The sequence below is a fragment of the Pieris rapae genome, chromosome 16, assembly GCF_905147795.1.
Source record: "Pieris rapae chromosome 16, ilPieRapa1.1, whole genome shotgun sequence".
Classification (NCBI taxonomy): domain Eukaryota; kingdom Metazoa; phylum Arthropoda; class Insecta; order Lepidoptera; family Pieridae; genus Pieris; species Pieris rapae.
The window spans coordinates 2,880,180-3,017,131 of record NC_059524.1 but is presented as its reverse complement, the minus strand read 5'-3'; the positions used below and the strand labels follow the sequence as shown (position 1 = coordinate 3,017,131).

Genomic DNA, 136,952 nt, shown 5'->3' with positions numbered 1-136,952 from the left:
AGTTACACGTAAAAAACCTAACGCGTGAAAACTTTATCAAAACATCACAAAGATAATATCAGTGCTGTACGACGCATGGTAGAGGAAGATAAGAGAGTGACGTAACAGCAAGCTAGGCATTGGTATGAGCCAAGTTCAAAAAAATATTACACTAACATTTAGTCGCCAGTAAGGTTTGTACCAGATGCATTCCCATAATTTAACCGTCGACCGGAAACACCTTCGCATGGACTGGTGTCACCAAATGGTAGATAAGTTCAACGGCGGTGACTCAAATATTGTATTTGACATCGTCACAGGTGATGAAAGCTGGATATATTGCTACGAACCCGAAACCAAAAGACAATCAGCACAGTGGTTGTTTCCTTTCGAGTTTCGGCCAACTAAGCTAAAGAAAGGAAGAAGTCGAGGAAAAAAAAAGGTGATTGCCTCATTCTTGGTCGGTAAGGTCATTTAGCGACACTGTCGCTGCGACAGTTGGGCTAGAAGATGGAAGGACAGTTACTGCAGACCGCTGGTATCTTGGAAAATATACACCACGACAATGCTTCAGCGCACTCCGGATAACGTACTGTTGAATATTTGACTATGGCAGGTGTTGAGATAATGAGTCAGCCGCCATATAGTCCTGACCTGGCGCTTTGCGACTTTAATTTATTCCCAAGAACTAAAGATAAAATTCGAGGGATTCTCTTTATGAGCCCTGAAGATGCGGAGAACTGCCTTTCTCAGTGGTTCTATCGATTGCGGCGATGTGTAGAGCGGAACGCAAATTGCTTCCAAAAACAATAACAGTATTGACAACTGCCTACATTAAGCTGTTTTTAATTTTCTAAACATTTTCAGTGTTACCTAGGTATGAAAATAATGTAATAAACCATAAATAAATAATTTAATCAACAATAAATTGCCCACTCTAAAGCAAAGAACTCAACATGATAACCTCATTATTTAAATAAAAAGTTTTAAAATGTACTTTATAGTCTGTGGTTTCGTACAATTTAACAAATGTACATTAATTAGTTAATAACGGACACGAATGATGATGACAGTCGTACGAGAAAGCACATTATGACTAAGTGTTCATAATATTGTGGTGACTTAACAATTACTAAGCGATGATTTAAAAGTCCCGTAACCACAGTATAAAACCGACATATATTTTACAGATTATTATTAAATAGGTATTAACATTGACGCTATACAGTGGCCTTTTAGATCTGGTCTTTAGATTTCTGTATCTGTTTCATGAAAGTACAGGAACATCTCAAAGCAAAGAAGTAATTGACTGAGACTCTGGTGTTTCCGATTTTCCTTTATAGCGCTGAATCCTGAACAATACGAACATTTGATAGGAGAAAAATAGATGTTCACGATGTCGTGTTTTAGGCGGATGCTTAGAATTAACTGGACCGTACAGGAAACTAACGTTTGACTACTCAAATTCGTCTTTGGAGACTTTGTTACCAATGCATCCACCTGTAACAATTATTTATATATTAAAGTAACTCATCGTGACTGGCTGAGTGGAGAGCACCTTCAAGCCAATTCCCTACTCGCTGCATCGATCAAGAAAAGGCCCTTACAGGTTTTACCATCATCCTGGCATAATCTTGCCAAAGATAGGGCAGAGTAGAGGTAGATGTACAGCGCCAATAACACGAACTTCAGAAATGGAGAGTGCAAGTGACGTTCATAAGTGTACATGTTTACCTATATGAATAAAGATATTTTTGATTTGATTTGAATACAAAATCGTATTCCATCTTCAGTTACAGGACTCATATGATAGTATCATTACCTGTATTAATCTTATGTATGTTTTAATGGTATTGATGTGTAAAATATGTGATGTCATATTTTCTTAATTTTTCTAGGCTTGCACATTGTTTAAGAACGCAAATTAATAATTAATTGATCTTGATGATATAATATTTAATTGCCACTAAATATTACAAAATATCCTTCCTATATAGAATTTCCGTTAGTAGTTATTATTGCAGCAAAATCGTTAATTGTATATTAATTTAAAAATGGAATCTCCGTTAAGGAATCTATAAATTCCAAATGTCATTTACAAAACATACATTTTTTTTCAATCGAAGCGCATATTCTGATGAATTAGAAAAGAATTCATTTATAATTACAATATGTGACCAAGTACAGGCTAATGTCCAGTCTGCTTCTACAGTGATACAAATCGTACCGCCACGCGTACTAACCTAATCACTTAATTATAATGCGACACCTCCGTCTAGGGTTGTACACATATATTTTCATCAACAAATTATTTCATAATTTGTCACAAGTTAACTCAAGAATAACATAACCTAACAACTTATAAATATAATGTATCTATGTTAAAAAGTGGAAATATTTATTTATTTATTCACACTTCGTTGCTAGAAAGAAATACAAATAACACAATACATAAAAATTATAAGGGATGCAACGGGCGGCCTTATAGCTAACAAGCGATCTCTTCCAGGCAACCCTATTAAGAAAAGAAAACAATAAATATTTGTATGTAAGTAAATCCGTAACGAATTGGCTCAAAGTACTGGATGATACATTATCACTGATTAATATAGGCTATTTTAATTGCAAGAAAAAAGTATCATTCCGACTGAAACTACAATAATGTACCCAAGGTGTAAAAAATGCTTAAAAAATATCTTTTATCGCATGGGGAACAAAGACTATTAATACTAGAACAAAATGTTTCACAATTTTAAAGAACATATTATAAAAAAAAATTTGAAGAAATGTCCACCCATGCTATGCCGGGACGTGCCGTTACTAATAAATAATTTCAGTCACATTCAAGTTGAAAGAAATTTATAAATACATTGAATTAAATATACATTATATAGAAATTTACTAAAAAGATTCTTAAGCCTTTCAATAGATTTTATAAAGAAAGGAAAGGGGCGTTCGGTTTTGAATTTTACTCGAGTTTCTCTTCGGTAGAATATATGTATGGGTAATGAATCTTTTAAAATATAACTCTTTATTAAAAAGAAGGGTTCTTACATAGCAATATCATGATTATATATGTCAACGGATAATAATTTGTCGTTGGTAGCCCTAAAATTCGTGAGCGCCCAAAATTTTTATTACGTCAATTGTGGCCCATTGGAGGCACGATTTTTGGGTTAATTTGTTTATAATTGCGGTATCGGTCGGTCAGCCCCATAACATCGTGTGTACTTCGCCTTATCGCGAGCATCGAAACATTAAAAGCTTCATGAAATATTATTTTTGATTAAGTCATTAATTTTTGTTTGATCCATTTTTCACTTTCGTGTAAAGAATCGTTATGTGCAAATGGCTGTTTAGTTTCATTAATGGTAGCGTTTTAACGTATTATGTTTTTTTAATTCGAGGCATCAAAGGACCATAATGTTATTAAGACTATTATGGCTTTCGAAAAATTGTTTCGCCAAGAATGCTTAGACGAGATGTATATTAGTCAAAATCACATCGTTAGCGCATTACAGGGTATGACGTCATCGCATTGATTTGTAAGTTGTCCACACGTTATGATAAATAACAATAAAAAGTATTATCTCTTAATTTATCCCAAATTACCTCCCTTCTATATTTAATAGTTTAACGGTACAATACAAGTGACATCAAAAGATCTAAATAGCCTACAGATTAATCTTTTAATTACTTTTTGTAATTAATTATTTCTAAACAGTAAAGAAAAGCCAAATTAAGTATGCGTGAACAAGTGTCGTAACTCAGTTAACAGGAAATTAAAAACGGTAGCTGAAGAACTTTTATTTAATAAGAAATACGTTATAATTTATGATAATTGTTTTTTATTATATTGTTACTGTACGAGCTCTATACATTTTACTCACTCAGGCTTTCTTAGTTTCAAACTGTCAAAAGATCAAATCTTTGTTGTTAATTATTTTTTTAAATAACTATTTATTACTTAAGGTAACATGGTGTAATGTTTGCATCTCCTTACAAACATTGTGTTAAACAAAAACTTGGCGATTAAAAAGCGTTTTTGCGAGTTTATTGCAACTTCTTCTGTTCCGTTCTATGCCCTTTGATTGAGATTGAGAACTTACAGTAAATGTAAAGTTAGAAGCATTTAATATGTATTTCGTTTTGACGTTTATAAGTGTAACAAAATACCTAAATGAATAAAATTTAGATTTGATTTTTAACGTTTTTTTTTACATTCGATAATTCGAATGTGAAACCTGGAATGAGACTAAACTGCTGTATCGTTCCTAGGTTATACTTTGAATTCCTAAAATTATCTCAAAATATCAATAATATAATCAAAAATCCATAGTCCACACTGCAACACAGTTTTAAAATTTCACGCTCAATTACTTAAAGACTGATTTTCTTTGCAATTCGATTTCTAGTTTTTATTTATTTTATTTTAATACTAAATTGATAATACATAAATATACGTGATTGATATACAATTTTACAGCTACTTTCATTGTAGTAGAATACTCTTATATAATATACAGTGTTAAACAAAATATATGAAACAGAAAACATAAGTCAATTCAATATATTGATGAAAAAAAAAGAAAACCGATGAAAAAAAAAGAAAAATTAAATTAAACAAATTACAACTTATTTAAAATTTATTATATGTAGTTAGGTAAACCCGATACATAGGCGTAATATGCAGATAATTCATATAATGCACACATTGTAAATAATTATAAAAGATGCAGCATTTGGCTTTATCGCTAACAAGCGATCTCTTCCAGGCAATCATAATTAGCAACGACCTAAAAAGAAGGGTAAAGTGCATAACGAAATCAACAAAAACAAAATCACATGTAACAATTGTAAAATTATAGAATTACCAAACTTAATCCAAAGAAATACTAAGAATTATAAAATAGCCTAAAAATACCACTTTTTTAATATATAATAATTCACTAGCTTAAGTAACCGTTATCTTAAACAAAACAACACTAGGTACAGATGCTAAGTCACAAAATTAACTTCCTAAAATCAAAAACAAACAACTAAAAAATCGCTCTCCCCAACTCCGTAAGCTATAATATATAAACACGGCCTAATCATAGTTAGAAACAATCAAAACGAGCCGGGCACTACCCAATAATTTTATCTAACTGCCAACCATATAATCAAAACCGTATCAACCAAAATCAATTTTTCATCGCTCGATTTAAAAATTATAATACAGTAGAGGCGGCCAATTATTGAAGACCCGTGGCAGGTTAAATTTTAAATCATTCTCATATTGTTAAGTGGGTCTATAGAGATTAAAACGGTAAACAAACTTAAACAAATAAGATTCTTATAAGGAATATCCATAGCGCAAAATCACCTGCATCATAAGCATGCCTTACTTTTACACCGTCACACAACACAGCCAAATTAGTTAAATGTATTGCATATTTTTAACTGTTTTTTTCTTAATTTATTGTTTGAACCTTTCTGCGAATTGTATGTATTCCATCTTTGGCTATCTCTTTAATTGTTTATTTACATAAAATTTTTGTTATCTGTAGGATTACGAAATAAAAAAATAAAAAAGTAATAAATAATTCACAACGTAAATAAATAATATATTTTGTGTAATAACGAATTATTCTGATGTGAAGAATAAAATTGTACTGTAAGAAGGCATCGGCAGACCTTTCTGCAACTGTTACACTACACTTTGGATTCCCCAGAAATCAAATCTAGAACCTGCCTGTTACTCATATATTAGCGCTAGTACTATTGACTTACGATTGATTGGAAGCAGATTGCTGCTCACAACTTATTAAAATAACCTAAAAAAATATTTAAAAATACATCATGATAGCCACGCTAAAACATTCTTAAACACTAGAAACTCTTTATTTAGCTTTACGCACTTCAGACCTAAAGAGATGTTTAGCATGTGTATTACAACCTAAAGTGAAGAAGTTCTTTGTAAACTGGCTAGACAATAATTACTTAACTAGTGGCGCAGCCGAGACCAATAAAATTGATTTAGATTCACGGAGAACGCTCGACGGTGAATTATGTTTGTATTTTAAAAATACGTTTCTGACGACTTCTGTTTTGACACTCCTAAAATTCGAGAAAAATGTCGTGAACAACAGACCTTGTTGTACCTACCTGGACCAAGTCCATAGAGAGCGTACCAATTCTTAAAAGGCCGGCAACGCACTCCCGAACACTCTGGCATGAGAGTGTCTATGGGCGGCTGTATCACTTAACTTCAGGTGAGCCTCCTATCCATTTTCCCCCGTTACATAAAAAAAGGGACAAACCCAAAACCGGTGCATGGAGAATATAATGAAAGTGTATGACGCGGGAGAGGTATGTCAGGACCGAAGCAAGAGATTCATGGTTTCCGCCTACCTACCTGTTCGGGAAAAAAGGATGATGATATAAATAAAAAGTTTATAAAATGTTGTCAATGTGTCAAAAGCCGTACTTAAAGTACATTCATTATAAGTTAACTACTACTAAACTTTGCATTAAACTGACTTAAACTCGTTCTTAAAATCACTGAAATAGCCGTGCCTTCGGTGTATAATTATTCATCTATCGTTATAGATAATTTAATACACTATTAAAGCGGTATAAAATATGAGTCAATTAATTCAGATATGCAGATTTTATAATTCGCAACCGTCAAAATGCTTAATATAATGAATAGAAAAAAATATGTCGCGACATGTTAGTATTAGATAGTAGTAGGCTAAACAACGCTAGTCATATTCAAAGGCTGATTTTATTTCGACTAAGTATTTACGTGTTGTGCCCACATAATGTGCGTGCTCCTATTTCACCGTATCTCCTGTTGCTGACAAATCTTTGTTTTTAACTTATTTTACTATTATTAATTATTAATTCCGTAAGATGTCATGTGGAATATAGTTTCAGATCCTTACAAACATTGTGAAGAAAAGCTTGGGGAATAAAAAGAGTGGCGGAGAGTTTATATCCAATTCTTCTCTTCCGTTCTACGCCCTTGATTGAGAATTGGCAGTAAATGTATAAGAAGCATTTAATATATATCTTTTCTGACGTTCAAAAATGTACATTGTGTTAACTATTATTAGTATTCATACATGATTTTGAATTATTATTTTTTGCATATTAATAAAAGTAGATAATAAATCTTGCCTATAACTACCAACTGCACACAGACTCACAGTTTGTGTGATCTTGGTCTGATTTTGTTCTGGTGTTATTCTTCGTATTTTATTTGGATTCGACTGAACATTACATTACAGATATCATTGTTTTTCATTTAAAAATATACCAGACCACTATATTGGTATGGTAATATTATTAAATTACTGATTGAGGACCGTATACAAACGAAAGGCATTACAGCCTGGATCTAGCCTGCTTTCATTGTTATCTGAAAATTAAAAAGGAGAAGAGAAAATACTTGAAAGAGCCGTCAAGTAATTTCTCTTATCTATCCTTCTGTTATTTATTTCAAATATTCAAACGTTATATTTCATCGCTATACTAATAAATAGTACTATAAAATAAAATTGCAAACCTTCTGAATGGCACAGTGCCGAAATCACAGTAATTTCAATGCGAAAAATCGCTACCAATTTCTGATTTGTCCATGTGTGCGAGCGACAACGGTGCAAAGAGCTCGCGTGTCTTCGCCGAGTGTTGGCGTAATTTGCACGTCTACCTTCCATCGCACAATTTGCTTGTCAAGCGAGCCCGCTCGAAATCATTATTAAGACCTTCCATGCTTTAACAGCCGCTCCACGCCGCCGACAATTATAAATTAATTTACACATACTTGTTGACGACTGTACTAGAAAACTGTACTGAACACTCGATTGTTGTAAGAAACTTCAAATCTATTTTAAGAATTAGACCCAAAGTTAGTATTGCCTTCAAGACAAGAGAACGCCACCTTCAACGATCTTGATCTGCTATTTATTTGCAGCTCGCAAGTCTTTTCAGTACTGGGCCAGACTGGTATTTCTAGATGCTTTCAAACTTACAGACTCCAATCCGCTCGCTTAGTCTCTACGGGGGCGATAGCCTATTGACATTAGTTTGCCCCATAATCTTGAATTTTTAAGCCTCGCTTTGAAAAAACATCGCGGTATATGCGAAGTTTTTAGAAAGATTAAAAATATATAATAACAGATCGCTAAATAGCCTGTATCATGAGCACACCCCACATAGGCACCAACTTAGTTCCAACCCTCAGTTTCACACCATCATAAAACACAGGCGAATTTGATTAATAATTCATATTTATTTGTTTCATTCTATGTTTCATAATGTTTGAACTTTTTTGTATATAATATAAATTATATCTTTGGCTATAATTGCTTCTTGTTATATAAAATTTAAGTTATGTCTCCTATAGCTACTAAATAAATAACAATACTAACCAAATAATTTAAAAAATCGAATGTTTACATTAGCCTAGGGACCATTATGTTAGCTTACGTAAACAGATGGAGCGACACAAAGTTCATTTAAGAATATAATATTCAATAATGTATAAAAATCATAACACGTAGGCATTATTGAACCACGTCTCAATACATTCAATCATCTCCGCCTAACGACTCGAAACAAAAAACACGAAAGTCGACAGACTCAGGAAGTGGAAAAAAACGAGCAAACTCGGGCAAATTAAGTTATAACCTAAAACACGTATGAAGCCATCATCCCAAATGTGTAATCATATTAACGACTACAAAAGGCTCGGTAAAAAATAGAAAAATTAGAGGATCGGGAAATGTGGGCCAAACAAAAACGAAACGTATCGCCTAATTATAGCTGTTGGAAAAAACAATTTTATCTGACGTATGGTTGTGCACACGGGGCGATATTTTTGGACATGAAATATTTATTTTGCTTGGGAGATTACTTTAATATAATAGGTTGGGTTGAAAACGGTTGTAGGTAAATGTTTTATAAATAGATTGTTCTGACAGTTAAAAATAAGAATAACAATAAAATATCCTTTCAATAATGAAAATTAACTGGATTTCAGTTAATTCAATAAAATTTTATTTAATGACTTAGTCTGTACACTTCCTATCGTCTTTATTTTAGATTCTAAAGGTATAATTTTTTTACGACCTACTTTATTACGATTCTCAGACCTACCAAATGTTCAAACATAATCTTAAAAATCAAACACACACAATCAGGTTACAACTTACAAGCACGGAATTTTATATAAAGGTTTAACTGGCATCCTTAATAGCAGCCAGTGTGTGCTGTCTCAAATCCTTTATTATTTCGTGTATATTTTTATTTTGCTCCAACACGATTATTATTTATGAATTATTATTATTTGAGAATTTATTATTAGCTTGGCGAGCAAGCGCATCCTTTTCAATTTGCCACAAGGTGCGGAATTCGTCTGCGCAGGTATCAGATTTGTTTTTTACTCTTCAACGTTTGTTTTCTATTTTAGTTAATTTTCATTTAGTTCACAAGCGAACTAAATTGATTTGGGGTATAATTAAATTAGATTGGACCGTGTTCACACGAACGGAGTTTCATGACTGTTTAGTATTTAATTCGTATTTTTAAATATGTTTTAATATTGTGACTATTCTAAATGCAATTGTTGCAAATTACAGCTTTAACAGGCAATTTAATATACTGATAAGGTAACAAAACAAGATAGAGACAAGTAAATAGAGGCGAAACATGAGTTTCAGGAAAAATATTAAAACGAGTCTATTTAATACTTACTCTTTATCGTCGAGTATATAAATGTCAAGTACACAGATAAGGTAAAACCATGTATGAGAATTCGTAAACAATTTAATATATTAATTGATATATATATGACTATAGATTATAGAATAATCTTCTACGTTAGTTCTTTACTTAACTTGATAAAATCAAAGAATTTATCAAACGGTTGTGTATGATCAAAATTATATTCGGTAAAATTTGGGATATCCAATCAACATGATTCAGAAATCGTTTTTTCATTATAGATCAGCGTGGCTGAGAGGTGACTGAGATTGTTTTTTTATATAAAATATACCTATTCATTATACATATTAATAATGCAAATTGAGAAAAAATTATAGCTTGCTAATATTGCCACGGTTCGAAGTTACGATTTTCGAAACGCTTAACCAAATATAATGTTTGGAGGTTACGTTCATTAAAACGGTTTTAAACCGATATTGTGCAATTTATAAAAACCCAACGAAGGACGTTCAAAGTCGAAGCGATTAGACATCTGTCACAAATATTTTACAATAAACCGATTATTTACCGGCAAAAAGTTAACAATCGATAAGCATTTGCTAAATTGCCAAATTCTAACATATTGGTAAAGCAATTTATGTTGAACAAAGGAAACGGTAAAAATATGAGGTGTATTAGAATATGAAATATCACATATTGTATTGTAACGGTCTAATATAAAACCTTTTCCACTAGTATGATAAAAACGTAATTAAAATTCCAAACAGGCAGTCTAGAATAGAAGTTTGAATAAAAAAAAGGAATTCGATTTTCCCTAGTTGCAGTTTTAGTGGCTGTGGTGAAAGATTGCCGATTACACTCAAAGTGGGTTTTTTTATAGAACAGGGGGCAACCGGGCAGGATGTTTAAGTGATACCGCCGCTCATGGACACTCTCAATGCCATAGGGCTCGCAGGCTAACATAGCTATTAAGGAAAATGATAACTTTAACTAAAACTACATTTGTTTAAAGTCCGAAATAAATAACAATTATTTACATAACTTGACATTTTAATGCTTTATATAAAATCAAATAAATCTTGGAGAGCAAGAGACTGCCATCTTCTAGGTAACAAAAAACTACTTTACTGTACCTACTTCTACTACGATACTATCCTTCTGTCTACTGAAATATTTCCTAACCAATTCATCTAAATGAACTAAAAATCCACTTATACACAGTAAGGAACTTTTATTTCATCCTCCGAGCTCATAAATAAAATAAAACAAAATATTTCTGGAACAAAAAATAGATAGATCGATAAAAAGTTTTCATTAAAGCTTGTTTAAAATAAGGAAATTGCTATTAAGATTACAAGTAAATAAAAAAGGAAATTTAATAAATTCACAGTTCATAATAGTGGTATAATTTAAGCATGTCTTATCATTTAATAAGGGTGCAGCAACCGTGGTTGTACCATGGACTCGAGCCGTCAGAGTTTCTCAAAGTTTAGATCCCTTTTATCATTTAAAAGTTTTGAGGATTATAATGGTAAAATAAATGTGTTGATTACAAAGAACATGCATATCTTAAAACGTTGGTATTTTTATATATATTATGTATATATTAACAGGGGCAAATGGGAAGGATGTGGATGTGGATACTTACATTTCCGATAGCCCGCAATTGTGTTGCATGCTAAGAATAGTTAGGTTTTTTCTCTATAACACCTACCCTTATTCTATGTGGAAAATTTTATCTTACTTCGTAGGAGACAAAGTCTTGGACATCTGAGCCCATGACGCATCTGGTTCTAAGTTCCTCGTATGAACGACTTTATTAAGATAAAAAGTGAATTTGATTGTTTAATACTATTACTTACTAACTATTAATATTGATATTGTCATAAATTTTTTATTTTTATTTCTTTATATAGCTTTATTAAATGAAATGCATATAACTTATCATTTTAAGGCAGTTTCTGGCGCACATTTCCAATATGTAAAAGCAACTTCACATTTAAGTATTTCCGTAATAATTCGTCTTAGGTTTCCTTGCAGAACCAGACTAATTGACTTAATAAAGACGAACACATTCAATTCAATAAACTATTATTACATAGTATATGTACTAACCTGCTAAATGCTGCTCAACAAATAACATAATTAAAAAGATGCAAGTTGAATTGTAAAAATGACAGAACTTTAATTATTTGTTCTTTTTAAACGGAATAAATGACAATTTAACACGTCTTATAAAAGTTTGAGAATCTCGGCTCTCCAGGTATTTAATTCCTGCGATATCCAACGCTACGTGCGAGGTGTTTATTTGAGAAATTATCCGTCAGATGTAGCACACATTGTTATTGCTCTTTATAAATTGCGCAACACCTATACCCCGCAGTCGTGCAGAAACCCTCGAATTAATATCGATTCGAAAACATTAATCATCTTTAAGTATAAGCGGATTCAATAAAGGGAATTCTCGTTCGGTATTCGGATTTAATATCAGGGATGCAAATTGTTTTCTGCGTCTGTTTTATACATTGTCCTTTATAGCCAAGTTGATGTTATCAGCCGTATTATGTACGGCTGTTAGGCTTGGATACTAACTGGAAGAGGAGCAGAAGATACCGGCGGCGAAACTCAAAAAATTTTTGTAAAATCTTTGGACCGACAAGGAGGGGATTTTAATAGGAGTTTAATAGGAGGGCGTACCATGGATAGTCTGGAAAAGCGCGCGTTCTGCGCGTGAATCGAAAAGGAAACCTGCATATCTAAGACCCAAAAATGGACCAAGTGACCAAGCACAGAGGAGTGTTTGAGAAAAGTTATAAATAAACAAGCATAGAAGTCCGAGACGATAGGTTTTCATTTAAATCTTTACAGTACTAGATGACCCGGTGAACATCGTATCACCTATTATAAAAGCTTGAGGAGACTGACACGAATTTTGTGTTTTGTTTTTTTTTACTACTACACCTCTTTCCGTTTAAACCTTCCCTGAACTTCTCCAAATATTTCAAGATCGAAATAAGCCGAATAGGTCCACACGTCTTAGCAAGACAAAGAAACAGCAATTCAATTATGGACAAAGCCTTTTACGCATAACCAACCCACTAGGCACAACTGTAGGAAATAAACAGATGCACATCTTAAATCAAAGTCAATATATATATAAAAACTTAATGTTTAATTAAGCAAGAAAGTTCTTATTTTAGGTAAGATATTGTTACTTTTTATTTTTCAGGGATCCAGTATCAGTTTAGTTTAATTTTTTGTTCCTGTTTCGTTTCTTCTTAATATGTATTTTTGCACTTCTTGCCTACCCTATGTAATTAAATACAATATTTTTACTTTCCCTTCACTCACAGTGGTTGCCTCGAAGAGATCGCTCGAAAGCGATAAGGCCGCCAGTTGCTTCTTTTCTTTTAACTATGTTCAATTTTTATGTTGTAATGTAACGAAGTGTTAATAAATAAATATTCGAATTAATCATTCAACAAGAATCTTCTCCAGTCTAGCTTGACACAATTCTCAGCCAAAATAGAAATAAACGCTTATACGTACAAACATTTACGAAAATAATGATCTAAATTAGCAAAAGTTCACATTTAACAGTGTTGCGCTCGCGTCGGTCCTTTAGACCGTATCGTGCAGATCGCTCGCACGCGGTAACGCCCCGACATTAATATCTGTATTTTAGTAATGTGGGACTCATGTTTTGTGTTTAATTACTAATAATTTATCTTAAATCGTAAAATTTTTCGTCACTAATACAACAACGCCTTAGAAACTAATCAGCATTCGGTATTACTTTGATAATAATCCTCAATTAAAATCAAAATATGTATCGGTAAATCACACGTCAGCTAGTGAATTTTTTCCTCTTTATTGGGCGGTGATTTCACTTTACTGAAATGAAGATGAGCATGCTGTATTGTCTGCCTATAAAAAAAATAGTAAAATCCGAGAATTTTCTTAGTATGATATAACTATATTAATAACTAAACTAATAATATTAATAACATTAAATTACGATATTGATAGGTTTTTGTATTCTTTATTTTTAACTAAATGTGGTGGAAAACCGGTGGTGAACTTCATATCACCTATGTGTCTAAGCTTAATATTAATAATATAATATTTTAAAAAAGACCAAAGACTAAAAATGAAAAGATAGGTTATAAAAATAAGACAACTAAATCAAAGTTTTCTATTTCTAAAAAGACAAAAGACAATCTCCAGCAAGGAACAGTTTTATTACGAAAATCAATTGTCATTTATAGTATATTTCTTTAATTATTATTTAAGTATGTGGTATACCTTTTAAAGCTTCTCATCCACAAATACTTTAAGATCATAATTCTCATATAGACCAAGCCATTTGCAAAGTTTTAGCGAGACAAACGAACAGCGATACATTTTTTCATATATAGTTAGATTGAACCGATGATAATGAATCATGGTAGGCACATAAACACAGCCAGACTTCACCAAGTGTGAAACTAAGCGATCCTTATAGCATTACCGCTTGTTTTATTATTGAAAATTATTTTATTTATTTATTTATTTACACTTCGTTGCTAAAGAAATACAAATAACACAGTATATATAAATTACAAGGGATGCAACGGGCGGCCTTATCGCTAACAAGCGATCTCTTCCAGGCAACCCTAGTAAGAATAGAAATAAATAAAGAAAAATGATGGGTGCAAGAAGTGCAGAAGTAATATAAAAAACAAAATAAATTTATATTAAAATATAGATCCTTAATCTATTAGCAACTATATATATTATAATAACTAACTAAAACTAATCTTACAAATTTAAGAAAATAGAGAATTTACAAAACGAACAGGAGATTCAAGAATTACACAGGTCACGATTGATCAGGATAGGATAAGGTTAGGAAATATTTACTGATACGGGAAAAGTTTTAAGAAATTCTCGGCCTCCGAGACCCTTATCAGGCACGAGGTGGTTATTAATTTTCATTGTTATTGTTATTACCGGCAATTCTCTCATTATATTAACATTATAAGCTTAGCAAACTATTAAGCCTTCTCTTAACGCCATATTATTTTGATACACAATCTGATTGTGTTCCGTTTTTAACAATAGTACCGTTCAGTAACAATTTTTAACAGTATGTCTTTTTTATAGATCAGGGGGCAAACGGGCAGGAGGCTCACCTGATGTTAAGTGTTATTGCCGCCCAAACCAGAAGGCTCGCCAGTGCGTTGCCGGCCTTTTAAGATTTGGTACGCTCTTTTCTAGCGTTAGCTTTACAGCGTACGTTTATAGACTGTTTTTTTTATATTTGAAAACTCAATTTTATAACATTAGCTGATACAGCTAACTTCGTTCCGCCTTATAGTCTAATAATATCGTTATTACTTTAGTTAAACTTTTGTTTATCATAAAGTGCTTTAACATGCAATATTGGCGCTAGAAATAGAGAAAATTGAGAGTGTACATGGGCGGCGGTATCACTTAAACATCAGGTGAGCCTCCTGCCCGTTTGCCCCCTGTTCTTTTTTTTTTTTTAAACCATGAATGAATGTTTGGTCTGCCACAATAATGGTTATTATATATTTCGTAACGTAAACGCAAAAAGGTCTCGTGCTCGGCACACCGTTAGAAGACGTTACAATTCAGAGTAATTTACTTATTAATTATAATAGTTATTGTTTACTGGCTACCAATTTCAAGTAATTTCTTCATTATTTACACAAAATACATAATAAGATGAAAATCTAAATTACATGTATTAAAATAATAGGATAATAACAACTCAATTTATTAAAAAAATACGTGGTCACTGTTTAAAGCATACATAATGTTGTCTATCTACCTATCATGGAAAATAAACATATTTATAAAGAGATTTTAAATTACTATTTATTTACTTATTTTACTATTTTTATATGTAAAGTCGTTTGTAAGCAAAGAGCACCACAATTCAGTACATGCTCCAAATACTAAGAGTTACTCTCTATATCTAGGCTAGATAATTTCTAGAATAAGATATTCAATTAAAATAGTGTAGCATTAAAAACTTTTTAGGTCTGGTCCTCAGGTTTCTGTATCAATTTTATGATAATTTGTCAATCAAATAGACAAGTAGGTTAGCAGATTTCTTTATCTGACACACGCCCTCGACTTTTTTGTCTAAGGCAAGTTCTTTTCCTCACAATGTTTACCTTCACCATTCAAACGAATGTTAAATGCATTATATACAAAAACTGCATTAGCTGCTTAATCCCAGGCTGAACAAGGCGGGGATCGAACCTGCGTCCTGAGAGATGAGAGTCACACTCTAAGATATCCAATTATTATAATTTAAGATAAGATATTTTTGACTAATCAGTGATTAATGTCTAACCTAATTTACTCAAACAACACAATACTGTATAAAGATGAAAACACTCTGTTAACGTTTTGACTTAAAATGTTTTTTTTTTAATTAAATCTGTGAAATAAAATTTTAAATTATTTCATAGCACGAACCCTAATAATAACTGTATGTCTATATTCTAAATTATCATTGTATAGTCTGAGAAGAATTCCAAAAACAATTACATGAGAGATAAATATCGAGAGCAAGCCGGCCAGTACAAAGCCGCTCGTAAAGTTTGAGAAAATAAAAGCTGTCCAACCATAATAAGCACGGTCCATTCCAGCTAGGGTTGCCAACCTTATTAATATTACTGTTAACATCATCACGACTGTGTATATATAAATATACCAGTTCCTTCCACATGACCGTATTAACGAAAAGCTGTTCGAATCGTCGACGACCATTGCATTGCATTGCACTTGACTTTGACATTACGAAACTTCTCTTTTCATCACAAATATAACTGGGATTTTAACAATTTTCAAATATTTACTTTACCGTATTATATTTTGTTGGATATTCCAACGAAATATCTTGTGTATCCAGTATCAATAGCTTCGCTAAGGGCCTGTTTCACAATGTCCGGATAAGTTCCAAATAAGCTATTTATTACTTATTTGTAGGATAAACAGTATTCTTGCGTTTCACGACTGTCGGATAGCGCTATTCGTCATGAAACGCGAAGTATCTTATTTGGAACTTTTATTTTTTGAATAATTTATGCGTTGCATAGCTATTTGGTACTTTATCCATACATTGTAAAACAGGCCCTAAATAAAATATCATACCACTAACGCCAGAAACATTTGTATAAAATCTTAGTTCTGCGTGTAACCGCCAGAGGCGCTGTAATATTTTTATCTGAATTTGCCAGCCCTAATATCAGCTCGGCTCAGGTGTGAAACTGACGTGAAATGAAGACTTCATTACGTGCGAGGATTTTATTTGAACGAAAACAAAGGATAATTACAATTACACAAATGGGATATTTTATTGTACAAGCAATAACCAATGATTTCTGTCAGAAACACGTTTTAATGGTGTCTGGTTCTTCCTGCTTATTTTTGCCTTTTATGGGTTTACTCGATCGCAAGATTTCATTTTTCCTCGCATGAGATAAACCCAACGGTTTATTGATTTTATTGCTAGATATAAGTCATTTCAGGCGGGAAAAAATAAACTGAATAAGAGTTTTTCGTCCAACTTCGAATCTTTTTTGCTAATTAAATTGCTTTTTCATGAGCTAATTAAAAATTTAAGTTTGTGCTGGTATATAGTACCGGTTACCCGAGATCTGGTGTTTTCCTCGCTCAACCAATAAGTATTACAATACAGCAAGCAAATGCTACCAGCGTCAAAGGGTGCGAAAGTGACAAAAAAAATGTTTTATTGTTCTATTTATTAATTTTGTATCATTATTACTATGTAGGATAAGGAAATTTTCACTGTATATTTGTATGAAGTATTTTATTTATATATTATTATTAAAATAGTTTATTTTTACAGTTTCATGAAAAAAATCTTCGTTTAATTATTCTAACCCCTAAATACCTATTTGGAATCAACCTTTATAAGCGGTTTAATTAATTAAAACTAAATCTATAAGCGTCATTAAATAATGTAGGTCACCCAAGGAAGAAAAGACACAGATAAAATTAACGGTTACAAATAACATGTTAAAAAAATAACACGGTTAAAAATAACAGTTTTATTTCATATACTGAAATAAAGAAAGAAAAAAATAACAATAGTTTAATTATATTAATATACAATTACAAACTAAAAATATATCTAATAACTAACCTTAAAATTTAATTATTAAAAAATATTATTAAAAGGAGTCCCTTTAGGCAAGGTTCCGAAGATACTAGCAGCGTTCCCCCTTTGAATAGCTAGACTAATTCTTGGTCCGAGGTAGCTGCCAGCTCTTCGTTCTCCTGTGATGTCGACTAACCTTTTTGATAATTCCCTAAAAAGCTTTAATGCGCTAGGACCCCACGGACCAAGGGTCTCGACACCGAATGGGACAAAATCATATTCAGAGCCTAGACCCCTGTATTTGCAGACTTTAGCTTTTTCAGCCGCATCACAAGCCGCACCAGCTCTCTTGATAGTTCCATGAAGATTGGAAGGGGCCAGTGTGTCTGAACAGGTGGCATCCCATACCAAAACCCGACCCATCTTCCATGGAATCAAACTCATACCGTCCTGTCTCTTGCCATCGTCTCTAGCAATTCCAGTCGGCTCAAGTAGATTAGGCACGTTGACGGTGGCAAGGGACCGATGTATGATATCGTTGAGTGCGGCATGTCTCGAAAGAAAATAAAAAAAAACATACATTTTACATCACAATCATAGAGCCTTGACAAAATCAATTGGTTAATGATCTCATTTTACATATATTAGTTATTTTTTGTTGTATAATACTACAACCGCATTATTTTATGTTTGTCTCACACACTGTTTTATATTTTTTTATTACTCTTTAATGTTAAATATTCTACGGTTTCGATATCTATACTAATATTATAAAGAGGAAAGGTTTGATTTTTTGTTTGTTTGTATGAATTGAATAGGCTCATAAACTACTGGACCGATTTAAAAAATTCTTTCACCATTCGAAAGCTACATTATCCACGAGTAATATAGGCTATATTTAATTTTGAACAAAAATAGGGTTCCGTAAGATATTAGGGTTTTTCGGACACAAGGTGTAAAAAATCAACCAAAAAAGTTACTTATTTTGAGTACCCTGCCTAAACTATTAAAGATAGAACCATAAAATGTTCTAAGTAACTGTAGATCTTATAAATCTACAGTTACTTAGAACATTTTATGGTTTATTTAAACCTACAAAAAAGTCCGCGACACACTATACCTATCTATGTCGAGTGAGGCACAATAACCATAAATGATATACATGGCAAAACGACGTTTGCCAGTTCAGCTAGTATGTAAATATGTGAGAAACATGTATACTAACAATGCAATAATAGACCTGTATAGTAGTTTTATTCTAGGAGCACATTGTTTTCACATATAACTATTTAACTAATGGTATACATTAGTTAAATAGTTATATGTGAAAATCTTAAATATCCTATTTTAAGAGAGTATGTGTGGCGTGGCGTTTCTTGCCCATTCTTCTCCACACGAAACTACCTTTTGGAATGGGCAACTAAAACAATCTTTATATTTTATTTAACGTTCAAAATTGGCAATTTAGGTAGTCTAATTGGAATAAATTATTTAATTTAAATTAGGTACATAAAAACTTTGCTAAAAGATATTTAGATAAAAAGAAAATGCACCAGCCCATATTAAGATTCCCTGTGTCGAATGGAGCTATGTGTATTATAACACACTCTTACATTTTATAACAAACCTATTGTTGTACAACAAGAGATTTTCTGTTTCAACATAAGACATGTACAGAAATTAAGAATATTAATAAAAATAAGTATTTAATTAAAAACCCTTCTAAGGCCTTCAATGGGTAGTTAAAATTATAATGAACATGAAGTTTTATTAGACGTTTTAATAGAGGTCTTATTAAATTCAATTAAAATACTGGTCTTAATGCATTTATGATTCCGGTTTTTAAAATAAGGATACCGGAGCTAATCGGTAATAAAGCGAGTCTAGTTATGCTACTGATAGTATTTTAAGATTTTAACATGTCTTTTTACGTGGAACGGTATTGTTAGCGCAATTATTTTTGTTTGCAAAGCGTTTACGTTACGTTTTTTTATATATAAGGGGGCCAAACGACCCTGCTAGACGCCCAAAAAGCCGCCCATATAGACACCGATTTTTTATGGGCGCTATACACTCGAATTTTGAAGAGTTGAAGGTTGTTTCTCTCAGAGAAGGCCCACACCGGGAGTCGATTCCACATTTCGCTAGTTCACATTATAAATTCTGGCAAGTTCATTGCCGGCTTTTTAAATAATGGTACGCTCTTTTCTTATAGGATAGGGTCCGTCATAGTCGAAGGAAATACCTAGATAACACTTACAATGAGAAACGAAATGAAAAAGAACGAGAAATATAATGAAATTCGGCTTAATGTAGAAAATTGCCAATACTAAAGAAGTAACCTCCGTTCCTCTCTACATATCATCGGATTCGATGGAACCACTGAAAAAAACCCAGACCCGTTCCATGGCATTTTCGTAGGCTTTCACCGCATCTTCAGGGCTCGTAAAGCGAATACACCGAATTTTATCTTTTGTTCTTAGGAATTAATGAAAGTCGCAGTTCGCTAGGCCAGGACTGTATGGTGGATGAGTCATTATCTCGACACCTGCCGTAGTCAAATATTCAACAGACCCTTTGATATATCAGTCTGCAGTAACTGTCATTCTATCCTATATCCTATAGCACAACTGTCGCGAAATGTCCTTTCCGACCAAAGAATGAGTCAATCATCTCTTTTCCTTGACTTCTTCCTTTCTTTACCTTAGCTCGAAAGGAAGCAACCACTGAACTGATTGTCCTTTGGTTTCGGGTTCGTAGCAATATATCCAGCTTTCATCACCTGTGACAGCATTTGATCACCAGCAGTAGAACTTATTAACATGTAGCGACACCAGCCCATGCTAAGGTGTTTCTGATCGTCAGTTAAAGTATGGGGTATCCATCTGGTACAAAGCTTCCTGATGTCTTAATGTTCGCGTAATGCATGCGTCGCACAGCACTGATGTTATCTTCAGTAGTCGCTGTCATAGGACGTCCCTCACGCGGATCATTGACAATACATTGACAATTGACAGTAAATAGTGGCACGAGAAGGAGCTTCATTAAGAAATGCTTATCGCAGCCTATCATGGCTTTGTTGTTTAGTAAACCCACAACGATAGTCATAATAAATCATTTAACCAACATTTTCTTGCGTAAGGTTTATTTTCACGTGTTACAAGAGTTTTAGATTTGCCGCCATTTCACAAAACAAATGTGAAATGAATGCAATATACTAAATTAGGTTACCAAAGAGTTCTAAAATTGAAATTTAAAAAAAAGTTTTTATTGGCAATGTTTCTAACTGGCCAGTTCTAAATATTTTCACTGTTACCCACGTACTTCAGTAGGCTGCTGGTTCCTCATATTCGCAGTCATGTTGCCTGTTAAATCGGTTAGTTATGGAACATAGCCTGAAAATACTCGAACTGATCTTTCAACATTACCTGAAATTTGGTCAATTTTCTAATATTAAGCCTTAACAAATAGAATCTTTAAAAAAATCTTCATTTTTAATTTATGAATAGTAAATACAAACATAGATAACTTTCTTTAATTCATAGATTATAGACCCTATCTTTACATAATTTAAAATTTAAATCATGAACAATGAGCTACCTCTACCGAACGGTAACGTAAGTGTAATTTCTTTGTCAATCAATCATTATAATACAACACATTGTCTTAGCTACTACGCCCAGCGAGGGGCGTACATTTTCAACCAATCAGAGAACTGCGCCGGCGCATGTGTCAATAGTATTAGATTACAATCTATTTGAAAATAATTGCTCGCTTTTTGTAAAGGTGAAAAGGGTTTTGACGTATTTATTTTTGAGTTATTTTTTATAATTACGCTGTTTAAGGTAGCTTATTATAAATTGTTAAACATAAAATGACATGATGATTCAACACATCTAGTAATTACTAAACTTTCGTCAATAGGTAGGTATAATATATCAAAATCATTTAAACAGCTTAACTGTGTCTAACGCCTTAATCCGTTTCAAATAAAGAATGTTAAATTTGTGTATAATAATAGTGTAAAAAATAACTATAATAGTAATAGTAAAATTTATATAAAATAATGTATTTTATATAAATTTTACTGCACTGCACTGGTCGAGGCTAATGGGCAAGAGGCTCATTTGATACTAAGTGATACCTCCGCCCATGGACACTCACATTGCCATGCTTAAAAAAATTGTTTCGCTCTTTTCTAGTTAAGTTCTAGTTAAGTCGAATTGTTTCGGAAATTCTTCAGTGATTCCACATATAATCTATCAATTAAAATGAAACGTGGTATACAGGTACGCAATGTTGTTTTATAAGCAGAAATATTCCAATTAAATTATACTGACTTTAATGCAAAGGAAAACTAAGGACAGCAACCTAAACGCCCATAGATAGAGTTAGTCATTAAAAATGTATTAAAAACAATAGCGCTGCAGCCCTTAGATTTCGACCCGAAGATGTGTTTTTTCTATTTCATCCCTATAGATATTTGTTATCATCACCACCTATTTAGGTGATCACCCTGTGCCTGCCACACGCCGTCGACTTTTGGAGTCGCACGCTTCCTCACAATTTTATCCTTCATATATAATCTTTAAAAATGTTGCGTTTCCTTTAGAAAACACATCTTCCTATCCGCCGTCCAGGTCTACGCAAATAAATATACCGCTATTCTCCAAGGTGATTGAACTATTAATTCTTTACAATTATTTACACTCATTGGTTTAGCCGATCTATTGCCACAATAGACAAAGAGTGAGCAATTCGTTCGCGGACTTTCTCATGAGGGTATAATGGAGGACCGAAGTAAATTAAGTCACAACAATAACGAGTCTCGTTTATCATGCGCCGGTATAAGTGTTAAACTATAAGATAGAGCGATCCACTGATTATAGTTAATAGACACTGGCGGATGAGATGTCTTACTTGATAGGGTAAATGGTCCTGTTACTGGTTAGTAGATTGGTGAACTTGTACTAGACTGACTTTGTGTTAATATTTGATAAAACTATCTATATACATTTAATAACGTGTTAACGTGTGAACGTTCTTGTTAGAACGTTCTTAATGGACCTATAATATATTGCGGCTCTGAACTAACTATGCGAACACATAAAGATGTCGATACTGTCGGAGACAGCTTTCTGTAGGCGCAATGACTTTGTTGAGGATCTATGCAACAGACTGATCCTAGTCTTTGGTATCGCAAACAAACTTGTATTATATACAAAGCAACGGTGTTATTAACGTAAAAATGAACCTTAGGCTTTTGTTTTTGATTCGTCTTACTTGAAATCACACAGCGTTAAGTGACATTTATAAATCATCAATATTTACGTAATATATAATATATATTTTTGCTACAGGCAATAATCAGTGTATATTTTAAACTATAAAATAAGAACCTAGTTTTGAAAATAAATTTAATATGAGTGCTAAGATTAGGTTGGTTTACCCTACATTCCCATCTCAGCGGGGTGCGACTGCGCAGCGGGACGGCTCGTTATTAGCACCTCGCGGTTCAAAGCGAGCCGGTTCCCCCCTTTCCCTCTCCCAACGCACGCAATCTGTCTGTCTGTCAAACTGTAGTAAGTGAAATTATTTAATTTTGATATCTTTTGTTACGTGTTATGCTGGATTATGAATACAATTTAATTAGATACATGATACCGAGTTTTTTATATGAACACATAGGTATGCTATATACACTAGGTTTCCATAATGGTATAGGTCCTTGCATAATAAGAATACTTTTATTTATATGCTATAAATGTTTGTTTAGTAGGTACATAGATACACTTTTGCATAAACGTTCTCACCGCAAAATCTATTTTTTTTAAATTTTGTGTAAACAAATTGAGACCTTCAATACTTTGTTACGTATTATCTATTTTTTACAAAGCTTACCGCTAAGTCTAGATTGAGTAGTTTTTTAAGTAAGTTTTTTAATGAAGTTACGAATATGAAATTAGACAAGGGAAATTATAGCGCAAATTTAAAAAGCGTTATCAACTAAAATTAGAACTAGGTAACGTTTAAATAAAACAAATCTTCACATTTTCTTTAGTATTTTGGCGTTTGAGTCCGTAACAGTATAAAATATAAATTCGTAGGGGTTTTTAATCTAGCATAAGTCGACGATTTATGAGGCAAAACAGCAAATAATATTCTACCTCCGTCTTCTTCATATCAGCAATAAACGAGTATTCACACGGAATGTTCACGTACATTGTAAACGAAATTGTTTTGCTGACGACATGTCTTACACCCACAGGTTCATTGATTGAGCCATCACTGAAGCCATTTTGAGCTGCCTTGCGCTTCACAAACTTTTGCTTCCTTTTGCTCCTTAACATTTAGGTAATAAAGGCGATTTTGTAATGGCAATACAAGTCTAAATTTGTTAAGGTAAAGTATGCTGTCGTAATTCATAAAGAGACGGAAACTATTATTGTTGCGGTTCGAACACAATGTATTGTGATAAAAGCTTTCAGTTTTTATGTTCTGAAAGTCCACAAATACAATACGATGTTTATAAAATCGTTTATATTGCTATTTTCATGCGATTAACTTTTTGTGTTTACGGAGTTAAAATGTCTAGTGAAGCTAATATTGGTGGCTCTTCTGATGTTAATGGACAAACTGCTAGAGGACTCGCAAGTGCGTTGCCGGCCTTTCAAAAATCAATATCTCTTTTCTTATGCTGTGAATAAACATGGCTTTAGAAACAGAAGGAACAGAGTGAAGCTCCGATCTAACAAAAGGCATAATCAATTTGTTTCACGAACCATTAATACAAATAATGGAAGCCAGGACCTACGGCTGATTGCGTTAACTCATATACTGTTGTTATTCACAAATAAATAAATGGCACTACAACTTTTAAGGCCTGTCTTAGTCTGTCTGGGCCTTAGATTTTTGTACCTATCTGTATCATTATAATTTGTCTATCTAATAGACAAGTTGGTGATCATCCTCTTGTGCCTGACACATGCCGTCGACTAGCTGATTTTGGTGGTTTTGGCCGATTTCCTCACGATGTTTTCCTTCAACGATCGAGCCAGGGATCGAACCTACGACCTGTGATGAGAATCCCACGCCACCTGGCCACCAATAATATTCACAAAAGCCGTATTAATATTTCACAGACATTTCGTAAACATTCGATATTTCCCATCAAAAGTTTCTCAAGCCATTTCAAAAGCTAATCAACAAGACGGTTCATACAAAGTGGCTTTTATTAAAATGTCATCACAAAAACGGTCGAATAAAAAACTCGTTAAATCACGTGATATTTAAGTTTAATATCGGTATTAAGGCTATTCCTCAATAAATCGATTGTTGGGTAAAACAACGATGAAGTCGTCAAATTGAAAATCAAGTTACCGCTCAGTAATAACGTGTCTTTTATTACTTTGATATATTGCCTACAGTGTGATTACGATAGTGAATATGTCGTTTCAACAAAACACTGTATTAAAAAAATGAATAATGACTTCTTTGCCGACATCGTCATTATGGCGCGCGGTCAGCGGAGAGATTCCTATCGACACAACTTTCATTTGAAGCTTTATTGCGGCGTGCTAAAGCTCATTTTCACCGCTTAGCGTACAATCCGAACGAAAATGACTTTTAGCCGCACTGCCTTAAGTCACTTTTGTAATGTTTGAATTTCCACGTGATTGTACCATAGCGAATCGGATTGACAGCTAAGATGGTTATTATTATTACATTCTACTATAACTATAAGCAGATGTATTTACATAAATTTTAGATTATGCACTGAAAATCCAATTGATTCGGGTCAGAATAAGAATCGTTCAAAGTTACTGTCATTTAAATGTACTGCGGAAACTAACTTTATTATACATAATAAGTATGTATGGAATTAACATTAACGAGCTATACAGATATCTAGTTAAAATAAGTTCTTTTTGACATTTGAATAGTACTTGACAATAATTTCTATGTAGCATATTTTATAATTAAACAATTTTTGCATGATAAGAATATCTGTTTCACATAAGAAACGTTAGTGTATATGAGTATATGACTACTGTTTAGAGTCTACAAGCTGGAGATGATGTAGGCCAAAAGACGAAACGATGGCGTGTTTATTTGTGTGTTTTCAACGCCATCTCTAGTCCAATCAAAGCCAAACAATCCTTCTTTCCGTTAGAAACAATCAAACGAAACGCGCAGTCGTCTTTTGTTTTTATTATTATTTTTTTAAATATAGAACAGTTCCAAATGTGAACACCATTTTCTGTTTATCTTTTCTTTCTTCAGATTGAGGCAAGAGCAGAGACATGATATTACTGTTCGTAAAACCTCCATGCATAATTACACTCGCTTAAGACATAAATCATAATAATTTAATGCGAGCCCTTTTTTGCTCGAGTTATGCATCTGCGCCTTCCCTCATCCCAAAGGCTTGAAAATTGACAGCTTTATAAATATATGAAAGAATTTCGTAGCAAACGCCCCATTTGTGAGGTTATAAATACTGATTCCGAATAGGGTTGTCTGTAAGAACGCTTATAGCGTTCAAGAAATGTGTTTGATTTTAATCTAGTCTACCTAATGACGAAAAATATACACATTTTCGTATCGGATTCCTGGATCGTAGGCACAAGGGCTGGTGTACTTGGCGATAGTAAAGCTTCATTAAATCAAATAAAGCTTTATATATAGATATATAATCATATATAGATAGGTAGTTTGAACAGCTACAAGAAGGAACAAAAACCTACTATTCGGAATAATTGATATGTCTACTTTAATAATTAGATTAAGTAGTCTGTTAACGTTTAAAAGCATAATTAATGGTCTCATACACCCTGGTATGAAATAAGAAAGCCTTTAAAAATAAGAAAAAATGAAAAAAATAAAAATACATAGTAGGATGCAAACCATTGGAAAAAACATCAAAATTTTTGGTATTTTATTTTTATCTGTTACCAAAAATTTATTTTTTCACGAAATTTCATTTTTATAATATTCTCCTGCTTTTCCAATGGTTTTCATCCTACTATTATTTTTTGGTTTCAAATATATCGACCCTGGACTTATGGTAGTTTGTTAATATTAAATTCATCACTTATATTTCTACTCAACAGATTTACTTTATTATACAATTAAGAAAGATAACCAATATTTATGTATTCATGTTGTTGAATATTATAGGCCTAATTGCCGTCCTGGTGAAAATAAATCGGAGGTTAATAAAATAAAAAGAAGGACGAATTTCTACTGTCTATTATAAACGTATATTAATAACGGCCAGATTTTAGTTTTCATGTTCTCTTACACAATGTTTGACAGGAGCGCGAGATAACTGAAACCGTACCATAGACTACGATAGTCTCGAGTATTATATAATCCGAACATTCGAGTATATTTCCATACAACTTTTAATCTGTCAGTTTCAGGAACGTAATACCCACCTTCACAGGCTAAAACACTAAACATAACTCCGAATTTTATTTTTGTGAACTATCCGATAACCAATAAATAATGTATTAACAATACAAGATATGTAAACTACTCAACACCTATAAACCCCAAATAGATTTGTATAAGAATGATTTACGAGTATTATAGGATAGAATTAAAAATTCCGTGATCACAGACACCGAATAAAATTATTCGTGTTTATAGGGGTCTATTCACGCGTCTATAATTTATGGTACTTAGAAAGTTGTGCCTTTGCGACAGGTGAAAAATAAAACACGATGGATGATTTACGACATTATTTAATTGAGTTGCTGTTGAATTAAAAAAGTTATTGTGTTAAGTGACACACAGTTTAATTTTTTATTTAATTATATTGTAAACAGCCCATTAAAGTATTTCCAAACCATTTTGCCTCCAAGTGCCCTTCAATGATGTACCAATTTTTTAAAAGGCTGGCAACGCACTTGCGAGCCTTCCTGAAATGCCAGTGTCCATGGCGGCAGATTAAACACCAGATGAGCGTCTTGCCAGTTTGACGCCTGTTATAAAACAATCAATTCCAGGATCGATCTGTGCATAGCCACAAAAGTTACGGATACATAGCTTTAAAAATCTCCATTTAATATACAATCAAATATATACTTCAAAAGAACCCAGCGGCTTTATAACAAATGTAAATGAGCGACAAAAATTGTCATATAAAAATGTTCACCGTTTTTAATACATAGTAAATCAGCTAATAAATTGAGGTTAAATAATTTTAATTTTCTAAACGAGCTGTCGACTAACGAAGACAGACGCTTTACCTCATTAGCCCACAAAATCCATAACAAGACGTATCAATATATATTTTAATTAATAACTCTATCGATTATTCGGTTCTGCCAATTTTTTTCCATATAATTGGCGTCGCGGAAATAATTTGTTAATGACAATCCGAATGAGATTTTTTTAAATTAATGACACACTTTTGCCCCCAAGTGTAACTTTGATTAACTTGTTATCTTTAATTCTTATAAAACCAATTAAAATGGAAATTTCGTTATGGTAATTTTTTATTAATCTACGCAACTTATGTTCATAGGTTTAGAACGACATCTTACACAATATTATTGCTATGTTGGAATATTTTATTGTAAAATTTGCTTATTTATTTATTCACACTGCGCTGCCTTATACAAAAACATTCATATAAATAAGCAGGTTACATAAATTATAAGGCAACGGGCGGCCTTATCGCTAAGAAGTGATTTCTTCCAGGCAACCCTAATGTGGACCAATAAAAAAGAGAAACATCTACATAGAGTAAAGTACCAACAAGAAGTGCATAATTATTAACAAAAAAGAAAACAAAATAACATGTTACACTAATTATACCTAGAATGAAGTAAAATCTAATGAAAAAGAAAATAATAATAATATGAATGAACATAATGTAAAAGCTAATCCAAGGGTTAACTAAGTGACAATTAAGATAGTAGCTAATTGCGAGATGATGAGAAAAATAACAGAAAAAAAGATTTTCATAATTTATAAAACGAGGGCCTAGTATAATTTATTTATGCAAAATAGATCAACATACAGATTTGCACCCTATGTTACATATTCAGACTTTGTTCTATAATACAGCGCTTAATACACTAATAACCTTTCCGAGGACACCTCGAATCATTGAATGAACTCTGATTCGTTTCAACAGCTTCGGCCAGGATGCATCTATATTCCCTTGCAAGGAGTAGACCGCGCCGAAAAGTCTTTTGTGTTCGCTTTGATAATAGGCCTATCAGGCACGCTATTTGGCACATCTGTGGACGAGACGCTAGGCAGGGGAGTGTCAAATCTCCCCATTTTAGGAAAGATTCTTACGAGGTCTGGTGGATTGGGCGTCTACCGTGTAACCCAGGTGATAACTCCGGAAATATCCTCATGATATTTATGGGCGAGTTGGAATCCGCGTCTTACTGACATATATCATAAAAATGTGGCAAGGATATTATTATTTTAAACTAATAAACTTCAATGTTCGTATATTTTTAAAATAAAATAAGAGGTATTTGTAAGGATAGAACCGTGTTGGCTTAGTAGCTTCAGCGTGACTCTTATCCCCGGCTGTGCACTAATTGATTTATATTAGCGAATTAAGATTCGCTCGAACGGTGAAAGAAATCATCGCGAGAAAACCGGCTTACTTTAAACCCAAAAAGTCGTCGGCTTGTATTAGGCACAAGAGGCTGATCAACTACTTGACTGATAGAACAACAAATAACAATGAAACAGATACAGAAACTTAAAAAGGTTGTAGTAGCTAATAATTTATTTTATTTTAAGTATTTAAGTATAATCATTTTACGACACCAGTTATCCACTCTGTATTTACAAAGTATTTTATTGCCTAATTTGTATTCTAGCTATTCGTAAAGTTCGCGAGACTCATCAAAATGCAATATCATCTATAAATCTTCGCGTTCACGTAAATTATCAAATGATATTAATTCACACGGTTCTATATCTTCAAATCAATTAACATTCTATGACTTAATTGAAAAATTTAAATAACGTAGCGTGTTTTTTATTTATAACGTGCTTACCGGCGTAAAAGAATATTAGATGTTCCGTTTGGGCTGTTTAGTATTTCAGTTGGGTAATATATGGTACCATTTTTAAAGAATTTTCCTTGAATCGAACGCATTTAAAAACACTGTTACACACTTAAAAGACACACCAATTCAGTTTACAAAGAAAGAGTAGTTTTTTCACTCAAAAAATGACAGGTTAAAATTAATAAAAAAAAACAACAAGAAACCGATTGGGAATACATACAATTTGAGTATACCTATTACAGTCCGAGTCACTTGAATAGCCTCACCCATCAATTTTGGAATTTCTGTATAAATATGAACGAATATTATTTTCATACTAGTATTAATTAGACTTCATGCGCAGTGCATTACGATACAAAACAAAACACGTACGAACCTGCACTGGAACACCGCGCCCCGCGTCGGTGCGACATTTCGTCCGCGTCACATGATTAGCCTCAGTGCTATTCGAACATTACTCGCGTGCGTTTGTTTTGGTTTTTTGGTAGCAATTCTTTATTTAAGCGTCGAATATTACGTATATATTTTTTTCGAAGTCTTATTCAAATGTTTAGCTATCATGGGTCGTGGTCGAAAAATAAAAAAAACCGAAAGAGAAAAAGTGAATTTTTATTTGGATCAAAAACTATCTCACCGTGAAATTGCAATAAAAATTGGTCGCAGTCCTAAGGTAGTTAATAATTATGGGGAAAAATAAAGAAAACTATGGGAAAAACTATAAAGGTCGTACAAAATTGGCTACTTCGTCAAGTGAACGTCGGCTTATTTTACGTGCAGCATCTAATTCTTCCAAGACAGCGCGACAAATTGCGAATGAAGTAAACACCAACGCATCACTGTCTACCGTGCGATGCATTATAAAGTCATCACCAAACCTTAAACGGCAGAAAATCAAGAGGAAACCTCATTTGCGCGATCAATATCAAAAAGCCCGTTGTTATTTGCTAAAATACATATGTCTTGGAAAAATCAAAGGCATAATGTTGTTTTTAGTGATGAAAAAAATTCAATTTAGATGGTCCAGATGGTTATTCATATTATTTTCACGATCTAAGAAAAGAAGAGCGGGTGTTATCACGTCGTCATTTGGGAGGTCGCTCAGTAATGGTATGGGGGGCGGTTTCTTATAAGGGGCCTATTCCAATTTCAATTTTCCGAGGCAAACAAATTCAGCATTGTATACTAATCTATTAGAAGAAAAGAAAAAAAATATTTTTAACATTTTAAAACACCGGAACTGGATTTTCCAACACGATAATGCCTCTATACATGCGTCACAGGAAACAAAAGCTTGGTTTCAAAAAAGTAAAATTGAAGTTTTAGATTAGCCATCGAACTCTCCGGACTTGAATATTATGGAAAATATTTAGGGCTATCTATCTCGCCAGATATTTGCCGGTAGACGCCAGTTTAATAGCAGCGCAGATCTTGAACAAGAAATTCATAAAATTTAAATAATTTGGATCAAAATTACATTCATTCATTATATAGGTCTATTCCCGAACGTATTTTTGAAGTTATTAAAAGCAATGGAAAGTATACAAAGTATTAAAAACATATTATAGCCTTATTTATTTGTGTTTTATTTCACTGATGCTATTCAAGTGACGCCCCATTTTCACTACTTTAGTGTGCAGTTAGTACTATTTATTTATCTTATTTTTACTTTTTATGATTAAGCTATAGTACGACGCTAATTAAGTTTACTTATGAAGTAAAACAGGCGACATTGAATATACAACAGAATTTATATTAATTTTGGGGGTGAGGCTATTCAAGTGACTCGGACTGTATGAGTGCTGTTGAATGTTGCTTAATCATCCTGTGCTACTGCTATTTTTGTTCATATTTTCTGTGAATTCATACGCTTCAGCGGAATCAAAGTTAAGTACAATATTTCCAAGGAAGCTTTCAACTAGAGTCCCCGAGACAAAAGAAAAAGCAGCTGTATTTGCATTGAAGGGGCGATTGAAACTGTAATAACCTGGATTGAAGTTAAAAGAGCTGGCCAAAAATCAAGGTTTCTACGCTGCCATACCCTATGCCCATTTAGGGACATAAGACCTTAAGTCAAGTGGAACTATTATGTTAACAGCATATTGCCTACTTTACGTCTTCGTAATCAATGACATTATTGTTCTTCAAAACATAAATACATATAAAACAAATCTAAGAGAAAACGATAATCATATTCAAAGTCATTACACAATGGAATGCAGGAAAACCTACATAAGGAAGTAATAGAAATCATTTTAGTTTTTTTTTTAGTTCAATTTTTTTACAGTTATTTGCGTTTATCATTGGTAGTAGATTAATTTTTAATATTTCGAGGAACACACGAACAATTCCGCTTTTTGCTGGGTGTACAAACCGGAGATTTAAAGTTTGGTGAAACAAAAATGGAGTTTGTGTCGCCAAAGAATCTTACTTTGTTTGATATCTATTGTCTATTACTGTGTCTCCAATTTAGAAAACCTTTTCCGCTGAAATAATATGATACATAATGCAAAATGGAGTTTGTGTCACATACTTAAGAATCACCCTCTAATGTCTATTGCCTATTACTGTTTCTCCAATTGACATCATAGTATCTTGTTCACTTCACTACATCTACAAATAAAAAGCATATAAGTACATAATGTGTTGTTGAAAGTGATATAATTTTAACGAAGAATATCTTTATGGTTATAACTAAGCCTATATGTACCCAAAAACAACTCAAATCTTCGTGTCACCCACAGCTCCATTACAAATAAAAAAAAAAAAGATTACGCAGCTCCACGTTCCCGCAAAAAATATTAAACGGTTGTAAATTATTAAACTGTACATTGAATCCGATGAAATACTAGTTTTATTTGTAAAAGAATGCCCATAAAGGCTTGTCGGCTCCGCTCGCCCTAATGCGATCTCGATGTGAAATAATTTCTTCACTAATCCCAAAAATATATCGCTCATAAATTATCACTTGTATCGCCGCCTGTCCAAACCGAGATCGTATAGTGCTGTGATAGCTGTTTTATTTATCGATAGAAGTTTCATCAAGTAATTAGCCGCTCCAGGATTCAGATTATTATTAAGATATTATTAAAATTCTTACTGTGAAAACAAATTCGCAATGCACTGATTTTTAAAGACTGATACGAAACGCTAAAATAAGTGTCTAGGTGATAAGGTTTTCTTCTGCTTTCTGGTATTTTTATCTTGTACATATATTATAATTGTATTTTTTTATTTTTTTTTGTAACACTTATGTTTACTTCTATTGTCATACATTTAGATGGAAGAGTTTGAGAAATATGCCGTAGATTTTGTACGATGTACGATGCGGTAAACTTGAAACTATATATAAATAAATATAAGTTATAAATAATGAAGTTTAGGATCGCTATATATAACAGATACGTAGATGCAACAAGCAATCAACTGATTTATAAGGACTGAAAGTACTAAAACCTTAAAATATGTCAAACTAACAATAATACCATAGCCTAAATATATCATGTATTCGACGTCAAATATCGTTATACAAAATACCACATCCCTCAAGTCAGAGCGTGAACTGAATTAAAGACATTTGTGTAGATTAAAATACGTATAATATATTTAATAACTTAGATGATTTTATTAAATATTTTTTTCTTCTCGTTTAATCAATTTGTTCTCTTTTTAACGACTTTATCGCCTCGTATTTTTATAGCACATATAATAATACAGTAATATGAAAATTCTTAGTTACGTGCTCATAACGGTCGTCGGTTTGAATCAAGACTAAATTCATCAATTCAATTGGATTTTAAAAGATAACAATGGCTATTCAGACCTGATCCAAAGCAAAACTTTCAAACTGTTAAAAATAACAAAAGAACATCAAATAAAACTACAAAAGTCGATATTACCTATGTTTATTTATAAACAGTACAAACTACGCCCTATTCTATTCTACAGGCGGATAATTGAGCTATATAATTTGACACCTCGCAGTGAATAGCCAATTATTAATATGGGCTCTTGATTAATTGTGATATCAGCATTTAATTTTCGTGTTAACACTCGCGCCCGCCGCCGCCATTGTCCGCCGCGTGCCTTTGTGTGCCGTGACGTTTCAATTTTGAATAAATTAAATTTCGAACGCTTCATTTTTTCTAAACCTTTTTATAGACTACGGAATGAGGTCTGTGGCTCTGTCGCAGTCAATTTTGTAATTTATGAACACCGTGCAATAAAACTGGTAAGATTCCTATGAAAAAATCTTATTACTGTAACTCATTTAAAGGAAATATAATGAATATTTGTGTTAGCAAGATATTTTAAAGTATTATTTAAATTTGGACAAAGCAATCTGCATCTCATTAGCTGTCTACTGTTATCTGTTTTGACCTCCAGGTTTGACATTAATCGATGTAAATAATGAAAGGAATTAAATACATTTTAATTATCTGTTAAAAGCCAGCAGATAAGACCGATTATATTACCCAATAACATATAATTTTTGCGTAATATAAAAACAAAAGGTGCAATTTAAAAAAGACCACTAAAATCGTTTTCAGTTAGCTTCCGACCAATGAGATTATCCAATTATCGCGTTTATGGCAGCCATTTAGAAGATGGCCGCGCTCGTTCCAAATTTGAAAATCGTTGCCAACATTCGAATCAATGGTTTTATTCTAATTTTATTATCTGATTGTTATATTTTGGTTCTATGGTTAAATGGAATATGTACAAAATTTATGATTAAAATAGAATCTCTTTTAAACGAAGTAGAAATATATTTAAAAAAAACTGAATATGTGTGACTAATGACTATATAAGGTAATTAAAATCAAAGCTTTTCTATAACTGGAAACTCTGGACTAAGCCAATCACATTATCATTTAAAGGCGATAGATTATATTAAAAACTATTTGTCCACTGCCAACACCTCTTGATTAAAACCTACGCCTACACAGTCATTTATTATATTTTTTATTAATAATAACATGGACATAGTAATCAATTGTGTTTAGGTAACGAGGTGTCACCAGCGATGGGCTTTTATAACGAGAAATTACTCGTTACACGACGACACGTTTTAGCAGATATAAAAACAGTTTTAACCAGATGTATCTTATATGATATTGGAGATTGTTAATATCTTAATTATACCAACGGCAAGATACTGTTATGGGCCAATACCTATAGTCTTTTAGATTAGGTAAACTTAGAGTTGAAATATAATTTAGTTTATTTTAATTTTTTCTTTAGATAGCCTTACAGTAGTAATAAAATAAGTTCGTTAATAAATTCAATAAAATTCGTTAGTCTTCTTATAGTACCATAGCTTTCGAAGGTTGGCGATCATCATGGTTTTAATTTTTACCTTCATACACAGATGTCAGAGGCAATATAATAAAAGAACACTATGTCATTTACAGGTTGTAAATTGTCAATTTGTCAAAGTCAATTTGACGGTAGTGCGTTGGATAGATGGTTTTGATTTTTTCTCTGATCGGCGTCTTACGCTCTGACTTATTTTAAATTAAATCCAAATCTCGTACGACCATAGTGATAATTATCTGGCTTAATCACTTCGAATCTGCGATATTCATATAAAAATTCCCATTAATCCACTCTGAAATTTGCTATAAGCTATTTAATTATTAGTCTCACATAGAACATAGCCATTGAACCAAATGACAAAAGATCTCGCGATCACTATCAAATAAATTGTCAGCTAATGTAGTTTTAACAACTTGACGCCTGCACGATCTAATTACCTAGTCAGCTGCCGAGATTGAGTCATTTACATACCACCGCACTAATGATAGCTCTTTCCATCAACTATAGAAATAAAAACATAATAAGGTTTACTAAATGATGTTTGGAAATTGATTACTGTTTGTAATGAGATTTCTTTTTATTTATTAGTTTATTAGCATACACGTGACTTAATACTAGACGTTTAAATAGAAAGTATATGTAATACGTGATGATTATATTTTGAAACTTTTTGTATTGTAGAGTAATATTTAGTCAAAATTCACAACCAACTTATTTAAATTAGTGTAAATTGACAATATTTTCAATTCTCTCACACACTACTACTTAGCATACATTTAGCGAAGAAATATTAAGCGACACCTACAACACACGAATAACTACAATGACGTCATACAGTGTAACGCACTAAAGAAATAACTTCGACCGCTTTCTAAGGTTATATACAGCTTCTGAACCTAAGCCTTCGGGTCAGTTAGTGCTTTGACTGGTCTTGGTCGAGGTGTTCAGGCTAGAGGAGCAGAAACATCCTTTCATGTAGAGAAAAATGACCAAAGTTCAATTTTAAAATAAATATTATTCATAACATTTACTGTTACAGTCGTAAAGATAATAATTTTGAGATTGAAGTACCAGAATAAATATAACATGATGGGTTTGTGTTAACTCGCTGTAATGTCAAGTTTCGCGGTATCACATGTAATTTAAGTCAATGTATAAATTCGAAAAACGTCATTTAAACTGAGAAAACTCGAAACAGAGACGTCAAATCAATTTCATTCACGCGAAGGTGTCATTAAAGTTGAATCAAAGAGGACCGCATTCGTGAGAACAAAATCACTCACTCGTTCATTCGCTCCTTGCTAATAAATGAAGTTGCTAAGAATGAATACAATACCTTAGATATAGTACAAGATTTGGGGTTTGACTAAATTAGATTTGACTTAGAACAATGGTAAAAAGTTGATTAAGATGAAAGGTTATTTAATATTCTGCAAGTTTATAAGATATATAAAATAATAATATCTTATAAATTTTGTATGTGCGTGATATAATATCTCTTTGCTCAGTAGGGTTTGAGTATTGTGAAAAGCCATTAATTTTTTTTTAATACGTGCAAAAATTATATTTTCGTACTGCATATACATATTTTAATAGAATATTTATTTTAAATTACTATAATAGTATTTAATAACTTTACTATATTAAAACTAAACTATACTAAAAAGTTAATAATACATATTTATGAATCAATGATCCTAAAGTAAATCATAAGATTTGGCGATTCTTTTTTTATCTTTAGATACGATTATTATTATTATAAAGAGGAAAGATTTGTGTAGCCAATAACTAGGAGCTTCACTAGGTTCTCGTCGCATTGACCAAAGAATCATATTATGATCAATTAATATACCACATAGTTAATTTAATCTGATCGCGTTCCTAGGTGTTATTTTAATCTCTTCTCATGTTTAACAAAGCGAACGGGTATTAGCAAGTCAAACACGTGACATCAAATTTCTCAGAGATGTTTCGTCAAAGACCTTCTTCCCATATTAATTTGTGGGCTATACGACTGTCAAGCGATGATGGTTGACGATTTGTTTAAAACGACACAGAGATATGCCAATGCATTGTTTGGTTGCTGTAAAAGATATGAATTGTTTTCTAGATGGAGGTCGGATATTAATATTGACTTTATGGACAGAAGAGTATACGTATACAATACGAGGGAATAGAAAAAATCGTGCGCAAGTTCAGAAATGAGGTTGGGACTTTTTATTTATTTAAATAACTGAATCAATTGTATATTAGCGTTAATAGTTAAATAATCCGTCATACAACACATTTCAGACCCTTTCCAATGGTACGCTGATTCGGAATTGTCTGAGAGAATATCCTCTCAATATAGATCATTACAGATCCTAAGCTCCTCAAACAAAGAGTAATGTCCCTAGCTCCTACAATCCACGGAATTGTTATTTGCGTCTTTGGATTTTTAGTTATCATGGCGATTAATTACATAATTTTAAACATTTTTTACACCCATAAATATCGTGTTACAAAGAGGTTTCTTAAAGTCGCATCGCCACAGACTATAAAATCGTAAAGACAAGTTTTCCCGCGCGAACGCAGACGGGGCGGGCGTTCAGCCACAAAAGGATGTATTAACATGTCATTGCAACACGCATAAAACATGTCACAGAGAATAGGGTTGCCATGTAACGTTTTTATATTTCTCCCGATCCAATTTACTATGGGTAAAAATGGGCTTGTCATGTTATTCTATTCATTGTTTATTATTGTTTTCCGGTGTAGTTTCCCTTTAAAAAATACTTAAAGATCTTATTTAAGTACCCGGTTACATATATTCATAAAAAAATATAATTATCATATTTTATAACAAGCAATGAGCTCATTTTATTCTATTTTTGATAATGCCTTTAGCGGTGACCAGATTGGTAGCCCTAAAAAAGGGAGACTGGTTTAAACTTTGCTTCTGCGAGATGCATAAAGCCTCCATACCCATTGTTTAGCTTTACAAGTTGTTAACACTTGCTGTCTATGGTTACTTATGGCGGATTGTTTTATAATTCATTGTCTATGTACGCTCAAAAAGTTAACGATGGCTATGCAACCAACATTAAAAAATGGCTTCTGTATTTTATAACTTCTTTTGATTTTTCTTTCATAATATCAAGACTTACAAATTAGAGAACAATTTGATACATGGTTAAATTGATAATGACTGAATTAAAATAAATAAATCAGTGGCACAACAAAGTTTTTAGGTCTAGGAATCAGATTTCTGTATTTGTTTCATGGTCATTTCTGTATCTAATAGGAGATCAGCTTCCTGTGCCTGACACGCCGTCGAGTTTTTGGACGCCGGTTTCCTCACGGTGTTTTCCTTCACCGTTCGAGCGAATGTCACACACATCACGTGAGCCATAGATAGTCCATTGGTGCACAGCCGGGGATTGCACCTTGGAGGAGAATCGGTCACTGAGGCCAAACAACACTGCTGAAATATATTATTATTCATGAAAAGTACAACATTTATTTTTCTATTGTACATAAGATTTTCTAAAAAAATAAATAAAAAACTTGTGATGCAGGTACTTATGTAATGTATGGCGTAAAAAGATTAAAATCTTTTCAAAAATTTTATCTTTCGCCCTATTCTACATATGTAGAAAAAAAGACGCTAACCGCAGCAAAAACTAAAATTTTGACAGTAACTAACTTCAGGGTGTCGGTAAAAAACATTAATTTTCCCTAACGCACCAAAAGAAGAAGTTTATCTATATGATCTTCAGGGTGTCGGTTTTTGTGACGGTGTGCGCGCACATCTTAAAACTTAACTTTCATCATATTTCCCCAGCGCGCCAAAAGAAGTATAACTTATATCAATATAAATAAAATCTCTCCTTAGGTGACACCTCCGGCTAGGAAACTGTTCCAAATCACCCGAAAAATCCAAACATTAAGGCACGTTTAACACTAACAATGTAAATTACACACCAACGAACCGTTACACAAGAGGATGTAATCAAAACAGACATACAAATGACGTTATCCATCATACATCAGGTAAAAACGCGATAATAACCTATTCCCATTAAGGTAATCAACTGTTACATTTCTATTAAGACATTAATCTGAACTGGGTCTAACTATGTTTTAATTATGGGCTACGGGCAAAACAGCTGGATGTTCTTAATAATTATAGAGTTCGCGCCGACGATCGCACGTTGGTTTGCAATAGTTACTGGCGCTAGTTACTAGTCAACCATAAATATGTTTTGATTTATTAAGTAGTTATAATATAATTTATATTTCTATCAATTAATTATTTTACCAACTGTGTGCCCTTTTTTGGCAAAGGCTTCTTCAGAATGAGAAAGGAATGAGGTTCTGTCAGAACTTACCGTGTCTTCTTTGTTTACGTTTTAAAATGTAATTAATATTTATGATTCCAAAATTAAAAGTATCAACATTTCACATTATATCATTATATATTGGTTATTCTTTCTGTTGTTTGTATTTTTTTTATTTATTAATACATAGATATTAAATAATTTAATCAGTTTTTACATAAGCCTATTTTATAAAATATAAAAAATAAAGTATTTCTACTTACACTATTACAATCATGCAAATGACAATAAGTGAAATGAATTACTTGCATATGTTTATTTTTAATAAAAATAATGATAGGCCTTTTTTTACCGATGCTTATACAGTTAAACATATTTACATTTCTATCTCGTTCTTTTTAGATATTATCTATGCACCCTTTTTTGGCAAACACTTCCTCCAAATCCAGCCATTCCTCTCACCACTGTGTCACTCCACCATGTATTACCTGATGTTTCTCTTGGTCTTTCCACCTTCGAAGTTGTCTTCCTCTTAATTTATTATACCTTGCGCGCCAGTTTAGTACTTTTTTGCTCTTGCAAATTTCCACTTAAACTCATTTATTTGTATTGTAACATCTGCAACATTAGTCATGTGCTTCATAAAGATCTATCATTTATTTTATCTATTGTTTAGAATAGATATAATTATTTATAACAGATACTGAATAAGTCCAATAATAATCCCCTTATATCCTTCTGTAATGTTTAGCTTTATTCCTTCTCCATTAATAATCTTAAATATTTCAATATATCTTGTTTTGCAGACCGACCGGATGTATGTCCAAAATTTTTTTTTACAACACTAAGAATTCAATCTTCTACTCGTTCCAGTATCTAAACCATAACGGTGAACACTCCTGCACGGGCGTATTGACGCCTTCGCTGCCGACGCGGGCGCTACAATTCCTATTTCCAAGTGTAATTGTAATTAGGCTTAGAATTAGTTCTCTAGGAATGATAGTTAATTAACTGAGAGTTCAGTGTACTTAAGTTTCGTTAGATTCATTAAACGCCAAAAATTTGTGAAAGCTATGGTGTAGACGGATGTCACACTCTATCTTGTTAGATACAAAATAAAACCTTTTTAAGTCTGTGCTTCCAATTTCCATATCTGCTTTATGATCATTTGTCAATCTAATAGGCAAGTAAATTATCATCCTATGCCTAACACACGCCGACTTTTCGGGTCTATGGCGAGCCGGTTTTGTTAACAACGTTTTCCTTACTTCATTCAAGCGTATATTAATTGGGATAGAAATAAAGTCCATTGGCACAGCCAGGGATAGAAACCACGACTTTGGAAATGAGAGTCGCTCACTGATCACTGTTATAATATAAAGTTATTATAATCTAGTGTTGCTTGCGACTGGGCCTTACAATTCGGTACGTTTTATTGATCAAATTTTATAGGTTCAATCAATCAATTCGACTTAGGGTCCTTCAAGAAAAGAGCGTACCAAATCTTAAAAGGCCGGCAACTCAGTCGCGAGCCCTCTGGCTTTGAGAGTGTTACCATCAGGTTAACATCAGATGAGCCTCCTGCCCGTTTGCCCCCTGTTCTAATTTTAAAAAAATTGGTATATGATTGGTTTTGGGATGGGATTTCCTTGCAAAGCCTGTACTCTACGGCACGGAAACGCAATAGCGCGAAGGCCCTGAATGTGAGATTCCGACACGAGACTTAGCTCGCAATCATGTTCCTAATCATGTCTTGTCAAACTCTAATACGTCTGAATCTAATCTTTAGGTTGATAATTACACGCCTAAATTAACATTTCATATTTTGTTAGAAAATTAATTGTATATCTAGATGCAACGAAACGAACAAATATACTTAATAAACTTACATTGCATTGGAATTATAATAAAGAGATTTACCTTAAAGCAACTGCGATGGTGTGAAATAGCATACAATTAATGTCGATTTCATACCATTACCACCATTACTGGCGCATTACGGCAACTACAAACAGTTAACCAATACGTATCGGAGTTATTTCCACAATTATTTCTGACAAGTATTCGTGTGGTACAGCCGAGTAATAACGTCATTTCAACTCAAGTCCGCGCTTGCGGCATCTATTCGCGTTTACCACAGGATATAGGAAAGTAGGTGATCTAGAAATATATATGTATTTAATTAAGTTTCATAACCTTTTTCGCTATGGTAGAAGTTCGAAGTTTAAAATCTTACTATCATTTATTAATGCTGCTCATAAACCTAGCTTAGAAATTACAGTTTCGCAATTAATACATATTTTTCGTCCTTACATCCCAAAAAACTAAGAAATTGTGTTCGTGTGATTTTCAAATTTTGTTTAAAAATAACGATATATATATATATCGTTATTTTTAAGCTATATACTACTTACTACTACTTTACTTATTCTGACTCAAGAGTGGCGATACGGGTTACTTGATGGTAGGTACATACACTTTTCGAGGAGTGAAACCTTCACAGAAATGTCTACTTTCCCCCGAAACAGTTAAAACCAATAACAAAAAGTTTGTTTTTCAGTTCTCATTATCACAAACTTAGACGTGGATCTGTGGAAAATATTGTTAGTCCCATGTTACGCAAAAATAATTTCTATATCAGGATGATATTCTGAGTTACGAGACAAGAAAACCTTACCCACTGTTTGTACCACAACTGCGTTCACAATACGGGATACCACTACATTTAACTTAATTTGCCATAATACCCCGGGACAGATACTTAGACTGATCGATGCTAATAGCTTTTATTGATACAAGTTATAGTTCACTACATCGCTAGTTACCATGCTAAATTACGACAATATCTCCATTTCTGCGAGATCGTCAAATTACTACAGTAAGCATGTGTTGTTTGCTTTTCCTATATTACAAGTTAGTCGTAGTAGACCTATTAATTTATTTCCTTTACAGTTCGTTACATTTAAAAAGGACACAATATATAAAAATATGACGGGGTTCTATCGCTTACAAACGATCTCTGCCAGGCAACCTAGGGTTGCGTGGAGGGAAAAAACTAATAAAAATAAATTCTTATGATGAGTAAAAAGCAAAGAGTGCATAACCAAATTCTACTATCCAAACCCTGGCTCATCATGTTGATGGTTATTCTAATTAGTTATTATTACATTGGTAATTTGAGTGAACTAGTTTTATTTGTCATAAATCAATGTTTATTTAAAAATAGACTTAGAGTTCTCTACTTTTTCAATTAGCTTTTAGTGACCTCTCAGCTCTCTATCGCTCACGAACTGATCGAGCGGTCTATGGCCAGCGTAAGTGATAACGCTCGCTGTTTTTTTTGTAAAATAGTATAGTCGAAATTCATATGACATACATATATAATAGACAAGCAAGGACATGACGGATTGGCATGCCTGAAAAGTACAGGCCGCTTCTCGAGACACGCCGACTTGCCACTGTCAACGTGCCGAAAGGCGACTGGTGTCGCAGGAGACCATGGCAAGGGACCGGGTGATATGAGTTAGATTCCAAAGAAGATGGGTCGGGTGCTGGTATGGACCTGTTCAGACACGCTGGCTTCTTTCCCATCTACATGGAACCAACAATAGAGCTGGGGGGGCTTCTGAAGCGGCTGAAAAGCTAAGCATGCAAATACAAGGGTCTAGGCTCCGAATATGATTTTGTCGCATTCGATGTCGACTGTCGAGATCCTTGGTCCGTAGGGTCTAAGCGCTATAAGACTTTTTAAGGACATAAAGGTTAGTCGACATCACAGATAACCGAAGAGCTGGCAGCTACCTCGCACAAAGATTTAGTCTAGCTATTCCAAGGGGGAACGCTGCCAGTATCTTCGGAACCTTACCTAATGGGACTCCTTTTAATATTATATTTTAGGACAGTTATTGATTCTTTGATATTATAATACATATTAATACGCATACATGTTGCCTATCTTATATTAAAAATTGTAAGCTAGATAGAATGAGTGAAAGTTGTAAAGTTTGACTTGTAAAGCTCTGGGGTTGTGACTTAAGATTATAATGTTTTAAACTGAAGTTATTTAACCTCAACACAAAAACACTCCGCCCGCCATCTTTTATAGAGTAGAATCTGTAAGGTTTTGTAATGCTGATTGCTGTGTTTAGTGACATCTAGCATCGAATATTTTGACTAAACCGATTTCACAGATTATTATTCTTTCTAGCGAAATGCCGTTTATTACAAATTTAAAAAGATTTTGTTGTACCGAATACAGATTATATTCAAATATGAAAAACGACATTCCTTTAATGTGATTGTGACATGCCCACAATAATAAAAAGATTTTTAATTAAACCGCAGAAATAAATGCTTAGCATTATTTTATTTTTTTTAGGCACTTTAGTGGTCACTTTGTAGAAATAAAGCTAATATTAATGTACTTGGTCCTTTAACCAAACGCCATGTGAGTAAATTTTCATATTATTTAATAAATATTACAAAATAATATAAAGTACTCTCTTATTAACTTATATTTTAGGAGTTACGTAAATCTCTCAACTTTAGCAAACCATAAACGACAAGAAATGGAAGATAGAATTCACATGTTTACAGCTAAATGTGACAACACGATTAAGAATTTACAATATTTAAAAATACGGGTATGTACCTTTTAAACAATAAATAATAATTTTAAGTACCATACTTATATTTAACTTAATTTATATCCTTCTAGGCTCAAGGATTAATTCAACAACTAAACTGTGACCACATGGAGCTGAAAGATCGGTTTTTAAATAGTGTTAAGACTTTAGAAGAATATTCTTATTTAATAAATGATATTAATATAGCTGTAGAAGAATTAGGTAAGTAAAAGTTAACTTTTTAAATTTTTTTAAATCCTATATTCAGTATATAAAATCATGCTGTGTAAACACAGTGGCTAGGTATAATAAAAAAAATAAAAAATAGCCTATTATCCGAGTATACTATAACTACAGTAAGTCCATGACATTTAAATTTTACACTAATACTCGACCTCAGATGGAGTGCAGGCCTCCTCCAGATTCTTCCACTTATCCCTATTTGTTGCTATAATTTTCCAGATTTTTTTGTGGCTAGGTGTAGAGAACTAATTCCATACCATTAATATATCCAGTGTACCAATGCCATGACATATACATACTTATGTAAAAGTAAACTTTGTGTTGAAATCAGCACGCTTAAAACCTAAAGACGTCCATGCCTCCAGGCAGATAGATTTACTAATCAACTACTCTCCTGAATGATTAAGAAAATAGATCTTTTACCAATTTCCTGAATGTCATTGATTTAATAATACTACATAATGTGAGACTTAATAATAAAATTATTTTAATTGCTGCTTAAATACAAGTTATGTTTTTAGTCAATCCTGCCAATCGGTCTGCTCCTCCAGGTTTTGGGTTGACAAATAGATTACCTCCATCAATCTCACCATTCAATATAACAGATACAATGTCTGAACCTGTGCCATCAACTTCAAAAACTTGTTTGAAGACTCAGGACTGGTCAAAGAAAAAGAAAATACCAAAAGACCAGCCTTTAATTTCATTTTCTAATGAGTCTTTGCAAGAAATAATACCTTCTGTAGAAAAACATTGTAATAGTCAAACTATTACAGAAGGTATAAAAAATATTAGTTTTGAAGGTAAGGAACATATTGTTAATATAAACTGAAATAGGTATACATAACTATATATATAACTATAGGTATATACCTAGGCCAGCTATAAGTTCTGTTACAAATGAAAATGCATTTATTTTATGAACTAATATAATTTTATTAAAAATTAATACTAACTTATATTTAGAACACTAACTTACTTTTTAAAATATGATTATAAATATTTTAAAGTGTTTGTAGTAAGTACTGGTCTTCCATATAATGAGAGTTCAGTTCAGCAGAAAAGTATATATATAAATATATGATAAATGGTATACCTACATATTAGGTCATACAGTTTCTAGTCTCCCCTTCTAAAAGTTTTTTGATGTAGTGTGCTTATCTAGTTATAAGTATAATATATTACATATTTTACCTATTTTAAATAAATTTATTGATTATTATTTTATATAATATATTTTATCTACATACTTAATTCTCTTACATCCTCTGATGATATTTGCAGCATGCATTCTATCAATGTTATGTCAAACGCTTACATCAAAAAAGTTTGAATTGCATGGTGGTTAAATTATTCTTTCTTTTTTTTAAATTTCCTCGTAATTTTCTATTTTATTTTCTTTCATAAGAACCTTTTCCTGTCAATAGAAAACACAACAAAAAAGAATTAGCGAAATCGCAGTCCAGCCGTTCCCGAAGCTTAAAGCGCGTCAAGGGAAAATAGGAATTTATTTTTAATATACTAGCTGATCTGGCAAACGTCGTTTTGCCATGTTCATAATAATGAAAAATAGGGGTTGATTGTAGAGGGGTAAAAATTAGGTGTTGTATGTATTTTCTCATACTGTATCAAAATTAAAATTATCTAAAAATTAAAAAAAAATTTAGGGGTGGACTACTCTTAGCATTTAGGGGGATGAAAAATGACTGTTGTCAGATGTTGTCAGATTCTCAGACATACTCAATATGCACACAAAACTTCATGAGAATCGGTCAAGCTGTTTCGGAGGAGTACATAGATTCATTCCTTAATTTACAGAAAATCAAGTATTATTAAATTATTTGCTCTATTGGACTCTGTCCCTTGTCACTGCAACTTTTACTCCATGTACCAACTATGTAACTATAACATTATATATTTATATTTTTAGATGCTGGAAATGTGACATTGCCGGCACAATCAGTGTTGCAATTGGATTATGAATACCCCGCTGTATTATTACATGTTGATGGAACATCCTTTTGGGTGACTACTGAAAATATAGATGAAGCATTTCAGTAAGTATACAAGCAATCAGAACATCTGGCGTGATAAATCTATGGGTGTGATAGTAAGCGTCGCGATTTCCTAAATCATCAGAGTTACGTCCCGAGAGTATAGCCAGATGTAGGCACTCTCTTCGAAGGTTATATTGCGTTATTTGTTACATAGCAGTTAACATTATTTCGCTTGTATTCTATTGTTGTACGTGAGGGTTTAAGAGTAAAACAAAAGTATGTTATTTAAAGCACCCGATTTTTTTTTATAGAACAGGGGGCAAACGGGCAGAAGGCTCACCTGATGTTAAGTGATACCGCCGGGCGCCGCCCATGGACACTCAATGCCAGAGGTCTCGCTAGTGCATTGCCGGCCTTTTAAGAATTGGTATGCTCTTTTCTTGAAGGACCCTAAGTGGCATTGGTTCGGAAATACTTCAGTTTGCAGCTGGTTCCACGAAGTGGTGGAACTTAAACTCGATGATCCAGGAATCATACAGCGAGAATGGGATAGACATAATACTTACTACTACTTTTAAAATTTATTTATTTTATTTGTTCTAAATTGGTTCATTTTTTTTTTTTATAAAAAATATATACTGTAAACCTTGCGATGAAGTAACCTTGCTATATAATTAAATTTCTATTAATTAAAAAAATTTCAGATTAATGACAGACATGACAGAGTACTACAAAAAGTACAAGGTAAAATTTCCACTCAACCAAATGATGCCTCTGTCGTGTTGTGCTGTGTATGAAGAATCCGATTCATATACCAGGGGACTCTTCATACAACTCAGTGAAGTATGTTATTTTTTATAGGACGATGTGTTGTGAGTGAGAATTAAGTTACGTATACAGGGTGTCCCAAAAAGAATGAATAATCCTTGAACCCCGCACGGAACAGCGTTGTGCTAATAACGTATCTTTAAAAAAAACATATTTTGAGTATCACTTGGATTTTTTTTTTTGATATTTTTTTCTGAGCGCTAGAGAGATGTTCCGTGCGGAGTTCAAGGATTATCTATTCTTTCTGGGACACCCTATATACTGCTGCCTATGGACGTGGCCAGGGTGTCGCGAGTCCGTTGACGGATTATTAAGACTATGTTTTATATAGCAAAATAGCATCCGATTTAACAAAACTTTAGTTGTGTGTGTGGATAATATTAGTTAGACTTAAGAATCATAATCGTGTACCCTTATTTATTTATTGTGTTTCATTATTTCATTGAGATAGTTTCAATGATTTGTAAAACTTTACCACTTTGGAGAAATTTAAAAAAAAATATATATTTTTATTAAATCCATAACTGAACAATTAAAGTCAATTAATCTAAAAATATATATTGAATTGTAAGGTATGTACGTGTGTTTGTACGTATTTACCTTATCTTAAAGATCAGGTCATAAATGGAAGTTCCTCTTTCAGGAGGACATCCGGTCTGCCCAAGTGCATCTAGTAGACTATGGGGAGACAAGATTAGTACCAACCTGTTGGCTTCAGCCGCTGATGCCACAATTCTGTGGCTTGCCACCATTTGCCCGATATTGCCATCTGGCTGGGGTGAGTTTAGTAATATTTTATAGGGCTAACGTTAAAGTCACACTTGTAGGATAAATTGCCAGCTCGCGAGTGAGGTGCCGGCCTTTAAGTTTTGAAACTGGAATTGAGGATAAAATAAATTATAGATAACTAAATGGATGATATGTCGACCTCTGTATGTGTTAGTTAAATATATTAGGATGGTATATTATTTGGCTCGAAGGCAATTTGTAACATATAAACTTTAACTCCCATGAATGTTTAAGTATTAATTATTAATAGTAATTGCTACGGATGCGACGGTCTTATAGGGAAGCGATCTCTTCCAAGGAACCCTAGTCAGAAAAATAACTAAAAAAACCAAAACATCGATTAAATTATGGCATACTTAAGTCTTCGAGTGTAAGAGACTGACAGAAATGATGAGAAATGAAACATACGGCGTACACAAAAAAAATACAATTATCAAATTTAGTCTAAAATATTGAATATACCTAATATCTATGAAAATTTTAGGTGGAGATAGATTGTGACGATTCAGTGGCGGTTCGGAAGGTTGAAAAAATTATGAAAATGCACCTCGGAAGGAATTGCACAATCTACGTTGATGATAAGTTAGTCTTATTAATTTTTAACGTGATTTAAGTTCGGTGGCGTGCGATGGAGGGATGTTCAAATTATTTTATTATTTTTTTTAATTAGTTTTTTTTATCAGTTGAACTGTCATTTTCATACAAAGATCTATCCACAAATACCGAACCGACCTAGCATGAATAGATTGTATCGACAGACGGATATCACAATCTTTTTCCAATATTTGGTTTAAGATGTCTATCTCAGATGGTCAAAAATGGATTGAGATAGGTTATTGGGTTTGAGCGTTAAGGAGCTTTATGCCTTGGAGATGATCTTACGCGAATATTATCAATTTGTATTACCGATTATCTTTTTGGATTCGGTTAGTACCTAAAATATGGAATTGAATAAAATTAACAATACACAAAACGAGTGGTGATTGCAATAAAAATCACCACTCTTTGTGTATTGCAAAGCAAAAATGTATTTTGTGTCAGGCACAGAAGGCTGATGCAAGTAGATGAGTTGTCTATTAGAATACACAAATGACACTGAATGAGATACAGAAATCTGAGGCCGAGATCTAAAAGAATGAAGCCAACTAGATATTTTTTTTCACGTCACTTTGTTTTCAGCAATTCCGAATCCCTGGGCGTTTACGTACTTTTGGAAAATGGAGAAAAAGTCAACGACATTGTCCTTAAGGCAATTTCAGATAAAAGTAAGGCAAACATTATTTCTTAAATATAGGTATTCATCTGAACTCCCTATATAAAGATTACTTATTTTAATACTCGCTCGCTATAAAAGCCTTCAAATATCGAAATTTTTATGAATACGTGAGTTCGCAGTAGTAACATCGTGTATCTTATGAATTTAATATTATTTTTTTCAAATGATCGTTTATTAGCTAAGTTACACTAAGGATAGTGTATATATTTTTGAAAAAAAAATAAAAAAAATCTAAAACACGAGTCCGCTTGTTGCTGACAGCGGCTGCTTTAGAAAAACAAAAAAATAACCTTTTTTCAGCTAATAATAGCCAAGGATCGGATGCTTCGGAAGGATTTCCAGGTCTTACCGAAGAAAACTGTGATATAACACAAATACCGGAATACGAAGATCCAGTGATCGCTGTTACGGTAAGTACAAAATAATTTAAAAATAAAGTAACCGACTTAGCAGGCATAGCTCCATTCGTGTATTATATTATACGCCATAAATACTTATTAAAACATAATATAAACTTTTCCTTTATTTCAAGTTAAAGTCCATTATTAGGTTTTTAATATATTTATTAGTTATTTATTTCTGATCACTCTCGATTTTTATAATAATCTTTAAAATATCCATTGTTTTTACTCTTTTCTAAGTAAATTAACTTATTTCATCCTATATTTTTATAAATAAATCATTACTTAAAGACTTGCGTCATTTCTGTATTTTTTTATTTATTTAAGGGTTATCATAACCGAGACGAGGCGGACATTTGCAAGCACTACAAGGGAGGACCGGAAAAGACATGCTTCAAGGGGAAACGCTGCACAAAGAAACACGTTGTGAAACACCCAGGTCATTGACCCTTGACATTATATATAATATTCTAAAATGCAAATAACTAGTAGCCCTACAACTTTTGTCTAAGATTTCTGTATATTTTTTTAAAAGGCAAATAGATCAGCCATGACTAACACTGATTTTTGAGTCAGTCTCTAATGACAATTGATCATAAATCTGTCAAAATCCTGCTGTCAACGCATAGAGATTGACAGCTCTTGAAAGATTACCTCGAATCATTAAGTGGCATAACTTATGGTACATATATAGTCCCGTCTCTTACAGGCCGGTATCACACGCACAAACATGGTTGTACATGGGCTGTTGCAGCTATATTTAAAGGCCCTCCATTATCATAAATAAAATGGTTTTAGATTTTTTTGTATTATAGTATCGATAATTTTTGCTTTCGTAAAATTTAGTACCTAAACTATAGATTACTGACAAATTTACCAAAAAGTTATTTGCAAAATGACACAAAAATATGTTATTGCCGTTTGCATCAATGCGAACTACCTGCACTTTTGTAAATAATATTGTACAATATTAGAAACATAATTTCATAACACACGTTTATATGTAAAATAATACATGTAAATACTAACCTAATCTAAAATTTCTCGCTAAGTGAATGTAATTCGTTGAGAAATAAAGAATTTTTGAATCGACTTATGGGTCATGTTAGATTACATAACTCATGCATTGTGTTTTTTGTGTGTTTCGTTATCGTGCATTTTTATATAAATGAATATTACGCTAAGATGGATTTTTATACAGATGGGTGGACGTTGGACCGAGTGTTCGTACCGGCCAACCTAAAATCCTTGCCGTTGCCCGCCGCCGGAAGCTTTGTACGCGTGGTCGTATCGCATGTCCCGCATTTTAATCATTTCTACGTACAAATGATAAACGACACTAAAGGTAAGAATTAGTATATTAATTATTGACGATCTACTTGACAATTATGTTTTTAGGAATGTATGCGTATAGAGAATGTTAGAAAATAAAAATCTTTATAAAACTTAACAAAAAAGGATATTAACTAAATATCCTATAAGTGCACTATAGTACGGACGCGGAGCACGAAGAATTTCGTAGAATGACCCCTCATCTTATGTCTTTGTCGCTCGCGCATAAACATATTGCCGTTGCGCTCACACAGATGCAGTGACCGCCGTATTCAGAGATTGTAAACCTTTTAGTCATAACCATAAAGACATGTGGTGGTGCACATGTACTTTGGTCTGTTTTGTTATAAGTAGTATATATGTTATAGTATAATATATAAGTAGTAACGTATCTGGCGAAACGTCTGATAGTTCATCAGAAATAGATGCCTCTGACTAAAATTAAATGTTTTTTTTAAGAGTTTTTCTGTTTTTTTTACCAAATCTTAGTCGCAATCATAACTTTTCCTTTTTATAAATCCATCAAGCCGTTTAGTCTAAATAAAAATCAAAGCTACCGTTTTTAATATTCGTACTTATAAAAAAAAGTTTTTAACCACTTGCAGTAGGCCCAAAGGTTATATATATATATACGAAATTCTTCGTGCTCCGCGTCCGTACTATAGGATTCCCAGTGTCGCGGGCAGCATGTCTTCCTTTTGGCATGTTGACGGTACTTAGAATAATTTTTAAATAATGCTTACGTTTTATAATTAAACTTTTGCACGGAAAGAATATTTTCCTTTTCAGCACAGGACATACAAACAAGATTTTTTTTCAAATGAATAATTAAAAAAAAGAAATTTCTTTTTCTAATACAGATTTTTCTTGCTTCCATTAAATTCCAACTTTTTGTAAGTAATATCACAGTAGTAGTACTAGCATATACAGTCCACAGTGTATATGTTTTGCGGGTAATAATTCGTTCCATAAATTACTTGTAAGTGACATTTTCTATGTATTTTAGATATAACAGAGAAAGAGTTCCATCCGCTGACTTCTTTGTCAGCTCTTGTCCAGGATATGAACTCTGCAGCTACGATATCCACATATAGACCACTTAAGGTAATATTCTTAAATAATTTTATTTAATTGAAAAATTCTAATTTTAGAAATAACCAGTGACCTTACTTGAACAACTTTACAGTTTTTAAGATTTTTTTAAAATGTTGTGACCAAAGTCGGGGCCGCCAAAGACACAAAGGACTTATTTTATCTGTTTATAAACACACGTGAGACCAGAGATTTAGAACCTTTTAATTATACAATATCTATCTATCTACTCTATAAGTAGGAGTTTCTAAAATATATATATATATATATTAGCAACTCCTACTTATATCTGTGTGTGGCATAAGGGTATCCCGGGATGGGCTCTGCTAGCAGAAAAATTTTTGCTGAATTATCTAATATGTATGTCTATATGTACATTAAGTACATACGTACATTAATTATAACCGGAGTGTTCGTCGCGTGGGACCGGCGAGAGACGCCAAACCTACCCACCAGACCTAGGAAAGGGGAAAACAGGCTGGCTGAGGTTGTCGAACACGGATATACCCGGTATTGTGTTTATTGACACATAAAAGTAAATAAAAAAATGTATAAAAAATATTTTTCTATTTGAGGACATAAAAAAGACATTGTAAATACTCGTTTTTTGACAATATCTTGACATTTTCTGTTTAAATGAAAAGTTGATAGGTATAGTTATTTCGATGACATATTGAGCTATATGCCAATGGAATATATTCTTAATTTCAGATGATACCAGCTCCGGGAGAGTTGGTAGCTTCTTTATATCCCATGGATGGAAAATGGTACCGCGCGAAGGTTCTTACTTCAACTAAAGCTGATCGAAAAGTCGAGGTAAGAAATTCAGAATATATATAGCTAAATAAACTTAGGTCTTTAATCAAAATCAATTTGAATTATTATAGAAATTTCTTGCGAAATAAAAACTAATGTTTGAAGTGTTTTTAGCATCATATAAAAGTACCTAACCTAACCCAACCTGTATCATTATGGACAGACCAAAAAATAAAATAAATTACTAAACACCTTTTTAGGTCTGCGCCTCAGATTGTTGTATCTGAGACTGCTCTTTATTGGACAGACAAATCTAAAATGGTTAAAGATAAAAAAAAATGATTCCATTAATATTCAATTATTTGTCTATATACATTTTCTAAATTAATTTATTATTTTTAGATAAAATACGTGGACTACGGCAACGTTATATGGGTGGACGAAGAATTATTGCGCGAACTTCACCCCCGATTTTGCGTTTTGCCAACTCAGGCTACCCTATGTATTTTGGCTGGCATTACTATGAAAAATCAGGCGGCCACCAATCTTATAGCTGGGCGAAACGCCCTCATCGCTCTAATACAGGACAAGAAGTTCGATGCGGAAGTCATGTGAGTATTATTATAGGGTAGTTACAAAAATAAAAATAAATGTGGGTACATTTTTATTAAAAAAAAATCAAATATAGAAACTATATTTAGCCTGGAATATCTACGTTGTATGTGATTTGTGTGTCACCTTTTAATTTAGCGTCACTTACTAAGCTGTATTCAATGCGATTTATATCTGAACATTTTATGTTTAGTAAAACACTATTTGTCTCAATGCTCATAGTGATAATGACTCGAATAACTTTGGGAATGTCTGTAAATGTTTTGCATAGAATTGATTTGAGTATGTCAGATGCAACTATTGTGTGCTTAAAACAACTTTGCCCTGTTCATTAATAATAATAAAGCCCGTTTATTTCCCAACTTTACAAATATTGAATGTACAGTATATTTTTGTTTTATACATTTTTTTCTGGTTAGTCAATATACTAACTTCTTTCTGTACCGGAATACTTTCACTGGTAACGGCTTCAGCTTATTCTAAATATCCATGTCTTTTTTTTCTCAATTCCCTTTTTTTAGAGCGTCCTCTTCTCTCCTCTCTTTTGTATAAAGTTGCCTTTAACGTCTACCTTTTATCTGAGCATCTGTTTTAGGGCATAATGAAACGAATCTATAACTTGTTTTTCGTCTTTTTTATGTATGTCATTAGTATATCAATGAATTTTTGTTGATATGAGCTATTCTTGTTTACAGCGCCACTGATTACGATAGTATAACTGTCTCTTTATACGACGAGAAAGGCAACAACATTGCCGAACTACTAGCCTTACAAAAAGTTGTCGAACGCCAGGAATACACAATTGACTACAAGTTAACGGACGGTCGACGATATGTCATAATTCCTTCTTAGATTTCGATAAAATTTTCGAACGAAATCTTCCAATTGAATGATTAAATAGTTTGTGATCGCTACATATTACTTATATTGGAATCAAAACTATTTTTTTTATTTTTGTAAACTACTAGTATATGTACATGAAACTTGCAGCTCTGTCGTGTTGATAAAGTGAGCGTCGAGCGATCTCTCCCAAATTCTTGCTGTTATATAATTTTTTGTGCCCTTATTTCAATAATAATTGATCGAGACGACATAGCCACGTACCTATGAGTGAATCGTATGTCAAGTCACTAATCACAATCTCGTCTTAAATGTCAAACTTTGACAGATCATAAATTTAGGTTTAACTTTGATGTTTTAGAATACCACAATATTAGAATGGTGTCGTTTAACTCTCATTATAGTATTTTTACTTCAAGTTAATTTATATCTAAAACACTAAAGAAAATTGCACGCTTAAAGTTAATCACATGAACCTTATTTCATTTTTATGTAAGATAAGATTAATATTTCAGTGTACAGAAATTTGTGGCGAAATGTTATAGCTGGATTTGTTTAATCTTAATACTTTGTCAAAGACACTTGTTACTTTTTTATTCGTGATAAGTACTTATTTTGCTGTTGCGGCTGTGATAAAATAATCTGTTCATATGAGTGAATATTATGTTCATTTATAAAATGTATATGAGTAGTTATAGCATAATATTGCTTTTAAGGTGAACATATTTTTAATTCTTGCTATGTTGATGACAAGTTACTTTTTATGATATATGTAGTTTTAGGATGAATGTCAGTATTATAACCCAACCGAAATTGTACGTCTAAGCCTCGACTTTTTGTCCTCACGATTCTTTTGGCACTTTCCAAATATATAAATCAGATAAAACAATACATAACTGGTTTAAACTTAATGTAAATTCACTTTATTTAAAAAGTAATTAATCATTTAATCAATATTTTACGGGTCGGTAATCAAAATGACAGCTGCCAAAGTGACAGTAGAGGTACCATTTATACTAAAAAAAACTTTTTTTCTATGAGACTGTAATCTATAAGATAATCATTTTCTAAAGATGTATATTAAGTTTATAATTTTTAATTAGTGTTAAAGTAATTATCAGTCTGAACTTTTGATAAAATCACTAGACGCAATAGGTACATTTGCATATTATATTACAATTGAATTGACTGACTTTTCGATTAAGGGAGCATTAGTATTACGTCACGCATTTTTTGGGGACTCTTGACCCCCCCCCCCCCCCCATGTAACGCGCCGTAACGTTCTTCTGTACCAAATAGTAAAACGTTTCGTCACCACCCAGGTACTTATGACTCCTTTAAGTTGGCATTTATGTGGTGTTTGGAAAGTCGAAAATAATATATACAAGAATGCATAATGCAATCCTCCCGCATCGTAACGTTTAATTCCCGCCCCCCCCTCAAATTCGTTACGTGATACTTGAACGCTCCCAAAGAAGTCGGACCAGAACAGATGCAGAAATGTCTACACCAACCCTTTGACTTATGTAAAGCCAAAGCAGCTAATCCATTTTTTTTTTAAATATATTTTGCATTTTTTGAGACTTTGTTTTACTAACTTCGTTTAATTCTCTTTAGAGTTAACACGACCGATGTTATAAAATTATAAAAACTGTAATAAAAAATAAGGCAGTTTTATGACATTAGATAAGAAGGTACGATTTCGATACTAAGTCATATATTCACTTTTAGGATAAACAAAAATAAGTTACGCAATGTATCAAATCACCGTATAGTTAAACAGAAATTTAGTAGCTTTTTTGTTTTCCAATAGGTGATATTGACTAGACATAGAACCGCAGAAGAAGTTGCCCCACTATTTTAGTATAAAGTATGTTGTTTTGTACATTTGTTTTTTATTTATTACAATAAAATTTTAACCATTTATACTGTATATAATGGTTCAGTCCTACAAAATATGTTAAAGAAATACTATAGAAAATAATTCTATGCTGATAAAGATGTTTCCATAATAAAAACAAATAAAATAATAAAACTTCATTTATTACAAAAATAATTGCCTTTGTATTTGCAATAAGCATCCATGTATGTTCAAGTGATATGCTTATTGCATAAATTCTGCTTCATGTGTGAGGTGAATTTTGGAAATCTTGTTGCCGACTAAAGCAAAAATAGTATGTGTTCGATAGCCTTCATGCACCACTATTTTACGAACCGGCATATGTGTATCGTTGAAACGCAGAAGGAACTGTTGTAGTGGTTTTTTTAAATAAATTTCACTTGAATCGTACACCTCTAACTGTAAGAAAAACAAGATACAGTTAAACATACAATAAAATGATTAATATTATTATTGTTGAATATAATCTTTAAATGTTATTAAAATTCCTCACATTAAAAAAATAGACCCACAAATATATAAAATAATAATAATAAATAAACATTTAGGTAGGGTCGTTTTTTTAACACTTAATTTCCTTGTAATAATTTTTAAAGTAGTTTGTCTTTTTAAGTTAGGTCAGTGTTCATTGGAAATAATAAATGAAACTTACTAGTCCATCGTTGTAACCAAGCAGTATTATATTTCCATGGCGGGTAGCAGTTGATATATTTGAAAAAATTAATGAATTGTTTGTCTCTGATAACTGCACATTGGATGGACCTCAAAATAAATACTAATTAATTTAAAATAAATAAAATCTAAAGTATAATAAGTAAATAAGAATATGTACTAATAATAATGTAAGTATGGATGAAGTTTACAAAGTATTAAAAAAGGCACAACAGAAAGAGAATGTTTTCAGTTGTATTAGGGTTATTTTAATTAACCTAAGAATGCTTCCAATAACTAATTGATTAATTTAAATGGAATTCGCCCCAAACATTCATATGACTTACATCCATAAATTGCGATGCTTGTATCTAGCCAGTGTAACTGAAAATCAATTTGACCCCAGAAGTATTTTTGTAACACTTGTCCACCTACTTCCAAATATAGGTAAATTTTGCCATTGTTTAAGGCTATTAGTACAGTATCATTTTCCATAAAAAGTCCCTGAACAGAACTCCTGTTTCCATAATATTTCGCTATAAAGTGGCAATGATTATCACAATCTCCAAATATATATTTCCAAATTGTGTAGTCTGTATCCAGAAAGTAGCAGAATGTTTTATTCATACTCCAACTGCAATAAAAGAGTTATGTATGTATAGTTTTTTGTTACAAAGTATGTTAGAAAACTTGATTGTTGCAATTCCAGTTTACTTTGAATAATGCAATGCCTCTAACGTCTAGTGTACATTTTTATATCAGTATCTCCACCATGACTTGACAAGTATCAAATCATGCTTATGGTTGTATGATTTTTTTAGTTTTGGATGAATATCATGTGATGTACATGATAAGCTAAGAGAAGGGTGCTAATTAAAACATTGAATTTTAAAATGTAAAATAAATCTAACCACAACACAATAAAATTGCCATAACAGTTTTTTAAGTAATATTGATAACCATGTAGTGAAATTTATGTTATAATAGATCCTTGCAACTCATAGTAATTTATATAGATCAAATGCTGGGATGTTTTTACATAATATATTTGTATAATGAATTAATGGGTGAATTTTCATTGTTAACCAATCTTTGATGAGATATGGTGTAAAAACATATAAAGCTACTTACAGATGTGGGCTTGGTATGTGAAAAGATACATCTTTATTCTTACAGTTGCAGTTATTGTTTATACTCAATATGTATTTTCCTAATGACTGTCTTACTACATTTACTATTAAGTCCCCTTTACACTGAAAGTCTTCATCTAATCCAAATGGGAAAATCATTGTGTAAAAGAAAACAATATACAATTAAAGGAGTCTTTACGAGAAACAAGAAGTACTTTGAGGTAGTGTAAATGTGTTAAATATTTCTAGATTTGTTTCAAGTAAAAAATCTGTAATTACCAGCAGACGTAAATTTTGGAAAAATATATAAAATGTACTTACATTTCTTTGGTATTTTTTCTAAAGGAATTAAATTATTGACATTATAAACGATAACTTTGTCATAAAATACTACAGTCAAGCAATCTGAAAGTAAAGATGATATTAAAAGCAATAGAATGCGTTAAGAGACATTAATACATACAGAAATACTATAGACTTACCACTATCAACATGTATTTGCCTAGCATTTACTGCATCAAAATAACTTATTCCACATTTAGCCAAAGATAAATCATGCCATAAGATTGAGTTCAAATAAATCTCCTTGTTTCCTCCACTAGAATATGTATGATCCATTACAGTAATTCCTCTATTAAAGATTGTTTCTTGAACTAACATCTGCCAGAGATTATATCGCTGAAATAACAATAGGCACAGTAATGAGAAATAACACTAAACAGTGGTATGTGTACAGTTAATGAAAGGAATTATCAGTTACAGGATTGTATACATTACTCACATCGCAATAATATGTAACTACACTCCTCCATGTCTTATTAACTTGAAAACAACTATTAATATCTTTTATATTCAATGTTTTAAAGATCATTAACATGATATCAACAGGACAGCTCTCCCAACTTAATTCATAATCACAGCTTCTGGTCATTTTTCCAAACAAACTTAAAAGTATCTCATTAAAAGTATATAACTGAAATATATAAAATAATTGGTGTTGGTTGATACTTAGGGCTATAGTTGTCCAATAACTCAATAAGATCACATGTTTCATTTTTTTTTCATTCAATAATTCAAAACAACCTCACGCTGTCTGCTGTCACCACAGACATATTATATTTTATCTCATACTCTACTATCATTAACAGAAAAAACACTGGATGGAAAATGTGATTAGGTAATTTGGAGTGTGAACCACAGCTATGTGGTGAATTTGTGGAAAAGGAATATTGCCGAACCCAAAGGAGGATCCTGCAGTGCTTGGTGATAGACACCGATTGGAAGCCAAAACTAGATTCTTTAAAGTAACAGTGTTACTTTAAAGAATCTAGTTTTTTTCTAATATCATAATCTATTTTTTTAGGTGTTACAGTAACACCTAAATCGAAACAAAAGGTTTGCGAAATAACAGAGGAAAATTTATCTGTAACAACCAGCAGTCTAGTATGTATGCTTACACAAACAGTATATCTGTGGTAAAAAACTAATAATGGATTAATATAACCAGGGATCTATGGAAAATGGATATCTGTATTCTGTGCAAAAACGCAGTTAGATTGTTTGTACTTTGTAGTAAGCAGTTTGAATTTTCCAGGAGTAAATAATAAAACATTTTAAACTTATTATTAATTAAAAGGAATATCAATAAATCAGAAAATTGAATTGCATATATAAAATCACTGACAATGGTAAGTATATCGTAGAAAGTAGCATTTAATATTAATTAAGTTCTTTGCAGGTTATATTAATTTATTGTTTTATTTATTAGATCTTTATAGTAAACTTTATGTTTGCTGTTGGAAAACAAAATTAAATCATAAAAACATATAATTGTGATTTGCGTTATTATACATATATTTTTGTAATTTTCTTTTAAATGTACACATATTTATGACAATATCCAAAGTACTATAACTGAAATACTTGATGTTCTATGTTTGTTTTTGTTTGCAGGCTAGAAATGCTGAAAAGGCTATGTAAGTGCAATTTTTTTATACTTTATAATATTGATTGATTTATTATCGTACAAAATTATAACTATTTTTAGAAACCAAGGAAAGGGATCATAGTAAAACATATATATTGTAAGTGGTTTGTAAATCTTATAATCGAAACTTTTTAGGACTACTTTGGCTCGCTGGAGGGCAGCCCAAGTTCAAGAAGCTGGAGGACAGCGCGAGCGGCGGCCATACCTAGCATCAGAATGTAATGATCTACCACAAGCCGAGAAGTGGAGACTCCAAATTGTCAGGGAAATTGCTAAGAAAGTGGCTCAAATACAAAATGGTAAATTTATAACTACATACAAAAACAATTTATACTAGAATTACAAAAATAGTTATCATAATATACATCTCATTACAATAACCCTCTTCTGGGAAGTAGATGTAGACACAGATTACTTGTACTATTAGTTTATGTAAAATAACAATAAGTTTTAATACATTATGTATGTATATTAACTGACAACATATCCTACTGAATATAAATACTATTCTATTAATATTATAGCTTAAATTCAGACCTTAACTGTTTTATATTTTTAGATTACCATTTTTTTATTGCAGTAAGGGTCTATCGTTCAGGGTCATATTATCTAACCATTCTATTATAACTTTTACTACTTTTATACTTTATAACTTTTGAATATAACTGTTATCTGTAACCAAAAAAAAAACTTATACATATTTTAAATTTAATGTACAATCTATTAGGCCATGGTCATTTTTAAATAGCTGAACCTGTCATCAAAATTTTATGTTTCAATTTTCCAAATTATGCTATATTCTGAGCATACACTAACATGGACCAAATTAGTTTACAAGACCCTAAATCTCACGAAGAAAGTATCAAGTCACAGGACAAATCAGTAATACATTCAGAAAATCCGGTGACATTAGTGGCTGAAAACGAAACATTAGCTTTTCCTAACATGCCATCCCTATCTACCTTAAATACCCAGAAGCCAAGTCCGCTATCATCAAATAAAGGTACTCCACGGGCATCAATTAAAAGTGATGGAAAACGTAAAAACAGAACACTCAGTCCACAAAGTCCTAAAAGCATAAGCCTTAAATCTCCTATGGGAGGCAAGTTAACCGACATTGCAAGTACTCTTAACAGGGAACTTGAAAAAGATCCATCTACAGAAGATTTAATTACTACACGCAGTCCAGTTCCTGTTATAAACAACATAGATAAAATAGCTAACATGACAAAGAAATTAACAAATGAAGCTAATGCATTAAGAGAATCTATAAAAAGTTTAAGCGATGATATTACGAAAACTAAAGAAGTACTTGCATCCGAAGATATTGAAGATGTTAACTTTCCATATCACCTTTTTCTTATTGAGCTTATCATTAACAGAATACATATGAAATGTGATTGCTTTGAGTTGGATTACAACAATCTTGTCATTGCTGCAAATTTTCTTGGAAAGCAACCAATAGTTCTCTACGATATGTCCTATGGAAAAGTTGTTGACTTTGATCACTTAAACGTCGGAAAATCGATCTTATTTGCTATGACATACGATAAAATTTGCGGTATTAAGGAGTTTGTCGTAAGTCTACAAATGTCCAAGCAACCTCCTTGCTCTAACTGTGTTACTAAAATTGCTGAAACGAAAATGGACTACACAAAACAATTCGCCAAACTAAGAGAGGAATTATGCAAGAAGTGGGCAGAGGAACAGCCGACAGACAATATTATATGTACAACTTCTACGCCGCTATCGAAACAAATGTTTTATTTATATTGTGGTGACAGCGACCACAGCGAATCGATCGGGATGGTAGAAATAACGACACGAATGTCTTTCCTTGGAAAAGAAATTACTACGGCTTTTAGCGCGACATCAAAACCGCAAGGAACTGCATATCTTCGAAAAGAAGATAATGGAATGTCTCTCTACGCATGTCAGAATGTTGAGATGGACTGCCAAGGCAAAGTACTGTTAGACGAAGAGGACCTCACAAGACGCGAGGTACCGCGTAGTATGCACACGATGTCCTCTCGAAGACCAGAAAGTCCAGTTTCACAGTTGTCGACTTTCTCTCCTCATACTACTAAAGAATATGGTGCCCAACAGAAGGACATATACAATCAAGGTAACTTAGATCCAGAATTTTTTTTTTACTTTTTGCAATGCGGCACTTAATTAACATTCTGTTTTAGAAGGTCCCAGCAAATATGACGAAATATTTGCAAAGGTGAACTCTAACGAATTAAAAATACGGGTGCCCAAAAGCACTAAAGTCGATAGAATGGGAAAATACGATAGGATTCAAGAATTATGTACATGTGAAGAAACTCCGTATAACACTGGCGACCAAATTCAGTTTCAACTGCCAAATGACAGAGCCTCTAACACTTATACATCAAACTTAATGTACACTCATAAAACACAAGATAAGCGACCAGATAAAGATAGGAGGATAATTAACATAACACCAAGTAATTGCCCAGTTCCAGTGAATATGTCGAAACAAATACACCCCCAAAAAGATGTTTTTATTCTGAAAATAGGAAAGAAATTGGAAACAAAAGATAAGAAAACAGACCTGGAAATTGAGCTCATAACTCCAAAGGCGCCACAGCAACCCATAATTAATAATAATTTATCCCAGCAGTGTAGCTCTAGCGATATTAAAAGTAAACCATCGAAATCAGACGTTAAAAAGGGTAAAAAGAAAAAGACGAAAAGTAAAACCGATTTAAAAGCGAAGAAGAGTAAAAGCAAGACCGCCAAGAAATCCAAGAAGAATAAAAAATAAGAATAAAATAAATAAATGCATTTGTCATTTTCGAATCATTAAACATAATACAGTCTGAGACGATTTTCACTTGTTCGTTTTTCTTTTATTGTGTTTAGTATTCAAATCAAATCAAATCAAAAATCATTTATTCAGTCCAGATGCGACCTAAGGCATGCTTATGAATGTCAAAAACGTTTACAAAATTCGCGAAAGAGCAAAACTACGCCATCCGTTCGCAAGACTACCAGGAGGTCTTGTTCTGAGAAGAACGGGCAAGAAACTCAGCAAGTTTTATCCTCCCTTTACATATTACCTCCATTTATCCTCCCTTTATATATCCATACTAGCGGATCCGACAGACGTTGTCCTGTCTACACGTCTTTAATTTCAAAATTTCAATTTTTAATAAGCCATTTTGATGAAAATTATTATTCAAATGTTATGACAATATCTAACGATCCAGCACATGGTCACACACGATATAACACAATGATAACAAAACTTTTTTTAAATTTCGGGACAGACTAAAATTAAAATTCGAATATTATTTAAAATTTGACAGTGCGATGGTAGCGCCGTCTGTCGGATCCAATGTAAAACATTCCAAAATCAACAACAACTAATAAATTGAAAATTAATTAAAAAAACATTGTCCAGCGGACAAAATTGTGAATCTAAACCATTCCCAGATCCCCTTGAACACACACAAAAAATTTCGTCTAAATCGGTCCAGTCGTTTAGGAGGAGTTCAGTCACATACACACGCACACAAGAAATATATATATTAAGATATTCATAATTGTAACTTCCTAGAATATAACCATTTTCAGCCGGACTTGGAGAATTTCGGATACGTGATTTGAATGACGAAATTAACAAGTTAATGCGCGAAAAGCGTCATTGGGAAGTGCAGATAAGATCACTAGGTGGGCCGGACCATGCGAGAGTCGGGCCGCGGATGTTGGACCAAGATGGCAAGGAAGTGCCAGGAAATCGGGGTTACAAGTATTTTGGCGCCGCCAAGGATTTACCAGGTTTGATGATATTTCTATTAAGCTTATATTTTTACAAGTTGGTTTAGTTTCCTAGATTTGCTGAAATAATTAGCTGGTAATTTTTTTAAGTTATGCTTTAAGTTATTAATTTCTCATTAAGAGCGTTCACTTACATGAGAAACTATACTAATACATTAATATTGCTCTCAAAATCTGTTATAACACACGGAAGAGACAACTCATAATTGGTAGTATAAAACGATAGTCGTACCAGCCGATGACGTTGTTATTAAGTACCTAATATGTAGGAATTTTATTCGATTGTCGATTACAATAGTAAAAAGTACAACAGGCAAAATACAGTACTTTATAAGATCAGTCTCAGATCACAGCAATTATTTTGTTTACAGTTACATAACAAACAATATAAAATAATACAACAACAATTAATAATAAATAGGCGCAATTGAATAAATACCACACAAATCTATACTTTTTTTGTCAGCCGTAAAGCACGCCGAACGTCTCTTAAAGGTGCCACTCTCAAACTTCAGCATACTCTTGCCGTAATTTACGAATTTACTGAGTACTAATATTTTTTTTCTTTTTAAGATAATCTGATTATCGATATGGTTTTATACGACTGTATACAATTAGTAAAACGATTGTATATACACATACTTTTGTTAGATTGTTAATCACATATCATTTTTCAATTTGACCATTTTACAATTAAGCATCATTGCTGTCTGTAGGATGTAGATTTTCTAAATAACATTATGTACAGTTTATCTTCTATATACCAGACGATCTTTAAAACAGTTCATTTTCATTCAGTTTGAATTCGGTGAATTATTTATTTTTTAATATCGATAAACAGAATTTGTTGCAAAACTTGCGATACCTCGGAGTTTTAATAATAATGTTTATTTCTAAATGTTAGGTGTGAGAGAATTATTCGAGCAAGAGCCTCCGCCGCCGCCTCGTAGAACTCGCGCAGATCTGATGCGTGACGTGGACGCAGATTACTACGGTTACAGAGATGATGATGATGGACTCCTGGAACCGTTGGAGAAGGAAGCTGAGAAAAATGGTAAATTATAAAATGAATATATGAAATGTATATGTCACCGTAAGATTGTAAACATCGTTATATTACAATCTATCTAGTAAGATTGTAAACTATCCATAGATTGTGAACCGTATCATTATGATTGCAATTCAACGCATCATTTTTCGCTATATTGTAATCTACCGAAGTGAAACCGTTAAATTACAATCTGTCCCGCGTCAAATTGTCAACTGTCTGCAAGTTCTTCCTGATTGGTCGGTCACAAACATTTTGTGAGTTACGTCTTGTTATAGAAATATACAGTGTATTAAAACTCCTTGTTTTTCTTTCAGCAATAGCGAGAGTAATGGATGAATGGGAAAGAAATAAAGAGCAGAACACAGAAGAAGAATTACCCGAAGAGGAGAATATCTATCCAGAAGACGTAAGTTTGTTCATTTTTAATTCAATTTTAATAGTATATATATATATATATATATATACACACACGATATTGAAATTAATAGTCTAAGATCCGGCTGCAGGATTAATGCGCGAAATCTTTTCCCAAAAATCAATCAAAAATAAAATTTTGATAAGCAGCTTGGTAGATCTAATATATTCTCCGAATTTTAAATATACTACATACAAATTTGGTTTTTAGCAAATAACAGAAGAACGCACTAATTCGAATTTCGTACTATTAAGAGACGGTCTTAGAAGGAATTATTTCATCGGTTTTTGCAACATTTTTATTTGGTGCTTCGCTTCTAGTGAACGTAGCGCGATAATAAAAATAAAAATGTTTATACGTTATATATACATATGAATTAAAAATATTTTTAATATTACTAGTAACTTAAAAGTGATTTTTAATAAATTTAGTACTTAGTATAATTAATTTTAGCTTCAATATAAGACAGGAACATTTTTTTAAAGTAGTGCGTAGTAGTAATAAATATTGTACCAAAGATTTTATTGAAAATACGATGAAATATCCATGTACTTACTTTTCTCAAAATCTGTCGAAGAAACCTCATTATTGAGATCAGGATGGAAATAAAATAATAAGAAAACCAAATAATATACCTAATACAAAATCCATAATAAAATAATCATTTAATACGTAATGTAATTTCCAGCCCGAAGACAAACGGCTTGAGGACGACGAAGAAAAGCTAGTTTCACACGTAGCAGTGCCTTCACAGAAAGATGTAGAAGAAGCATTACTCAGAAGAAAGAAACAAGAGTTATTGGAGAAATATGGATGTCTCGATGTAAAGATTGAAGGAAGTTGACCTTAGTTAAAAATAAATGTATTTTTACGTAAAATTGTTTTCATTTCGTAAAATTAAAAATAACATTAATTACAAAAACAAAATTACGCAAAACTGATATGAATTTGTTTATTTTACATTGTATTGATCGAGCCTTTTTATTTTTAAAAAAAGCTATAGACATTTAAAGATTTATATGTAAGTACGTTTGTACAATTGGCTCAGAAGGTACTGGACCGATTTTTAAAATTCTTTCACCATTTGAAGGCTACATTATCACTGAATGATATAGACTAGTTTTATTTCAAGAATTAAGGATCCCTACTAACACTATAATAATGTTACTTAAGGTGTAAAAAAATGCCTATAAAATATCTTTCCTCGCATGCGCTGCGTAAACTTAATGAGCAAAAAAATCTTCCACTATATTAAGGAACATATCAATATTTACAAAAAATTAATTACCACCTGTGCGAAGCGGAGACGGGCCTCTAGTTAAAAGTATAGGCATAACGATTTACACCTTATATACTAGTAATGCAGCATATCAATTAATATACTATTAATTGATATGCTGGTGTGTGTGTTATGCCAACAACAAACAGAACGGATAAGCGGCACTTGTATTGCAAGGACACATTGTCAGTGAGATATTCAATCACGCTTTACAACGTCACTTATGTTGAAACAACATTTATGGAATACAAAAAATTCTTCAACCTGTAGGTCGAACTTTTTGGAGCTGACATAGATAACATTTATAACTAACGAAACACAAAAAAAAAACCATAATAAAAAAAGGGAATGAGCAATAACAATTTTTTTCTTTAAACTACTATGTACTTAAGTATGTAACGTGTGTTGTGTGTAATTGGCCCTGGCTCAACATTATGCTGAGGAGCATACTGTTCTACAGCAGTAGCCTTCTAGCTTCTAGCCAGAGACCACAGCTAGTTTGTTAGTTCGTGATATTTTCTTAATAGACAAGTAGGTAACCAGACTATACCTACCTTATACACGCAAGTCTGTTTTTTCACATTTTCCTCTGCCGTACGAGCTACTATTGTGTATACCGTGACCCTTTTTTTTATATTCGAGGTAGAAATGAATTTGCGCATCCCCTGCACTGTTGCAGGGGTATGTTGGAATCGACCAACACCAAAATTTCTGCTATTCAAAGACTGGGCGAACAATACCCACTAAAAATACCTCGACAGGTTCCTACAAAGCCGCGGTACAGAGGCTCCAGGGTCGCTGACACTTTCTACTGGGACCGTATACCGTGACCCTGATACGAAATATAGTACGTGAATTTGTATTTCTTTAACAATAATTTTAGGAAAATGCAAAGGCAAAGTTTAGCAATACAACTTACTTAAGGGTATAGCAGAACGCACAACCAAAAAAATCTTTAAAAAGTTAAATAAAACAATAGCACTGTATATCATAATATTTATTTTGAACAACTTTGTTAAATATACATAGTCAAATATAAGCAAAATATACAGAGATCGGGCACGCTTCGTGCATCCTCGAACCATTGACGAACAGACAAATGTATTGTTGTCTTACTCTGACATTTGCTCGAATTAATGCGACGTATATACATTTAGAATTCATAAACACTACCATTGTAGGCCAACATAAGACATTACTCTAGGAACAATTGCACTGGTTTAAATTAAATTATATAACGTTATAGCGTGTAACTAGAGTTGCCATATGGAAAATCTAATTTTCAAGAATAATACTAAATGCGGAAACCACAGGATAAAGAATGAAAATAAAGGAGACCTGGAAAAAATAATGTGACATGCATGGCAACTCTATCGTAACTTTTTCCGTTAAATTTAAATAACATATTTGACCAGACATCGGAATGTATAAAACGTTAAGCTCAATACAATTTTTAGGAGTTACTACCAACCACTATTCGTTCTAAAGGAGTAACTTTGCTACATCTTACATGATAAAATATACCATTCACCATATTGTTTCGTAAACAGTTGCGCGGGCGCACCTAAAGCTTATCTATAAATCTTGAACTATATACACGCAAAATAGAAAAAATACTATATTACTAAATAATTTCTTGAACTTAGTCTTTAAATTCTCGCCACAAAAGAAATAATAGAATCTCTGAAAATCAGTTTACCACCACAAAATTGTAAGTACCAAATCAGACTATCTATATTTTTAGATACGCACAGAACATATCCAATATTAAATTATATACGAAAGCTACATTTGACTAAACTATAGATAATACTATCTGATTTATAATCTATGACAGTATCCTCAACACAGTTTACGTTTTGACAAATAGAAGGTGTACGTCAGTTTTTGACAATTACATTTTTGAAGGACAGAAAATTGTTCGTCTTAGGGGCACATAAAAACTTGCGCCTAAATGTACTTATAGTGAAATGCGAAATAAATAATTTTAATATTATGCTAAACTAGCAACACTCTCAAACTTAAACTATTTCGAGTCGAATGTTTGTACAAACTAAGCAAGTAAACTCATAAAAAACCTGGAATATTTATTGTTTTAGCTGCAGCAAAAATATCGAGTATATTTAGATATTGCTTTCCTTCTCATACAGGACTGTAATGGGCAGGACAGCGAGCATTTATGTCTGGAATAAATTTTGTTGTTTGGTGTCATTCTCGAATTCACTCCATGCGTTATTTAGTTCCATAAATATCATTTTTGCTATATTTTCGTTCTGTGTGCCCATTTGCTGTAAACAAAAATTTCTTATGCAATTATCTTTCAGAAATTTCTTGCTTGAAAACTTGCTTATTTAGTTACGTGCTATAAATGAGAAAAAAAATTCTCAATAATATCTTCAAAGAGATGATCATTATTAATTATGTAGACAAAATTTAATATTTAAAAAACTCCAAATCGGATGAGTTAGTTACCAGCCATCAGCAAAACTAGCAAACAAGACTTTTAAGTTGTTAAATTAATATATTAACACAAAATTTAAATTTTAATCACTGATCTATTGCTTTTATTATATAAATAAAAACAACAGACATATTCCTTAAAAACATTTCTCCGATTCAGTTATTTTCATCAAAAAAATAAAAATATTCTTAATATCATTTCAGTACGACCTATTAAAACACGTGCAAGTGCAATGTATGTTTATCCACAAAATTATCACAAACTAAAAGTCACTTACTCTTCTATATCTTTGGAAACAATACAAGTTTCATGAATTGGTCCAGTTTAAACGTTGATAAGAATTTTAAATCTGACAATTTACCTTATCGGGATGTACAGCGAGACACGCCTTCCTATAGTTTCGTTTGACGTCTGCGGGAGTCACCAGTTGGGACATGTCGCATCGTGTCCACCGACAGTCGTCCCACACAACTGTATGCAGCGAACACAGAAGAGCACGAATGTTCGCCTTCTTGCCCTCCGTCTGGTTTAAACACACAGGAAGTTGTACAAAACATTAATCTATACTCCTGTGTGCTAATAATAATAAAAGCCCTGTATTCGCTGACCCTGTTTCTTATATCTAATTTACATAGCGAAAATAATACCGGAAAAAAATAAAAACAGAAAAACTGTGTCCAGTTTATGTTTCCACCATACCAACTTCTACTATTTAATTTATACAATAAAGAAATAAATAAATAAATAATTTATTATCTCTTGTCTACTAGGAATTTCATAAAGTCTAATAACTGTTGTACGTATAACTCAAAAGGTAATTCAAATAATGTGATGAAACAGTATTATAAGTAAATAATAAATCAGTGGCACTACAACCAAGTCTGACACCAGATTTCTGTGTGATTCAAGTCAATATGACAGGCAAGAAGGTGATCCTTTTGTGAATGACACAATCGACCTTTTGGTTCTAAGACATGTCGGTTTGCTCACGATGTTTTCCTTCACCGTTCGAGCGAATATTAAATGCGCAAGAAAGAAAGTCCATTGGTGCACAGCCAAAATTTTTTTATTAAATTTTATTCATTACCGGAAATTGTTTAGCTTGAAACTGTTTTTCAATTAATTCTAATTTAATATATTCTTAGGTATACTTAGAATGCAAAACGAAAAGAAAAAATTATATAACTGAAACATTCTAAACAACGCATATTTACTCTATGGTGTACAGTGTAAAAAACATCATACCCAATCGATAATCTTCAGTTTTTCCGGGTCCATTTCTTTGACCATCTCCTCTTTTCTCATAGCGTTCATTGTCTTCGGACCCGAGTCACGTTTCGCGAAGTCGTATCCCTGACTTCCAAGAAGATCGCCAAACACATCAGCCGGCTTCTTTACTTTCTCCTCGGCTGTTTTTGGAGCATCGAAATGGCTTCGGCTGTAAATTTAAAGCCATATTTTTCATCCCTTGCTTTATTCCTACCAAATAATGACTCTACCGTACGAATGGCCAAAATATTAGCCAGCCAGTTAATTAAATGCTGTAACAAACGCTGAGACTGAATATCTTTCAGGCCGCTAGTTAAACGATATATACATAACTAGCGACCAGCCCCGGCTTCGCACGGGTGCAATGCTGATACTAAATACACTACAGAAAAACTGTGAACGTTGTATATAAAAATGTGGGTTATCCATAAGAGATAGACATATACCATCAGGGACTTTTCTGTAGACCTTTTCAATGTGTACAATACTTAGCACATTATTTTGATAAAACTCGTAGGGTTCAGCCTGCGTTTGCAATGTAAGCGGAAAAAATGTAATTATAACCGCATCAAAATCCGTTGCGTAGTTTCAAAGATTAAGGGCCTGTTTCACAATGTCCGGATAAGTTCCAAATAAGCTATATGTTACTTATTTGTAAGATAAACAGTATTTTTGCGTTTCACGACTGTCAGATAGCGCTATTTGTCATGAAATGCCAAGTATCTTATTCGGAACTTTTATCTTTCGAATAAGCTATTTGGCACTTTATCCATACATTGTGAAACAGGCCCTTAAGCATATAAAGGGACATAGGGACAGAGAAAGCGACTTTGTTTTATAATATGTAGTGATGAAGACAATTTTCCGCAGCTCAGAAAGTTCGCAACAAGATTGATTTGTGCGTTTGGATTTTATAAATGCGAACAGTTCTCTTTATTGATGAGAGTCAATCAACGCATAACTGGGAAAATTATTTACGTAAATACGTATTACAAACGTAATATACGTATACATACAAATGTATCAGCGGAAAGGATATAAATACCGATGGATTATTTTCCCAAATTCCAGCTCAAATGTCTCATTGATTGAGATCACATACTAAATAATACACCGGTATTTAAATTTCCTAGTTTGTAACATTTTCAAATTTAACGATTTAACAATAGTGTAACCATGTTTTTTTTTCGAGTATCTTCGTTTATTTTCGTGTATTTTCGTTTATTTTCGTTTATCTTCGTGTATTTTCGTTTACCTTCGTTTATTTTCGTGTATTTTCGTTTATCTTCGTGTATTTTCGTTTATTTTCGTGTATTTTCGTTTATCTTCGTTCATTTTCGTTTATCTTCGTTTATTTTCGTGTATTTTCGTTTACTTTCGTTTATCTTCGTTTATTTCCGTGTATTTTCGTTTACCTTCGTTTATTTTCGTTTATTTTCGTTTACCTTCGTTTATCTTCGTGTATTTTCGTTTATCTTCGTGTATTTTCGTTTATCTTCGTTTATTTTCGTTTATCTTCGTTTATCTTCTTGGTTAAGGATTAATGCTGTATTGGTTAAAATCGCTTCGAAAATGAGCCATTATTTGTCATAGGACACGCTGATTACCCAAAACGAGTCAAGTACTGTATTAGATTAAGTTTTTTTTATGTAACTTAAATAAGTGTCAGTATATTATACTGGGTGTCAGCAATAAAGGCTTAATAATAATAAACAATATAGTATTGGCTTAGTATAGTAAGGATATTGTATGTATTTACTGAATAAATGTATACAATTAAATTTCATTGCTGTAAGCAATCAAATAAAAACGCTTACCTATAATCGGGCTGTTGTGGCGTATGCGCCCGATGCGACGGAGTATGCGCAGGAGACGCCCTGGGAGTAGCCAATGGCGATGGGCCGACATTGGCAAATGCGGTTGGATTAGTTGGGGGCGTTGGGCCAACGTTCGCGAATGCGGCGCCAGTACTCGTTGGGGAAGGACCGACGCTGGCAAACGCAGGGGCCGTTGGTGTTGGTTGGGCGACGTTTGGTATTACGTTGGGAGGATTATTCAGTCCCGTCCCCAAAGAACCGATATCAGCGAAAGGATCGTTTCTCGCTTGCGCCTTTTCTAATGGAACGCTTTGAGAACGACCTATAAGCAGACATATCAATAATGTGCTTTATTATTATTGAGAATTTATATTTAAATCAAACAGGTTAATCTTTGATAAAATACAGGTTAAAGAATCATACTTGAATTTTTTTTAAATAATTAAAATTTGCAGAAATATATATTTTCTTATAACTCATTTAAATTGAAAGTTTTTATATGTATATTTAAATTAATTGTATATAATAAATAAATTTTGATAGGATTAATGAATAGATCTATGCAATACAAATAATCAATATCAAGTCTTTGTTTTGGATATGTTATATATTCATAAAACAGGGCAAACGTGTTAAGTGTTACAGCCGGCCATAGACACCTACGTTTTGAACTTGCAAGTGCGTTGTCGGCCTTTCACGATTTCATGTATTATTTAAATTTATAAATTTAAGTTAAAAAAAATTTTCGTCTACAATAATTTGAGACAAACACAAAATCTTAAGAGAAAATTAAACAATAAAGATTGCATCATACCTTCTTCCTTAATCAATTGCGGGGTTAACAGCGGTTCTTGTTTCGGCAAAGGATCGTTTAAACCAAACGGATCGAAATTGAGATCACTAGAGTTGGCGTTTGGTGCTACACTGGTCGGCGGAGGGGGCAAGTCTCCGAATATATTCTCAGAAAATGGCTGAAACCGTAAAAAAAGTTCATCGTAAAAATATGACAGACCCTATAGTCCAATTCATATTCATTTATCTATTTAGGTAACTCAATGTTCATTTATGAACATCGATACAGAAATATATATTGAAAGTTCAGTTTATTTCTCAAATCATTTAATTATATAGCTCCAGTGATACAGTTAATTTTTCCTTCCTTGACTTAAACCATTTGCCATTCGAATATTATAACTATGATATTTGATATTTACCGAATCAATTCCACTTCAAGAGCGAATCAATTCTTAAAAGGCCGGAACAGATTTGCGATATGAGTGCCCACGGGCGGTACCTATGAACATTAGATGAGCTCCTTACCTGTAAAAGAATCCAGTTGCAACTCACCTGTGGATTATCTTCAATCTTTTTACTCAAGAAATCACCAAAACTCTCATCAGCCGGTTTCTCCATCATTCCGAAGAAATCAAACGAGTCTTCGCTTTTCAATTGTTTCGGTTTTGCTTCCTCTTGCTTTGCTATATTGAGGAAATCTGTGTCTGGGGCGGATTCTTTGGGCGCGATGTTTCGTTGCGGGGAAGGGGGTGCGGGACGAGGCGGCTTCTCACCTTCCCTCGGAGGATAGTCCGCTGTGACTGAAAGATATTTGTCACTTATCTGTCTGTATGGAAAGAAATCTAAATGCTACTTATACAATTAATCAAAATAGCATAAAGGTATTCCAGGATTTAATATTGCGAATACCGAAAATTTACTTAATATAAATTTATTGAAAACTTTAAGATTTTTTATATAGAACTGGATAGACGTTAGACCACAATCCCACCTGATGCTAAGCGAGATGCGCTCTATTCGAGAACACGCATGTCCAGACGATTTCTATTTAATTTTTAATGTACACGTTGTTTGGAATATAAGTTTTATATTGCTAAGGACAATACAGAGAATGTCAAATGGATTTATATCTAGGGCATGCCAGTGTCCTCACAAATTCCTTTCTCTACAGGAGCAAGTGTTAATTGCGTACTATAAAAATCACTGCTAAGGCATTCAAACAACCAAAATATGCTTGCATTTTAAAAACGCGTGATTCAATAGATTTGCCTTAGTGCTTAAGATGATGAACGAAATGATCAATAACTACTAAATATAACATAATAATCTTAATTGTATTATTTAAAATATGGTTAAATAAACCCAAATGCATGCACACTACAAGCGTTACATACTTGTGGGCGGTACCGCCGGTGGGTTGCGTCGGAGATTAGCTGAATATTAATAACATACATATTAAAATTTGTAGATAAATTAACACATTTTTGTCCTAGTAAATTATTCTATATAATTTTGATATATCTATTAATAACACACACACAATAAAACGATGAAGCGACTTTATTATTATTATCAGCTTCATTGATATACATACATTAATTGTTAAGTATATATTTCTTAGTATATACGTTGGGTTAGTATAATAATTAGCGTTTTAGTATTTGTGTAGACCCTTTTCATGGTAAAAACCTCCTCCATATTACCTTATCTTAAGAAACACTCATCAAGAAACTGGATGAAGCGACTCTTGTAAAAATCGTACGTAATTTGAAAGGTATTTTATCATCTACATAGTAGTGTCGATTTTTAAATTTCAACCACACGGTTAAACCATTTTTTCAAAAAGAAACCTTACATCTTCCGCAGTTTTTTACAGTTTTAAAGTTTTCAATGTTAGTAACCTAGCCACGTAGCAAAATTATTAGTACAAATTCGTTTCTTTCCGCCAAACGCTTTTTCAAGACTGATTCAGTTATACAAATTCTGAATAAAAACTTTGTAAGCAGTACTATGACTGGTATGTCATCACTGGATGTGAAACACATCGAAGTTATTTCAAACAAGTAATGCACAAAAGAACAGATTACGACACGTACTAAATATAACATAATGAAATTATAAAAAAATTTTTTTAAGAAAATGTTTATTAATGTATTTTCATTACATAATTCAAAAATTTATTTCAAATAGACGTTTGTGTAATTTTTTTTATAGAACAGGGGGCAAACGGGCAGGAGGCTCATCCGATGTTAAGAGATACCGCCGCCCATGGACATTTTCAATGCCAGAGGACTCGCGAGTGCCTTGCCGGCCTTTTAAGAATTGTACGCTCTTTTCTTCAAGGACCCTAAGTAGAATTGGTTATTAAAAAAACTACGACGGTTCGACAATCGAGAAATACTTACCAAAGTTATCAACAGTTTCATCTCTCTCCAACGTAGACGAGAATAATACATCGGGCGTTCGTATCGGGAAGGAATGGTCTTCTTCCCATACATCGCTTCGTGGTTTGCGGCGTTCGCCATTTTGAACCACTAGGCTTATTACTACGGACACATTCGCTGAAAAGTGGTCATTCACGGGTGATGCTTCATCTATGCCGTCTATTTCAGATCTGAAAAAATTATATATGAGTAGTTCTTTCCCGCAAATTGTAATAAGCATAGTTATTACTTTGCTTTGCGTGAAGATACGCTTTATTTTTGATGTGATACCCAGTAAAAGTGATTGTCGGCGTGATTCATTACTTGGCAACGCGTCCTCTTTTTTTGAACTGTCGCAATTTTAAGATTTTTTGAAGATTAACTTATTATTATATATATTATTATAGCGGAGCCGACGGACGTCTTATACACGTCTTCAATACAAAGAAAACATTCTTGATTTCACTAACGCCCAAACCCAATGATCTATCTCAATCCATTTTTGACCATGTGAGAAAGAAGATCTTAATCCAAATATTGACAAAAGTGTACCAATAACCAATCGACGGATTGATATTAGATAGGTGCTCGATCGTCTGTCACGGTCTGATCTCAGATTCTTTTCAATCTGAGATTATGGATTAATTATTAGAATCGGACGTTAAACATTCAGAAACATTTCTACAGCCGTTTTAATTGTAATATTCTTCATATGGCATTTTGGTCTGCATGCAAAAATTCTTATAAATGTAGAACTTACCTATTAAATTTAATAACGTGCTGGTCGTACGCCAAGAAACCGGCATAGAAGGAGACAGACAGCATCGGAACTCGTTGGAGTCGTCCGAGCTGTTGTCGCGCGTGGTATGCTACCACTACCACGTCACCAGACACTGTGGCATCCACAGGCAGTGTTACCTGATACCAGGAATTCTTATAAAACACCAGACCCAAAAAGGAGAGTGTCAAAAACAAGAGATTACCGCGGCAGTAGAAATGGACGTCGAACGAGAAGTGACTTGTTAAATCGCCATTTTTGTTCTCTTGATACTTGTAACAAGTTGCTAACATTAGAATTTGCTCCATACGTTATAATTTAAGGAACTAAATTTTTAAATTCTCTTCTAGCAATAAGCACGGAGGAATAGACACATTAAAGGGAGAACAACGCGCTGTACATAGTCAAATAAGAAATAATAAAAAAAAATTCCCTCTGAATTTTATTTTTTTTCTCTTACATAAAGTGTACATTTGTTTACTATATAAATAAGTATATTTTTTGAAATAGTAAACAACACTGATAGTTGTGTATTTCAGATTAAGAAATATTTATTCTATTGAAGGTAACCAACGCTTTGGTAACATAAAATTTTAAATTTCTGTTTATCGACATTATAAAACAGGACCAACTAAGATCACTAAAATTGATTAATTTCTGTTTGACTAATCATTATTATATGAATTCTATTACAAATAAAATTTGTGTTAGCCTATGTAGACGATATAATCACCTTTCCTTCCGCCATATTGTACAAATGCAAGCTTTCGTAGCCTCGCAGCGGAGGAGATATAAGTCTGTCTTCATTATACACTTCGAGGTAGGGTCGGCAGCCATCCCTGATAATAATAATTATTGGCAATGTTAATCTTTATCTAAAAGTAATTTCTATAAATATGCTATAATAATAATAATAATTTTAATATATTAAAATATTTGAACGACAATTTGGAAGTATACAGTAAAAATGTGTTATAACGACATCGAAGGGACTCATATTTGGTCGCAAAAACTGATAGCAGATTACTATTAAGTCTACTACGACTTCATTCATCAACACATAAAGAATGAACTAAGAAAAAATACATACCTGGCTTTCGTAAATAATGGCACTGGTTGAATGGTTAACGAAACTAAAGATACTGGCCTAAAATGTGGTAACACGGGTTCAGGTCTGAAAAAAAAATGAAATCTTTAAAATATGCAGTCTTGGTAATACAGCTCCTATGTTAGAAACTTGGAGGTCCTAAAGTTGATTCCCGGCAAAACTCTAATTATTTTAAATAAGAGAGATACAAGTCACCTACTTGTATATGTCAGGGAATGATAGATATCTATTTACCGTTGATTAATCATTGAGATTTCATTTATAACTTTTACGAATGATAATTTATTTTTATTATTTGTCTATTAGAGCTAATGTGTTATTTGTAGTGTTAAAAGGAATTCGTTTAAACTAAATATTTTATGATAAATGCAACTTAAAGCAATAAATACAAAAAGGTCAGCAATGTCAGATAAGTCGACCCGTTTGTGTGCGTTTCGGGACGCCCGAGTCAAGTGATGAACTTGAACTAAACTACGTTGAACTATTTAATATTGAAATAGTTAAACTTAAATAAATGTAAGGTTATTATTTAGTTTAACGCACACTAAACACTGACTGAGCAGAATGAGAAAAGCGTATGACCAAAAAACGGCTAGTGCTGCGCGTTAGAGTGAGAAAGGTGCATTGGCGCTGCCGTATGCGTGTGAGAAAGGGAAGCTACACAGACTGGCGCCGTAACGCGTTACGTAACGAAACGGTTTACCCTCCATAAGGAGTTATGACTTCAATAATAAGTCTTAATAGTTGACTCCATTTAATAATTTTAAAACACGCGTATTATTATCTCAATAATCTCTAATCATTTAAATCTCTATTCATTGAAAAGTTTCCAAATATAAATGTATATCTACCTGACTATATTATGAAGATAGTATAAGTATCGTAGCTGACTTGGCGACATATTAATAGGCGTTCGCTTCACAGCAAATATTTGTAGCGCGTCTTCGGGGACCGTTACTAATTTCGCGTATAGAAGGAGACCACATAGAAGCATCGCCGATCTTGTTTTACCATCCTGAAAAAAGTTTCATTAAATGGCAGAACTAGAAACGTAGGTAATATAAATTAAAACCTCATAGACCATTCCAGAAATTGTGTGTGTATGTGAGTGGTTGCACGTATATAGTATGTAAACAGTATGAATATAGATATACAAATACATAGCGTGATCATATACTAGTACATGATCATCAATTGAGGCTTATACCTCAGTAAAAGTTAATTTACAAAGAAGTTTAACTACTGACTTGGGCACTATGTACGCATGCACTTTATTTTTTTATTTGACAGGTAGAAATAAAAAAATATATATAAATCCATATTTGCCGTATAGTATAATTTTATTTGCCTTTTACATAGTTTATTATCTTCATCATCATTGTTCAACTCATCTATATACTGTAAAGAATAACCTTATGCAGTCATCTGAATGCGTAATTTTAGAGAATGACATATATAACTCACCGGACACGCAATAACGAGTGCACTTTTGTCGTCCTTTCCCAAATACTGATACATATGTTGTAATAACGCGTAATATGGTGCTAATAACGGCGCACGATGTTCCTCAGTTGGCCACACAGACGTATCCGTCACTAACTGCCGTCTCGGAAACCGGGCCTTCGCATCATGAACTGTATAGACACAGTATTTTCCACCTGGGTGGTGGCTTTCGAGATATAACTGAAAAAGACCACCATCAATAATAAAAATAATTAATCTTTGCAAGTGTAAATAAAATCTAGGAACGATGGTATCTTATATGGGTTCCAGTCTCTGATTGCATGTATCTTTAATTGTATGTTTGTTTGGTTTCAAGTATTACGTAAACACTATAGTGGCGGGGGGGGGAGAGATAAAGACTTCTCCCCCGCCTTTGATTTTCTTATTTGGTGATTAAGTCAACAGTTATTAATTACTTTTTTACACGTATTACGCACACATTGTCTATGCTTGAAAACGAAATGCATTATCGAGGATTTGGTAAAAAAAAATAATACGTTTATGTAGGTACTAATATTATTCAGAGCATTGCTTACTTTATCTGACAAGAGAACATTTCATTCCCCTACCCTTCGGGGGGCGGGGAATGAAATGCAGTAAATCTGCTTACGTACTACTTGAACGGACCCAACACAGAACAATTTGTATGACTTAAAACATAGCGATTAAAAAGAGTGGCGGAAAGTTTCTTGTCACTTCTTGCCCGCTCTACGCCTTGACTGGCGAGCTGGTAGTAAATTATAGAATTGTTACTTCTTTTTTGACGTTTATTTTCCCTTGTTTTCCTATATGAATAAAGTTATTTTGACTTTGACTTTAAAAATAAAGTTTTTATTTTGACATTGATACATCTTTGTATATATTGTATTTGGGTTTTGATAAAAATATGACTTATCTAAATATGAATATCAGTTAACATTCCTTCAAAAAAATTAAATATTTCATAAGTACATTTACAATAATGCTAAATAAAACTCCATGTCAAATAGAAACTCACTCTAACATCTTCAATATGGTTAGTTTTATAAGCACTCTCAAGTAAATCCGACGGGTAGGACATAACAATAACACGACTTGTTATATAGCTAATATCCAAATCAGCCCTTGCTATGGACCTGTAAGAAAATTGTTCTGGCTTAGATTTATTGGAATTTTTGTAATATAAAGTAATGACTTCCTTAGTAGAAGTCTAAGGGGGATTCAGAGACAAGTTCAGGATAGAGTTAAGTGCGAACTACTTAATCTGTCAAAAGAAAAAAATATATACTGACAAAGGAGCTAATTTACTCTTAGACTGTTCTAGAGTTTATGAAGGCGATGACAGTTTAAGACTTTTGTCATTCGCCATCTGATACCGCGATCATAATATTTTCCGAAAAATCAATATTTTTGTAAACATCAAATAATCATAAAAAACTCACTGTTGAACAGTCTGCATAACTTTCGACGAGGTGTCCTTCAGATTTTTAAGAAAGCTACCAGCTCCATCTTTGATTGATGAAAATAAACCACCTGAAGCTGGAACTTGCGGCGGCATGTAATGGGGTGCAGCTGGAGGTCTAGCAGGGGGCGGAGGCCGACTTGGCTCTGGGGGCCGGGGGTTCGGTGCTTCGGGAACGCTCGGACCATTATCCTTCCCACCTGAAAGATATTTACAATTAGAAGATTCAGCACACAACACACATACACACACAGCTAGACAACGTATATATACACCTTAAATCCTATTCCAATGAAAATCTTTTTAAAGGTTATGGGAGCCCTGAAGATAAAACACAAATATTGACGATAAAAGTCAAGATTCTATGTTAAGCGAGCATTATAGCTGAAAATAAGAATAATACAAGAAACATAGCCAAGAATAACAATACCAGTCATAATGGGCAAGATATAACGCATCTTTAGAGGTAAAAATCTTCGAGGTTCTTGAACTATCAATTGTTCTATGAACAAACAGTTAATCTTACAATAAACAAAACATTAATAAATACAAAATAAAACTAAAATTAATTTTAAATATTTATTGATTAAAATATTTATCGTACAAAGTTAAACTTATATTAATAGTAACAAAAATATTGCCTGCCTATACACTACTTAACAGTGTCATTACAATGACGGAATAATTAATTACAATAGCTAGTAATTCAATTAAGTGCTCAATACATTATATACGTATAGCTAACTCTGATGCACAAAACTGTTACAACACACGCTACGCGACCAAAAGACGAATTAACGTAATACAATATTTTATGTGATATTTTGAACTACAGCAGGCGTTTTGGCACTTGGTTTTGAAAATTACAATTTTGTTAACAAATATTTGACGCACTATCGCAAAATTTACGTTAGAATCATATCGCTAATGCGCGTATGGGTAATTGCAGATGCATATCGCGCAAATGGTCTGAAATCGACTGCTGGCTGCTGCAGGTTTAGCAACATTTAATCTTTAAGGATACACACAATGATTTTTAATTTTAAACTTTTTATTATTATTTTAATATTGTAATCATCATCATCATCAATAATTAGGGATTTGCATCAGAATTAGCATAACAAGGTTTCTATTTATACATTATTCTTATGTAAATTGGAAATTATTGAGAAACATATCGCTTGAAATTACGCTTCTGTCCGATTCTTTTTATTATTAAAGTTCTATCCTAAGACAGATATTTGAGCAATGTATATTTATACAAATAGTTAAGCCTCAAAATAGGAAAAATACCTTTCGCTTTCATTATTATATTCATTAATAAATAAGCACATTATATTATTAATTTACCTTGCCAAGATTTTTAATGTCATTAATAGTCGCTGTAACAGTAATGAATATTTTACTTAAGCAAAATATCTGATCTTATACTACTGTTGAGATAATAATATAATTAATATTCGCCGGTAACTTTTTGATTTGATTCTTACCAGATGTCAGGATAACGATTTGAGATTGTCAAAATTTATGGTTAGACATGATCTGGGCTGCATTGCGAATACAATGATATAAATTAATTGTAAAAATGACAATGACATTGACGATTGACATTAGCCGTATCAGACCGTCATCGTGTGCACAAGTCAAAATCGCTTTCATTTTTGTATAGCCCATAAATGCAATACATGCAAATCATAATTTAAAAGTAAAGTTATAAAAGCTTCTAGCTTTTCTATAGATGGGATAGAACTCGATGAAAACTGTACCACGTCAATACTATTGTTATGCGGAATACTTTCAAGTAATTTCAGCACCTAAATAATAAAATTAAATACAAATTATAATAGACATTACATAATAATGTAATTTTAGATTTTTTTCATATTAAGCGATTGGTAACTTATTAGATAACTAACTTAGAGTGATGTTTAGAAAATATTGTTTCCTTAACAAATACTAAATAAAAAAGCAACATCTCTCAAAACTTAACGTTCTATCACATAACGGTAACAAATTAAATATTAAAAATAAACTAACATATGATTTTTTTAATTTCAAAATAATTATTCCGATATAGTAAATTTTCTCACAAAACGTTTGAGGTCAACAAAAATTCATCACAGTAATACTGCCTCTAATAATTGGGAATGTTATTTTAATTATAAATAAAAGATTTTAAAAATTAAATAACTTAGTGAACGAGAAATACTTAGTTCACAGCACTATCAATGATCACAATACAAATATTAATTTAAGTTTCATTAATGCGGGTTTATGTTAAACAGAGATTGAAATAAGGAATACTGCTTTAAAGAGTTGAATGTCATTCAATATTAAGGTGTAAATTGCGGTGTGACAGAGACGCAGTACCATGATGTACTGATAAAATGAGACAGAGACATGAAAAAGACGGCAAAGGATACTGACATCCGCAGTATCGCGTCTTCGTCGCACCGCATACCTTCACGGCCTTAGGCTCAGCAAGAGAAGGCTGAAGTACTAAAGTTGGAGGATCCCGTTCAGGCAGGAGATAGAAAATCGCGAGACATGATAAAATGATTTTTTTCGTTTTAGTTATGTATTATTAATATACCGGTTTCTTCCTAATAACAATTAGATAGATATCATTCAACTATATCGCATATATACATACGAGGAGCCGAATATAAAATCAGCGAAAACCGCAAGTTTTCGTTTAGTTTATACAAAAAGTATAATGTTATATGATTCTAAAAAAACATAGCTAATAAGTGAAAAAATACTCATCATTGCGAGCATATCCGTAATCTAGCAAGCAAGAGCTCCATGTTCAAGGGATGTAGCATGCGCCAATCATTTAAAGGAGAAAGCAATCGGGCATCCGAAAAAGTTGAAAACACCTAAAATGAAAAGAAAATGTGATATGTAAGGGGCAGGTAGAATGAGGCAAAATTAAAAAGTCTTCTAATACAAAATATTTCCATACATCTGTCATTTTTAGGCGATATTTTAAAACACCATCGAACTTTAGAAGACTTTTTAATTAACAAATGCATGCAATAAATCAATTTGAAACACAAGCGACTAGACTACATGCATCATCTAGCAAGAAATAGAATTGAATCGATAATTTGTTTTCATGTGATAAAAATAAAAATCTAATCAATCGTTACAAATGATTTAAAATAGAAATATCGAAAATGTAAATAATGTGTACTAATGATATGACTCATTATTTTACTATAAAGACACAATTATGTGAGACAAAGTTTTTCTAGTGCACTACTAGTTTAAGTTATCGTAAGTAATTACGAATAATGTAACTATTAAGCTAATTTTTATAATGTTGTAAAGATTCAAAAACAAAACATTATTTTATTAACGCTGGGGCGTTTGTGTTGCCAGAACTTACGTAATCGACTCTAGTAATTTATTAATACTTGTACAACCGTTAAAATGTTGTTATAACACTGCGTAGAAGTTAGACCATTAATACTCAAGTACCCAGGTGTTAATTCAAATGTTAAATCTCTTTCAAAGATTAGCTGGTTAGTCAATAACATAGATTAGTAGTCCCGACACAACTCGTTGCGACATTATGCACTCTGAAATGTATACGAAAACGTCGCTGACGCCAATTGCTACTGGAACTTACAGTTTGTTTGTATGCATTACAGAATACGAGTCGGAATAACCAGTTTTTGAAGTTATACTTCTTTTGGCGCCATGGAGAAAAATGATGAGAATGAATTTTTACGATGCGCACACCAACACCTAAATACGACATCGTAAAGTTAGGTCTAGGTTGCACGGAAATCGATAACTATGTTCAAGTTGTATATTCTTATATTTAGAACATATGTTTCGTAACAGTACAATTAAACTGTGTCAATAAACAAATATTATTTTGGTGTTTTTAAATCAATTTCATTATACCACGGTGTTAGTATTTACTAATTATTTATTTATTTAGATAAAATCGTTTTGATTAATTTTAATATTTATCGTTAATCACTACTGCATTTCAGTTTTTTTTCCATACGCCAAAGAAGTATAACTTCTAACGCGAATTTCTAATATCTGAACTGCAATTATGGCGTTTAATAGTTAGCTTTGTCTACTACATCAGAATTAGCGTTAGTAAATTAACCTTTCATATACGTAATATAAACCACAAATAGCAAATAAATGTTCCTCACAGCTTGACTAAGGTTTATAGTGCGTTTATGAATGGATGCTATAACATTGAAAGCATTAGTGAATGACAAATGCGACCAGTTAGCATTAAAAAAAAAAACAAAAAAATTACCATTTTAGGCGCCCAATCACTTGAAAGTACTCCTGGTATAATAAATAAAACTAATGTTGCCATTATTAGTTTATTTTAAAATTTTTAACCCATCACATGATTATTTATGTGTATCAACAAAACATTGGCGTATATAGAGGCTGGTCAGGTTGCATACCGTCTGAGACCGAAGAAAATAGGACTTAATTTTAACCCTAGATACACCAACGCAAGTTTAGTAGCAATAGCCAAAACCCCAAGTGTTTAACATATTAACTTGGCTTCATTGTCAATTGCACTTAGTACATATCTAAAATCGAATTCTTGTACCAAATTTACGTATATTGTCTAAGTATACACGAAGCTTTATTAACCCCAATTACATTTAATCAAGCCACCGTGTTAGTGCATATACCCACAGTCCGAAAAGGTCTGGTCATAATATTCATGTCATATTTTCATTTTGTTCATTTAAGCTAAGATCTGCAATTGGAGCGTCCAAGATTTACGTAACGAATTTGGGGGGGGGATTGGTAAAACGATACGATGCGGGACGGGGATTGAATTGTGCATTATTGTCAATAATATTTTCGTCTTTACGATACTTTACACCACATAAATAGCAAATTTTATGTTTAATGAGTCACTGGATCGTTCAGAGAAACGTTACGGCGGGTTACATGGGGGGGGGGTCTAGAATCTCCGAAAAATGGGTATCGTAATACGAGAACGCTTCCAAATATAAGTGCTAGATATATTGATATATATGACTGTTCACTTGTAATAAAAGTGATGAAATCTCTTATGAAAATGCAAGCCTGAATACCTAGTCAATAAAACCTTTTTCGCAGCCGAATAAATTCATTGCTGATTTCTATATGGTATGAGTGGTTTAAAAATAAACAAGAGCGTATATACATAAATAATTGTGTCTGAGCATATTTATTATTTATGCATTGTTATTACTTTCTAGTCCATGTGTTTCATAAGGCCATATGTGATTTTCTATTTAATATAAGGACTGACACGTCATGTTTAAGAGCATTTGGGAATATTTCAAAGTAAATTCGGGTACAATATTCGTATTGTATACTATACACAAAATGTATGACAAGAAATATTATGACCATTTTCTTAACATAATTATTACCTAAGTTAATATTTTTACTATCCAAATGTGAAAATACAGTACTTTTACTAACCATAGATTATTAGTTATGAATACCAATGGAATGCGATGATTGTCTTAGGCACAGATTATGTCTTAAATCCTTAATCTAGAAAAATATTTTTATTCTGTCACCAAGTAGGTTTTAATGGTTTTAAAAACCGTAACGCATATACAAAGCTTCTTAATGAGTTGTTGAAAATGTTTTACCCCCTTATTAAAAACAAAACCGGCATTATTATAAAACTGTATGTGTTACCATGGTAACCAATGTTTCAAAAACACCTTTATCTTTAGAACACGTTTATAATAAGACCGTCTTATTAATCTGTTTTCAACTAACTGTCTCGTTCTATTGAATTGTGTTCATATTGCGATAGAAAGAGACCGATGTTGCTTTAGTTTGGAGTGTTGATTTGTGAACATATTTCACTTATTGATATATGTTTTCCAAAATATATGAATTTAAACCATGATTGAAAAATACATTATTTATCTAAAGCTCGTTATTAAAAGTTTATAAAATGCCGATATTGCACTTTAAATTTGAAATCCTTATACCTAGTAAATGTTAATAAGAGCATGTACTTATAATAAATGTATGAAGAAACAACATGAAAGTCAAATAAATGCTATACTACCTTTTATCGTTCATAGAACAATCTTTAATTCTTACCTTTGGCGACGTTTTTGGATGAAACATTGGAATGTCACAAATTACCGTTAAATAAATCTCTAGGGAAATAATTAAAAACAAAACTAAAAAATTTGAGTGTAAAAAGTCAAAAAACACTTGACCAGTTATAGCTCGATTAATTGGAAAATAAATACCGAACGATTCGATCGCGATAAATTAAAAACTAGAATTGTAACGTTTAAGATATGGTAGTGTAATATTTACTTGACTTCTTATTACCTGGCGAGCTAGTGGCCACAGATTGTTCAACTTTTTTACGCTCAAATTTGAGTGGTTGCTTGATATTGATGTTTTGTGTCTCTGCTATGGCGGCCAACCGCTCCAACACTCCGCTTATCGACAATCGCACTTCAGGGTTCACAGTTAGGCAACCACCTGCAAGCAAACCATTAATCAGTCGTTGAGCTTCTGATCTATCCTTCGCAGGACAGTCAGTCATGCGAATTTTATCTAAGTACAGATACCGGCAAAAATCTTGAACAAATGTCCTTGCCTAGAAGCGATTTTTAGACTATGACTTGTCGATCACGTGATTTCTAAATCAGTTGCGTATATGTCCCACGCTGCGTAATGATGCGCAAACTTACCCCCACTCCCTTGTTTAATGTTCAAGAAGTTTGCCGGTATCTGTATTCATGATTAGCTTGGTCAAGCTACTATCATCCCTTAGAGACGAAGGTTCGAACCGCGACTGTGCAATGGACTTTTAATTCTATTTAACACTCGCACGGTACGTAGAATATCAATGGAAACCGATTCAGACCAAAGCAAATAAAGTCGATACCGTGTGTCCGGCATAAAAGGATGTTCATAAAACTGATGCAGAAATTTGAGCTCAGACCAACTACCAAGGTTTTTTCTATTCTTGGTTTGTTTCTAATATAAAATAAACAAATCAACACCAGGTGGTGATTTCTTTCAAATAATTTACGATAAAGTGAAGGGAGTCATGACATAGCTTTATTATCTATAAACACATGTCAGTTGACAGTGAGTCAGATTTAAAACGTAATTCTTTTAAAGAGTAATATATTGATAAAAGAAGCTACAATGCATTCCCTATTTTTATCCTATACTGTGTTACAGAGGTAAAGAGAACCTAATCATTAAAAGTAAATGAAACTGTATCTTCGATAGTTTGGATTTGTAAATCTGTGGAACTGAATTTCTTGTAAGCTGTTATATTACAAGACACTTATACAAAATTTCGCCAGTTAGTCCATATGACATGGAGAAAGTAAAAACAATTACAGTATGTAAAAAAGAGATAAAACATTTAAGCAAATTTTAAATTTTTAAATGAAATAGAACATTTAAAATTTCTCAATACTATGACAGCAACAGACATGAATACTTACTTATAATTTCATGGAAACATTTATATTTCTGGTCATTTGGGTTTAAGGTATAATTTCCGTTAAGTATAGCAAGCTTTGCCGAGTCCTCAAATGGGTGTTGCATATAGCACAGAGTGTATAATATACAACCAAGTGCCCAAACGTCAACTGCATGGTCAATTTTCCTATTATCCCAAGTATCCAGCATTTCTGGTGCTCTATACATTGGTGTTGTGAATTGGGCCAACTAAAATAAATTTATATGTTAATAGAAATCCATAAATAAAGAAAACTGTTTTTAATTAAGTTAATTAAACAGATTTAACCAAAACCTATATAAGCTGTAATGTTTTTTTCCAAAGAAAAAATTATTTAAGTTATAATGTAAGTTACAATAAGATAAAAAGTATTTTAGTTTATATAATAAATTTAATATTATTATAAATAAATTTTTATAACAGTAAAATATCAGCTTTACATAATATAATACTTACATTTTCTTCTAACATATTTCTTTGGTTAGCACTCCATGATGGATTAGGGCTATAGACTTCAGTTGTTGCAGACCCAAAATCACACAGCTTTATTGTGCCTATAATTTCGAAAGAAGCAAAAAATTTACAACAAAAGAAAATTGTCAAATGTAACAGCTCTGAAAAAGGATATAAGGCAACAATGTTTCTGAGCTCACCAGTTCTTTAACCAATAACTTAACAAACAACTTGTTTATATGTTGTAATAGTGTGTTTTACATACCTTCATTAGATATAAGAAAATTTTCTAATTTGAGATCTCGATGAGCTATAGGAGGGACTTGATTGTGCATATGATGCACCGCCTTACATGTTTGATAGAACACTCTTAATATTGTTGGTAATGGAAAAGCCTGCCCCTTATGTTGTAGGGCTTCCATTAAGCTCCCTCCACTACACAAATCTGTTAATAGTAGATATTCACTCATTCCATGACTTGTTTTTGTCTTATCAATAAAAGAGGCTGCTATATATTTGATTATATTGGGGTGTCCAGAAAGTTTCTTAAGTAAACTAATTTCTTGTATAATATTTTTATTAGCTTGCTCATCTGCTGCCATCAGCCTCTTTAATGCATATTCAGTACCAGTAGCAACATCTTGAGCAACAAAAACAAATGCAAAACCACCTGTAATAAAAAGGAAAAATTTTTTTAGACTGTAGTTCTAATAGCATAATGCAGATGCATTTTGGAAGTGATCCAAATAATAACAATACATCAGAGATAATAAAGAAATTTATTTTTTAAATAAGTTATATTTATTAAAAATAATTTGAGTATTCCTTTGTTACTATAATAAAATTTGTATTAATTCCTATCTAATAATAAAATCTACTTTAATAAAGCTAGTTAGTACAAGATCCAAATAACATTATTGTTTTCTTTTATATAGAATATTAGCTTAATCTCTTTTACAACAAGTACAGACAAAATATTAATATCTGAGGAAGATAAAACTAAAAAATCTGTTTTCTTTAAATAAAATATTTCTTGTAATAATAAAGCCAGTCTGTAAAAAATTAATAAGCCATCTCTGATAAATATGGACAAATGTGAAGCACCATATTTGTCCATATTTATTTAGACAATGACCCTACCGCCCCCAATTCACGTACGTCATAGGTACACTGACTTAACGAAATAAATAATATTTTCACTGCCCCTATTTAAGAATCCACTTACCTTCAGCTATTACTTTTTTTACACGAAGTTTCATATTACCAATTTCAACAAATTGGCCAACAAAATCATTATCACTGCCCCCGTTGGCACTTGCAGAGCTGAAGTACCCCATTGCAGATTTAAACACACTCATTTTTATTTTTCACTTTATATACATAAACACTTTTGAAAAAGAATAATGAACTATTAAATTAAAGCATGTGTACAGCTATATCCATTTTATCTTGTAATAATCTAAATTTTAAAGCGATTGAAAATGTAAAGAAATTTTACGATACCAAGCAGGGCACAAAATGTCAAACAGACATCTGAGAAATGACATGGGGCTTAGACAAGATTCCTTAACAATAGTGTATGTAGAAAGTCTAACATTTGATAGGTATTTCTATAATGACGTTTATAAGTGTTCATTGTGTTACCTATATGAATAAATGACTTTGAATTTGACTTAGTCAGAAGATCCTTGTAATCTGATTTCAGTGCATGGACACTTGATATTATTATAAGATTTAGCAAGCGACTCTTCATACACATAGCATTTATCATGTGAGAATATCATTCTGTTCGATACAATATTTTTTTTACATCTGTAGGTAAAAAAAATACTGACTAGAGGATAGTTTTATTTTGAATGTAACAATGTCAGGAGGTTTTTACTTTATAATAATATAAAACAATATTAAACCAGCTAAAATCAAGGTTGAACTCATCGTGCCAGCAGCTACAGCTACCAACAATAGCAAATATAACATAGGGTCCTAAAAATTTGTGAAATTGTATTATAATTAGTTATAATATTATTATTATTAGTTAAGTAAGTATACTGTATTTAGGCATTGTCGAAAAAAACATTAGAATGTTCTGTAATGTGTAAGAGTGAATTGGCCAAAAATGTATTTCACCTTCGCTTTAAGACTTTATCTAACAGAAAATTCACCTAAGTCCTAACTGTACATTACAGTTTACTATAGAGTCTGGCTGACGAAAGTAGATACTGGATTTTTTTGCAAACTTTTTATATGACAACACTAAAGTGTTCCTACCATCGGATATTTACCCTACAAATTGGGGTATTTTAAGCAGAAAGTACTTAGGAACAATTAATTCCAAAAAGGCATTTTCAAAACAAACTTATTTTAAACATTTTATAAATTGAGTTTTAAAAATTTGTACGTGTGCTAAACTTGTATTCATCGAAAAAGAAGTATCGTATGTACGTGTTGGGGATCATTTCAAGAGCAACACTAAGCCTAAAGTTGGTCTAATAAATAGCTTAATTAATTAGGTACACTATTTACTAGAGAAAAACTTGGCATTTAATACTTTTTATGTATTAAAATGTTCTGATTCGTAAGACACTCTGTGCTTATTGGTTTTGTAGTTTGTATTTTTTTTTCTTTTGTTGATATTTGTTCGTCAAAAATATCTGTGTCAAAGTCGAGAATTTGTCAGTTCGTATTTCTTACGAGCGGAGCTTCGCATAACAATGCAGTTAATTAAAAATTAAGTTTACGATTTGATTTTTTAAATAGTTTTCATGCATAAAGCTTGAATGGTTGACTTCATTGTGTGAAGTTAAAGATGGGCTTTGAAATCAAAAGATTTCAAAGTGACGTCGACGAAGAACTAATTTGCCCCATTTGCTCCGGAGTTTTAGAAGATCCCTTGCAGGTATTCGTATTTGTTTTATACCTGGTCATAATTTTAACTAAGTCTGAAGGAAGAGATAAACACTTTATTTAGAGTTTGAGATCTGATTTTATCTTTTTTTCAAAGGCACCTACATGTGAACATGCGTTTTGCCGTGGTTGCATTACACAGTGGATAAGTCGTCAGCCAAAGTGCCCTGTAGACCGCCAGGCTGTTACTGCCAGTCAACTCATACCAGTTCCAAGAATCCTACGTAACCTACTTTCAAGGTATTTGCTGTTACGACATGATGCACGTATCTGGGCCAATGAATTGATATTATGTTTCTTTCATTTCCTTATAGAAAACTGAAATAACACAAACATGCTAGTAAATGGTAAAGGGAACTCATTGAAACATTTGGCTTTCCTATGTTATTGTGCTACTCTCTACTCTTTGAGCAATTCAGTATATTTTATTTCATTTAAATTCTTACAGTTTAGTTTAAAGCTTTCAATAAAATACTATTGAATTTTATTGAGTAATGATTTGAATGGTAATTTCAGACTTTGTACAAGCTGTGACAATGCACCACATGGTTGCAGTGCAGTTTTAAAACTGGACTCTCTTGCATCACACTTAGTAGAATGTAAGTTAAACCTATTTAATACTGATATTACTTACATAATAGTTGTTATTAAACAAGTTTCGCTGTATAATAAATTCTGTTATAACATGTGAATCTGAAACCAAAAGCTTTTTTACTTTGTAAAAGTTACAACTTAGTAACTGACTTTAATTGGATAATATATATATATAGGTTTAACAGACTATTTTTAAATATCAACAAACTCTCCCATCTTTCTAACAAATCTAATAATTTGAGAGTTGAGATAATTCATACACACTTTCCCCTGATCAATATCAAGTGCACTGTACACAAACAGATAAGCTTTCAAGTTGCTCAAGGTCAGTCAGACCTAAATGCTCTATCTTTTTGGTTTCAACAAAATCTGCTAACCATAAATATCTCAAAAACTTCTTATGTAATATTCAAAAATGGGAAAAGTATCCCAGATATTTTTCTTAGAATAGATACATATTTAAAGTGGAACATTCATATATCACACATAATTAACAAACTAAAATCACTTATAGGCAGATTTTGGTCAATATCAAAATGTATTCCCCAATCTGAACATCATTTCATTTATAATTGTTTAATCAAGCCACATTTCATATATCTAATTGAAATATGGGGTACAGCATGCAAAAACAAAATTGCTAAGTTATAAACACTACAAAATAAATTAATAAAAGCATTATTTTGTTACAATTTTTTAACACAACCTAATAAAATCTACCAAGAAACCAGATTTGTGACAATTAAAAAAATTTAACTTAATAAATTTACCTTAATTTCAGGTGAATTTAATCCAAAGAGACCAATGCCTTGTGAAACAGGGTGTGGATTGGTTATACCCAAAGATGAATTAGCTGAACACAATTGTGTGAGAGAACTCCGAGCTCTTATAACATCACAGCAGGAAAAGCTTACAGATTATCAGCAAGAACTTGCTGAACAGAGACTTATTATTAATGAACATAAACGAGAGCTTGCTTTACTAAAGGTATGTGGGTAACACTGAAAATGTTTAGAACTGGCCAGTTAGAAACATTACTAATGAAAACTTTTTTTGAATTTTAATTTTAGAACTCTTTGGTAACCTAATGTAAAATTGCATTTATTTGTCATTTGTTTTTGTGAATTGGCGGCAAATCTAAAACTAGTTACACGTGAAAATGAACCTAACGCGTGAAAATTTTCAATTATTTATTATGACTTTTGTTATGGACAAAGCATAAACAAAGCTGTGATAGGCTGCGATTAGCATTTCCTAATGAAGCCCCATCTCGTGCCACTATATACGATTGGTAATAGCAATCTCAGTCAATAGTCGCGTGTTTGACGTCCTTTGGCAGCGACTACGCGGATAACATCAGTGCTGTGAGACCGTATGATAGAGAAAGATAATCGTGTCAGCCATCAGTAGATACGGGCAAGCCTCGGCATTAGTATAGTCAAGTTTAAAAATATTACACAAACATTTAGGCGTCAGGAAGCTTTGTACCAGATGACCCATATTTTAACCGACAAGCAGAAACACCTTCAGATAGGCTGGTGTAGCCAAATGTTAGATAAGTTAAATGACGTTGACTCAAATGGTGTATTTGCATCGTCACAGCTGATGAAAGCTGGATATATTGCTACGAACCCCGAGTGGGTGATTCTTTTCGAGCATCGATCTAAGCAGCTAAGGTAAAGAAAGGAAGAAGTCAAGGGAAAAGATTGCATTCTTTGGTCGGAAAGGTCGTTTAGCGACAGTTGTACTAGAACTAAACTAAACTAAAATAGAAGGACAGTTATTGCAGGCAGACTAAGTATGTCAATCGGTGTTAGCCTGTCTTGGAAAAAATTCGACAGCAGAGCAGCAGGATCCTCCTTCACTACGACACCCGTACTCCGCAAAACAGACTGTTGAATATTTGAGTATGGCAGGTTTCAAGATAATATCAAATGTCATCCGCCATACAGTCCGGGCTTGACGCCATGCGACTTTCATTTAATCCCCAGAATTAAAGATATAGGGGTATTCACTTTACAAGCCCTGAAGATGCGGTGAAAGCGTATAAAAATGCCATGGAAGACACCCCCAAGGAAGAATGGCCCACTGATTTTTACTCAGTGGTTCCATCGAATGCGAAGATGTGCAGAGAGGAACGGAGATTACTTCGAAAAACAAAAGTTTTTTTGGCAACTTTCTAAGTTTAAAATTTTCTAAAAAAATTCAGTGTTAACTAGGTATTTCTGTGACTTAGATTTATTCTAAACAGATTAAAGTTTTGTATTGAGTGTTCTAAAACATTTCTCAATGTGTTGAATAAAAGATAATTTTAGTCTGATTGACTTATTTTTGGCCCATTAATGTCAAAAAATATTTGATTAATTTAGATAATGGTTACTAAATATATGTAAATATTGTTTTTCAGGATTTTATGCGAGCTATGCGCGTAACGAATCCCACTATGCGCGCACTTGCTGACCAAATGGAACGTGAAGAAGTGGTCTGTTGGGCCAACTCCCTATCTCGAGCAAAGGTCACCCGTTGGGGCGGGATGATATCTACACCTGATGACGTGCTGCAGGTGGTAATAGACTGAGTATACTTACAGTCAACTTTTCTTAGAAATAAAATGAGTTTTGTGTGTTAAAACGTTAATTATTTATTTAAGCGTTATTACGTTAATAATAATCATTTTCGCACATGAATATTGTTAATAAAAATATTACCGATGTAGTCGGGGCGTAATTCCCGACGCGTTAAATAGTAGCAGTGATATATAAAGTCCCTGGACACTATGGCAGGGGAGTAGAGTGAAAATTAATTAAAAAAAAAATAATAATAATAATCATTATAATTTTTTTTGTCAATATAGAAAAATTGAAGTAGATACCAATACATGACAACTTGTTCCATAAATGAATTAACCTTATGAAAATATTTCCTTTGCAGATGATGATTAAAAGAAGTTTATCTGAATCGGGATGTCCACTCCACATAATCGACGATCTGATGGAAAACTGCCATGAACGTAGGTGGCCACCTGGCCTATCCTCATTAGAAACTAGACAAAATAATAGAAGGTTGGTATAAATATTTTTAGATAAACTTATATGAAATATTTATATAACGAAAATTTAATTTATGTCAACTATTAAAACAACTAATCTTTGTCAACAATTAGTATCAACTCTATTTAATGTCGCTCGATTTAACGACACACCTCCCACCCCACCAAATCACTCGACTTTGGTTGGTTTAGCTTGTCTTCCATACACTTTTCGCATTCTACATTTTCTTTTTCTAATACAGACTTTTTTCTTTCTATTTAACGACTATTCTTTGTAACATATATGCACAGTCTCTTGAGTGTCGTAATATAGACTTTACACTGTAATTAAACATGAAAATCCATATATTCTTTTATGAAATTGTTTTTTTATATATCCAATCTGGCCCCTAGGATATTATGCTTGTTTCAATATGTTCATCGAAAATACTATAGGTAAACATATTAAATAGCTTGTCTTATACTGTTATTTCGATAATCTATTTAATGCAGCTAATAGAATTTCACTTGTTTTTTTTTATGTTAGAAGTCCTTTTATATTATGATTTCTGTAATTTAGAAGAAACCAAGTATGTACTTCTATTTTATTTTCTATGAAATCTTATTTAGATTTTTTTTACAGATTGTATGATAAGTATGTTTGCAAAAGAGTCCCTGGAAAGCAAGCAGTACTAGTGCTACATTGTGATAATACACATGTCGATGAACACATGATGATTGAGCCTGGTCTTGTCATGATATTTGCTCATGGTATTGAATAGCATCCCTTAACTGACTTAGTGGAAAGTGTTAGTCCTAACTGTGGTATTAAAGACTTTTTGAAATGACAGGCATTCATAGATTTTCAAATTTATCTATGGTGATTTTGCTTCTGGAATTGATAAAAAGCAAAAATCCATGACAATGTGCTGTGGTGTTAAAACAGTATACAAGTTATTTGGCTTTTCATATTAAAAAATTAAGTGATTATTGTCAGTGTTGCTACATTCAAATTTGTGAATAAATAAAAGACAATTTGGATTACAAATAATGTATGTAAAAATTTAACACATGAACATTCCGACTTATAGAATTACTTACTTTACTTAATAGACTAGTTATTAATCCCTCAGTACCGAAAGCTCCAAGCCATTTAGTTGTAATGTCTTTAAATTTTATGTAGTATTTTAATGTTGAGGGTGGAAAAAAGCAATTGTAAGACTTAATGCAGACATTTTCCCTTATTTTTTACTTAGAAAAATAAAATGCCTGTAAATGGGCAATGTGAATTTCTATGCTGAATAATGAATTTTTTTTTATTATTGGATATGTTGGCTGCTTTCTATAGAACTAATATTTGTATAATAACGAGTGCTGTGTTGTTAGTTTAAAAATATTAGAATAGTTTAATCTAAGTTTTGTAAGAAATTATATTGCCTCTTATTAAAATGTAACACTGATTTTATCAACGAAATATCTTCTAGTAACATTATGTTTCATTAATTCGTACTGATTTAATTTGAATAAAATGTATATTTTTAGCTTGATTTGCAGAAAATAATATTCTATTTCTCTAATATTAGTTGTTTTTCTCTTAAATATACTTTCCTGATGTTTATTTTGAAATCACACAATCAAATCTGAAGAAGTGTTTAAAATGTAATTTATGACTAAAAACGTCGATTCATTAAAACGGGTTATTTTAAACATTTAGTAAATGTCATTGATGGCTGACCAGAAATCTTCCACATCCCATTGGCAGTTTCATTTATTTTTGGAACTAGTGGGGGCTTTAGAATTGGGTCCAAGGGGAGGTCTTCCCTGGGAAACACGACCTCCAAATCTTTAAAAACAAATACTCGTTTAAAGGTCACGCACACACTGACGTGGGTGTCCTCACATCTGAAGAAATATGTATTAAAAAAATTACTTTATGACTTCCATATCTGAATGTAGCTGAGGCATTTGGCAAAGTGCCATTCTTTGCGAAATGCCTCAGCTACATTCAGGATCAGGAAAGAATCTGTTCCCTCGACAATTCTCAAATATCCTTGTGTCATATTTAAACAATGAATCTTTAGTAGTTACAAAAAATGGATTTTTTAATACAGGCCCATGTCTATAACACACTCGTGGTTTTTTTCTTTACCTTTTCCGCACTCGTGCGTTCTCTGAACCAAATGTCAATTAAAAGGCAGCTACTAATTTGTTTCAATATCAGATTTAATGATTGGAGTCAAAGAGTTAGGTTAGGTTTCTTTTTATTTCATCTCATTTCGTCACAAATTCAAAAAATTCTACTGAAGACTTGGCTGTATGGGCATGGTCCCTTTGCCTGTCCAGAAGAGGTGAAGAAAACAAAAAAAAACATCTGTGCGGTTGGCGTTATTTTCCAAAAAGGTTCTTGCGCGTTGAGTTGTTAGTTGCACAAATTGTGTGATTTCGACGATATTTTATTTGAATGAACACCACCCAAACTCAGTATAACTGCACAAAATGCTTCGGAGAACATTTTACAAAAAAAGTCGCTACATATCTACGTACGATGAATTTATTGCGCAGAGAGAAGAGGAAAAAAAGGAAAGTTTTTTTTTTAAATTCGTTCCGCACTTGTAATGAAATATACTATAACCAATTGATAACAATAAAAGCTGGGGTGCCGCAAGGCAGTGACAGTGTCCGGTCATGTACCTCTTAAACAAATTCTGACACTAGAAGATAACGTAATGGCTACATTTGCTGATGATACTGATCCCATGTATACGGCGGCTACGGCTATGACGTTTGTTGGCTTGTGGATCAAAAAAATTTAATTACGTCATAGTACCGATACCGATTCTAAAATTCAGCAAGGTTTTACGCTTGATACCAAACTCTGATGGAAGGTTCATGTTAGGCAAGCGCGAAGATTTGGATCACCTTTACAGTAAATTGCACTGCATGCTCACAAAGTATTCCACGTTATCAGTACTAATTAAATTATTAATTTATAAAACAAGTCCTGATGCCTGTATGAACTTATTTATGGTTGGCAGCTATGGGGCTTTACTAGATAGTGCACAGGGGAATATTCAATGCTCCCTGGGTTATTAGTAAATATGACGACCTTCATCTGGACTTTATTGTAGAGGAGGTTACCCCAATTATAATCAAGAATAACACTGACGCCCACTAACAAAGACTTCACCAACATGTGAACGTCGAGACTGTTCAACTTTTTGTTAATACGCACTATTAATATTAAAAAGGACAACATAACCATTCAAAGTTTGTAAGTGCACGTTAGTCTTAGGTGCTATACAGTGGTAAGTGAAAAAAATAGCACACAAGAACAGTGTCTTCCCCTTAATAGATACTGTAACTTTTAAGTAGTGTTAATTGACACTTTCTTATGTGAAATATCCATTTTAGTAAATGAGTTAAGACTTAAATTACTTGTTAGTCTTAGGCGAGATCGTAACGTTGAATTATGTCATAAAGACATGTAATTAACCAAATTACTTCCATATTACAATCGCACAATACTATTAAAGTATTACAGTTTATAAGCCATTAACCTACAGCCGATAAGAAAAGCTTAGTTGGGTTACGGCCTACGGGTAGTTCGTCACGCTATTCATTTGACAATTGCCAAAAATTCTGTCGCTTAATTCTAGTTAAGATAATATCGTGTCAAAACGGTGGTGTTAAACGTCATATCAATTAGAATTTTGTCTGTCATCCTATCCCTACTTAGTAAAATGTTTGTATGTTTTTCTTTTACTGCTATAATATAGTTGATGAAAATCCAATAATTGTATTGAAAGATGTCCGAAATGGAGGTTACCGAAAGCAGCAATGATTGTTCAAATGATTTGTGTAAGTTGGTTAATTTTCATTGTTATAATTAATTAAATTTATACGTTCCTATTAAAATGTTCGTTTTTCTTAGTGCTTCTTGATCGTGTGTTTCTTCGTCTTGGAAATGCAGACTCTGATGAGCAGCTGGAAAGTTGTCTAAAGAGATTCTTGCCTCCTGTAATTCTTAAGCTATCATCGCCACATGAACAGGTTTGATATACAAGCTTATCCTTAACATTATACTAGACATAATAAATTTAATGGAACCAAAATAAATCCATATTCACAGCTTCATGGTTTGAGCTTTATAACAATAATAAAAAATATGAAACACTAGGTATTTATTCTATTTTGTATTAGTCTGGATGAATTTATGTCTTTGTAAAGAATATAACTAATATATAATACCTGTTATAGGTTCGCACTAAGGTGATGGAACTGTTGGTTCATGTGAACAAGAGAGTAAAATGTAGAGCTGATGTGCAACTCCCTGTGGAGACTTTGGTACAGTCCTACCGTGAGCCTTCTGCCAATAGTTTTATCATTGTAAGTAAATTTTTGTTACAAATTGTTATCTCTCCTTTTGTTGTGAATTTTTTCACTTTGCTCTGTACATTAACATGTGGTATAATACCTTATTTATTATTTTCACTTGATTAGCAAGTATTTATTATTTAATCTCATAATTATATTGTTATTAAATAAGTTTTACATATACTTCATGAGTATATATAATGAGTTGTTCCAGAATTTTTCAATTATTTACATAACTATGGGTTTTCCCCGATTACCTCGGGAGGAACAACTAAAGATGGCACCCAGTTTGTTGGAATCTATTGAAAATAGGCCTCAGAGTCACCAAGATCAGTAAGTATATTATAATTGTTATTTTGTTAAACACATTAACAGCTTAATAAGCTGGATTTGGAGGAAATAAATTAATTTTATTATCATGGTTTCCTGATGAAATCCTTTTTTATGTTAATGATTTTATTTCCAGGATTCTTATGTTGGTGATACCCTTGCTTGCCAACATAAAAGAGAGTGAACTAAATTTTAAGGAAAAACCTAAGGTGTCTTCTTTGATACTAAAGTTTGCGACTGATGTTTTACTTTTGCCCTACAGGTAATTTTATTGTCTTTTAACATAACATGAAATATATGTATATGGCAGGTTCATGTTTATTGGTTTCTCGTATATTACAGAGCTTTACCAAATGCTGGAGAGAGTGATTTTCAAGTGCCACCTGGAATGAGTATGAAATCATACAAAAGAATTGTGGAAAAGAATCAGTTGAATCCCAACCAGCTTGAAGAGGTATTTTAATTAATTAATTAAATTATTTTCCTAATTTCCTATTTTTACAGTAACATAATACTACTACAATAGAAAAAAAACTAAAAACATAATATCAACATAACAACATAATTTGTGTTTATAGTATAGAAAAATTATTTATTTTTCGAGATATTCTATTACAAAATAACTAAACTGTGGTTAGGTTGTAAGGTAGTACAAGAGAAGGTAATATTTTTTATTTATTACTCAATATATTGTTGTCAATGAAATAATTTTTTAACCAAAACAAAAAGGTTTTTGTACCTTTAACTTTTATTTAACACAAATTGTTTAAATTTTCAGATGAAATTATCCATAGTGAACTTTATAAGCAAGGATATATTCAACACTAATGATATACTATTGACGCTTATTGTTGCCGCAGCAGACTCCCGTTTTAGTGTTGCTAACCATGCAAACAGTCCATTAATAAGGGTTAACAGGTAAGTAGCTGCATAATATATGAATGTCCAGTATTGTAATCCTGCTAAAAACCTAGACTTTAAGGCACAGATTAAAACATTTATTTGTCGGAAAAAAAATCTCAATATGTGCATAGTGCATATTATAAAGTATTTACATGCCTTAATAAGATACCTAAGTAACCAGCACAGTCATTTGTTATATAGTTTTTAAAAAAGTTGTATACTATATATAGTGTATGTAATGAATGAATAATTAATGTTTTGGAGATTAAAGCTTCTGTGATACAGTGTTAAATGTCAGTTTTCGGAAAATATATTATCGGGATGTTCATGTAGAAAATTTTAATCTAAGTAATCTTTATTTTTTTTAGCTTCATTTATTAATAGTAAACTTTATATTTTCAGTTCAGTGGATTGGTCCCAGCCTTCAGTCGTCGCCCCATTATACTCGTTGTACTTGGGTACTTGGGGCGGACTTAAAGTACCACCGGATGATCGCAAGGTATTGACCATGTATATGCCAAGTTCTCGTTTGGACACAGTAGGGTATAGAATGAATATTGAAATAGAAATATTTCTGACTATGTTTAATTTATTAATTGAAGTCCATCATAACATATATTTTCTAGAACAATCTAAAAAATCTAGGCCAACACCGTCACAAGTTACAATTTAATGTTCTAAAATATATGGTAATAAACTTTGAAAGGCTTGATGAATTTTGCTGAAGACAAAGAAAAATGGAAAGATATGGAGGAGGCTTTTACTTTAAAAACTTGACTAATAAAAAAAACTTACTGTTTAATAATTATATTAACTTAACTAATACTACTATTAAGGATTTTAAACTAACTAATAATTGTATTGATTAAACTTTGCAAATGCAGGTTTTATTGAGTATCTTCTAATGTATTGGTCATTCTTTTAAACCCACCCGAAATTCTAAATACTTAATCGGGAATCTAAGTTAGAACTGAATTATTATTATTAAGCCTTTATTGCTGACACCCATGTATTAACACTTATTTAAGTTACATAATGTTATCATATGACCCGTGTTTGGTAGTTAGTGTATCCTGTGACACATAGGCCTCTTCCAGTTACTGCCATTATTTTCTGATGTTGTCTCTTGTCCAAGTTGTCCTATTTTTGTCAGGAAACAGTAATATGGGTGAATGTAATATTTGTTGTAGGTCCCAGCTTGCACCAGGCTGCGTTTGAAGCTCCTGCAATATTTGAACAAAGCGACGGGACCTGCTATTATGTTCCCACATTGTGTACAAGTATGTATAGTGTGTTTAAATATTAATATATATATATATGTATGTATATTTCTGCTATAAATTGGCTAGTAGTCCATACTGTATTTTTTTTTTTTTAGTTTTGACCCCTCCCACTTGTAACGCGCCGTAACAGATTCTTTTCACATAAACATATCTTAACCCTATCCTATCCTGCTCAATTGTTTTTTAGTTTTGATATTTCTTATCTTTTTGTATTGTATCATGAATCCATGAGGTTAGTTTTTAGTTTATTTAATTAATTTTTGCTTGTATTATTTTAGATTAGGGTTGGTGGAATCTATAATTTTTAAAGATTTGGTTATGTATTTCTTGCTTTAGTTTTTTTCATTACTGGGGTTAGAAGAGATCGCTTATTAGCGATAAGGCCGCCCGTCGCATTCCTTATAATTTTTCTATTTTATGTTATTTTTTTCCATAAATGTAACGATAAAAAAAAATATTTTGTTCACCCCCTTTACCGTTTAAAAATTTAATGTTTTATTTTCAGGTAGTCTTTTCATCATTGTTTGATCCCAATACCAATTCAAGATTGCGCAATATGGCGTTGATGTTTCTATTGAATGTCGTCAATAAGTAAGTCACTTGTAATTAAATAATTAAGAGTGTGTGTGTGTGTGTGTGTGTGTGTGTGTGTGTGTGTGTGTGCGCAGTATTACAAGTTCTCAGAGTAGTCTTGGTCTAGTCGCTTCAGCGTGCGGTCGTAGGTTCGAACCCCGGCTGTGCATCAATAGACACTGTTCGTGTGTGTTAGCTAAGGAAAACATCGTCAGGCAACCGGCTCGCCTTTGTTCACATAGTCGACGACGTGTGTCAGGCACGGATGCTGATCAGCCACTTGCCTATTAGGCTCACAAATGATCAGGAAACATAAATCTGAAGCCCAGACCTAAAAAGGTTGTAGCGCCACTGATTTATTTAATAAAGCAAGACCCGTGTGTTTGTCTGTTCTAGAAATTTGAAGAAAAATACTTTTTAATTGTAAGAGATTATTCTTGGTATTTGCAGTGGGGATGAGGTGCAATTGAAAAAAGTTGCGACAGTATTCTTGCAAGGGCTGCTGAAATTGATTAGATCGGAGGATCATGCCGAACACCAGCCAAAGGCTTATATGTGTATAGGTCAGTATAACTATATATAATGATTTGATTTATAAACTGGCTGACTCGGCAAATGTGATTTTCTGTAAGTAGATAGTAAATAAATAAACAAGCTTAGGAAGTACATTGAGTAACATTCATGCAACGACATTTTAGACATCTTCACACCAAATTTTAATAATATTATAACTTCTATAGGATAAGTAACAAAAGCGCTCTTTAAATAGTGTAATTTTATACTGTGACCAAAATATAATAATAATTCTGTCTTATTCGTCAAACGATTTGAATTGCAAAGATACCCAGTACTGTATATGAATCTATCAAATTGTTAAATCTTCAGAATACCATTAACAAAAGGCTCACTTACATCAGGTGAGCCTCCTGCCCGTTTGCCCCCTGTTCTATAAAAAAAAAGTAATATTAATACAGCAAAATAATTCGCAAATTCCTACAAAATAATAAAGATACCTGTGCTCACTTGGTTTTGGCCTAGTGTGCAAATTCCGGGATAAAGTAATCAGAAAAAAAAAAAATAAATAAATAATTATGATAAAAAAAAAGAATTACCGAACATACTAACAAACTAATTCAGTTGTATTATTTTGACGTTGGCTCAGATAGCTTGTTAGCTATGAGGCCGCCCATTGCATCACTTATAATTTTGATGTATTATGATTTTTTATAATATAACGAAATGTGAATAAATAAACCTTAATAAATTTATTTCGAAAGTGTTTTGATTGAATTTATTTTAAAAATTTGGTTTTGAAGTCGTAATTACGTACACGAATTTAATTTAAAAAAATAGTGTTTTGATTGGTGCTCTTTTCAGTACCAAAGGATTATATGTAAAATTAAACAATATAATTCGTATATTACAGGTAGATTAGCGATGAAGTGCCCCGAGTGCTTTAGTGGCCAATTCTCATTGTTAGAAGAACTCGTAAAGAAGATTCCAGAAGCAGTACCAGAGATGAAGACCGCTTTGCGGGATGCGTTATTGGAAATGGCCGTGGCTTATAAGATTAGCGTAGAAGGTATGATTGATAAAAATATATATTATTTTGCCTACTAAAGTATTTGAATATTTCAAGTGTCATATGTCAAGGTGTGTACGAATTCTTAAAGGCCGCTAACGCACTTGCAATTGAAATATGGTATTTGAATTCGGTTTTATTAAACAAAGTATTTTTATCTTCTCTTCAAAGCTAATGGTAGTGTTTTTATTTAGTACAAAAAGCAGAAACAACAGAACAAGAAGCGGGATCTTCGCATGAAAAAATGGATGTCGACGAAACGGAAAAATATTTATGTTTTCACGAGTCACAAGCCGTTGCTTTATTTGCGCTTTTGGATCAGTAAGTATATTATTTATTTACACTTTCTTACCTAAAACAAACATAAAAACACATTACATTTGTTATTTGGCAACGGGTAATTATCGCTAACAAACGATTTCTGCTAGACAACCCTAGTATTGAAAAATAAAAAATCTTAATAACGGTAAAGAAATAAATAACAAAAAGTATAAATTATATGTAACACTAGAAATGTACTAACTAAAACTAAATGAACCTACAATATATACTTATGACGAGATAAAGGGAAATTCTCAAAAGAAGATTGTTAAATATTTTTAAGCTCGTCTGATATCAAGAGAGAAGGGGTTCCAAAGCAGGATACTTTGCAAGGAGTAGTAGTAGAATTCAGTATAAATTGTTATACAGTAAATATTGCTTAATTTTTATCTGGCATATAACTTTTGTCCATGGTAAATTGTCTCATACCAGAGAAAATAGGAGATTAGCGAAGTTTGACAATAATGTGACAATAAACACAGAAAAAATGGTCTCTAGAAATTAGATTTAATTTTGATTGACGTTTTTGACGGGCTTTAGACTGACTTACAATAACGACTATTTAGATCGAATAGAGAGTAGAAGAAAGAAATAATACCTGAAGCGCAGTTTAAACCAAATCTTCCTTTACATTAAGAGACATAGTGCGGTTTTCTAGATTGATACTAAATTTCAAAAGCTGTCTGATTATTATTTTTTCTATTTGTCTCTCACATTTGATAGATTAGAGTTATATAATTTGATGGGATTATTTAATTATAATTAATAATTTTTGGGACTAAACGGTAAAACGGCTCATCACAACCACTCATCTTGTTTTTTATCTCAACAAAAAATGTATATTTCGCAAGTTATAGGATTTTACCAGACTAAGGGTCTGTTTCACAATGTCCGGATATGTTCCAAATAAGCTATTTATTACTTATTGGTAGGATAAACATTATTATTGCGTTTCACGACTTGTTCTTTCAAAAATTTCTTTGGAAATTTTATCTTCCGAATAATTTATGTGTTGCATACCTATTTGGTACTTTATCCATAAATTGTGAAACAGGCCCTTAGTAATTTTGGTATAAGGTTTTACCGACCGATCAATGGTATTAGCGGGGTCATATGCAGGGATGAGGGGACAAATTTACATAATCTCGTTACCCTTTACTATCCGATAGTTCAGAGTGTAAATTAAAGTTTGTTTGAATTTACAGTTATATGCACAGTGATGAACCTATGATCCGGTACATTGCTATGCGATATTCAGCGGCAGTGTTCCCACAGGACTATGTACCGTCGAGATACCTGTTATTAATTGCCAGCGGAGATAAGTAAGTATTGACAAATCTATCGAAGTTATAAAGCTTTTTAAACTACGTAAGAATACTTATATATGTCGCAGCCAACTAGCTTAATTAGCCGTTCCATTAATAGCCTAGCCTTTTAACTAAACGGCGCTGTTTAATTAACAGCCTGAAAGATATTCAGCGGTAGGGTTTGTTACAACATTTAATGAACTCGCTGGCTTATGTTTAGGTCATTCATACGATAGAGTAATTATTTAAATAAAAAATATGAAACATATTACATACAAAATATTTCTTTTAAATTAAATTGCTTGAGTCAAATTCACATTATTATTGTCACTACACCCTTCCATTGTACTTGTTGTTTTTCATGAAACTTTGGAAAAGACAATCAAACTTGTGGTTTGCCGAAGCCATATTGACAGTTAAAAGAGTTTCATCGATCCAAGTCATTCGCCTAGATGTTTAATCAACTGGCTGAACATCTGGCGCCGTTTAATTCAACTATGTGACTGCGATAGATATAAATAATAGATAAAAATGTCTCTAATATATTTGTCTAAATAGTTTCACAATAATGTCTCCAAGCTTTTAATATTGATAAATATAATTTTTAATTTCAATTAAATACTTATTTTTAAAATATTAATTCGTACCTAATGGGATTGTATCCATGGGCGGTATCACTTAAGATCAGGTGAACCTCAATAATTGATTAAATACGCTAATTATTGCCTTAATTGTAATATAATTGCTTGATTTGTAAGCGTGCTACAAGAAAATTCGAAGTGCATATTACAAAATCTAGTGGCACTAAGGTTGTACCTTCTTAGGTCTGGGTCGTATATTTCTGTAAGGCAAATGCATGCTGATTTAAGAGATCCAAAAAGATAACCGTTATTCTCGCGATGTTTTCTTCATCGTACAAGCATTAAAATTGATTCACCGGGGTTCGAACCTTCGACCTCAAGTATTAGAGACGCACGCTGAAGTAAAATTAACAGTGTTATCTGCAGATTTTTTGCAAATGCATGTCAAGTTGTACTATGATTTATTAGTTTTTCATCCAATGTCTTTTCAGCCAGGACGATATATCAACAGAAGCCCTAAAATGCCTTTATGGCACCTCGCGTCCGAGTGAAATAGACGATGTCGTAAATAACGTAGTAAAGAAAGAGACAACAACAATCAATCTAGACGATGACACAAAACAGGACAAAAATATAAAACCGGACGAGTTTATACCGCCCAAGTTTAACGTAATGGTTAATTATATATGGGATCAGATGCAAAAGAGGAAAAAAGGATCCAATTCTAAACATAGATTTGTGGTCGGGAATCAAGTTTTGCAGTTTCATCCGATGACGTATCAAGAAGTTAGTAAGCATTTAAAAGTAACGAGGTTTTGTTTTGTTTTATGGAACTCGAGTTTTCTAGCCTAAACATTGATATTTGCTGTTGTTAAAATGTTAGACAGAATAATAAACAAAAACAACATACAGACGCCAAGTCACGTGATCATTTTTACACAAATTCGTTTGACCTTGATTTGATATTTCATGCTAAATGACAGTTGCGTACCCAAATACTTTATTTATTTAATTTCACTACATTTTTCTATCTTAACAGTAATTACTAATATGATAGAATTCCAAATAACTCCCACACCAATTATTCTAGATAAAAACATTAAAAAATTAAACTTATATTCCTAAATCTATCTATCCATAACTAACAATATAGCAAGCAACTATTGAACGCAAAACTTCTATTTAAAACTAGTGCTAGTCTAGTTCATACGTATTGGTTAATTTGAATAAGGACGTATACCTAACCTCGACTTTCGTCGTTTCACAACTGAGCCATTTGCGTTCCAACAGCTGCCCATTAAAGTATTTCCGACTTTGAATCCTTCAATAAAAGGGCGTACTAATTTTTATGCCGCATTTACATTCAGCCGTAGTGAGCAGGTATTGGGCAGGACGTCCTGCCCAATACCACTACGGCTGAATATAAATGCGGTATTAAAACGTCGGCAACGTACTTGTGAACGTCCTGTACGTTTGCCATAAAAACACATTGCGCAAAAAGTAACGAGCCGATTTTTTTTGCTTGATTTTAATGACAATCTTTATGGTTTGATTTATGCCCATGCGCATCTGACCTCACTTTTTACCTTTCTAATTGTATAATTAATAGGTATTAAGGTATCTGAGGATGTGTCTAAATCGGGATGCAGATCTGAAAGACTGTTCAAATCACCCGAACGCAACATCTCCATTGCTAACTCGATACTTCTACGACAATTTGCTGAACTCCGAAGTACTTGAGAGGTACTTGACTATGATCACGTCGTTATTGAATGCCAGTCCAGGTAATGTATTTATGGAATATTTATTTTCTGATTTAATTTTTTTATATAACCAAGTAAGATATTAATATATAATAATAAAATACGAGTGTTTTTAAGGTAAAGTCAAGAATAGTATAATTTTATTGTGTTCTGATAGTCATAAATGATTTTAAACATTTAATCGTATATTAAACCTTTATAATTAAGGCTTTGGAAAAACCTAATAACGATAAGATTTGGTATCTTATCAGTTATTAGGTTGTTCAAATAATTTGACATTCGTTCATTTGAAATGTTTTTCCAGTCCCTTCATTTACTTATTTTGATCAAACTCCTTTTTACACACGGTTATTAAGCTATTTATTTTTAACTCTTTGTACTCTTCTGTAATTTAAAATTTGTTCTCGTCCCTTGTGATGCAAATTGTCGAATAACTGTAGTTCTATTAAAAATATAAATCGAATTAGAAAAACTTTAAGATAATTTAAAAAAGATCACAATTCCTAAGTTGAACCTTTAAATAAAATGGAGTTTCTAAAAAAAATAAATTTGCCTTTACATAAGAGTAATAAGTAAATATATGCTACTCAAACCATTATTATATAAGTTCGATCTGATTTTTATATATATTTCAGGTATTATGCCCCTAACATGTTTCCTGGACATTGTCGGGTGCGTGCCAGACAAAATGGCGCCAAAATACTCAACACTACTACCGTTCCTCCTTAATCTATTCACGACCAGTACCAAGGAGGAAGTACGCGAGACGGCGGCGATAATTTACGCGATAATTTTCGTAGCGACAAACGAAAAGTCGGCGATAGATAGGCAGATTAAGGAGTTCGTGGTACAGGGGGTTAATAATCGGAGCTTAGAAGCGCAATGCGGCTATATTGCGGTATTTACGAATATGTGTGAGCGGTGTATTGTATTATCGAGGAAAGGAAAGTTTGGTGGAAAGGGTTTCAATCCGGTAAACTGGGAACCTTATCAGGAGGCAGCGGTAGCTTTAGGTATGTACTGCAAGGTGTTTTAAAAAATGTTAGTTTTATATACTGGTACCTATATGGTAATGAAAGTATGCCCAGAAGGATTTAAAATTACATTTATAAATCTATTATATAAAAAAAGTACAAAAATTTCTTGTATCACTTCCGACTAATAATAGTTTGGGCGCGTTTGGTTTTTAAAAATTCATGAAAGTTAATTAAAAAATTGCCTGGATTCACTGTACGCATATTTACACGATTGTACAGTGTACGTCAATTAAATTTCATTTTATTAACTGAAATTGACCTTTCAACGTAAATTTACATAATGCAAATTGCATAATTTTTCAAAAGAAAATTATGCAATTTGCATAATTAATTTACGTAAATTTGCATAAATAATTAATTTTTCAAAGGACTAGTTCAAACTTAAGCTAAAGTTAAGAAAAGAGTTGACCTGAGTGTCCACTTTCCGTCCACATTCTTAGACTAACTGTCCGAACTGTCAAAATTGGATTTACATTTGATTGATTGATTGATTTTATTTTTATCTCACACACTATTTTATTGTTTTTATTTAATATTTTACGGTTTCGATTTTTGTAAATATGTGAGGAACATGTATACTAACAATACAATAATAGATCTGTATAGTAGTTTTAATCTAGGAGTACATTGTCTTCACATATAATTATTTAACTTAATTTAATTAGTTAAATAATAATAATAATCCTATTTTAAAAGAGCAAGTGAGTTTCTTGCCCTTTTTATGATGGAAGAATTGATTTGAATTTGAATCAACAGTTCACACTTTAAAATGTGTGAGTTTCGCACCAATCGCAGTTAAACAAAATACATTGTTTATTGATAATGTATATTTTTCAGTTAATTTCCTCTCAAACCCCCAATCATTACTCGTCGCGGCATCCGTAATAGCTGTATCAGTATTAGTGCGTATATCAGCCCTGCCCCTACCCAATAGTTCTTCCAAAGAAGACGAATTACTGAAAACCGATAACCCGTTCAGCAAAGACGGCCATGATGGTGACGTCACGAAATTCCTCGTCGCTGATAGGCTGTTCAAAATTGTCGGTAATGCGAAGCATCCGTCAAAAGTGAAGGAAAGATCTCTTTTTACGTTGGGTTTGATGTGTTGTGGGGAAAGGCTCGCGTTCGCTAAGCAACTTGTTAAAGGATTCCTGCAAATGGCTAAAGACGTAAGTTATTTTTAATCTTTTGAGTGTCGTCGGGTGAAATTTCTTATATTTGCGACTACAAAAAAATAAAAGAAAATATAAATACAAAATTTAATATTCTTAATAATTTCAGTCACATTTAAATCTCAGGAATTTTAGGAAGGAAGTTTGAAGTGTAATTTTTGTGTTTAAGTCAAAATCTCTTATAACGAAAGGACTACTCATATTTGGTCGTAAAAACCGATAGTCATAACAGCTGATGACGTTGTTATTAAGAATCTAATGCAATAGAATTCAGCCGGGACCTTTAATCTTGATGTCGTCGTAATCGGTTATGACTTTATTTATTTTATTTTTACTCTCAAACATTATAATTAGGACCACAATCATTTATAAAAAGGATGTACAACAGATTCATGCAACTACCTCCGAAATATATTAAAATTATTTGAAATTTGTTTTTCACTTTTTCATGTTTTGAAAATTTACTTACTTTTCGTTTACAATTCCCTAATAATTTCTTCCTATAATTTATCAATTAAATTTCTTAATGAATGATTAAATTTATATAAAAATCATGTATGTTGAATTGGATAAGAATTTTAAAGAGGCTTAGTTGGGACAAAAAAGATGGGATGGGATTCTAGATCAGTTACTCAAAATCTATAAATAGTAAGTATTGAATAAAAAATTATTAATTTTTTCAGAGCAAAGAATTCGAGATTCATCTTCAAATTGGAGAATCGTTAGTATTATGCGTGGATGGGGTTAATTCAAACGAAAATCGAGATTTATGGACGGAATTGCCTAAAAAGGTAATTTTTTAATGTATATTTATAATATTTTACCAGAATACGAAATATAGTTGGCATTTTATATTATAATTAAGTGTTTTGTTTCTGTTTCATCAAAAGTGTAGTAATTTTTGAAGATATCTACGAATTTCTGAAGACGTATACTAATTTCTTAAGTGTAGTATTTGTATATGCTTGTTTCGAATTCCAATCAAGTATATTCTTAAGGAACAGTGAACAAATTTCATCAAAATCGGTTCAGTAGTTTTTGAGATACCACGCATTCATGGACACGAACTTAGGTATTTAAATTATGGTTTAATTAATAACTATTCTGAGTATTTTGTGACAAATCTTTCCAGGGTGAAGCTAAAGTTCGTGATTTGGAGGCTTTGAAGGAGAACGACCAGCTCTTACAATGGCTCCTTCAAGAGTTGTTCAAGATTGGACGGCACCCGCATCCACATTCGAGACAGGTAAGGCATACATTTCGTGAGGACCTTCAGGTCGTTCGTTCACGGTTGGGCATCGACCTATGTGCGTAATTTATTTGTAAGTTACACATGACAGACCTACATCAGGCAAGAACGATCATGAAACAGACAGAGAAAGCTAATGCCAATACCAGGGGTTTAACTCAATTTTGTTATCTTTAGATAAATACAAATCCCATATTTAACATAAATATTGAAACTCAATAAATCGCAGTTAATCACAGATATAAGTAATTTGTAGAGTACTTAAATTTTCATATTTTATTTAAATTTTTGGATAAGTTCCAAATAAGCTATTTGTTACTTATTTGTAGGATAAACAGTATTTTTGCGTTTCACGACTGTCAAATAGCGCTATACGTCATGAAATTCGAAGTATCTTATTTGGAAATTTATCTTTCGAATAATTTATGTGTTGCATGGCTATTTGGCACTTTATCCATACATTGTGAAACAGGCCCTTAGTCTCATAAATTGTTTAAAATATTTTTTATTTACTAAATAATTATATATAAGCAGTGTTGGCCTAGTGGCCTCAACGGATGACTCACCCCTGAGCTAGGAGATTCAGTGTCGGCTGTGCGCTAATTTCTATGTGCGCATTAAAATTCTCTCTGTGAGAAACATTGTGAACAAACCGGTTTGTATTATACCCAAATAGTCGACGGCGTGTGTCAGGCACAGGAGGCTGTACACCTACTTGTCTAATAGATTCAAAAATGATGAAACAGATACATAAATTTGAAGCCCAGACAGTTAGTAAATGACAATGACACTAACACTATTATTTGAACATAAATAATTTAGGCCATTAAATTACGACAGACATTTAATTTATCAAATAGTCCAAAAAAACAATTAAATTATCAAATAGTCTGTTAATTTGTAGATCTTAACTGATTTGAACTAATTTGACTTTGAAGTTGTTAAATAATGAAAATGGCAGACGATACCAGCGTCATTGCACCGACATATATGACAAACAATTATATTAACTTAAATTTAATATAAGTTTTTTTTTCGGAATAAAGCCATTTTGATTATAAGTTTACGAGGTTACATGGCTTTAATCCGGTAAATGGGTGTTTTCTTTAAGTGTTGTAATTTATTTCGTGTTTAGTTTCCCTAGCCTTTACTTAAAACTGGCATAAAGTTATAACTATTTCCATTATATATAAAAAAAGCTATTTTGACATTTGCTTTTACAGAATTATTATTTTTTTATTTCAGGCAACAAGTATTTGGTTGTTAGCGCTTTTGAAAAACTGTCCCGAGCGTGGTCCAATCAAGAACTCGCTGCCGAAACTCCAGGATGTGTTTATGGACTATTTATCGGAGAATAGTGGTATGTTAATTGTATACTAAAAGTTTTTTTTTTTCAGAAATTATCGGGTATCTCAAAAACTAATGAACCGATTTTGATACTTATTAGTATTCAACAGTTTGAAATTCTTTCAAGGATTCTTTATAATTAAGGAAACGATTAGAAAATTAAGAAATTGCGCTGATAATGAGAAAATAATTTCCTGTATCAGTAATTATAGATCTTAAATTAATTTCAAATGCCCATATATGGATGCAAGATTCATCAGTGAAACAATTTAATATGTATAGATATCGTACAAGACGTGGCGAGCAAGGGTCTAAGTCTAGTGTATCAGAACTCGGACGAAGACCAGAAGCAGGCATTGGTCGGGCAGATTATTGAGCAGCTGACGTCGGGCAAGAGATCAGTTGCCCAAGTCACCGAGGATACCAAGATATTTGAGGAAGGGCAGCTTGGTACTGCGCCTACTGGGTATGTATAGCTTTATAACTATAAAAAAATATTATAATAAGCTTTGATTTAAATTAATATTACTTATGATGAACATGAGTTTAACACAAAAGTGTTGCGCAAATTATTTGTGTTGTGAATTAACACAAAGATCATAAATTTATTAAAGATTATGTTTGTTATATGTATATATTTTTTAAATAAATTTTACAAAAATGTGCAATATTTGTATGAAAAAAAACTTAAAACCCAAATCTGAATAACGACTGAAGTTATCCTAATAGTACTTAGATTGTTCCGTCAGCCTATATATAATGTATCTAAAAGGATATAGGTGGTGCGCTATATATATATATATATACACGTATAAAATAAAATATATCTCATTTACTTAAATTTAAATACCAAATTTCCAAGTGAATTAAATTACTTAAGATTTTTTTTTGCAGCGGGAATCTGTCAACATACAAAGAATTATGTTCGTTGGCTTCGGATTTGAATCAACCGGACCTACTGTACAAATTCATGCACTTAGCACATCACAACTCCGTTTGGAATTCAAAAAGAGGTAGAATATCTTTTCTACCCTACCCTTCTATTTTATTTTATTTTTATTTATTTGGTGCACAAAACACATTATAATCTTTACAAAAATAAACTTAAAACTAATAGTTATGAACAGGATTCTAATGTAAAACCATGTGCACACTGCAAAATTAATGTTACATCAATAAAAGGCTCATAACTAACAAAGGTAACATAGTAAAAAAAAAACAATAATAATAATAATAATAAGTTCCTCGACACCAATTTAACGTAACGTTAACCAGGACCACAAGGGTCAGCACTTAACCTACGATGGAGGATGTCTTTAACGACACTAATGAATTTATTGATGTTGCGACAGAATATGTCCACAAGTAAGTGGTTGCTCTTTGCCATCTCGTTATATTGACGAGCCATCCTGGTCAAAGGGTTGTAAAAAGAGATGTTATTCTTATAAGTTTGAAGGGAAAATAAATTGACTTCGTTAGCTCTACGGGCACTAAATCTAATGTTAAGGCTAATGTGAGCTAGTAGTTCGGGAGAGTCTATAATGGAGTGGGTGATTTTGTAAAGGTAAACTAAGTCGAAGACTATGCGTCTGGATTCTAATGGTTGAACTTTAAATTTCAGGAGTCTATCGCAATAATTTAAGTTAGACCGGCCAGGTTTTATACGATAACATAAAATTCTGAGAAATTTCCTCTGAATTCGTTCAATATCGTCAATGTGCACCTTATAATTCGGCGACCATATAGGACTACCGTATTCTAATATACTTCTTACGAGGCTGAAGTATAAGTACAAGGTGCTACGAGGATTTTTAAAACCTTTTGTGGATCTAAGAATAAAACCCAGTAGATGGTTTGCTTTAGACGTGATGTGACTATAGTGGGCACGGAATGAAAGCTTGTCATCGAACAGGATACCTAGGTCTTTTGCAACATCTGATCTGTTAACTAATTGACCATCTATGACGTAGTTCCATACGATTTTGTTTCGTTTATTAGTAAACGATATGACAAAACACTTGTCTATATTTAAATACATGTAGTTCGTCTTGCACCATTGTGATACGGTATTGATATCACGCTGTAATGTTAAGCAGTCATCTAAATTAGTAATAGAAGTAAATATTTTTAAGTCATCTGCATATAAGAGACAATTGCAGGACAGTTGTTGAATAAGGTCATTAATAAAAACTACGAAGAATAATGGCCCTAAGTGGGAACCCTGAGGTACTCCCGATGTAACTGCGATAGGTGCAGAGATGAAGCCCTTTAACGCAACCAACTGAGTTCTAGAGTCTAGGTATGAGCAGATCCATCTATATAAACTGCCGTGGATACCATGTGACGCTAACTTATGACAGAGCAGATGGTGATTTACTTTGTCAAAAGCCTTAGAGAAGTCAGTGTAAACAGAGTCAACTTGGCCACCTGTGGCAAACACTTGACAGAGATAGTTTTTGTATTCCAGAAGGTTAGTGACCGTAGACCTGTTTCTAACAAAACCATGTTGCTTGTCTGAAAGAACAGGCTTAAAATGACTGAACAGATGAGTATACATCACTGACTCAAATAATTTAGCAGCGCAAGATAAAATACTTATCGGTCTATAGTTTTTACAATTGGACTTATCACCACTTTTATAAATAGGTATTATGTGGGCAGTTTTCCAGCGCTTAGGAAACACACCACTAGTTAACGATTTATTAAAGAGAACACATAATGGAATGGACAACTCCTTTCCGCAACTTTTTATGAAAATAGGAGGCAGAAGGTCAGGACCCGCCCCTTTGTTAATATCCAAACTATCTATTTTACGTTTGATATCTGTTACCGTAATAGAAAAGCCAGATAATATATTAAAATACGTGTTATTTACAGCACCAGATTGGTCAGTGTATATAGTTTTATTAGTTTTATCGTCAAAAACTGACCCAAAGTATCGCGAAAAAAGGTCACATATCCCCTGACCGTCTGTCTCAGAAGTATTTTCAAGTGTCATGGTGTGAGGCACTGAAATATGGCCTTTACGACTATTCACAAATCTCCAAAATGATTTTATGTCCTTGACCAACGAGTCCTCGATGGATGCGATATACTTGTCGTAACAAATCTTGGTAAGAAATTTGCATCTCTCCCTCAGCAAAGAGAAAACGTCGTAATCGCGGGGATTCCCAAACCTCTTAAACCGTTTATGATATAAGTTTTTTTCTTTATTACATTTAATTAAGGATTTGCTGTACCAGACTGGATAAGATGAGAATTTGCTACAACAACTTGGTGTATTTCTTGATATTATTTCAAATAAAAGCTCATAAAAAGCTTCGGTGCACTCATCAATACAAGGGGACGATAAGATTTCGGACCAGTTCACAGACTGGAGTTCAGATTTAATGTTTTCAAAATTACATTTAGCAAAATTAAGCCGTTTAATGTTAGCGCGTTGAAGCCCTTTAGAAATCTGAATCGGAGAAAGAGTAATCAAAATTGCGGGATGATTTTTATCTAACAAACTTAATGCAAGTGTTTCATTGACACTTATACAATCTATATTAGAAAGCACCAAATCCAACAAGCGAGCGTTTGCATTTGTGATAAAGTTATGCTGTTTTAGATTACACAGTGACATTAATTCATTTAGTAGAAGGAGCTTCTTACTCGGGTTAGGGGAAATTGACAGAGAGGGATTAATCGAATCAGAGTAATCAGGTGTGTTAAAATCACCAATTAATAAGAAATTATCCAAAGGGAAACGATTAAGAAGTAAATTTTGGCAATGGCTATAAAAGAGTTCAAGCTTGTTAATTCTAATATCAGGAGGCAAATAGCAAACACATAAATTTATGCGAGAAGTGTCACGTGCTTCAGGAATAAGAGTAACCCAGACATCCTCCATATCACTATCCCACGATGCTTGACGGATGACCTGGTATTTTTTATGGACGGCGAGTAAAACTCCACCTCCCTCGGTTTTAGCACTGGAGGAATCCGCACGATCTCGTCTGAAGAGATTGTAACGGGCGTCAACAACTTCGCCATCGAAAACACTCATATTTAAGTTCGTTTCCGTCAAGCATATAATATCGAAGTTAGAATTTAACAGATTTAAAGAAAATTGAGTTAACTTGCTACGAATTCTGTTTACATTTTGATAAAATATATTAATCATTGTGGAAATAACGTGTGATTCAGTATATAAAAACAAAAATTGATCAAGTAACTTACTAAGCAATGATAAACAAACAAATTAGTAGTAGTAATAACAATTAAGACAATTTAGTGAAGGAATCATGACTTTTAATTAGAATGGCCGGGCTTGATTCATCCTTACGAACATAAATTTGGCCATATCGCACCCAAACAAACCTGTAGTTCTTGTCAGTAGAAAATTTACGTGCCGCATGGTGTAACTCTTTAGCTTCAGGAGACAAATGTTCAGACAAGTATATCCTGCTCGACGACGAGCCGCCAATACCAATATCGGTAGTAGATAGTTTGGTGTCAGGGTGGGACTTATTGAAGCGAGTCAACGCAGACAAGAGTGTATCACGCTGACGCTGCGTTGAGAGGGTAACTAGTATGTTTCGCGGCCTTTTGGAGTTTGAGTCCATCTTAGCTACACGACGACATGCTTTAACATCACTCTCAGATACCACAACATTTAAACACTCACAGAGTTTTTTGAATAACTCCATCAGATTCTCAGTCTTGCTTTCGGGTACCTCGTGAATCTCGAGGTTTAAGTCACGTGAAATCTTTTCAACTGTAAATAAACGACTCTGGAGTTTTGATAACGTGTTTTGAGATTTCGTAAGTTCAGTCTCGAGTACCCTGATTCGATTGTCTTTGTCTGCAATATTTGACTTCAAATCATTTTGTTCTAAGATGATAAAATCCGTTGTCGTCGTGAAGTCAGCCTTTACCAACTCAACAGCTCGGCTAACCTCGTCGGTCACCATGTCCTTCAAGTCCTTTCTAAGCGCGGACCGTAGATTTAGCATAAACGATGAGTCAGGGGACAGTTTCAAGTCTATAAGTTTGCTAATACTGTCCAACGTAACCGGCTGCTTAGAAAAGTCAGCGCCTGCAGAAGTTTTCGTAGCAAAATCACACTCCGGCTCTTTACACGTCGTTATATATGAGGAGGCGCTTGGTGATTGGTTATTGCGACCCCGCCGGACAGGAGTATTATCGTCATTGTTTTTACGCCGAGTTACATTCTGACACAGAGGACAATTAAGTGATGCCAATTGCTCAGCACTGAGCTGCTTAGTCGACCCGGCAGCAACATCAAGGCATTCATAACAAAACTTGCGTTTGCAATTATTACACTTTAAAAAATGATCGACATTTAATGCGTTATTACAGCCATGGCACTTCATAGCTTGATTAGATTCACTATTATTCACTTCACTGATTTTACGTATTCTGTATTACTTCAAATTTGACTTATAAAAGCTAACACTATTGTTAAAAATTGAATAATAACACTTATAACACGGCTAATAATACTTTTAACACGGCTATGGACTACCTTCCACCACGGTTGAAAATAGATACTACACTATAGAGTCAATTATTGACTCTTATTAAAAACACAATTTATTATTATTGAAGTTATACTTCTTTTGGCGCGATGGAGAATAATGGAGTATTTACGTATTTATTTTTTAGAATTATATATTTAAAAAAATGACATATATAATAAGGATGACAGTCCTTCTTCCACCGGGGAAATATAATAGACACCCAAAAATGGGCTTCTTTTGAGGCATCTTGACTAAGTTCCCTGGAAATTAAAAAAAATTCTCGCCTTCTTATAGCAGAGCTAATACTGAGTTGAAATTTATGAACTCTGGCTAGATTTAAACAAAAAAATATTTAATTTTTTTGAATTTATAAAACTTAGTTACTTTTGTTACTTTTAGTCGACTTCAGAAAGAGGTTCATTTCTGACGCGTTGTATTTTACAGTATAGTAAAATTGTTTTTATTTTTTTTTACTTATGTAACTTTACTAACGTAATTACGTTGTGGTTAATGACATTTTCCTTTGAATAATTGTAATGTAGAGGGAGGGAAACTGTGTTTCTTGCCCGTTCTTCTCAGAACAAGGCCATTGACATTCATAAGCATGCATTTGAACTGAATAAACGTATTTTGATTTGGTTAACTTCACTCCTATATAAATGAAACTCGTCAAGTCTCGTATCTAAATCTTGAGTTTTTTCTTTACAGGTGCAGCATTCGGCTTCCATTCGATAGCCCTCCAGGCTGGTGCCCAATTGTCGGAGCATTTGCCAAAGATAGTGCCACGCCTATACAGATATCGGTTTGACCCGACTCCGAGGATTCAGAACTCTATGGCTAGTATTTGGCACGCCATTGTGCCTAATACACAGGCTACGGTAAGTTTTCTCTACTATTTTAAACCAGAAATACTGTCATCTGTAAAGGAAATAATAAAAAAAAAATTGTTGGGTGCCTTTTTCGAACGTTATTCGCTGTTTTGCTGACGATTAAAATATATATAAAAAAATCTGCTTTACCAATAAATTTCTGGTAATTTTATTTTTTTTATTTTGTGCTTACTTTATCTTGTTTTAATTGTATTTGTTAATTTTTAATTTCTATTTTTTGACAAAGTTATGTATACTTTAACAGTCATACATTTTAGATGGAATTAATAAATATTATCCATGTGTTTCGTACTTATTTTAATTAAGATACATATTTTTTTAATTTGTAAAATTTATTTTAACAATTATGCGATACGTACCTTATTAATAATACAAAATAGATTTTTAATTTTTTATTAAGGCCAGAACCAAGAACTGTAATACCATAGATTATGCATTAGGTAGAAATGACATTGATAAATCTACTTTACATGTTACAGGTACAAAAATACCATAAAGAAATATTGGCTGACTTGACAGCTAATTTAACGTCAAACCAGTGGAGAGTTCGAATGTCATGTTGTAATGCACTATCGGATTTATTAAGGTGGGTTTTTAAATGTGATAATTATTATATGAACTGTAAAATATATACAGTCAAAATGTGTTTTAACAACATCAAAGGGACTACTCATATAATGATGATGTGAAATAAACTAATAAAAATAATGCTTGGTCGTAGAAACAGATAATCGTTACAGCCGACGTAAACGGGTTTGACTGTATATATATAAATTTATTATAATATATTATATGAACATTAAAATATTTTTGTTAAAACACTTATTTTTTTTCCTACGTAAATGCCACAGGCTTACATGCATTTTTTTCAAATACTTAATTTTAAAAAAGACGTCTTATGTATGATAACTTTTTAAAATGTAATGTTAATAATTATTTAACAGAGGTGCAAAGAGCCTTCACGAATCATTAGAACAACTCCCATCAATTTGGTGTCAACTATTTCGAGTGATGGACGATGTGCACGAAGGGACACGACAGGCTGCCACGTCCACTGCAAATGTTTTATCTAAGGTGACATTAAAATGTATTTTATTGCCTATAAAATATTAACCCATTGCACTTGATTCTGTCGAAAATGGTGTTGTCTAAATTATAAGGTTTCTTTTTGTTCTCCCTAGATGGCGCTGATTGTTATCTAAAACGCGGTATCGGTTCATTTCGTTGCCCTATATGTAATGTTTGCTCTGTGTATGTCTCTAGAAAAATTATCAGTGAAACAGACATATTTTTGGGAGAGTTTGGATCAGTGTTTTTATCACACTGTCAACCATCTCTACTTTGCCTATTCTTAATATAATACACTTATTACACTCATAATTCTCAGTTATTCTTATCGCTTAATTGTTTATTAATACATCTAGTTTAGTTCACCTTTGTATGTTGCTATTCGGATTAATTAAGCAAAGTGTATTTAATTTGACATTTGTTTTAGTTGTATTATTTATTGGTTACTATACTCATTTGCCTTATTTTAACCTTAATAAATTTATTGAGGCTTTGTACATTGGAATTGATATTTATCGTTGTAGCTGACTTCAAATGTACTCTGATTTCAAAGATATATATGTTTATAGTCCTCATTCTGCGCAAAAATATAATGAAATTTTAATGAAAGTATATATTTTTTTTAATGTATAAAATTTATTTTAACAATTTTGCGATACGTGATTATTTATAATTAGATCACTGTGTCTGACATGCGAAAACATTTGGTTCATACCATTGCTTGTGGGTTCGAAACCCAGTAAAATTGCACATTAAATATTCCATCTCTGTTTTTATTTTATACTTTAAAGTACTACATGTGTTATTTTATGTCAAATGAATTTTCAGCTTTGCATCCAAGCTTCAGATGTGGGCCAGGGTAAAGATGGAAAGGAAATTGTGTCAGCGATACTTCCCGTTCTCTTGGATACGGGGATCACTAATCTAGTCAGAGAGGTCAGGAGTGTGAGGTGAGGATTCTTGGTATCTGAGAAAAATTAAGAATAAGATTGACTCTAAAATAAATATGTTTGCTGTAATTACGGTATTATTTTTTTATTATCTTAATATCTATATTTCTTGTGTGCGTGTGTATGTGACTGAACTCCTCCTAAACGACTGGACCAATTTTGATGAAATTTTTTGTGTGTGTTCGTGGAGATTCGAGAATGGTTTAGATTCACAATTTTGTCCGCTGGACAATGTTTTTTTTAAATTAATTAGTAGTTGTTGATTTTGGAATGTTTTACATTGAATCCGACAGACGGCGCTACCATCGCACTGTCAAATTTTAAATAATATTCGAATTTTAATTTTAGTCTGTCCCGACAGTTAGCGCTGCGATCAAATTTAAAAAAAGTTTTGTTGTCATTGTGTTATTGTAGACCATGTGCTGGATCGTTAGATATTGTCATAACATTTGAATAATAATTTTCATCAAAATGGTCCAGAATGTTTTAGCTTATTAAAAAAAGTTTGAAATTTTCAAATTAAAGACGTATAGACAGGACAACGTCTGTCGGATCCGCTAGTTATTGCATATAATCAGCTTGTCTCTAGCAAAGGCCTCCAAACACCGTAATTTCCTCTGATTGGCTTACGTAAATCTAGTAAGAATATTTGTAATACAATTGAGTCATATTGAAATATACAAATTTGTATGAAGAGAAAAAAGTATATCTTTTAGTTTTATTCTGTGAAAATTCAATTATTCTATTTTTTTTTAAGCTTACAAACCGTGTCCAAATTAGTGACCGCCGCCGGGTCCAGTTTGGCACCGTTTTTGGGCCGTTTGGTCCCGGCGTTGGTGGCTGCGGCAGGTGACCTTGAATCTGCAAAGCTGTCGTATTTGAGTACCGTACTTGCGGATAGCGGATCACGTGAAATGGTGGACGATATGAGAGCAAATGCCACGAGACAACATTACACTACAGACACTGTGGTTAAGGTATGTTAGAAAATCGTAATTATGTTTGACTAAAAAAATCGTAAATTGCTATCTGATTTTGTTATTTGGCTAATAGTTATTTGTGTAAATAACTATATAATTGTGTAAAAACTAATATTAAGTTTTATATTTTTGTTTATATTGGTTTGTTTTTAGATTACTTTATTATTGTTATAGTTAGTGTTTCGTGTTCTTTTGACAACGTCTCATAAATCGATGAATAAATAAAGAATATCAATGTTTCGGTATATTTTTATCTATCATAAAATTTGAAATAATTAAAAATGTAATGGAAACGATAAAAATATGATTCTGTGGTTTTTTGAAGAAATGACAATTCAATATCAGAGAAATAAAATTGCCTATTTCTACTATTTATGCTTTACGTTTTTTTTTATGACAATTTTGATACTTTTTTATTAATAGATAAATACGAAGCTTAAAAAAATTTAGTCTTCAACTGTGCTAAACCCTGTTTTAATAAATGTTGTTTAACATGTTTCAACATATTTTGATTGTATCTATTCTGTGTAAAAAGAGACTTTATATTATTATAATTGGCCTTTTAATCAGGATTAATTCTACGGGTTGCCAAGAATGTGTGTCTGGACCAAATTAAAAAAAAAAATTTTTTGCAGTGTATGCCCTTCATCGACATAGAAGTAATGAAAGAAATGCTCCCAAAAATCTTAGAGCTGTCCAAATCTCCCCAACTGGGTACGAAGGTTGCGTGTGCGCATTTCCTCGTCCTCGCCGCACATTACTTACGAGCTGAACTGGAACCGGTCGCTGGAAAAATCATGACCAATCTCCTAAACGGAAGTTTTGATCGGAACTCCACGGTTCGAAAGAATTACGCCGAGGCACTTGGACAAATTTCCGCATTTGCCAAGGTGAGTCACATTTTATTGCATGACTTTAGTCAAATATGTCGGCTCTTCTCTTGGTCTTTTAATAAATTTAAGAAACTTTTTAATAAATTTAAGAAATGTTTTAAAGAAAACCTGTGTAAAAAAGGCTTAGGGCCTGTTTCACAATGTATGGATAAAGTGCCAAATAGCTATGCAACAGATAAATTATTCGAAAGATAAAAGTTCCAAATAAGATACTTCACATTTCATAACGTATAGCGCTATCTGACAGTCGCGAAACGCAAAAATACTGTTTATCCTACAAATATATAATAAGTAACAAATAGCTTATTTGGAACTTATCCGGACATTGTGAAACAGGCCCTTAATATAAAGTTAGGGATTATCTAATTGATAACCGGGCCTAGGACTAGTGCTGGGCAGGCTACTTCTAATTAATTTGATATATTTGTTTTAAATATTGTAGTATTGTTTGATGATTTGCTTTTTTAAAAGAGTACCGATAGTTTTTTACGCCGGCTTTTTCTCTTGGCCTACCTACTGTCTTCTTTGCCGATGAGTAGGGATGCCTACAGGTTCGAATTTAATGACGTGGAATAAGTGATACCTTGATGATCTTATGTTACATAATAAACGTATTATTATCTTTTTGAAATTAATAATTATATACACACATACCTTGTACCTACATTTGACACGTGACACATAACGATCACATTGACGATGAGTGAACGTGATCAACATTTTTTTGCGATTTATTTAATTTGATTATTTATAAGTTAATTTACTCCGTAATACATTTCTCTTAATAATTTATTTTACATAGTAAATAAATTGCTTCAATTCTTAGAATTTTTCCATTAAAACTTAATTATTCAAATAAATACGGTTAATTTTTTTAGCAACAATCAATTGAGAAATTGATGAAGAAATTGGTGAATCTATACGAGACGAAAGAGGATGATTTGGCGCGATCTGCTATTGCTCTGACTCTGAAATCTGTGGCCAAAGCCAAGATCGAACATATTAAAGACAATGAAGGGATACTTGCACCAATTGTCTTCCTCGCGATGCACGCGCCCAAGGACAATGGTAAGATTTAGCTATTTATTTACATACAAGAAATACAGTACAATTGGGCTTATGAACACGCCCTATGCAGTGTTAGAGTTGATTTTGAGACCCACGATGTAAATACACTTTACTCATTCACTCACTCATTAACTCACTCACTCACTCACTCATTCTTTCACTCACTCACTCACTCATTCATTCACATTGTGAGTGATCACACATTTACACCCACACACTTACTCATGCACTCAGGCGTGATGATAGCGGTTCAAAAAATAAAAATAAAAAGGAAACGGTTAAAAAAAAATAACTAATGTAATTATTTTAAATAATTCAGTTTGATATTTTTTACTTAAAAGGGTTTCCAAATCTTACTCTTAGAAAATAAAATTTACTTAAAATGAATAAAGACTTATGAGTGTATATTTAGCAGTATTGTTGTTTTTTTAATAATATTAACTTTAAACTTTAAATATTTGATTATCGTAGACTCCAACACGGTAGAGATGTTTGAAGAAATATGGACAGACATCAGCCCGGCAAGAGAGAGTGGCATCAGACAGCACTTACCAGTTCTCAGAGTGGAGATAGAAAAGGCTCTAAACTCCAGCAGTTGGACTAAGAAGATTCAGGTGATTATTTGTATATAAATATTTGTTTTAATTTCTTTTGATTTAAATAATTAATATTATAAATATAAAATTTGATTTAGAAAATACCTGACATATTACTAGTATTAATTGTATCAATTATAAAGTATAGGAATTTTCTATTGAAATTTTATAATGTGGTGTTCTAATAAATAAAAAGACAAGAAAGCTTTAATAATGTACATTACAAATTCATTGGAGTTTTATGTACTTTTATTTATATTTACTTATATATATATTAAATATATTCTTTGAATTTACTTGAGCTATAATAAAAATATATTTTCGCTCTATTATTGGTAATTTTAGTAAATAACAAGTTATATTGTTCCGCATCCCCCTATTATTAAAAAGTAAATTAGTAATTCAACAGTTTTTACTAAAGCACTCGTTCATCTCAGCAAACAATCTGACATATTTTAGGTGTACTTAAATTTATTTATTTTCATTAAAAAAATTGTTACACAATCTAAAACGAAAGTTTCGTATCTTTCTAATATAAAATATTTAGCCTCTGTGTCATCATTTTTTCCATATCCTATTTTTGTATGAACAGGCAGCAAACGCAATAAAAACAATATGTAAGGAGTTGTCGAGCGGGCTTGGGGAGCAGAGGGAAGTGTTCGTTCGTTCGTTACTGGCGGCCGTACACGGCAAGACATTTGACGGGAAAGAGCATGTCGTGGAAGCGCTGGCTTTGCTTTGCAGGTATTTAAACCGACTTTAAAAAGGTCTCAGTGGGATTTGAATATATTTACTCTTTTTTAGTATCATACTAATTTCCATACATTTACTATTTTTTCGTAAATAAAGTTAAATTAAATCGGGTATTTTCGCAACACAATTTCATAATAATTAGTTTAGCAGATTTTGATACACTGTTAATTTTATCTAAATTATTTTTATTCTGTCCTTTTTTTTTCAATTAATGTTTTATTATTTCGCTTTATGGCGAGAATTCTATACACAACAACATTCTAATAAGGTGAAATTCCTCAAAGATACAAAAAGCATTTAATTAGTGTACACTTTGTGATATAATCAATGACAACTGTCAAATCAAATATACAGACATTTACTATTTACTGTGAAATGCTGATACTAAATACACTACAGAAAATCTGTGAACGTTGTATATAAAAATGTGGGTTATCCATAAGAGATGTACAATACTTAGTACATTATTTTGATAAAACTCGTAGAGTTCAGCCTGTGTTTGCAATGTAAGCGGAAAAAATGTAATTATTTACGACATCACATTAGAAACCTCAAAAATAACAGTACTTCTCCACTATTTAATGGATGTTATTATTCATATAAACCTTCCTCTTGAAGCACTCTAACTATTAAAAAAACCGCATGAAAATCCGTTGCGTAGTTTCAAAGATTTAAGCATACAAAGGGACATGGGGACAGAGAAAGCGACTTTGTTTTATAATATGTATTATATATACATTATTACTATTGTTTTTCTTAATCTACGATAACCGATGATGCGGGCCTACGGGCAAAGGCATCCCCCATTGTCCTCCATTTTTCTTTATTGTACACTAATTTCGTACAGGTTTTCCAGCCAGCGATTTCATCGGTCCACCTTTTAAATTGCCTACCTCTTTTTCTTTTATGGCCTCTTGGTTGCCATATTGTTACAATTTTGCTCCATTTATCTGCTCCTCTTATGGTATGACCAGCCCATTTCCATTTTAGTTGTTTTATTTTATATGTAACGTCAGCAAACCCTGTTTTATTTCTTTAATTCTTGTTACTTATTTTGACAATTCTTTTTTTTTTTATAATACTTACACAACAATCGTTCATTAAAAAGAAGTAAATATAATTATTTTTTTGCTGAAATCCCTTACTTTTTACATTAATAAATAGTATTTTACGATTTTGGTGATTTATTGCCTATTGATTTTGGGCACATTTAACGTCGTGGACAACCATTTGGGAACTCGTAGTAAATTTAAATTTAGAATAATGTTTTCAAGGGGAAGGTGATTTTATTTTACTTTTTTATGCGCCTTACATCCAGTTCCGACTCAGTTCTTAAATTATGAGTTTTGAGATGAAACAAATCATTGCAATCAATTTCTTTTAATTATTATTAGACAGTTTCGTGCTTGTATATGGCTGAGTTTTAGATCTTCTTTTTTATAATATTGACGTTCATAAGGGTACATAGTTGCTAAAATGATTAAATACATTTGGATTTAAACTTAAAATTCATTTTTATTTCTGAATGTGCGTGTAAGTAAGTAAGACCCATATGTATAACATATATTAGCGGTATAGCATACATTTTTAAATTTCAGCGTAAAAGAAGGTGAATCGCCGATTTCGGCTGAGCTAGCGACGGAATGCGTGAACGCGTTACTAGTAGAGAGCCGGAAACAGGACATGGCGTACAAGAAACACGCTATTTCCGCTCTTGGCACCGCTCTCGCCGCTACGCACTGCGATGTCTTCTACCAAGTCTACGATATCGTCAAAGTTATATTGTCTAAGGTATATTTATTACACATTAAAATTTAAAAAAATATATTTACCACCAATTAGAAATGAATCTAATATGTTTAAATGTTGTTATTCCTAAACTGTAACGTTTTCTTTATTTAGGGTTGCTTGGAATAGATCGCTTAGTAGCGAAAAGGCCGCCTTGCACCATGAAATTATATTTAAGTTTATTGTTATATTATAAATAACTATACAATATAAACTAAGGTTCGTTCATTCCCGGTATAATAAAACACATATTTTTACAGGTGATTTGTATTTAAATTATAATGATTTTGACAGGATGAAAACTCTATGGAAAAGGATTCAGATGACGAAGACAACGAAAGCTCAAGAAAGAGACGGGAACAACTAACAGCTCTGAAGGAAGCCGCTTACGAGCTTCTGGGAAAAGCTTGGCCCAAAAATTCTGATACTCAGGGTAATTATATATTCTTGTGGGTGAGATGTATGACTGAAGGAAGGCAGCGGATTAGTGGTGTTACAATCTTGAGCTCTTGTTCTCAGATTTCTGTATCTGTTTCGTGGTAATTCTAAACAGACAAATAGGTGATCAGCTTGACATACGATACTACTTTTGCTTTGGTGTGAGTCATTTCGGTTTCCTCACCCTAACCGCAAGCGTCTGTTAAATGCGAATAGAACGTCCATTTTCCAAGGTTTGAGGTAGCCAATCTTATTAATCGTAATCTCTTACAGATAAATACCAAGACTTATTCTTTGAGCACTGCTCCAAGTCGTACCCATCAAGCTCGCGGTCAACTCAACTAGCGATTTTATCCGGCGTCTCTCAAGTGTTGGAAAGACTTGTGATACTTAACGTTGATGCAATGGACACGGATGGAGATCGAGATAAGGCAATTCATTCCGTCACCACACATGTCGCTGCTATAGTCGAGTATACGCTTAGTAAGTATAACATTTGAATTTCGAATGAAATAATTATAAATACTTCATGTACAACAATAGTCTTTACTTTCTTCACTAGTTTCTTAACTAGTATTGTAATATTTGAATTTCGAATGTTTAAATAATTATATGAATACTTTATGCGCGGGTCATAAACAAAAAAAGTATCGAGTATTCGAATTTCGAAATTCACAAGAATTATAAATACTTCAGGCAGGGTATCAATGAAAACTAAAAGTTATAACTATTGCCATTAAAAAACACAAAAAACCCTAAAATAAATACATATAAAAATACTTTATCCACAGTGCATAAATAAAAAAAGTATGGTATAGACTATAGAGGTTTTAATAAATTTTTTTAGAAAACAGTAACCAAGTTCGGAACAGGCGGGACGCACTCAACGTTTTGGAAATACTGACAAAGCGGTTAAAAGGTATTATTTTATAAATCTTATTATTTAAAGATTTCTACTATTACCACTTAAACAATACACAAAAACGCAATAGCATTTTTGTGATCACATTCTGAATCTTTTTTATTGTTATTTAAACCGAACTACTATATTATGAGAAAATAAATTATTTATTTTTATTTGCTGTGTTTATAGATCTGCAGAAAACTGAAGAATTGAACAGACTCAAGAAGATCTACCAAACATATGCACAAGACCTTTCTAAGGACTCTTCACACGAACTGCGAACTAAAGTAGAAAGTGTAAAAGTGTATTTTAAATAATTTAAACATACGATTCTGAATAAATTATGAAAAAAAACGGCGTTTTTTTTAACACTTTATTACCTTAAACTATGGAATGAAACAACAATTAATGACAATAGCTGCATACATAAATTATGACAAATTTAATTACATGTGTATTTAATAAAATTTAAAACATTATTAAACCTTCAAGTCATACATGATAATATATTAATATTAAATTTTTATCAACATTTTCGTATGAAATCACTCAGACTTAGTTCCCGGCATGTTGGCTACCCCGATTAGATGCGCATGAGTCATTTTTTCAGTTTAACAATAAGTAAAATTAAACACTCATGCACCACAAATTATATATACAAAAGGGAATAGTTTAAATATTTTAAATGAAAATAAAAAGAGAGAATTTTATGAATATCTTTTTAAAATTATAATGGTCACATAGGCAAAATATAGCATTATGAGGGAACATACAATAAATAGGAAAAAACGACTCCTTTCGACTTCTTACTATCACGTAATCATTAAAACACTGTGCATAAAAATCCATAAATCGTGCAAGATCTACAAACAAATTTATATACATTTATTGATCTTGATCTCTAAATTAATAACATTAACAAAAGTAATATAGGCATTTTACGCATTTGTAATAATAAAACCGAGGGAAATATGTGGAATAAATAAACGCACAACACATTTCTTCTGCAACATCTTGTTATAGCTTAATTAAAGTGATTAAAGTTACGAACGGATACGTACGCCATCAGAACGCCTGGTGCTGTCAGAATATGACAGTTAAATTTCTCGTTTTGACAACTGACATTATAAATGTATTTACATTCTTTGATATCTCTACGTTAATATAAAAAGATTATCTATTCAGGACTATGTAAATCTAACAAAAGATAGCATGTTCCAAGTTTTAAATTGATTTTTAACAGTCTTAAAATGACAGCTACCAATTTTTTTGAATTGTTTTTTAAAACTTAGTCGTTGACATTAGACAAGTTTTTTTCATACGAGACTCCCAATTTTAAAAAACGGCATGAATTTCCTCCTCTTCTTTTGAAATATTTACACAATTTTAGGTTTACCTACCTACGGTTTTTATACAAATTAAAAATTCATAAATTCTGGGTTATTGTCTGTTATATAATCAAGTGTCATTTTTATTTATAATCCCTAGTATCAATGAAAGCATTTGTACACTTAAATTTTATTAGATAGACACGGTATATTTATTTTAATGTGACTTAATTTTAAGGCTACTCTACACTATTTCTTTAAACAACAAAGGTAATCATAAATTACAACAGGCATATGAAAAAATCTTTGAAATAAATGGACTCTGCGATAACATGGATAAGTTACTGATTGAATAAACATTTTGCTAAAAATATTCGTAACAAAAGGAAGGAGAAACTTAAAATCGTAGACTGGACGGCAATAAAAAAAGAAAAATAGAATGCAAAAGGGCCTGTGGTACCATAGACACTTGCCTATAGATTATGAAATGCAAACAGTTTAATCAATAATATCTTTGAATGTAAACTAAACACATATCATGATTAATTCTCTTTTATAAGCTTATATAAAATTGCGCTATTATTATACTAAAGACGGTAACTAGCTAACTAGTGAAATTATTTACACCACAATCTATCCTAACAATTACGAAAGTTAGTAAATCCGTTATTTCCGCTGAGTTTTTGATAGCGATTATTCCGCAACATATTGACTTTAATTTAAAAATGTTAAATGGTTCTTGATTTGACAAGATATTTTACAAAACATTTTTATCTATACTGTTAATGCATACTGTGAAAAGATATTCAATGAAAAATGTTGACTCAATAAACATCACTCAATGTTTATTACAATACATTATTGTATGACACGATTCTATGGGCAAAGTAGGTACGTTTTTAACACAATAACGTATACACAAATTATTTTTAAGACCCTTTTCTGCCTATTTGATTTAAATGAACAGGCAGTTTTCAATCTGCGTTCCGAAAGCAACATTTTCACATGAAAAATTATCTACATCTGTTATTTTCTAGTCTCTGAATATTTAGTTAATGATAATAAGCTGTCAAAGCAATAATGTATTTCTCGCTGTCATTATATTATTTCATTAAGTATTTAAATGTATAAATTTGTTTCTATTTGATTTCTATGCCCCGTTTAGAGGGACCCTTATTCTATAAGCTCACTAGATAACATATAAATAAAATAGCTTTCTAATTAAATACTACAAAAGTCCACGAATTTTGGACGAACTCCTATAATGCATATACTATATTACTATCTCACTTTATTCATACAAAGATTGCACTATTGTGTCTCTGTTATATTTAAAGTACAGTATGTAGCTATATTCAGAGTAACACTTCAGTTAGTCGTTAATTAATTAGGCAACCTATTATATTATATATATACCGTTAGACAATGCACTAAAAGTATGGCTTAGGATATATTGAAAGCAATCACGAATTACACGTCGTCAAACAATCCTTTGGGAGGAATAGTTAATCTGTCCCGCCTTCTCTCTTCAGTTCTGACAGTTGGCAGAGTACTTTCGCCGAAGCGTCTGTCAATGTCATCTTGGCGGTTGTATGGCAACTCTGCGCGTTGGTATGAATGTATGTCTGTCCGTTCTGGTGAGGCGTAGTGGTCCGAACCAATATCGTGAAGAAGCCCGGTGCGGGCTGCAAAGTGACATACATGCACAATAACTGGACTAACGGCTTTAATCTTTAAACTCAATAACTGAGCTGTCAAAGTCAAAGACATCAAGCAAAGCTTTGCCGAAAATGGCTCAACAACGTTATTTCATTATATACTTATGATAGCGCGTTTTAAAATGTACATAGCGCCATCTAGTGTTTTGGTGTGAAACTTTTATCGGTATAATATATTATATGCCCGCGACTTCGAGTGAAATTCAGTTATGATAAAGAAAATAGACCTAATATTAAGTGTGTATGTATCGTGTAGTATATATGTTTATGAGTATATATCGGTTTTACCTCCATCCGTATCCCTCGGTCTGTAAGCGGTGAATCGTTCACTGTAGTCCCTTCTACGTGTCACAGATTCTTCAACGCGTTGCCGGCGACGTTTCTCTAAAAAAACATTAAATCAGACCCATTTTGAGTAATTTAAAAATGTGCAATCCAAATCTTCTTTACTCAACGCCCCTCACTACAAATACTTCATAAAACAATTTCCAAGGAGTTCCACATCCATACACGATGTTGGAAACTTGGAATTACATGGTACGACAACTCGAGTTCGGAATCGTTATAACAGAATAAGTTTGTTGATATACCTCTCTTAACAAGCTCCCGTCCTTCATCCACCAAGTCCGTAGTAAGATCATCATCTCCAACAAACTGCTGGAATCCACATAGCGAAAGTAATCTGCTACCCAGAGAGAAATACGTAGCCAGGCATAGCAATATTACTAACATCGGGAAATAAATATTGAATCCCTCAGCTATAATACGTAGGACGTCCATGTGACCCATTATCTGAAATATAAATTATTTATATTAGGGCCTGTTTCACAATGTCCGGATAAGTTCCAAATAAGCTATTTATTAGTTATTGGTAGGATAAATAGTATTTTTGCATTTCACAACAGTCAGATAGCGCTATACGTCATGAAATGCGAAGTATCTTATTTGGAAATTTATCTTTCGAATAATTTATGAGTTGCATAGCTATTTGGCACTTTATCCATACATTGTGAAACAGGCCCTTAATCATTTAATTTAAAGTTTAAGATAGTTAATTTAAAGTTTAAGTTAAATAATTTGAAGTTTAAGTTAATCCGGCTCGAAGGACTTTTAGTGGTTTCATGGTTCGTTCGTTCATTACACAAGCAAGATTAAACTATTCTCTCGAAGGTCCTTAAGTCGTACAAAGTTTCATGTCATCTGTCAACCTCACAAAAAAAGCTTTTTTACTTATAAAAACTGTACCTGTGTATAATAAGTCTCCATAATCCTCTGAGTAATAATATGCGAGTCGAGATGAATTAGTCCAAGGAAGTTAAGACACATAGCTGGTGTGAGCCGACACACCATCATTCCGGAGAATATCAGACTGTACTCATTGGTCTGGTGGTGAGGAGCCAAGTAGTACAGGTTCAGAACCCGGATCTTTAGTACCGTGGAGTAGGCACAGTAGAATATGTAGCATATAATTAGGGTTGATATTGTCTGAAATAATTTCAAGTACTTTTTAGAGTTTGTTGTCTGAGGGTCCTTCCCAACAAAGATTTGGGGTTATTATCCCCAAAATAAAATACGTTTATTTTGGAAAATAAGATCATCAAGGTATCACTTATTCCACGTAATTAAATTCGATCCTGTAGGCATCCCTACTCATCGGCAAAGAAGACAGTAGGTAGGCCAAGAGAAAAAGCCGGCGTAAAAAACTCTCGGTACTCTTTTAAAAAAGCAAATCATCAAACAATACAACAATATTTAAAACAAATATAACAAATTAATTAGAATATTACTCGCGTCATTTATATTTGGGTAACACATACTAGCGGCAATTACTACAAGTCGTAAATTTTTCTAAGTACTTTTATCTATATGAATGTAAGTTTGCAATGTGGAAAACATGTAAGAGAAACGATAAGATACAAAACAATAAAAATAAAAAATATTCAGATTAAGATTAAACAAACGAATATATTTTAAAATTACTACAAACAACACAAGAATTTGTGATAGTAAAATTGTCTCACCACAATAGCGATATAGTTGAAATTCTTTCCAGCCGCAGATACGATGTTGGCGAAGATGGAAAGAACTGGTTCCTTATTGAAGAACGTCACTTCTGACCACACCACCATTATTGACAATATTCCCGTTACCACAGCCATTGCTTTCAAGAAGTATTGCTTCAGAAAGCACTCCCAGTACCATTCTGTGTTAAATAAAAACCAGTTTTTTTTGCTTCTATAATAAGATTTAAAATTTGTAAAATTCCACCTAAAGATCAGTAATTTTTTTACCGACACACAATTAAATACATTTTTGTATTTATTCATATAAATATTGGTGTAAATACTGTAATAAGTCCTAATGAAATTGTTATTTTATTCTAATCTTTTCTAATAAATCAATGATCATTATAACACATACCAACTAACGGTGGATAGAAGATCCTTTGAACCTTTGGTCGGGACATCTGAAAAGTATGCTGGAACCGATGGTCTGGTGACCTGCAGTTGGCAGCTACGTCTTCCAAATGGTAGGTTCTCTCCAGCATTATGCTGTATTGGGTTTCAGTGCGCTGGAGTACATGCAGGGCCTTTATAGTCTGTAAATGTAACATACCATTAAAAATTAATGGGATCACATAAAGAGTCTACTTAGGAAATACTGTAACAATAGCTTACTTGATTATTTTATTGCATAACATATTATAAGCTAATTTGGCTTATAATATGTTTTATATATATTTTTTTTTCTATTAAGTTATATCATTATTTAGTGTAAGTACACTTCTTGTCTAGTCTTGTGGTATGTGAAAAAATTTAACACAAAAATTTTTCAAGTCAACCATTTAAAAGAGACTGAAAGTAGTGTTATTCGATTTGTGTTATGTTAAATATAATTTTTAGTTATTTAAGTTAGTTTACATTACTTATTAGTATTTAGTTAGGTTAGAACATATAAAATACTATGTTGTGCAAGTTTTATAAAACAAAACAGAAAAAAATTACATCACACATACTAATAAATCATTTTTTGATCTTATTTTCGCAATGCATGAAAACTCGTGTTTTCAAACCACGTTTTGAAGGTAAGTTCTAGGCAAATTTTTGATGGGGAATTTTAATTTCTATAATAAAACTTATTAAGTGATAATGTAAATGACCTTTTTATGTAAATTTATAAGGCTTTTTAAAGATGGCGGTGGTGTCCTTTCAGGCGGCGCCCTAGAACCCAGTTTATCTCTAAGTTGTACTGGCAGCTTTTGGACGATTGTTTCAACATGACGGTACAAAGGGTGTCCTGAACCAACGGCTGCTGTCACACAATTTAAACTCTGAAACAATGAATATAAATTTTAGTTTATATTTCTTAACTTGATTAGAAGTATGTTAATCTAGGGCATTATTTTATATTATCAACTATTTAAATAATCATCAGCTGCTATATTGCTATGTTACATGTACTCTCTCAAAAACAAATTTTTAATATGGCCATACCAATGTTAAAAATATATCTTATAGAGTAGGATGACATTCTATTGTATACACCAAATTAAAGCTAATAATTGAGTTTGAAGTTAACAATTTTAAAAAATTGTGAGAAACAGTGCATTACAAAATGCTAGTGATGCGTGTCTTAAATGTTATTACCGTTTTGATCTTAAATATACAGTATACATACACAGGGTAAATCCATGTAATATCTCTCAATTTAATAATAAACTCTCTAAAGTGTCAAAATCAATTGGCGGTGGTTGATTTAGCTTGTTTTACATTCAATGATACAGTCTACAATCTACATAGCATTGCATCTACTCTCAATAATTGCTTGCATGTGTAAATGTAGACTGTTGTTGACCATTACTAATAAGTAGGGAGTATAGTTTATCTATATGTTTCATCTATGACTCCCACTTTTTAGCATTTAACAAAGAAATTTTGGATTCATGTGAAACACTGAGGAACAAGAACAAGGAGATGAAGAAGATGAGGCGGTTGAGATACCTGAAAGGTAATTAATAAAACCTTACCTCTAAAATGTCCTCAATAGTTTCTTCAGCCTCAAACTTATCAGTACTCAATTTTGCAATCTTGAAATAGCAGTATGTCAATGTATAATTTTTCTTTGAGTTATTCCATAAGTTTCTTGGCACTTCCACTAGTGCATAACCAAGCAGCAAGATCAATAGGAATAATCCCCATGTATTACTAGCAGATGATGCAATTGCCTTAATTTTAGACCCATCCAGTGTAACTCCAGATGTAAATGCCAGATAAATGAGTAGTATACCACATATAAACAAATAAGACCCATAGTATATTGCATTATCAACTAAAGCAGACTTTAGTTTGCCTTTGACAGTGAAATCACCTGCCTTACTATATGACTGCATCATGGGCATTATTAACCTGCAAGAAAAAATATATTGACCCATTTTGAAAAATATTTTATGGTAGTAAAAGATACCTCTCACAGTTAAGTTTATCAACTATAATAAATAAAGTGTGTATTAATCAATCACACAAAATAATAAATACCAAGTCAAGCATTGTGATGTCCAGTACACTACTCTCCACAAATTTGGAAAAACTTTATCTGGCCAGGATATTGGGCATTGAGATGCAGGTGCTGCAGTGGTTGAGTTACTCAAAGGGGTTGCATCCAGCGGAGTAGATGTATTTAAACATTGATGAGTTCTATACACAGTCTGTAAATAATACATCATCATCAGTAAAAATAAATAAAATTATAAACACTATGAAAATACTTAATTAAAATAAAGAGTATGTACCACTTTAAAACAGGTTGGTTGGAAATTTACAATATCAATCATTTGAAACATTAACTTACCCAGGATATGTCCAATGGCAAAATAAACATGATCAAAAATGAGAAATACCATGCTGTCAGCACAGACACAGTAACAATTATGTGATTCCTGTAGCAGTCTCCATATCTGTATAGCAACGTTGCTGCTAGGATCAGCGCAGAAATAATTTCTATGATAAATATTGTGTAATACATGTTGATCAATGAGCACTATACAAATCAATTCACTCTTTCTTGCTTGTGGTTTTCTGTGATTCTTTCCAAGCCCGAACAGCTTCGCTTTGAAGTTCTTCAAATCGTATTTGGGTAGTACTCTTCAATGGCAATAATATAGGAGGATCAATTTCATATTCTTTTGGACATTCTTCATAGAAAAGAATTCCACTTTCTGGCAGAATAGGATCAAAAGTAATTGTTGAAGTATTTTCATTAGATTTCCTTTCCGACATTTTATAAATCAAGCCTTTGTTTATCAATCATTGTTCAGCGTTATAATGTTTTTTTTTCACTATAAAACAAAGCAGTAAGCTGTAAGCCTATATGATTAAAAAATTCCAATTTACAAGATCGAAGATAATACGATTTTTTTTTTTTTTTTTTTTTTTTTTCCCCTTTCTTGGCCTGCACGGTTTGTGCGTCAGCCATGTACAAAAGTTAGGAAGTGCATTATTAGGTTTATTGGATAGGAAATTAGTACGGAATTTGGAAAAGGATCAGATAAATTTTTTATAAGTACGTATATACATAAAACATAGGTTATAATTTTATATTGTTATGAAAAATGAAACTAGCTAAAA

The 136,952-nt window shown here is 32.5% G+C and overlaps 8 protein-coding genes across 12 annotated transcripts; 5 read left to right on the top strand and 3 right to left on the bottom strand.

Annotated features, from left to right (window-relative positions):
* The first annotated feature begins 43,825 nt into the window (after positions 1-43,825).
* LOC110998381 (tudor domain-containing protein 1-like) lies at positions 43,826-55,887 on the top strand. The gene is made up of 16 exons (XM_022267018.2): positions 43,826-43,962; positions 44,038-44,158; positions 44,233-44,362; positions 44,905-45,186; positions 46,314-46,440; positions 47,085-47,223; positions 47,852-47,986; positions 48,482-48,579; positions 49,177-49,262; positions 49,574-49,683; positions 50,002-50,113; positions 50,876-51,019; positions 52,013-52,110; positions 52,810-52,914; positions 53,257-53,465; positions 54,162-55,887. Coding segments are annotated over exons 1-16 (2,055 nt in total). The 5' UTR covers positions 43,826-43,960; the 3' UTR covers positions 54,319-55,887.
* LOC110998380 (cyclin-G-associated kinase) lies at positions 54,913-89,620 on the bottom strand. Of its 2 annotated transcripts, XR_006750732.1 has the most exons (20): positions 89,307-89,620; positions 88,347-88,751; positions 88,085-88,182; positions 87,612-87,837; positions 86,473-86,628; positions 80,102-80,321; positions 79,678-79,795; positions 78,642-78,860; positions 78,029-78,192; positions 77,160-77,243; positions 76,803-76,908; positions 76,052-76,209; positions 75,274-75,482; positions 73,421-73,668; positions 72,888-73,044; positions 72,074-72,395; positions 70,233-70,425; positions 69,349-69,510; positions 68,487-68,814; positions 54,913-54,924 (listed from the first exon to the last, which is right to left on the bottom strand). XR_006750732.1 is itself a non-coding variant. In XM_022267017.2 (19 exons), exons 1-19 carry the CDS (start codon positions 89,437-89,439, stop codon positions 68,704-68,706), a joined length of 3,489 nt encoding a protein of 1,162 aa, XP_022122709.2. In that variant the 5' UTR covers positions 89,440-89,620; the 3' UTR covers positions 67,509-68,703. The 2 variants fall into 2 exon arrangements, 1 of the variants encoding a protein (XP_022122709.2); XM_022267017.2 differs by lacking the exon at positions 54,913-54,924 and having other exon boundaries at positions 67,509-68,814.
* Positions 56,334-59,270, bottom strand: LOC110998383. The gene is made up of 7 exons (XM_022267019.2): positions 58,769-59,270; positions 58,470-58,665; positions 58,309-58,392; positions 57,989-58,124; positions 57,205-57,491; positions 56,859-56,968; positions 56,334-56,605 (listed from the first exon to the last, which is right to left on the bottom strand). The coding sequence occupies exons 1-7, from the start codon at positions 59,039-59,041 to the stop codon at positions 56,411-56,413; spliced, it is 1,281 nt and encodes a 426-aa protein (XP_022122711.2). The 5' UTR covers positions 59,042-59,270; the 3' UTR covers positions 56,334-56,410.
* Positions 59,516-66,120, top strand: LOC110998384 (pre-mRNA-splicing factor ISY1 homolog). The gene is made up of 7 exons (XM_022267020.2): positions 59,516-59,675; positions 59,941-59,963; positions 60,110-60,273; positions 63,578-63,781; positions 64,686-64,835; positions 65,147-65,238; positions 65,936-66,120. Exons 1-7 carry the CDS (start codon positions 59,673-59,675, stop codon positions 66,089-66,091), a joined length of 792 nt encoding a protein of 263 aa, XP_022122712.2. The 5' UTR covers positions 59,516-59,672; the 3' UTR covers positions 66,092-66,120.
* Positions 60,285-63,129, top strand: LOC123689862. 2 transcript variants are annotated; one of them, XM_045631598.1, is made up of 2 exons: positions 60,285-62,099; positions 62,170-63,129. In XM_045631598.1, the coding sequence occupies exons 1-2, from the start codon at positions 60,791-60,793 to the stop codon at positions 62,763-62,765; spliced, it is 1,905 nt and encodes a 634-aa protein (XP_045487554.1). In that variant the 5' UTR covers positions 60,285-60,790; the 3' UTR covers positions 62,766-63,129. The 2 variants fall into 2 exon arrangements, with proteins under 2 accessions (XP_045487554.1, XP_045487553.1); XM_045631597.1 differs by having other exon boundaries at positions 62,167-63,129.
* A 1,106-nt stretch (positions 89,621-90,726) lies between the features above and the next one.
* LOC110998395 (E3 ubiquitin-protein ligase NRDP1) lies at positions 90,727-96,184 on the top strand. 2 transcript variants are annotated; one of them, XM_022267038.2, is made up of 7 exons: positions 90,727-90,977; positions 91,083-91,225; positions 91,502-91,584; positions 92,361-92,566; positions 93,987-94,145; positions 94,511-94,641; positions 95,251-96,184. In XM_022267038.2, the coding sequence occupies exons 1-7, from the start codon at positions 90,888-90,890 to the stop codon at positions 95,387-95,389; spliced, it is 951 nt and encodes a 316-aa protein (XP_022122730.2). In that variant the 5' UTR covers positions 90,727-90,887; the 3' UTR covers positions 95,390-96,184. The 2 variants fall into 2 exon arrangements, with proteins under 2 accessions (XP_022122730.2, XP_022122731.2); XM_022267039.2 differs by having other exon boundaries at positions 90,728-90,977; positions 93,987-94,142.
* Positions 96,185-98,308: 2,124 nt separating this feature from the next.
* LOC110998385 (proteasome-associated protein ECM29 homolog) lies at positions 98,309-128,642 on the top strand. Its single transcript, XM_045631609.1, has 37 exons — positions 98,309-98,465; positions 98,539-98,657; positions 98,865-98,993; positions 99,196-99,314; positions 99,448-99,573; positions 99,654-99,765; positions 100,090-100,229; positions 100,617-100,713; positions 101,405-101,494; positions 102,003-102,088; positions 102,521-102,633; positions 103,497-103,652; positions 103,847-103,973; positions 105,179-105,295; positions 106,353-106,647; positions 107,471-107,645; positions 108,260-108,637; positions 109,499-109,830; positions 110,517-110,624; positions 110,966-111,079; positions 112,328-112,442; positions 112,712-112,895; positions 113,324-113,442; positions 118,663-118,832; positions 119,324-119,430; positions 119,789-119,918; positions 120,741-120,862; positions 121,620-121,839; positions 122,478-122,732; positions 123,614-123,803; positions 124,275-124,417; positions 124,992-125,143; positions 126,751-126,943; positions 127,235-127,373; positions 127,652-127,861; positions 128,226-128,297; positions 128,472-128,642. The coding sequence occupies exons 1-37, from the start codon at positions 98,414-98,416 to the stop codon at positions 128,597-128,599; spliced, it is 5,634 nt and encodes a 1,877-aa protein (XP_045487565.1). The 5' UTR covers positions 98,309-98,413; the 3' UTR covers positions 128,600-128,642.
* A 1,125-nt stretch (positions 128,643-129,767) lies between these two features.
* LOC110998386 (LMBR1 domain-containing protein 2 homolog) lies at positions 129,768-136,705 on the bottom strand. Of its 2 annotated transcripts, none has more exons than XM_022267025.2 (10): positions 136,177-136,705; positions 135,864-136,033; positions 135,356-135,734; positions 134,489-134,659; positions 133,750-133,927; positions 133,350-133,531; positions 132,574-132,813; positions 131,919-132,120; positions 131,617-131,712; positions 129,768-131,295 (listed from the first exon to the last, which is right to left on the bottom strand). In XM_022267025.2, exons 1-10 carry the CDS (start codon positions 136,348-136,350, stop codon positions 131,081-131,083), a joined length of 2,007 nt encoding a protein of 668 aa, XP_022122717.2. In that variant the 5' UTR covers positions 136,351-136,705; the 3' UTR covers positions 129,768-131,080. The 2 variants fall into 2 exon arrangements, with proteins under 2 accessions (XP_022122717.2, XP_022122718.2); XM_022267026.2 differs by having other exon boundaries at positions 129,768-131,244.
* Positions 136,706-136,952: the final 247 nt, after the last annotated feature.

Excerpts from the sequence above, each read along its gene's own strand:
- LOC110998381 (XM_022267018.2), top strand. Across the intron at positions 49,263-49,573 it reads TAAGGCAATTTCAGATAAAA|CTAATAATAGCCAAGGATCG; the intron begins GTAAGGCAAACA and ends ACCTTTTTTCAG. Across the intron at positions 51,020-52,012 it reads AATGATAAACGACACTAAAG|ATATAACAGAGAAAGAGTTC; the intron begins GTAAGAATTAGT and ends TATGTATTTTAG.
- LOC110998383 (XM_022267019.2), bottom strand. The coding sequence starts at position 59,041 with ATGAAACATGTGATCTTATTGAGTTATTGGACAACTATAGCCCTAAGT. Across the intron at positions 57,492-57,988 it reads CACATACCAAGCCCACATCT|TTGGAGTATGAATAAAACAT; the intron begins GTAAGTAGCTTT and ends CTTTTATTGCAG. Across the intron at positions 56,969-57,204 it reads AAGCATCGCAATTTATGGAT|GTCCATCCAATGTGCAGTTA; the intron begins GTAAGTCATATG and ends ATTTATTTTGAG.
- LOC110998384 (XM_022267020.2), top strand. Across the intron at positions 59,964-60,109 it reads AGAAATGCTGAAAAGGCTAT|GACTACTTTGGCTCGCTGGA; the intron begins GTAAGTGCAATT and ends GAAACTTTTTAG. Across the intron at positions 60,274-63,577 it reads AGTGGCTCAAATACAAAATG|CCGGACTTGGAGAATTTCGG; the intron begins GTAAATTTATAA and ends AACCATTTTCAG.
- LOC123689862 (XM_045631597.1), top strand. The coding sequence starts at position 60,791 with ATGGACCAAATTAGTTTACAAGACCCTAAATCTCACGAAGAAAGTATC. Across the intron at positions 62,100-62,166 it reads GAAGGACATATACAATCAAG|AAGGTCCCAGCAAATATGAC; the intron begins GTAACTTAGATC and ends ATTCTGTTTTAG.
- LOC110998380 (XM_022267017.2), bottom strand. The coding sequence starts at position 89,439 with ATGAGTGTGTTTAAATCTGCAATGGGGTACTTCAGCTCTGCAAGTGCC. Across the intron at positions 80,322-86,472 it reads TGTGGCCACTAGCTCGCCAG|GTGGGAAGGATAATGGTCCG; the intron begins GTAATAAGAAGT and ends AATATCTTTCAG. Across the intron at positions 73,669-75,273 it reads TGAAACTGTTGATAACTTTG|TCACAGCGGACTATCCTCCG; the intron begins GTAAGTATTTCT and ends AATATCTTTCAG.
- LOC110998395 (XM_022267038.2), top strand. The coding sequence starts at position 90,888 with ATGGGCTTTGAAATCAAAAGATTTCAAAGTGACGTCGACGAAGAACTA. Across the intron at positions 91,226-91,501 it reads CTACGTAACCTACTTTCAAG|ACTTTGTACAAGCTGTGACA; the intron begins GTATTTGCTGTT and ends TGGTAATTTCAG. Across the intron at positions 91,585-92,360 it reads TGCATCACACTTAGTAGAAT|GTGAATTTAATCCAAAGAGA; the intron begins GTAAGTTAAACC and ends CCTTAATTTCAG.
- LOC110998385 (XM_045631609.1), top strand. The coding sequence starts at position 98,414 with ATGTCCGAAATGGAGGTTACCGAAAGCAGCAATGATTGTTCAAATGAT. Across the intron at positions 103,653-103,846 it reads TTATAAGATTAGCGTAGAAG|TACAAAAAGCAGAAACAACA; the intron begins GTATGATTGATA and ends GTTTTTATTTAG. Across the intron at positions 110,625-110,965 it reads GGACGGAATTGCCTAAAAAG|GGTGAAGCTAAAGTTCGTGA; the intron begins GTAATTTTTTAA and ends AAATCTTTCCAG.
- LOC110998386 (XM_022267025.2), bottom strand. The coding sequence starts at position 136,350 with ATGTATTACACAATATTTATCATAGAAATTATTTCTGCGCTGATCCTA. Across the intron at positions 136,034-136,176 it reads TGCCATTGGACATATCCTGG|ACTGTGTATAGAACTCATCA; the intron begins GTAAGTTAATGT and ends TATTATTTACAG. Across the intron at positions 134,660-135,355 it reads CTATTGAGGACATTTTAGAG|AGTTTAAATTGTGTGACAGC; the intron begins GTAAGGTTTTAT and ends TCATTGTTTCAG.